This window comes from Haliotis cracherodii, unplaced genomic scaffold (genome assembly GCF_022045235.1).
Source record: "Haliotis cracherodii isolate W230 unplaced genomic scaffold, xgHalCrac1.p SCAF_7, whole genome shotgun sequence".
In the NCBI taxonomy this organism is placed as follows: Eukaryota; Metazoa; Mollusca; class Gastropoda; order Lepetellida; family Haliotidae; genus Haliotis; species Haliotis cracherodii.
In genome coordinates this window covers 32,091,148-32,235,326 of record NW_027266330.1, presented here as the reverse complement: position 1 = coordinate 32,235,326, position 144,179 = coordinate 32,091,148, and the positions used below count along the sequence as shown (strand labels likewise).

The 144,179-nt window shown below is 39.3% G+C and overlaps 1 protein-coding gene and 1 non-coding gene across 2 annotated transcripts; one reads left to right on the top strand and one right to left on the bottom strand.

The window, feature by feature from the left end:
• Positions 1–25,784: 25,784 nt before the first annotated feature.
• On the bottom strand, positions 25,785–25,857 carry Trnaf-gaa (transfer RNA phenylalanine (anticodon GAA)). Its single transcript has one exon. It is a non-coding gene; the product is annotated as a tRNA-Phe (tRNA).
• Positions 25,858–41,043: 15,186 nt separating this feature from the next.
• On the top strand, positions 41,044–143,601 carry LOC139449123 (glypican-6-like). Its single transcript, XM_071230607.1, has 8 exons — positions 41,044–41,559; positions 60,126–60,284; positions 94,393–94,784; positions 105,781–105,946; positions 120,492–120,622; positions 127,730–128,004; positions 134,227–134,402; positions 138,908–143,601. The coding sequence occupies exons 1-8, from the start codon at positions 41,388–41,390 to the stop codon at positions 139,234–139,236; spliced, it is 1,800 nt and encodes a 599-aa protein (XP_071086708.1). The 5' UTR covers positions 41,044–41,387; the 3' UTR covers positions 139,237–143,601.
• Positions 143,602–144,179: the final 578 nt, after the last annotated feature.

Here is a 144,179-nt window from a genome sequence, read left to right as displayed (position 1 = left end):
CCACTTGAAATTTAAAGGGTTTCTTCATTGACTTCTGTTTGATTTCAGCTTTCGATTTGACTGGCTTTATCAAAGTGTCAATGTATTGTTCCTTCCATACTAAAGCTTCGTTAGTCAGATTAATCTCTGAGGGTGATCTTTCATTCAATGATCTGTGAGGTGTGTGGTTATAATCCCGGACGAGATCTTGCAAAATGTTCAGGTAATGATACGTTTGTTTGTATGTGAATTATCTGTACATCGTTGTCTTGAGGGTCCGTATCACACTCTCGGCATAGGAAGCCTTGGTTTCATTCTGTGTGACATAGTAAGTGATGCCCTTGTTTCTTGAATAAGACCTCATTTTCCTGTTGGGGGCACGGGTGGCCCAGTCGTCTAAGGCGCCGCGATTCGCTGTGCAGAGTTGCGTCCCCTGGGCACGCCAGAAACCTATGATTGTGGGTTCGAATCCCGGTTCGCCCCGATTATGTTTCTAGGTTTGTCAGCACCATACCCGTGCTCGTGGGTTTCACCGAAGTGGTTAACGTCTGAGACCTGCATCACTTCGGACTTTCCTCCCACATTAAGCTGACACGCCGTGATATAACTGGAATAATGTTAAAAGCGGCGTTAAACCCAACTCACTCACTCACTCACTCATTTTCCTATTATCAAATTCTTGCCCTTTGTCAGATCTTATAATTTGTGGCAGAGTAACACGAGAAAATTTCTTCTTCAAGGCATTAATGACTGCATCTGGTGTTTTATTTTTCAATGGTTCCACCCACAGATAGCTGGTAAACATATTGATAGCTATGAATAAGTATTTCACACCGTCAATGTCCGAAGCTATATTAGATACATCAGTCAAGTCAATATCCAACCGAGCATTGAGGCCTGAAGCTACCACACAGTTTCCCTTGACCTTGTATCCTAAAGGTCGCTGAAGCCAATAGGCGTCTTGAGAAGCTAATCACTTCTTTATGTGATGCAAACTGATGTCAAATTTACCTTCCCTTTTCACAATGTCATATAACTTAGCAGGACCAGAAAAGGAGGCTTGGTGTTTAGGATTAAAATAAATACTAGACAAATATGCCTTCCATCCGTCAGCAGGCATGGTTACACGTGAAATGAGGCCCAAACGATGTAAATAGAGCTTTTATATTTATCAGCTACATAGCCATTCATATAGAGCTTTACAATTCATTCACAAATGTGTAGTTGTATATGTGTTTTAGCTGGTGAACAAATAGCGGAATGTTTCCCTTATACAAAAAGAAAAGACGTCATCGAGTGATAATCAAACCACTGTTTAATTGAGAACATTTGTTTCCACAGCTGACAAACGACTGGCTGCGTGACCCGATTTTACTCTCTCAACTATACTCGTAACGGTTGGTCTATATTTAGCGCGGGCTTTCCCCGGCAATTGTACAATACCTTGCTAGTTGTTTAAGTACTGTGACGTCACGCCGTACCTGCGTTAGAACCGGCGTGTATAATTCATCACCTTACGACCCCTTATAGGTGAGTGAGTGAGTTAAAGTTCTACGTCACATCGGTAATATTGCATATATTCATATCGTAACGAAACAAAATTTGACATTAACAATATATATTAAACTGTATAAAATTCTGCCGACGAAGGGCAGAATAATAACTAGAATATCACAGATTTTCGTAAAACTAGTTTGAGAACATGTAAAAATAGATAACTAACTAATCATTCAACAACACATTATAAAAACGGGTTTTAGATCACCACCGACTGGAGGTTGATCACCGTGCCTGGGACCATGGGGACTTACAGTACTGTTGCTACCTACATGGGCCCCAGTCGGATTTACATCATCCCTTCAGCTGTTGGCGATTTGTGACAAATGTAGCAAACATTAAAATAACACATATACTACGATTAAAAACGCGGAAGAAATATATATACTTTGTACACGTATATAGACGTGGTCTTACATACCTTCTCAGGGGGACAATAACTTTACACAACTTCAACCCCCTTCGAGCATATAGCCACTAACAATCTCAGTTACTGATTTATTCTACCAATTGTAAAAATGAAATAATTAATTTACAAATATTGTAATCAAAATTTATGAATCAATTGAATTTCCTTTTTAAAAAGCCAAGAATTAAACGAGAACTTACCAGATTAAAAAGATTCTTCATGCCTAAAACTTTAAGATATTGATCCCTTGTGATGGAAAAATCAATTCGGTCAAGCAGGACATGCTTGACCATGATTCTTTCATCACAAGTGATATTGGCCTATAATTTAAAGGATCAGTGTGATCCCGACCAGGTTTTGGAATTGGAATGATAACAACATTCCACCATGACAAAGGGAAATTACCAGTTGTTCAGATATTATCAAATATATTTGATAGTGTTTCTACACAGGAGTCAGGTAAATATTTAAGCAACTGATTGTGGATACTATCAGCACCTGTAGCAGTATCATGAGCTTGCCTTTAGGCAGTAATTAGCTCGTGAATGAAAATAAAACTTCATTATGATCTTCAAGATTGACGTTTATTATCCCCTGCCACGAAGTGGAAGGGGGATATAGGAATGGGTGCCGTCCGTCCTTCCGTCCTTCCATCATCCCGTCCTTCCGTCCGTCCGCCGCCCGTCCGTCACATTTCGTTGGTCGGGATAGCGTTTGAATACTACTAGCTCTGCGCCCCTTTCAGCAATTGCAAGGATGAGCTCGCAGGAGTGGGCTTTGAGCTACTCTTCAACTGCTTCTTCCCAAAGGCTGACAATGTAGTGATTCAGAAAAGATGTATGCTACTAAAAATGCTTTAGATTGTCATACCACTGTAATTATTTGATGAATGAACATACCCTTTTTATGCAAGGCAACAGTGATTCTTGTGGGTCATGCCTCGGCATTGTAGGCGGAATAGAAAAAAGAATGCTACTACCGAACGTGGTATTAAAAATCAACAGTTCTGTTAAACGGTACTTGCAATACCTGCAGATGTGCTGCAAATCAAACAACCCCTTTCCTGCTTCAGAAAATCGAGCATACAGCGAGTCATATCACCAAAACTTTCGTCAATATCGTCTAAATCTATGGATCATCATGATCAAACTTGTGAAACATTTATAAAATGATTGTTCAACTGTGAGTCGACGTTATGAACTGCGTGGAAGCCTTTTGAAAACAGAATAAGTGTTACAAGTACTAAAAATATGGTTATATAATGTCTCATACTTTGTGCAGCATTACTAACACTGTGACTGTTTTATCAATATCTGAAAGTATCAGTTCTAAAATTATGTCGAACATGTCCAAAATGCCATCAGAGAAAAAGGCTGCCGCTAAATAGTGAGTGAGTGAGTGAGTTGGGTTTAACGTCGCTTTTACCAGTATTCCAGTTATATCGCGGCGTGTCAGCTTAATGTGGGAGGAAAGCCCGAAGTGATGCAGGTCTAAGACGTTTACCACTTCGGTGAAACCCACGAGCACGGGTATGGTGCTGACAAACCTAGAAACATAATTTGGGCGAACCGGGATTCGAACCTGCCTCTAAATAAGTTCCGTATGGTTACATCCCACACATAACGGTAGTTACAAGGTCCACTGCATCATGAGATTCAGGGTCGGCAGGTGAGTTGTCAATGAAGATCCAAGCGGAAGGTGGGCGGACTGGGTTACTGTGTCAAAGCGTCGAGTATCATAAGGATGGATAGGGACACACGCGAAAACCCCATCTTTGTCCAATATTGACGTGTTGAAAACCGTGAATATAGCATTCTGGTTTTTTTTCTTTCTTGTGGCTAAAAAAAGGTTTTGTCGCTTTTACTAACTTGGCAAAGGTTTATCATCACAATTATCCATGCCATGAAAGTCTACCATGCAAGGGGCGGTCGGGTAGCCTGGTTGTTAAAGCGTTCGCTCGTCACGCCGAAGACCCGGGTTCGATTCCCGACATGGGTACAATGTGTGAAGCCCATTTCTGGTGTCCCCCGCCGTGAAATTGCTGGAATATTGCTAAAAGCGGCGTAAAACCATACTCACTCACTCACTCACTCACTCACTCACTCACTACCATGCAAAAGGCATGCATATATTGATAAAGAAAGGATTTTATCCATGTTTCACTTAATACCATGAAATAAAACTGATTTAGAAATGTAAGTAAGCTTTGGTCAGCAAGATGGTTCGCGGTGCCTGTAATATTCGAAAATAATATATATTATCATTCCATAACTCATTGGTGTATGTCAGTACCTGCTAGGGTTATTTATCCATTTAAATGTATGTTGTGTAAAGATGTTCGTCTCAAGTGGCATATGGTCGAAGGGGGCCAACTCCTGGTATGTTGCATGTAATATTGAAGATGTGTTTTGTGGCATTGTGACTGGAATGTTCAACCGCCTCTTGATTTTTCGTCGCCATCTTGGAAGCAGCAATTTTTTACCCCACCTTATTCCCTCTCTCTTTTAGTAACCCATACTTTATTCAAAACAGAATATGCCAACTTCACATGTTAACGCCTAATTATTGTGTATACTTTTCTTTAAAGTTTATTGTACAAGTCAGATATTTGATCATTGGAACCTAATGCCACTTTTGTCACTTTTGTGATGTCTACTTCCAACTATCAAGAAAGATTTGTTGGGTGATAGGTAGATCATTTTGCAGTCGGTTATTCGTGGTGGAATACTGGCAGGCTAGGTATTGAAAGTTGGATGTTGTTTACCCTCGCGGGACATGTAGCATATTAATACCAGGGAGTTTCCTTTTGGCTTACCCTGGGGGACTAGTCATTAATGCTTATGAAGTTTCTCTTGAGATGCGTTCATCGTCTTGAGTCTTCGGGACAATAGTTTGTTCATTGTGGTTCATGTCCATTCTGCTAATTCATGTTAAAAGCCATGGCCAGAGTCAAAACATGCTTTTACATAGTAATTATTGTTGTTTTTATTGTTGTGTTAGCAGTATCTTGAAATTATCAAGTTGGACGTAACCCCCACCCTTAACTGTAAGATGTATCCTATTCCCTCGCTGTCCTTGTTCTTGTTACATTAAGAAACTATTCGATTTTTTAGGGGACACGGGTGACCCAGTCGTCTAAGGCGCCCCTGTGCAGAGTTGCGTCCCTTGTGCCTGTGATTGTAGGTTCGAATCCGGTTCGCCCCTATTAGGTTTGTCAGCACTATGCGCGTGCTCATAGGTTTCACCGAAGTGGTAAACGTCTGAGACCTGCATCACTTCGGGCTTTCCTGCCACATTTAGCTGACACGCCGCGATATAATACTGTTAAAAGTGGCGTTAAACCCAACTCACACTTCTCGATTTTTTTTATCTATCAGTAGATACTGCCTGAAACAAACTGACCATGAGATCAGACTGTCGAAGAGAAAAAGATGATGTGATATAAAGCAAACATTAAGTAACTACAATATACTATATATGTTACACACAAGTATATTCCATTCACGCATTTATATGACATAACATTAGTCCAACATACACACCAAACTATATATAACATAGAAGTCAGGATTACCCAAACATATTACATTACATCCTACATTACAGTCTATACATTCGCCTACACAACTACTTCTATCTATTTCTACTTCCAGAATTCTACTTCCAGAGGACCCATGAAGGTCCGGGGTAGAATAAGTCTTCAGGAACCCAAGCTTGCCGTATTAAGCGACAATACTTGTCGTTAGACTGACGGGATCGGGTGGCCAGGCTCGCTGACGTGGCTGATGCATGTCATCGTATCCCAAATTGCGTGGATCGGTGCTCATTATGTCAATCACTGGATTGTCTGGTGCAGACTCGATTATTTTTAACAGCCTGCCGTCATATAACATCAACATTTCTGCATAAAAGAACTTTCAGAGCTATGATATTTGCTCAAGTTGCAGGTTGTTGTTCCACTCTCTTTCACCTTTAAATATAAAGTCTACTGCTGCATGTATTCTCACTCTCTGCATCGTCTACTGCTGCATGTATTCTCACTCTCTGCATCGTCTACTGCTACATGTATTCTCACTCTCTGCATCGTCTACTGCTGCATGTATTCTCACTCTCTGCATTGTCTGTTGCTGCATGTATTCACTCTCTGCATCGTCTACTGTGGCATGTATTCTCACTCTCTGCATCGTCTACTGTGGCATGTATTCTCACTCTCTGCATTGTCTATTGCTGCATGCATTCTCACTCTCTGCATCGTCTACTGTGGCATGTATACTCACTCTCTGCATTGTCTATTGCTGCATGCATTCTCACTGTCTGCATCGTCTACTGTGGCATGTATTCTCACTCTCTGCATTGTCTATTGCTGCATGCATTCTCACTCTCTGCATCGTCTACTGTGGCATGTATACTCACTCTCTGCATTGTCTATTGCTGCATGCATTCTCACTCTCTGCATCGTCTACTGTGGCATGTATTCTCACTCTGCATCGTCTACTGTTGCATGTATTCTCACTCTCTGCACTGTCTACTGCATGTATTCTCACCCTCTTCATCGTCTACTGCTGCATGTATTCTCACTCTCTGCATCGTCTACTGCTGCATGTATTCTCACTCTGCATCGTCTACTGCATGCATTCTCACTCTGCATCGTCTACTGCTGCATGTATTCTCATACTCTGAATCGTCTACTGCATGCATTCTAACTCTGCATCGTCTACTGCATGTATTCTCATTCTCTCTATCGTCTACTGCTGCATGTATTCTCATACTCTGAATCGTCTAATGCTGCGTGTATTCTCACACTCTGACTCGTCTATTGCTGCGTGTATTCTCACTCTCTGCATCGTCTACTACATGTATTCACTCTGCGTCCTCTACAGTTGCATGTATTCTCACTCTGCATCGTTTTCTGCTGCATGTATTCTCATTCTCTGCCTCGACCACTGCTGCGTGTATTCTCACTCTCTGCATCGTCTACTGCTGCGTGTATTCTCACACTCTGCATCGTTTTCTGCTGCATGTATTCTTACTCTCTGCATCGTCTACTGTGGCATGTATTCTCACTCTCTGCATTGTCTATTGCTGCATGTATTCTCACTCTCTGCATCGTCTACTGTGGCATGTATACTCACTCTCTGCATTGTCTATTGCTGCATGCATTCTCACTCTCTGCATCGTCTACTGTGGCATGTATTCTCACTCTGCATCGTCTACTGTTGCATGTATTCTCACTCTCTGCACTGTCTACTGCATGTATTCTCACTCTGCATCGTCTACTGCATGCATTCTCACTCGGCATCGTCTACTGCTGCGTGTATTCTCACTCTGCATCGTCTACTGCATGCATTCTCACTCTGCATCGTCTACTGTTGCATGTATTCTCACTCTCTGCATCGTCGACTGCTGCATGTATTCTAACTCTGCATCGTATACTGCATGTATTCTCATTCTCCCTATCGTCTACTGCTGCATGTATTCTCATACTCTGAATCGTCTAATGCTGCGTGTATTCTCACACTCTGACTCGTCTAGTGCTGCGTGTATTCTCACTCTCTGCATCGTCTACTGCATGTATTCACTCTACGTCGTCTACTGCAGCATGTATTCTCACTCTCTGAATCGTCTAATGCTGCGTGTATTCTCATTCTCTGCCTCGACCACTGCTGCGTGTATTCTCACTCTCTGCATCGTCTACTGCTGCGTGTATTCTCACACTCTGCATCGTTTTCTGCTGCATGTATTCTTACTCTCTGTAATGTCTACTGCTGCATGTATTCTCACTCTGCATCGTCTACTGCATGCATTCTCACTCTGCATCGTCTACTGTTGCATGTATTCTCACTCTCTGCATCGTCTACTGCTGCATGTATTCTCACTCTCTGCATCGTCTACTGCTGCGTGTATTCTCACACTCTGCATCGTTTTCTGCTGCATGTATTCTTACATTCTGTAATGTCTGCTGCGGCATGTATTCTCACACTCTGAATCGTCTAGTGCTGCGTGTATTCTCACTCTCTGCATCGTCTACTGCATGTATTCTCACTCTGCATCGTCTACTGCATGCATTCTCACTCTGCATCGTCTACTGCTGCATGCATTCCCACTCTGCATCGTCTAGTGCTGCGTGTATTCTCACTCTCTGCATCGCCTACTGCATGTATTCATTCTGCATCGTCTACAGCAGCATGTATTCTCACTCTCTGCATCGTTTTCTGCTGCATGTATTCTCATTCTCTGCCTCGACCACTGCTGCGTGTATTCTCACTCTCTGCATCGTCTACTGCAGCATGTATTCTCACTCTCTGCCTCGTTTTCTGCTGCATGTATTCTCATTCTCTGCCTCGACCACTGCTGCGTGTATTTTCACTCTCTGTATCGTCTACTGCTGCGTGTATTCTCACTCTCTGTATCGTCTACTGCTGCATGTATTCTCATTCTCTGCATCGTCTACTGCATGTATTCTCACTCTCTGAATCGTCTATTGATACACGTGTTACTTTTGTGGCATTGTCCTACTGTGTGACACGTAATCCTATCGTAATCGATGTAACTATCATCAACCGTTGTTTTTAAGCCAATTCATCATGCTGAGTATTTTTTAATTTTGGTTGGTATTGTACACAGTCACCAGAAGCTAAGATGATGAGGTAAAATCCTGCTGGGGTATCGTTCGCATGATCTCATGCAAGGTGGCCTTCCTTCTTTAAACTGTTTAGATAATATTGTTATGCCCAAATATGTTTGAAAAATTTGTTTTTGAATATAAATATGTATTCATGACACTTGTGTACAGATCAACTCGTTCTCATCGCTTTATGACTGAAATAATGCCGATGCCGAACAATAACATTCCCTATCTCTAGCATAAAAAGCTGAGTAGATCACGGTTGTCTTTTCTTATTCCGGTGGTGACCTTGCCCTTCGTTCGAAGCTGTCACTGACATGAAAGCAGACTTGAGCGTGTTGATTGTACGTCTTCAGTAAAGGGTGGTACAGTAAACATGAATGTCTTTGGCGAACACTCTGATTTCCCTCTTCCAAAATGGTACGGACATGATATAAATTCAGCTGATAGATAAAGGAAACCAAACCATTTTTAAATGCACAGACGGGACACCGGCAGTGCGAGTGACCAACTGTTGGTCCGATATTCAAAGCTCGGCGCTTATGTGACTTTTCAAATGGTCTTATAGGTGTCCTGCATACTAACAACATGGCGCTTGAATTCTCATAAGTTGAAGAAATTCGTCCAAAGGGATCTTGAACGTCGGTGCTGTTATGTTTGAAAACACAACTGCAGGCGCATGTTGTTAATACGTATGCATAGGTCTGTCAGCAATGCCCATATTTGGACATATATCAATATTCATGCGCAACCAGATTTTGCAACCGGTTTCAGTTTTGTCTGTCAACGAACAAAAGGTGTTTGTTATAGGTAATAAATAAAATACCACACTCATTCTCGTTAGATACCATTTTTAGGAAACTCGTGAACTTTCGATTCGCTCGGTAAAAGTCCACTCGTTTTGTAAAAATGGAATCTAACGAGAATGAGTGCAGTATTCTCTATATATCAAGACCAGCTTACTTGTGAAGATCACTCATCACCTCTGATTCCTAGCCAAGGCCCATCTTGGAAGCTTCACCACTGTCGCCGCTGGGTGAATATACTGTCATCACTGACTTTTGGTGTCACCACTATATCATTTTATCACTGCCATCGTATTATATACTGCCATTGAATGGTGTAATTGTTGTGCTGTGCAATTTGTTTGTTTGTTGTTTGACGCAGCACTCAGCAATATGACGGCGGTCTATAGATATTCGAGTCTGGACCAGACAATCCAGTGACTGCTACCATGAGCATCGGTCTACGCAACTGGGACACGATGACGTGCATCAACCAAGTCAGCGAGCCTGACCACCCGATCCCGTTAGTCGCCTTTTACGCCATGCATAGTCTCTCAAGCAAGCATGGGTTGCTGAAGACCTATTCTACCCGGGATATTAAGGGGTCCTGTCCAGTAATTTGTATTGATTTGTAAGCCTAGTTAATTTTGTAGTACAGTTGTTAACTGTATATCATTTCTTGGTTATTCTTTTACATTCAGAATTCAGGGTTAATATTATGTTTCAATCTGGGAATCGAAAGTTACATTATTGACATCAAGGGCCTTTACGATGGAGTGGTTGTTGTAATCAATGGTTCTCGACTCCCTTGTCTGGTGTTATGCCGACAATGTTTCAGTTGAATGAACAAGGCATAGCAGAGTAGCTTCTTTCTTCATATACATCCTCACAGACAACTAAGGACGTGTGCTCTTGGGCTTGTGTTGAATCCGTTAATCATCATCGTTGTTGCTAGAACATGATTAATCCCATGTAAGTACCAGATATATATATATATATATAACAAAATAATAAAGTCCACATTAGTCCATCATCTTCTTTATATCAGTTTCAAACATAGTACTCCCGCTATCTCAACTGTGACGTCATAATGTATTTACACACTCTAACGACGACACCAAGTAATTTAACAATTGTAGGGAGACATTTGAATTAAATATACAGTATTTGTAAAGTAACAGTGCAACATTCACGATTGAAATGACAAATCTATTAATACATTCTAGAGTTCAATTTGGGTTTCATCAATGGGATAAACATTTGTTCTTTTTCAAGTCTCAGCTGCTTGTTACTTGTATACAATTTATAAAAAGGATAAATAGTAAATTTCCCGTTTCCGCAATCATCAATGTGTTTGCTGACACCTAAGCATCGAACACCGGGGTCTCTAATAGCTGTTTGTGTACAGTGACTCTATCTTTTAATTCCATGCCGGTTTCACCGATGTAGTTTTCGCCGCATCCCGAACATCTCATAACATACACCAGATCTTTGCTGCGGCAGTTCATGTCGGCTTTCACATTGAAACCCTTGACAAAAGTGGACTTTATTATTTTATTATATATTATGTATTACATGTACATGAACATTTACCTCATTTTTGTGTGTGTGTGTGTATATATATATATATATATACGTGTGTGTGTGCGCGCGTGCGTGCGTGCGTGTGTGTCTGTGTTTTGAGGCAGAAGAGACTGGCGTAAATCAAATTTGTTATTTTCAGTTGCAGCAAACGATTGAAGATCTGGTACAAAAGGTCATGTGATGTTCGCGGTTCCGAGTACAATTTTGACTTTACAGAACCTGGTTGTTTACAAACATGACAGCCTTGATCGTTTCAGAAGTTGTGGAAGAGAATCTGGAAGGCTGAACGTATATCAGAGCGATTCGATGTCTCTTCCTAAATGACTCTTATCTACTTGCAAAGTGCGGATTGGATACCTGACGGCCAGCTTCCATTATGGATTCCAAAACAGTGACAAAGCTCTGGACATCCGTGAGTGCACTAGCAACACGTGGGGCTTGTCAATGCTTGTCATCAAAGCCAAAGTAAAAAAGACACTGGCTGGTAAGAATGCCTTGGATAACGTCTTATCTGCATTTTGTAGTTGTATCCTAGTAACTGGAATATTGCTAAGTTTGGCGTGATAACGTGTACTCACCTATACCATATAATATCCAAGCTGCAATACTTCCCTCAATTTATTTTCTACGTCTGTTATCCGACTGAAAAAAAATATAAAGAAGTCACGACATGTTACAATCTTACTTCTTTTCTATGAAATCACCTAGAAATGCATCATTAATATATAATGAACCGTAAAAGAAACGTCACCATGGATAGATATATGAGAAACCTTATTTGTCCAAACACTGTAAACATACTTGGTGACATATTAAAAAGATGAAACTTGGCACAACTCATCATCAAGATTGAAATTAAAGTGTCATATGTTCTTAAAGTGAAACACAACACTAGTCGCTGAGAAAATGGCATCACTATTCAGTATCTCGTGTCTCCGCCATGTGCATTGGTGACTGCCATGCATCGTCGATACATGGAATGGGTGAGGCGGTTGATGAAAGCCATAGGCACTTGAGCCCACACTCTGAGGGGCGTCTGATGCAGTTCAGCTGCGGTTGTCGGCCTCGGCCTTAGTCGGACGTCATTCAGTCGTCTTTGAATCTCGTCCCACAGGTGCTCAATGGGATATAAATCGGGATTGAGGGCAGGTCACTGCATGGTTCTGCAGCCATTCTGCTGGAGGAAGTCTCTTGTTTACTCGTTTGCTAGCTTGTTTAAATATACTCAACAACAAAAGTTCCTGTAACTCCAATATTTTAGTGTATTTTTCAAACAAGTAAGGTTTGGTTTTCAATATTGTAGAAAATGTATGGAATAAAGTAACATAAACGCAACTGCTACAGAAAAGCATGCATTCCATGCGAAAGTTGACTTTTATTCAAGCCCCATGCATTTCACTACCCAAGAATGGGTATTAAAACATATGCGTTAACGGGATTCCATATGCATTGTTTAGCATCGTGCTTCCAACAACCAAAGCAACGTGAATGTCATCCCCTGGGCGGCTCGCTCCAATGATCGGCGCCTTCGACGCCAACCACGTGTTCCACAGACACTCCAGGAACTTCGAAACATCCTAAAGCAGATATTGACAGATATCGCACAGGCCTTTGTGCGATGCCTGGTCAATTCCATGAGACGAAGACGTGTTGCTTGCATCACAACCAGAGGTTGACACACATTCTATTGACTTGTAAATTGACTTTTTGGCATGTTCATGGATTTTTTTTATGTAATCACGCATTTTCTAAAGTCAGTATGGCAAATTAAACCACTTGAACAGTCTTTTATCTGTTGCAAACCGAAATTATTTCAGATTAGGTAAAAAAACATAACTTTGCATTAATTTTTATTCAATGTAGCAAGAACTTGACGACATAAAAAGGATTCGCCTTTCAAAAATAGACATAGCCTACTTAAGAATATGCTCTACATACACTAAGCCTACTGAACCGTATAGTCTACATAAATATAGCCTACTTAACCATGTAATCTACATAAATATATCCCATTTTACCAAATACTCTACATAAACATAGTATACTTAACCATATACTCTACTAAAATATACTCTACATACCATACCCTACTTAACCATAAACTCAACATATTGCTATTCAAAAACATAATCTACTTAACCGTGAAGATCAGGGGTAGAATAGGTCTTCAGCAACCCATGCTTGTCGTAAGAGGCGACAAACGGGAAAAGGTGGTCAGGCTCGTTGACTTGGTTGATGCATGTCACCGGATTCCAGTATTGTTCATCGCTGCTCATGATGTCAATAATTGGATTATCTGGTCCAGACTCGATTGTTTACAAACCGCTGTCATATAGCTGGAATATTGCTGAGTGCGTCGTTAAACAAGAAACAAATAAACAAAAACTCACGTACCATAGTCGACTGCACATTAATTACTTACCTGTCAAGGTCGTTGTTGCTAAAGTTAAGGAATCTGAAACAGACAGTAGGATGTGTGCTATGATACTTCAGGGCTTCCATTTGAAAGATACACTGAGGGGCATATGTTTGATTTTCAATTAAAAATATCTTAATTTTGTGACAATATATAAAAAGTCAAATGTACTGGAGTTTCGTGAGCACTCAAATAATACTTCTTCATGGTTCTATTTTTCACAAGATAATTTGATTAAAAACTTATTAAAACTGAAAACAATTGCGCATAATAAGCAATGAAAACATGCGTTTTAGGCACAAATTTATAACATTTCAAACATGGTAGGCTTCATATGGATGCAAATTCATTTCTTACCCCAGTCTTTATCAAACCTATTTATTTTAACACAAAATTAGCCAGTCACGGATTACGTTTTAGAAGCTGTTGCAGGAACGGGTGACGGTTAAATATAAGATCCGGGTAACAAAAGGTCTTCAGCAATCCATGCTTTAGCAATAGAGTAGAGGCCAACCCTCAAAAAGAGGCTTATTTAAGGAGTAACCGCTCCCCACAGTAGAACAAAGCACAACCACTTTTATCTTCACAAGATGTCACTTATGCATTAAAAAATTATGGTTGTGGTGATTATTTTTGGTGGCAGACATGTCTTTTGGTGGTAAAATGCACAGTTGTATGACAAAGTTAAGTAAATCAATTAAATGGCTCTGAACAAGTCAGTTTGCATATCACAATGCCCATTTTATAAACAAAATCAGTGTGCTGACTTAGTAAACCTAAAATAAAACTATTAAACAAGTAGCAAAATAAGTCGAGTTATCGGCCAAATAATCACGTCTTTTCGTCTATGTTATGTACTATAATTGCTGATCATATTAACTTACTTTGAAGTGTCAATGTGAAGCACTGTTTGGCATCTGCTTCAATATTGTCAGTAACTCATTAACAAATCCATTATTTTTCTCCAATACAGTAAGAAACATTTAGGCACTGTCACCACTGCCACTGTGTTCTTTGAATATATAACCAGACATTACCATAAGATTATCACGTTTCACAATGTTCTAGATCCAGAGAATACCCAGTCTTGATTATCTCAGCTCAGTGCAATTACACTATTGCAGCTTGGGTCCCAAGCAGTGTATCGTTATGTGGCACAATAATGTGAGTTCACATAATTTTTATAAGATCTTATCCTTATCATTCTCTCAGCTAATTTGCTGTCATCCAACCGAGGCCTCTCTCTGACCCTCTAAACCGTTTAAACAGTTTTGGTACTTGGTGTATCTTGCTCTGGGATGCTTACAATATGACAACATATCAACACCAAGCAAGATATTAAACATGTCCATTCACTTTGTACATTTCTACACTCTTTGCTGGACTCTTGCTTGCTGCTGTATTTATCAAAGCAAAGTGATGAAATATTCAGGTAATCGAGTATTTAATGTCTAAATGTGTTTCGACTGACATCACACAATGGTTGACATATCTCTTCTGATTCTTCTAACCCATGCTTGCCTTAAAAGGCGACTATGCTTGTTGTAAGAGGCGACTAACGGGATCGGGTGGTCAGGCTCGCTGACTTGATTGATGCATGTCATCGTATCCAATTGCATGGATCGATGCTCATGATATTAATCACTGGATTGTCTGGTCCAGACTCGATTATTTTCAGAACGTCGTCATATAGCTGTAATATTGCTGAGTGCGGCGTTAAACAACAAACCAACCAACCAATCTGATTCTTCTTGACTCTTCTTGACTCCTGATTGACTGACGATTGTTACGACAGTAGATATATGTAAACGTACCTTGTGGTGACTCGCAAGTGGTAGGGGGTAACTAATGAATGACACCAATAGCTATATTCTACACTTTTGGTATATCGAGCCCCTGACATGTGCTACGTGTCATCAAGAGTTAAAACACACAAAGACATTGGAATTATAGGAACAAGGCATGTTTACAGCTAAGTATGTTTAAAACATTTTTTTATACCACAACACATTATTACGGTCTACAAATGTGGTAACATGTTATAGACACGACCCTTAAAATTCAGTATTGCAGCAGATAACAGCACACACTATCTTTTTAATAGTTATAAAACATCAACACTAGAGAACAACCAGTCTCAAATATCCGCCAATACAGATTTCACTGGACGTAACAGCCAAATAGCCGTGAAAATTTTATGAATAGATCACTGAAAATCAGTAAGAATGGTTAACATGTCCTGCCCCACCGGTAACACCTGTCACTCACAACATTTGCATAAACGTAAGCATTGTATGTTGCCTTCCATGCGACGGTTGTCTTTAAAGAGACCAGAGAATCAAGCATTGGACCAGACAGAAAATCCAGTGACACCATAATGCATTTACTGCCTTTTTGTGGAACCTATAAAAAAAATATATTCATTTTGAATTACGTCTGCTGGGTACAAGTGCAGAAGTGTGTTTGGAAAACAGCATGGCTACATATACACTATATTGTTTCTATTCCATGAGTAAAGATCTTTCTCGTTTATATCTCGGTCTTATTCATTTGTTGTTACTTTTGACTACATTTGACAGTCTAGTCATACCGACCTGTACGTGTTTTGTGGTTTAAGTGACGACCTCTTATGAAGAACCATTTATGTAATTACAGATATAATCATATAGTACACTCCTTGGGTATTGAGAGTAACAGTGTATTCATAAATATTCTGATAAAGAAGAGAATTTATGGATGTCGACTTCTTTATTATGAGGAACACAACATTTCGGAGTACATACTTACTCCTTCATCAGGTGAATTAATGCTATGAAGCAAAGAACATATATATGTACCCGTAAGAACAACAAAAATAATAAGATAACAAAGTTGGAAACTAAGCAGTGGAAGCCAACAATTAATTGGCCCTGATTTAATAGCGGATTTCAGGTCTAGTTTGTTGACAGAGGTCTGATGTTCATTGAGTCTGTTGTTGAGGGATCTGATGGTTTGTATTGGTGGCCACAGTTACAGGGGATCTTGACCTTCAAATGAACCCGCTAGGTGGTTTAAATAATCATTGATTTTAGGCAAACCTTCAAAAATATCCTACATAGAAAAGGTATCTGCAAACGGTGATATGTATGTGTTGTATAAATCTTTTATTTATGAATTTAGCAAAGGGGATATAAAAATTGCACATTTTAACAAAATAGGGTGTGGGGTAACATATTACCATTTTTTTAATAACATCATAAGAGCTATGTGGAATAGGAACACTGCCGTCTCCTCATAAGACGTGTCGGGTCATTTTGAGATATCAAATGGCTTGGTTGATAATATACTGAACCGCAAAAGAAACCTTATTTTTCCAAACACAGTAAACATATTTTGATACATATTTAAAACATGAAACTAGACAAAACTGATCATCAAGGTTGAAATTAAAGTGTCAAATGTTCTGAAAGTCAAACACAATACTTGTCTCTGAGAAAATGACATCACAAGTCAGTATATCGTGTGTTCGCCATGTGCCTTGATGACTGCCGTGCAACGTCGATACATGGAAGGGATGAGGCGGTTGATGAAGGCCATAGGCACTTGAGCCCACACTCGGGACTCATGGCAGGCCACTACATAGATTTGATGCCATTCTCCTGGAGGAAGTCTCTTGTTGCTCTCTCAGTGTGGGCATGGGCGTTATCATGCTGAAACTCGTGGTTGCAGCGATATGCCAATGAGGCATGGCGTGTGGTCTCAAGACTTGATCAGTGTACCGAGCTTCTGTACAATTGCCTCTCCCTGGACAGATGTTCTGGAAGACCACACAGCCGACTCCCTGTGCAAGACCAATTCTACCACACACCATGATTATCGGACCACCCCACGAGTCTCTCTCAACACCACCAGCATCCGAATAACGTTCCCCACGGCGTCGCCAGGTTCTCTTCTGCCATCTGCTTTTGAGATACAGTAACAGCTCTCGTCTGAGAAGAGGACTTTTCTCCACTCCTGGTGGTGCCAATGCTGGTGCTGTGCTGCCCATTGAAGACGGTCCCAGCGATGACGTGGTGTCAGAATGGGTCTCGGTGTGGCCTGTGACAGTGGAAGTATCTGCTCGTCAATCGTAAGGGTGTCTGCACTAATGTGTGGCTGGTGTGTCCCCATGGTCTGTCGCGCAGTTTCCGCAGCAGTAATAAACATATCTTGAAGATGCTGTCGTACAATCTAACTATTTTGACGTCCGGTGGAGACCCTTGGTTGGCCATCTGTAGTGTTGGTGGTCTGGTACCGTTGCTGAAGCCTGTATATGGTCCTTACGTGGACTTGAAATGCATTGGCTACATGCCGGGCGGTTTGTCCAGCTTGCATTCGTCCAAGGGCTTGGAGTCGCTGATTTCTTGCCAATCTTGGTATGTGGTAGCAATTCAATAACGAATGAATGTTATCCGATCTGGGTGGATTTTTATAGAGCAAGAAATGGGGGAACGCATGTGCATTTCAATTTGCACGGAACTCACGTGCATCGGGTTAGCATGGCCGTTGCCGTGATGTGTTTGGGCGATCAGTTTTATTGTCATCTGCTTTGTTTGTTTATCATCAAATTTCATTTTTCCGAACAAGGTAATGTTACATTTTAGAAACTTTGACAAAAATGACCCATATAGTTACTTGTCATGCAATGTTACGTGTGACGTTTCGTTTGCGGTTCAGTATACTAATAATTCATTACGGTTCATATTCCAATAATTGGAAAATGAAAATAGAGCAGAATTTACCGTATTTTGGCTTAGTTTTACTAATATCTCAATTAGTGAGAAGTTATAATTAAAAACATAATAATACTATGTGTTAACTATCACATAATTTTAAAAAATAAGGATTCAATGCATACACTTTCTTTTAAGGGGACTTAATTTTATTTTCTCTATTTTCACAAAATAAAGTGCATTTTGACCCAAAAACAGTATCTGCCACCAAAACATTTGACCACAACCATCATTTTCTAGTCCGTTGGATTCAAAAACATAAGGGGAAATCTAAGTTTGCTATAGCTGAATGACATAATGGACTTCACCTCTACGATTTTTCATTGAACATTTTTCTTCCTTCATTATTATGAGATCTAACAACCCAAGCCTCAAATGAATAATTGACGTCTAAGGGTTCTTGGCGTTACCATATACTCACCGCCAAAACAAACGCGAAATATAGAGAGCAGTATGTACGTCAAAAAGAGATGTTTCCAACGTGTACCACTCAATGACAAAACTCACAATCAGTTACGAGTTACTACAGCCTGGCTTTATTCTTATAACGACATGCTGCGCGTGATTTCCAAATCCTGCATGAGACAAATGGTGCATCTCTAATCATAGATCTGTGACATTACATGTAATGTATTCATGAGCGTCGGTTCACACAACAAAACAGTAAAAACATAATTAGTCGAAAAAGGCGACTAATCTAGTCGTAAAAGGCATCTAACGGGATCGGGTGGTCAGGCTTGCTGACTTGGATTGTGCATGTCATCGTATCCCAAATGTGTGGATCGATTCTCATGATGTCAATCACTGGATTGTCTGGTCCAGACTCTATTATTTACAGACCGCCGTCAAAAAGCTGGAATATTGCTTAGTGCGGTGCAAAACAAGATACAAACAAACAAATCATGATGAAACGTCACAAGAGGTCAGATTACTTACCGACACAGCACACCTCACAAGGTGGACACATGCGAGCTGCCAAAACTCCAATGGGGTTACAGTTACTCATCCCAACACATGAGATCCCGGGCAAATTACAAGCTGAAATATAAACTTTCTCAAAGGAACAATATCTGTTTCATGCCTATTTCACTGTAACCATCTTATCCATATGTTGTCACTCTCGGTTTAAGTAGGTTTACTCAAAGGCAAAATGTATTGTCACGTGACCTTGTAACTTACAAATCTTTATATGCATTTTTGGATTTGAACTGGAGAATATCTGTTTAGAATAACCCAATGAAAGACTGCCCCACACGTGATGTGACGCCCCTTGCAGGTTCCAGACAGCAACTTTCACAGCCCATATCGTCTTACTCTTGAGCGTGATCGTACCTTCAGAGGTTTTCTTTCTTTGGACATAATTACAACCACAGCAAACATAATCCGGCAGTAAACATAATCTTTGAATGATTCGACCGCCTCCGTTGTCTAGTGGTAGGGCGTCCGCCCGGAGAGTGGAAGGTCTAGGGTTCGATGCCCGGCCGCGTCATACCAAAAGACGTTAAAACATAGTACAGGTTTCATAACAGGTTATTTGCTAATACATAATGCGGCGTTGATCGAGAGAAGGTACATCAGCTTCCACATACAAAGTGTCCACAGGAGAGGTCCTAATAGCTCAAAGACAGAGTCTTAGTGACATATTGTGTCTTAATTTTTCTAGATTGCTCCACCATAGACAACGGAACCATAGTCTAGTGTATAATCTGGTGTATTAACGAACTCTACAAGTGACGGAGGCTTATCTGATACCCCCCTCGGAATTTGAAACGACTTTCAACAAAACGAGAGCCTGCAGGCACTTTGCCTTTGGATATCTGATGAGTGGTAAGAATGCGAGATGACAGTCAAATATGAGGGCCAAGGATTTGGCCTCCTGTACTACCTTGATAGGAGTGCTGTCTAAAAATAACTCCGGATCCTTATGCGGTTTGTATTTACGACAACAATGAATGCAGTTTTGGATGTAGAAAATAATTTGAAGCCATTTTCGTTGGCCCATTTTTTTATTTTGTTAAGACAGACACTGCAAACCTGAAAACGTCGTTTTTCAGTGTATGGTCATTGGACGGAAAGGCGACGTTTTTTGGACGCTTTAAAACCATCGTTTTCCCGTCCAAATGACGTCGTTATTTGACATCAGAATGAACTGGGAGAAACGATGTCATCAAACTCCTCCCTTTCTTGATTGACATTGTCAATCAAGCAACAGCATCTACCGGTATTTCTACTTCTCAGATTTCATTGGTCAGTTCTTGGGTGTTAGGTTACAGGCCAGAGTTTGTACGCGTAGCGCTTGGCGGAAGTACTGAATTCAATCGTTCTGCGCATGCGGATTGTTTAATACCTTGTCCATATTTTCCGTTCTGTGCATGCACGATTTCGCGGATTGTTTCCTTTAATGTCACCACTATTTGAGGGTGATTCATTCTCATGGTCGGAATCGTACAATTCGCTATCATTTACGGCATGTACTTGATTACACGCATTTCATATTAACTAATACAATGATAACGGTAATAATTTCAGGAAAATAATTAGGAAAGTTCAAGGCAAAGGAACGGCTAAATATTGGAAAAGGATTAATACTTTCGCAAGTTATATACTCATTAATTCCGCAAACTAATATCAAACGGAACAAGAATAATTTGCTAGCTTTCATAACATATTTTTGTGGAAGGTGATATTGGTGTATATTGCCAGATATTAAATGCATCTTTTTTCTGATATTGCTTTGAATTGAGGAATCTATGTCCATTGTAGCTGTCTTCCTATTGTGCTCATATTCTTACCACGACAAGAAATGTTGAAATCATCAACAAAAAGTGAACCATCAACGCTATTGTTTGATACTTTGGTGAGGCTATTAACTTTGATAATACAAGTGTGACAGATAGGATGCTGCCTTGAGGGGCGCCATGATCTTGATCGAAATGATCGGGCAGGGTAGAGCCCACTCGTACTTGAAATTGTCTCTTGTTTAATTGCGACATGATCTGAGGTAATCTGCCCCTCAATCCAAATTCATGCAAATCTTTCAAAATACCATATTGCCACATTGTATCATATGCCTTCTCTAGTCGGAAAAGGTTTATACAGCATGTTGTTTGTTGAAATTCTTAAAAACGCACCAAATGGTAAATTTTACTTCATTTTTTCGGAAACACGCGGAATTATGACCGTGTAAATCGCCCATGGTGATTCAGGGCTTCGGGAGCTGATCGTACAAAGTCTGAAGATCTGATTGGCGGATAGTTGAGGAAAGAGAAAGATACAGCGAACTTAATGTAAACACTATGTTCAAAGTAACATGGACAGGGCTCTGGATTATGCCCTGCTTCACCAGGATAGAAGAACCTCCTGTAGCTTTATCACCAGGAGGGGAAAACGAGGGGTAAGAACTGTTCTGACGGATGGCAAATTGATCAGTGTTTTTTAAGTATTTCTAGAGGACAAAAAGCTAACTGTTTAAAATCTTGAATCAAAAGTTGAATTTCATTATAATTCTTATGATTCTGCAATTCAATTGTTTCATGTTTTGTGGTTTTAAAGTGGTGCTTCCATAGAAGAAATGTCACGTGAACGTGAGGAAACTTTTGTTGTAGTATTTGTCTCATGTGGAGACGGAGTTACCTTCATGTCCAGAGGAGCAGAGGAGTTATGGACTTCTACTGGGACCTCTAAAGGAGAGGTGGCCCTTGCTGTTGGCGTTTGTAGCTGATCCTTATGCTGCTTTTGTTTTAATAATTTGATTCATTGATCATTAAATAGTTTTCGGGCAACTATGCCAATTTACACCTTGCCCATAATAAAGGTTTGCAAGGTAGCTAGATATATCATAAAGTATCAAAACTGCCACATGTTTTAATATAAGCGAGAATGGCATTCGGGACGTCATGGCGAACAATATTCCTAGAACATAAAATACCAGACAATGAGAAGTCAATATTGAGAACTGTTATAGACTCCACCATTGCCTTACGCTGATTACCATCAACTGCTTCGCAGCTGTGACTGACCGTTGGACAATTGTGGCAGCGTGCTCTGTCATGAACAATTCCCTTACATGAGTTCAGGGGCTTTTGCTCAGAAATAGCGACCCGTGAAGGTTCCGGGGGAGAATAGGTCTTCAGCAACCCATGCTTGCCGTAAAAGGTATGGTCAGGCTCGCTGACTTAGTTGATGCATGTCATCGATCCCAATTGTGTGGATCGATGCTCATGATGTTAATCACTGGATTGTCTGGTCCAGACTCGATTATTTACAGACCGCCGTCATATAGCTGGAATATTGCTGAGTGCGGCGTTAAACAACAAACCAACCAACCAACCAAATCAGAAAGAGCAACCGTAATGTTATCAAATTCTTACAATTTGAGTAGATTTACGGATTTCTGTTTCTTTTGACATTATACAAGTAGAGAACCGGATCGAAGTTTGTTAACATTTGTAACCTCTCCGCAAATACCAGTGATACCTTTGGAGATTGCAAACGGATTCAATTAGACTGGTTGTTTGTCACATGCTTCAATTACCAAATACGGTGGCCAGTAGTCAGATCGAATGAATGTATTCACGTTAGACGACGCGTTGTCAGTATCTATGTGTCTTTGTTTTGAAACAGGATGTTGGGAAGCCATGGCGAATGGAAAATGATTCAGCACCCCTTTCCCACCCACCATGGGCTGTCAACAAGGATAGTCTTATGCTGCAACGGATCTCAAAGCTGCAAAGACCGAGGATAAAGTGGTGGTATACTCCAGATCATTTATACACAAAAGGTTAGTTATCTACCAAAGCTGGCCCATGACAATCAATTGGAGACATCGGAAATCGGAGGTCAGCATCACCAGATTGGCTCATGAGCCACCTCGTTCTGGGCATAGGGCTCCAAGAAAGTTTATAGAGTGATACATATTTAATAGACATTTGAATACTTTTATCCCTAAATACCGAACGGTTGTGCAAAATAGTGTATGCACAGGGACGCCTCTTTCGACCAGCAGTGGTGTGCTGGGGACAATTTCTAACCCGGGTCCCCACGCGGACTTTTTTCCTGGAGTCAGTGTGCTGTGTGAGTGAGAATGGTTTTACGCCGCTTTCTAGCAATATTCCAGCAATATCACGGCGGGGGACACCAGAAATGGGCTTCACACATTGTACCCATGTCGGGAATCGAACCCGGGTCTTCGGCGTGACGAGCGAACGCTTTAACCACTAGGCGGCACAGCCTGAAAAGTGGTGGGGTATTCCTTCTTTAACTGCGGCATGGTTTCTTAGTGGGCTAGCATCAGTCCGGACTAGTTAAAGCAGAAGAAAGAGACTGTTGCCTCGACGACCGACGCCAGCTTAACGTCGACAGTTTGGGGGAACTTGCTTCGCATGTTTCATATGTCACTATATATCTGATGGTGAAACTTTGCATGAAACTGAAATTCTCTCCTAATTTCTTTTCGAAGCAACGTCTGGTTTCCATGGCAGCTATATGTGGTCTGATTTTTGCCTTTACTCTCCAATGCATCTGACAATTTCATGAATCATGTCGGCATACTCGTGTGCGATAGGATCTTAAAATATGTTCTCAGATGTTGCAGACCGTCTCCATGGTCTAGTGGAGTGAGTGAGTGAGTTGGGTTTAACGCCCCTTTTAACAATATTCCAGTTACATCGCGGCGTGTCAGCTTAATGTGGGAGGAAAGCCCGAAGTGATGCATGTCTCAGACGTTTACCACTTCGGTGAAACCCACGAGCACGTGTATGGTGCTGACAAACCTAGAAACATAATCGGGGCGAACCGGGATTCGAACCCACAATCATAGGTTTCTGGCGTGCCCAAGGGACGCAATTCTGCACAGCGAATCGCGGCGCCTTAGACGACTGGGCCACCCGTGCCCCCTGGTCTAGTGGATAGAGCGTTTGCACGGCTAGTGGAAGGTCGGTGGTTGGATCCCTGGGTTGCGTCACACCATAAGACGCTAAAAGATGATACTTGTGCTCAAGCTGCCATGGCGCTCAAAATGTACGGGATAAAAGGAGGACTGGTCGATTCAGAGTCGATGCACTGTGTCTGAGTGGGGTATCCACGATAATCTGAGACATGGTATTTCAGAGGAATACCGCGCTAGCACAAACGCGCGCGTGCGCGTGTTTTGTTTGTTGTTTAACGCCGCGCTCAGCAATATTCCAGCTATGTGACGGCAGTCTGTAAATAATCGAGTCTGGACCAGACAATCCAGTGATTGATATCATGAGCATCGGTCCACGCAATATGGATACAATGACATGCATCAACCAAGTCAGCGAGCCTGACCACCCGATCCCGTTAGTCGCCTCTTACGATATGCATCGTCGCCTTTTACGGCAAGCCTATGTTGCTGAAGACCTTTTCTACCCCGGATCTTCGCGGGTCTCGTTTGTTCGAGTGTTATGTGTAATATTTGCGACTGTGGTGACTGATATCGAACTTAAGTCCTGAGTTAAAAACAGCTGAGTTTTGGCTGAGTTTGATTCGAGAAATGATTGAACTACTACTAAAATATATCAGTCGCTGTCGTGGCCATATTTGAACAGATGTAGGCGGCAGCGAGTGGGGGTTAGAGTTAGAATGAGTTACAATTTTACATTTTTGCAACCTTATAGCTGATACAATAATAATGAATACATAGAGAATGTGTAAAACCTGTCGACAACGGACGCTGGGGCCTTGAATGTTGTAACCTTGATCGAACAACTTTCAGCAAGAGTCTTATGACGTCCTTTGAAATCTTCGTAGAAAGAGCATGTGCATCAACCAAGTCAACGAGCCTGACCACCCGATCCCGTTAGTCGCCTTTTACGACAAGCATGGGTTTCTGAAGACCTATTCTATCAAGGTGAGTGAGTGAGTTTGGTTTTACGCCGCTTTTAGCAATATTCCAGCAATATCACGGCGGGGGACACCAGAAATGGTATTTTATCAAGGATCTTCACGGGTATGAGAATGGTATTGATGTCGCACCTTCCCATGGCACCAGAAACTGTCAGAGGAGACAAAACATGTAACATGGTGTATTGGTACAAACTGCTGCGGCGTTGCTTCTGGGGGGACCTAGCGACCGAGCTGTTCAGCTAAGTAGAAAGGAAACAATTCTCAATTGAGAGGGGTTTTCTTTATTATTATCGCGGAGTCTGAAACTCATTAGCAATAAAATAAATTGTTTTCAATGCAGGCCTGACACGACCCCAAGACAGCGAGCCTGTCCACCCGATCCCGATCCTGTTAGTATTTTTTGTTTTTAAATATATATAAATAACGAACTGTATTTCTTCGGCTACTTTGATATAGTCGCTCTTTTGTACTGGGTGTTCAGGTCAGTTTTATAACCATGCCTATGTGAATAAAAATTCCTTGATATTTCAGTACACAACGTTTGCAAGAAAAGGACACATCATCTTTGTAAAACAAATTCGTAAAATAGATCATTATTTATTTTTTTTAAAACATCGCGGATGAGGGAACGTCAACTGCAGCCAGCACACTGCGATCGAAGTATGATGTACATAATTATTTTATAAATCTATAAGTAACAATATATGATCGTAGATCTATATGTATTATTGTCACTTTGTTGGTGCAAATATTATTTTTTTTTTTTAAAAAAACGTAAAAAGATGGTCAGCCGCCAGAGTCCTGCACTCTGTGCCGGAACCCGGGATTGAACCGGGGGCCTTTAGATCTTCAGTCTAACGCTCTCCCAACTGAGCTATTCCGGCCGACAAGCATTGAAGGGAGTATTTAGCAAGTCATGAAAGCAACACATACTAACATATACTCGCATTTGATATGTTATGTATCTATTTACACCTAGTTACATTTGCATCGATAAATATGCCAATAATTGTGTTAACACAGGAAATTTAAATACAAAAAGGTTCACAGAGCGACTCGCACAGCGAGAGTCCGGATCTTAATCTGCCTGACCTACGTGAACAAATATCGACGGATGAAGACTTTTTTCCGAATTGATACACATTGGAATTGGATAACGATGCCTTGCTTTGAATAACGAAATAATGAAATACCCACACGAGTCGACGGATACAAATATACGCGGTAACGTCAAGACGCTATTTCTGTCCTCTCTTGTCACCTCGCTGCGTGCGCAACAAAAATGGCGGCTTCTTTGGCGCTAAATTTAAAGTCCACACAGGACGAATTTCGCCCTCGTGGTGTAGAGGAGCTTCTGTGATGCAAACCCGCGTGCATCAAAGCCACGTGTGGCAATCGAATGTTCACCCGGTGAACATGTTATATATACAGATATAGTGGATATCTCTGATATAAAGATGTTGGACTAACGTGGATATTTATATTACTTACTTTAAATAAGCAATGCATTCTGTTTAAAACGTGAAAGAAAGTTTTCTTCGAGCCAAAATATTTGTTTAAAAATAGAATTCATGATGGTTTTTTTTTTTTAATGAATAGGTGACCCAGAAGGTAAAATATCAAAATATTACAAAAATAACAAATAAGATTCGAAAAATAATTTTAATGATGAAGATAAATATGGTTCATATTGACATTACATAAATATATTATTGATAAATAATCACAATAACTAAACGATACACTGTATATAAAACATGAAAGTACAAACACATACAGGAAGCAACCACACAAGGGCTTGAATCCAAATAAAACAATAAAATATAATATATTATCATTTTTAAAGGGGAAGTGTACACACAAAAATTTTGAAGATATATACACTCACTTTTCTCACAGTGAAAGTAGGAAGCGCACAATTAGTGTGAAAATGTTATGCCGTTATGAGGCCTTCATTTTCCTATGAACTTGCCCTTAAAATAAACTGCCTGGCAAAATATAGCAAACTCCCATGTTTGGTGGTGGCTGAAAAATAATAAAAAGAACAAGAAATTGTTATTCGATGGTGATGTATTTCATAGGGGTATCATAGTTGTGTTTTATGAGATAATCAGGAACCCCATGCACAACTGTGAGATCACTGTGTGAGTCGGCCCTGCGTGAAGCACGTGAAATGTGTTTCAGGGCCTTTCCGCACGTGCACATCGCACTTTGCTGATTTAAGTTATGAAATGCATGTCCCGGGGCAAGTATACCATTCGTTTTGGACCAACTCGAGCACATCTATCAATCACCTAAATACTAAAATTACTTGCCCGTGTTGATGGGCCTATTATGAGCAAATATAGCCCTGATCAAGATAATAGTATATTTTTTTTCTATCTGTTCGTTTCGTTGAACGAAGAGCTACAAAATCACAAGTACTGAACAAATACTAGAATGCATAGAGTAACAAACTGTAAAAAAATTGCATAAAACACATTTCGCAGATCATAAACGGATAAGCAATAAGTAGTGATGTAAGTAAATATTTAGTTGTTAATTTCATACCATTCCTGTCATGTCGCCGTGGCAGAAGACAGCATTCGTTGGCCTTCAGTGCGTACTTCGCGGGTTTGAATCCCTCTGACCACAAGCGTTTTTCATGAAATTGTTTTATCATCAAGATGAATTATAGGGGAGAAAAGAAGTTCCTTCTTTGCCAAGTGGTGTTTATCTCACAATTCAGTTAGTTAACCACGGTCAAAGACAAAGAAGCCATGATTTAATTATATGTAGACACATATGTACATATACATCGACTGATCTGACCTTTGAGTTACATGATTAAACAAGTCGGGTAGTTATCAAAGATACCGCCTTCAGTTAAACCCCTCTGTCGCTTAACCCGTCATGGTTCAAGGCAGTGCTACAAAGCCTCTTTAAGATAAATCCAACTGCATCGATTTAAAATAAATATCTCGAGGCTAAACCCTTCAAGGTTCAGATTATCCAAAAGAATTAACTGTTATGAATACTTTTGAACTGTATTGGGTCCCCGAGGCAACGCGTTTGTTTCTTAAGTGACTCGGTTTTTAAAGAGATTTATTCTGGGTACAAAATAGATAAACACAACTGTGTTATTCTCAAGGGTGGATGCAGCTTTATGACAAAAGAGGGGTGTGTTTTTATTTGAAATTGTCGTAAAGAAATCCATGTAAATTGTGTTTGAAGAATTACCAAAAGAGTTCGTTATTAAGTAAAACTTCCGAATATAGAAATGTTTTGTATGTTTCAAAAGCGATCTGGATCACTGGATTGGTCAAGAATTGATTTTAGCGTACACACACACACACACACACACACTTATTGCACCTGATGAAATCCCTTGTGTGTGTATATATATATATATATTGGTTCAATAGTGTGTTACGGAATTCATTATTGTCAAACGTATTTTTGATCGGATGCCAAAATATCTCCCCAAACAAGATGTCTTTGGGTAAAAACAAATGAAATATGGAAATTATCTTTCTTTAACGTCAATCGAAACACGTATTAATGTCGACTATGTTGTTTGAACTTAACAACTACAATGCTTTATATTTCTATCAAATAGCCAGACCGAAACACTGACAACCATGGCATGTGCAAGTATATACCTAGTATTTATGAATAAAATACCACTTGTATTAATAAACTGTCAGACAAAGTGGCTTTGATTGAATCAAATCTGTCATGATTCGCCATTGTACTCTTGTCTGTGGATCCATGTTGAGCTTTAGTTCAGATCAACTCCTTAACATATCTGTGACAGTTTCAATGAACAATTAGACAGAAACAAATACACCAATGTCAGCTCTGAGTCTGTCTCGGTCTCAGTCACTAAACCTTACCTTGTCTCTCCCGCCCACCACTCACTGCATGTAATGATATAGCCCTAAATGAAACGTTCCACAAGTTCAGGAATATCCCCCCTCACTGGGGCTCCTTTTCAGGTTTAAATGAGGTTGCTATCAAAGTTATATATATATTTTCAGAGACTAAGCGTTAGTCTAGTTCTGAGGGTGCCAATCCCCGGTTAGAACTCCGGATGCCGGGCCGCCGGATGCTGCAATGAGTGAGTGAGTGAGTGAGTATGGTTTTACGCCGCTTTTAGCAATATTCCAGCAATATCACGGCGGGGGACACCAGAAATGGGCTTCACACATTGTACCCATGTCGGGAATCGAACCCGGGTCTTCGGCATCACGAGCGAACGCTTTAACCACTAGGCTACCCGACCGCCCCTGCTGCAATGAAGAACACTGTATGCCATGAGACGCCCATCTGATACGTGGATGCCAATATTTCAATACTGAGTTCTATAGTTTTCTAGTTTTTTCTTGCACAGAGTGATAATTATAGAACACATTTAGCTCTAAGCTTATGTCCATGCAGTCTATGTGAAAACCCCCATCTACCTCTACCAGCCGTGTACACTGCTTGACTCACGAGGTCTTTAATAAGATGCGACCCGCGAAGATCCGGTGTAGAATAGCTCTTCAGCAACCCATGCTTGCCATAAAAGGCGACTATGCTTGTCGAAAAAGGCGACGAACGGGATCGGGTGGTCAGGCTCGCAGACTTGGTTGAAGCATGTCATCGTATCCCAATAGCGCGGATCGATGCTCTTGATGTCAATCACTGGTCCAGACTCGATTATTTAGACCGCTGTCATATAGCTGGAATATTGCTGAGTGCGGCGTTAAACAACAGACCAACAAACAAAGAAGATACGAAGACAATAAGTGGGCTGCCGGATGTCTATAGAGAGGAGGGGCCATCTTTTAACGTCTTTTGGTATGACGCGACCGGGGATCGAACCCCGGACCTTCCGCTCTCCGGGCGGGCGCTCTACCACTAGACCATGGAGGCGGTCCCCACATAATGTCCCGCTGCAGTCAAACAAGGCTGGTTCTGTTGGTAGCCAAGCGGTTACAGCGCCGGAACCTTAGCCAAAAGTCTGGGTTCTATATTTCAAAATGTACAATGTGATTGCCGATCCCTGGTACCCTTGCCCAACTCAAGTACTCAAATCGATGAATGAAAACACTGGACTCATACCAATGTATAGAAGTGAAACCCTCATAAAATCTACACATCAAAACGGGAAACTGCTTTGGTCGTCGTGTTTGAGTGAACCAGTTGTGGTATACATATTTTCAAGAACAGCCATCGCTGTATCATTACCTTGCCCATCCACTCGTGTGAGATATAGTAGAAGAAGACAACCTATTTGTGTAACTGCCATTTCGAGGTCGGGCACTCGTCCGCTCCTTAACAAATACAGGTATTGTCTGCTATGATTCTTGTCGTCTTTAAATTATATATAGTTTTACCTGAGGCACCGTATGATCATAATCATGATTGATGACAAATAAATGCAGTATCTTTCATCTCACTCCGGATTTTATACACGTATCTTTCTGCCGAAAGGGGTTTGATGACTGTAGTTTACTGTATATGAAATAGGCATTCGAAATCATTTAATTGTTTAAAAAAAAGTGTGCGTTGTATACACTGTCGTGAACAATTCTATCAATTATTGCCCAAATACCAAGTGTGCCACCCAGTGTGTCATCGACATAGCTGGTCATCTGAAATAAAACCTTGGAAGTTATAGCCTTTGTAGTAAAAGATGTTTTGGTCTCTCTTTTTTTCTTCTCTTTTCTTTTGCCTCTCAATAGTTTTATGATTTTTAAAAAAAGCATATACAACCGATCGGGTTTTTTTATGGAACAAAACGGTACCATCTGAACACAACCAAAATATATAAAACACGATGCAGACTTCCAGTTGTCTGACTCTTGTGGAAGCCTCGGTGGCTGAGTGGGTTAGATCGCTGACTTAAAGTGCTGGCGATAAGGAGCCTCACTTTGGCAACGTGGGTTTGAATCCCGGATGGGACTTAACCCCCCAAAAAACTACGAAAATATGTACTTAACTAGGAAAGTGTAATCCCAAACATATCATTTGTTACAAAATACATTAATCTGATGATTGCAGAACATGTAGACAAACGATCATTCTGAGTTATTTCATTTTGAAATGCCCCGGAAGTAGTTCTGTAGTCGATGACAATGTGTTTACATAGGATAATAACAAGTTTATTACGATCATTATATTTGTGTATTGTACAAAATTTATTGACGTAGCGTCTATACCGGAATTAATCGCAGACACAACTCAAATTTATCACAACAAAATCGGTGAGGTAAATTAAGTTTGCTTTAGCAATTAACATCAAATGTGTTGTCACAACATGGCAGTCACGTGTCAATCACAATTATCTTTGTCACCGTCGTTAGTGGATACCGTGCCAAAACACGCGCGAAGTGACGTGCTGCTGAATAAACACTGTCTAGACATTGGGTTTATTCACCTACAGATATCGCGCGTGTCACGTGATTAGCGGGTTTTAATAATCTGATAACTGACCTGTAAGACATCTACATCTGCCTAGAAAAATATGATAACATGATTTGTGAAAAAAAATACTAGAGCTAAATTGTTGATTTAATAGGAAAACGCTATCACTGATGACACAGTGGTCTAAGGCTATATACGTCATTCGCTGTGTAGTTTTATGTCCCTTTGCCATCCCAGGATCCGCCGGTCATGGGTTCAAAACACTATTTCGCCTTATTATCATTTGGCATGGTCTGTCATTATACAAGCCGCGTCATTTCGGGCGTTAAAGCTGGCAATGCTGCAGGCGAATCCATTCGCCAGGCGCATAGGGCACCACCAAATGAAACTCACAATAACTGTTTAACGAGTAGGCTTTGCCTATCATTTAAGTTGAGTGTGATATGCATTAATGCTCAGCTTGCAAAATATCAAATTTTTCAAAAGTTTATTTACCTCAAAAAGAAAACATCGCGAGGTAAGAAAGTAACGGCCAAATTTCTCGTCACACAACTACTAGAAACAGTCATAGTTGACTTTGGGAACTTCACGTTGAGCAGCATGCAGTCCGATTTTTTCTTTTTAATTCTATGATATTTCACATAAGATGATAACACTAAAACGTGATGATAACACGAAGGGGTACGGACAGACGGCCTGGTGACTATTACATTATGCACAAGGAAGTTCGCCATTAACGGGAGACAACTCTTGCGGCTCTAATAGTCAAACATGTACACTTACAATTGTCATTTCGATGTCACTGCAATTGTTTTTAAATAAACATGAATTTCCAACGTTAACAAACAGAAACAGAAAGTTCAAAATGAAAATTAACATGATACGTTGGTTTTAATAAAATAAACGCACTTAAACATTATATTTTCTAAATCATGAAATATTTATTTGAAGTATTTACTGTTTGATCATTTGAATTCAGGGAATTATTTTGTATTCTTTATGCCACTAACTTAAATTGGTAAATTAATACACTAACATGGACCTGATAGATATCACAACTGCCAAATTGTAATCGATTCTAATATTAAATATGAACAGTTATTTACGACTCATGTCTGTTATACATAGACCAATGGTAATATTATTTATGAGAATTGTTTTTGTGATACACATACAGTATACAGTAAACTACGGTTATAACGAACACAAAGTGACCACTAATTATAGTTCGCATTAACCATTGTTTGTTACAAGCATATACACAGCATATATACACATGGCCGGGGCTAAAATTAAGTTCGTTATATCGGTCAGTTCGTAATAAGCGTGTTCGTTATTAACGTAGTTTACTGTATTTAGAATAGAATAAACAACCTTTCTAGGAGTTAAATCCAATCTGTTTCTCTATCGAAATATAATCTTATTATCTTAATAATTACTTATGAAATAACACTGCGTCATTTTGACATCAAACTGATGTATCGAACTATATGTAAAGTAACGGGCCAAGTAAAGTATACGCCCATGTTTGATGGTGGCTAAAATGAAACAAAAAAGAAATGGTTATTCCATAGTAATGTATTTGATACGGGTATCATAGTTTATGTTTTGGACCTTAAGTCTAAAGTGAGTGAGTATGATTTTACGCCACTTTTAGCAATATTCCAGCAATATCACGGCGGGGGACACCAGAAATGGGCTTCACACATTACCCATGTCGGGAATCGAACCCGGTTTTTCGGCGTGACGAGCGAACGCTTTAACCACAAGGTTACCCGACCGCCCCTTAAGTCTAGAGTGTTTCGGCGACTGTTTCAGCCTAGTAATGTGTTTTATCCCTGTGTGTTTGCACGTATGTATTTATGTATGAATGAATCAAAACGTTTTGTCATTTAAATATGGCATCTGTTCCCCAATGGAATGTTTCCTGCAATAAGTGTTATCTTATTTAATCTTATATATTGTTTGTAGTGTGTGGGTCATATCCAGTTTCCAATTGTATATTTCTTTGGCCGGCAGTTTCATGTACTTTCATGTACCGTGAAAGGCGACTTGGCTTGTCGTAAGTGGCGACTAACGGGATCGGGTGGTCAGGCTCGATGACTTGGTCTATGCATGTCATCGATCCCAGTTGAGTGAGTGAGTGAGTTTGGTTTTACGCCGCTTTTAGCAATATTCCAGCAATATCACGGCGGGGGACACCAGAAATGGGCTTCACACATTGTACCCATGTCGGGATTCGAACTCGGGTCTTCGGCGTGACGAGCGAACGCTTTAACCACTAGGCTACCCGACCGCCCCCGATCCCAATTGCGTGATCGATGCTCAATATATCAATCACTGGATTGCCTGGTCCAGATTCGATTATTTACAGAGCACCGTCATATAGCTGGAATATTGCTGAGTGCGGCGTTAAACAACAAACCAACCAACTTGCTGTGGCGGTTAAGCTGAAAAAGCGGACACTCAAGGTATATGTTTAAGCATACCTTTGGAACATAATTACCCAAGTCCCATGCATAGTTTGCCCTAAACGCGCGATCAGGGTCCGTCTTTATTTGATGCGGTATGGTTTACATAGTACAGGTTTGCTTTCTTAACCATCTCACCCCGAGAGCCGATAGCCATACGCATAGCGTATACGTGATATCTGAATCACACTCTGCGGGGTCTGTTTGTGGACACTATGATCGATCCCATAGCAGGACATTTTAATTAAACTGCGGAATGCTGTGAAAGAGTATGTTTTATTCACCACACGTTTTTCGGGTCTATATAACTCAATCTCCATGCAGGGCACATTCCATAACATACGTAGTGACTAGGGTTGGAACGGAGACATCGCGATGTGCCGAGCTTCACGATAACGATATCAACGTTGCCGTTACAGCATAAAGTCGATGAAGGTACATCCAATATCTAGATATACACATTTCTGAAATGTTTTCAGCATTTAGTACAATATCAGTTGTACGTTCATTCTCTTTCACGTAAAATATCGTTGAAACCCTTTCGTAAATTAATTAAAGAAAAAATATTTTTCATGGCTGCAATGAATAATATACTAAAATCGAAATATTAATGAATGATCGAGGTTAATATCTGGCTGTTGAAGAAAAGATAACATTGTTTCAGAAACAAAATCCTTTTTGGACAATGCTTTGTGAATAGTTTGATAAAACATAAATTTAAACTTTTAATAATTCAGGTGGAGTGCACTTGTTAGACATACTTGTAACTATAGAGCCAATCTAATTTCACACAATCTGTGAAATGAATATGTTTAAAACATATAGGGGCAATGTGGATTACCTGATTACGTTAATAATTGTGTACAGTATTTAAAACATTCAGGCACCTCGTTCTTCAAACATCTTACCTGTAGAAGCAAGCAACCGATATGGTGCATCCTTTACAGAAGAAGAAGAAAAGAAAAAATATATTTCATTAACGTATCATGTGTTTCACCACTTAAAATACACAATTAAAACAAGAAAATATAACACCCGGTCTGTATAGCTGTGAGACACGATCAACCAATAACAACTTACAACAACAATAGCCTCCAACAACAATAGCCTACAAAAAAATAGCCTCCAACAACAATAGCCTACAACAACAATAGCCTCCAACAAATATATATATAAATATATATATTAAGTAGCTACACTTAATTTTTAATTCGGCTCATAAACAATTTGAAGGTGAATGCACTACAATTTTGTATACCATTACTGACTGTACTGCCGAGGTACAAGATTAGAATTACCTTGTTATATATTTCCAAGAAAATTGTGATTTGTGTTGGCTGTTTAACGCCGCACACGGCAATATTAAATAATATATAATCGAGATCATGAGCTTCGATCTATGCAAATGGAATACGATGAGCCTGACCCGATCCCGTTACATCGCATTCGTCGCCTCTTACGACAAGCATAGGTTGCTGAAGACCAATTATAACCCGGATCTTCACGGGGTGTCATATGCGAAGAACATCCCATACATTGCAATACGATCTTAAGAATATATGACTGACGTGCACCATTCAACGTGTGGGTTAATATATTCAATCTGAACATGTACAACCCATGCATGTATACTCCAATAACATCTTAAGAATATATCCCTGGGGGGCCTCCTCCACTATGTCGCTTATAACTACTTACTTACTATGTCGCTTATGTATAAAATTATAAGCGCACATAAATGAGTAATTTTATTGAGAAGACTTTCATCAAGAATTGTAAACAGATCGGCTTCGTCCGATCCTTGCTATTACCCTGCATGTTATCATTTTATAAACATGTATTATTTCCAGGTAACTGTAGTCTGTGGCCCTGTCACGGGAGGATGTATGGGCGTGGCGGCAGAGGTGGCGTGTGAGGGTATGAAGTATTGCCTACTCCGTCGTTGGCCTCAGTGACATTATTCTTTAATGAAAAACGTCAAACAATAAAACGTCGTATCCCATCGTAAGTGAACTGCGTCGGTAATGAAGTAAGGATAGGAAATATGGATGAACAACTTCTTTATTACAAATTTGCATCAGGAATGTTTCAGCCATGTAGTGCTGAGCTGGTATAGGGCGTACACACTAGGACACACATGATTTAGTTTTCTTTTTACGGGCCCGCCGCCCCTACTGAAAAGCTTTGTTTTTGTTTCGGTTGTTGTTGAACGCCGCACTCGGCAATATTCCAGCTATATGATGGCGGTCTGTAAATAATCGAGTCTGGACCAGACAATCCAGTGATTAACAACATGAGCATTGATCATGCATCAACCAAGTCAGCGAACGTGACCCGATAGTCGCCTTTTACGGCAAGGTTGTGTTGCTGAAGACCTATTCTACCCCGGATCTTCACGGGCCTACTGAAAAGCAGCTGGAAAAGATATAAATGAAACAAAAAAGTATGTATTTTTTTATGTCTTCCCGCTAGTAATATTTTGTGCAATAAAAATGTTATATATAATTTCCCTGTCTACATCACTATCGGTGATTCAAGCAGTTTTAACTCCACGGTAGAATGATTTTGATATAAAATAAATAATTAAATAAATAAATGATTGGCATAGGTATTTATATATATTTTTATTTCGACCCACCTTGTGTGGAAAAGCTGGAATAAATCCGTGAAACATAAGATAAAAAAAAGTGTGGCCTTAATGACAATGACAATACCCGGATGGAAGTCCCTGTACAAAACCCGGATGGAAGTCCCTGTACCATACCTGGATGAAGTTCTCTGTACATTAGAAAGTGCTGACATAGTCAACATATGGGGTTTGACGTACACAGCATAAATACAAGCCACAAAACCATTTCCAACGTTATAAGAAATGTTTACTAAAATCAGAATCCATTCTTATATCATAAACATGATGAAAAAGCCTTGAAGGTTAAAAAGAAAGAGAGGGTTTAACAATTAATTTTTGGACGAATAAATGATAGCAAAAAGTTATCGCGTGTGTGTGTGTGTGTGTTTGTGTGTGTGTGTGTGAGAGAGAGAGAATGAGTGTGTGTGTCGTATTTCCCCTAATGCATCCATCAAATATAAATGAATCTGAAGGATATTATTCAAATATTGTTACTCTCCTAGATATAGCAAAACAGTGGTAAACATATGTCGATGGGTCACCGAAAATCAGATCACTTAAGACATAATCATCTTATCTACCGGTTCCTATAAATTGAAAATCGTATTACATGTAGATTAAAAATATTTTCAAAATCATTACTGATGCAAACACCAAGAGGACTCGATGATTAGAACAGCGTGGAGGCCTCTTGTTGTCGTGTTGGTCGTTTCTACAAAATGATCGATGGATGGGAAGTTTTATAATTCGTAGAAAAGCTTTCTATAGAATCCCACGCGGCTAGGGGACGACACAAAAGACTCAAAATATTTTTTGGAAAATATAGTTTCACTTTGTCCCGGGTTTGAAAATACCAAGTGCCACCATTTGTCAAGCAGGGCATAGGAAGATTTACGAGAAGGCGAGTGTTATTGTCATTAGCCCGACTAAGACTAGGAGCTGGGTATGCTAGATTTCGTATACCATGTCAGAGGTCAAATTTTACGCAGTATTACCAGTGTTATACGTCATAGATCACGTGATATTACTGCGCGAGCGAGAGATAAGGTTGGGAAAGAGACTGAAATCTTGGAGGGTGTGCTACAGGGAGATATTTTCGGTGTGTATCTGAGCTTGAGAGTTAAAATAATCATTTACCAAATGCACTAAGCTCCCAGTGTGAGGAGTGTCGACAAGAAAGTTTAATTTGTTGCAAATAATTTCAATATGTTGATACTTGACATATGCAATCAAATAACATGTGCAATAATATTTCATTTGCGTGATCTGCTTTACAATTTAGGAACATATGGTGAAAGAATATTACAAAATGAATCAAATGTATACATACCTAACTTCCTTTCAATATTCAATTTATCATACACGTGCTTGTTATTCAATACACATGTAATATAAAGTTAGTAGGCCGTTCACATGAAACAATGTGTGTCCGCGCCATGCGATGAACAAGTATATATCCTTGATATAAACACCATCTATTAGTTGCTGTATTTGTTATGACTTTGACTTTTATGTAAAACAATAGCATCCAAGGTACTTATCACAGCTTAGTAATATTCTATAGTACCCGCCCTATACTTAAATTGAAAATGTTTATCATTTTATTAACAACTGTCGTGTTATTAAATACATGAAATATCTTTAAGGAATGTACCATTGTATAATAATAAATATAAATGTATCTCGTATATATATATATGTGTGTGTGTGTGTGTGTGTGTGTGTGTGTGTGTGTGTGTGTGTGTCTGTATGTGCATGTAGGTATATGTGTTTGAGTGAAATACTGTATATATGGTGTGTACGTATGTATGTGTGTGTAGTGCCTAATCCATTTGACTTTTCGCAATAAAATATGTTTAGATCAACAAAACACGACAACGACCACGTGGACATTCAGTGGTCGAACAGATCTCTTGGTCCTGCGCCATGACTGTGGAATATTTGTATTTTTATTAAACCAGAAAACATATTTTGAAATTCAAGCTCACGTCAGGATGAGAAAAAAATTAAAGGAGAGAAATTTATTGTGTAATCAAATATTCCTTAGACTAGATGTTAGTACACTGATACTCAACAATGTCCGTATTCTCGTTAGAGAGTGACTGAAGATCGCACATAGATGGTCGCTTAGTCTATCAACCATTGGTTTTCGTGTCCTAGACTCGATTATTTATATAATATAGTTGGTATATTGCTGACTGGGGCATAAAATATAAACTTACACTACAGCACTACGTTTGTATGTATTGGAGTGTTTGTTCCAAACTAACTAATCCAAATAAAATATTTCAATCATCTGACCACCTATGCTATGCTATGCTATGCTATGCTATGCTATGCTATGCTATGCTATGCTATGCTATGCTATGCTATGCTGAATTCTAACATGTTAAATATATACATTACAACTTGTAATTATTTAAATACTACATTCTCATATACTCATCTTGATTAAACATGACATACACAAATTTACGTTACAGTTTGAAGAATAATTAATACATGTTCGTTCGATTAACAATGTATAGATTAAAAGCAATCTGCGCCGTTTGTTTTTAGATATATTTCGTGATATAAACACGACACGTTGCTGCTGTTTACTAATGAAGCCTTATTCACTGGTGCTATAAACATCCTGACAATAGCACGGCTAATTTCTTACCCGAATATTGACAAATCCACAACGACGGACAAGTATGCGCGAGCTGTCACCTGGCGACACAGCCTCGTTGTTGGCACTGATAGCCATTAACAATGGTCGCTAATTGCTAATGTTGCCGCTATACATTATGTTGACGTCTGTTTTATTACAGTACCACAGCAATAAAATGTCTGGAGATATTAACTGATTGTATTTGGTTTGAATATAATTTAATTGGAGCAAAACATTCGCCTGTATGTATTTTGTTATTTCATTTTTTTATCTTTCTTTCTTTCTTTCTTTCTTTCTTTCTTATTTATTTATTTATTTATTTATTTATTTATTTATTTATTTATTTATTTATTTATTTATTTATTCATTTATTTATTTGAGAAAAATCCATTCTTATGATTAATGCGATCATTGTCGATTTCATCGTTACGTGGGCGTGGTATTATGTAGGTGCAACTGAACCTTGATTTTCGTCACAGCGGAAAGAAACCTACTTTGTAAGAAATATACACATCTCGTGTTTTATAATAAACAACTCAGAAAATGTGGCGCTAACGTTCGTGGACTTGTTTTGGTTCCAGATCTAACGAACAGCTTATGTGACACACTTTTATACAAGTTCTCACACACGTTCAAAGTTGAAGCGGTTTTAGAGTGTTTCCAAGATCAATGCGAATATTTCTTGTATTTTTGTTTCAAATTAATTTTACAGACCAATATTATTCCATAGTGAAAAAATAAATAATAAATCTATTATGGTTGTGTATGTTGCTAGGACACAAATATTCAGAAACGATAAACTCTTTGTAAGAAAGGTATGAAAATACTGCTTTCAAATTAAATCTCAATGATTTAAGACGTTTCTACTCAGTTGGATATCACAGTACACTTATATAATCAACGTTACAAAATATCCGTAATTGAAATTTCACAACCAAGCTATCAGCACTCGGCACAAGTCGGGTAGCCATGGTTGCGGCTCGCGACTCGTGTTCGAGGGAGGGGGCGTGGCAGTGCTGAGTTATTTCCGCCCTGTGAGAAATGCTTCTCACACATGTGAGAAAACATTATCCGTCCGAAATAGAAACTGACGTTCGTAATCTCAGGCAGCAGGGGCAACAGTGACGATACACCAAGAAAGGTGGCTGTATTCAATTTGTATCGATAGATAGAGACAGATGGGTGGATTTTGGAATATATTTCGCTGACCGTTTTCCCAAACCGTCATTATGACTGAATATAAACTATACTTTTAAACGTGTAGTTTCAAACACGCTCGGAAAATATCCACAGGCAATGATCGTTTATGTATGTCTTTGTGTAAATCCAGGGATTTCAAAATAATTATCAAGGTTGTCAAATAACACAAAAACACGCACGGTACTCCCATGCCATCGGTTTTGATTCTTATATTGTATCTAAACTGATACCCAAAGTAAGTGATAACCGAAAGTAATTAAATTATTTGCCCATCCACCTGATATGATGGCCTCCGGTTGTAGTTATCGGTCTGAGTTAGATACCCCGTACAATAGCTCTCCCTCGTTCTTAGAGATCTTAGACAGTCGAGCGATAAACTATCACCGAGCAAACAATAGATAAGATTATAAAATTATCGACCGTACCAGTCTGATAGTGATTGTGAATGGGATGTAGAAACGGTATGTGTTTTGTCGCGGGCCTCGGCTTGAACAATAAACCTATTGGTCTGATTGTGTGAATGGCCGCATACCTCTATAAAAGTAATCCAATGGCTGAGAGATTTGCTTAACTACCGACCAATGAAAAGAGGTTTTGCATGACCGCTTGGCAAGGGTGGTTCAGCCGATCCGTTTACCTCCCTGACAGTTCTTACAGTGGCATTTTCTTACGTTGTCACATAAGTGTAAGCGCTGTCGAAGCTAATGTTGTTACATGAAACATGTTCAAGTATACATGATGCACATACTTCCTTTTTCTATTGTAAAATAGAATAGTCATCATTTACTGCATCTCTTTAATGCTGTAGGTTATTGCCGCAGGAGGAAAAAGGAACAGCTGAACACAAACATTGTTACAAAGCTCGAGCTTTGTACGACGGGGAGATTGTGTACGAGTTTCTTGGATTTCGGAGAACCTGTGACAAGATCTTCTTGAATATGTCGTGTGTTTCAACGGATTCTAGTGGGATGTGGTCATGATCAATACGATTTTGTTGATTAGGAGGTAGCAAAGTCGAAACCGAAGATTCCACGACCCTTCAATTCCCCGGCACACATTTGGAAGTAAAAAATGGCCGCCGAAGGACATCAGGCCTTCAGTATTTCGTGGTGTATTCGTGCCATTGCACTATGGCTTCTACTCAGTTATGGACACTGCTTCGAAATGGCTTGTATAGAAGTGAAAAGAGCGTTCACGGAAAAGGGTTTGGATGGAGATCAAGTTCCCTTGCGTCCCGTTACAGGTAAGACAGTGGAGGTGGTGACGAGTCGATATTATCTGACCGAGGCAGCAACCAGTTTCGTCTGCTAGGCTGGTCTCGGATCACGATAGCAGGGGGATTTCTTGCCGTGTCAACTTAAAATTGAGAAAATCGACAAGTGTTTCCCCTCAGTACGTTCTGTTAAATTCTCATATCCGATCAGTATTATAATTCATCACATGTAAATCTAGTTAAGTAAAAGTCTGAAGATTTTGAAGGCGAGTTTCCTCGGTTATTAGCACCAACAGTAGGCCTAGTATGAAAACAAACGGACGTGATTCTACTTTCAAAGAGAGGTCATTTATCATTTAAGTTAATTGTGCCTAATATTACACACATAAGAGCAACTTAAATGATTCAGTGGTCGCAAAGGAACAGAACAATTGGCATCCACTTTTTGCGAGAAGTGTACTCTTTTGACTGAGTTTTATAAATATTATTTCTGTCACACTTTTATCATTTAATCTGATAGTTCAATTCACATAGAGGTGCTTGTAAAAAGCTTTAAACTAGACCATATTTAAAATACAATTTTTTAATCCATCATCTTTTTTTTATAAGGGATGAATCACCTTTGACAAACTCAATAACCCAGTATTTTGTAAACAGAACACCTACAATATGCTGTGTAGGTTGAGACAGCCGCACTAGTTAAATGTTTCTTAAACCATAATGATATCTGTTGTAGTTGTCTGGAGGGGTAATTGAGCTTAGATTTTATGAGAGTCTAAAGAATTTGGTTATAGCTTATGATCCATCTGCCTCACATACGCAGTCTTGCCCACCTTATCAGGTTCTCTCTCACTGAACCATCCTGCAAACATTTCACATTCAGGAGCGAAGTGACTCATTAACTTTAGGAAGTTAAAAAAACCTCAGCTGATAAATAGACTGTATTTGGTTAAGTTTGTTTGGAATTTTATCTGTTCTCTATCCTTTTTAAATCTTTTGATGTGCCACATCTCCAGTTTGTTCATCTCACCAAAACAACTTCCTCCAGTTCAGACTTTTGTCTGCAGGTGTCCAGCCTGATTTGCTATTTTGTTTTGAAAAGGTTCGAAGCTATTTTTTTAAATTAATGCCACACAATTTCTTGATTTCTCCAGTTACTCCACCCCACCCTTTTTGGCATCTTAACTGGCAGTACCAGTTATCATCAAATTCTAGTTCAACTATGCAAAACCTATGAATAAATAGATAAAACAGTTTTCTTGTCATTGGATGTTAAAAATTTAGGGGACCCTAGGTTTAATTTTTAGCCCAAACCTTGATGGTCACAGGACCCTCCTTAATTCGGAACAGCTTTGTCAGGAGTGATTCTGTTTTGTTATTTTGATAATTCTGAAGCAAAACTGTTTAATTTTGTAAGCTGAATTATCTTTCTGAAATTGAAAACATATATAAGCGTTGTTAAGACATTTGGTACAAAATCTTTTCGCCAGCGCAGAGTATCATCAAAACTTGATATACGTCAAAAAAAATATTTACGTGTCTCTCTAAGATCCTTAGGGTTCAGTAGGGTATGTTAACCCTAACTCTATCCTGAGCCCTTTGATCTTTGTATAAAAATTGTGGGGAACATATTCTATAGCGACTCCAACAGCTTGAATGGTATGTTTAACTTCCATCTGTGCCATTAGGTGTTTGATTTTTGCACTGAAAACCTGGCTTTGGATATGATGGCTGCATGGTAGGTTGCTTATTGTTCAAAATTTACAATTTATATAATTTCTGATAAACTAATGTGCAGACAGTTTAACCCCAAAGTATGTTTGATTTAAATATCTGTTTGCCTATTAGCGCTTGCAGATTGCCATTTTTGTCTCAATTCTGTTACGTTGGATTAGTCCATGTTCGATGGTGTTCTATTACCATATCTATTGAAAAGTGAAGTGTTCGGCTACTAGAAAACACCATAGATAGATTGTTGACCAGTGGACAGACTCATCATCAATCTTCATATTAGGTAACAGTTGTTAACCCGACATTGTACTCCTTCTAGTTGATTGTTTTCTCCTTGTGGAATCCTAAGCCTCTGTGTGCACTGTTGTGCATGTTTAGTACTGTAATTTATTGCTTGGCGATTACAAAGACCGAGCTTTGATTCCTTCTGTCACATGCTAATGTTGCAGAATTTATGAGAGTAGACGATATGTAAAGGGTTAATCGGGTGTGTGTTTTCTGCCCTAGAGAAGAATTATCTACACTCAGTGTTGTCAGTTGTTACATCTCAGCTGTTGTTGTGTTGTGTGATTGAAAAATGGGAGTTTGATGAGGGGTTCTGTTGTTATTATGTATCAGTTGGGACAAATGAGACGTTGCCTTCTTTCAATGCAGTGCAAGTGTTCTCAAAGATGTCAGACTTACTTTCCAAACTATTCTCTGTGCAGATAACAGCCTTCCATCTATACTGTTGTATGTCTTGATAGAGAATTCTCCAGATATCCAGGGTACAAAACTAAGTGCCCTTGGCAGGCAAATTGGGGAAAAAATGTTTTTTAGTTCAGAACTGTTATTTTTAAAGGTTTGTATTTTCTTAATTTCAGAGGTATTATGAAATTTGTTTCAAAGCAATAATGAAAAACAACATCCACTTATTTTTCCTGTTTTAAGTAACACCCTGTCAACTCATCACATGAGCTATAAATATTAACATTGATTGGAACTATATCATTCCCATTTTGGAATTTTTACTCACATTTGATTCAGGTTTGTGGCTGAATATTAGCCTGTGAGCAGGGCTCTATAATACCATGTGCTTGCATGACACCATGTGTGGCACTCCTTTCTATTTGTTCTATTCATCTGTGACTTCTTCTTATATAGTAAAATTTGACTGTTCAAAATAAGCAATAAGTGAACATGCTGTGGGAATGGCTATTGTCCTTGAGCACGGTTGTGTGTTCCCCCTAAAGATTTAATCATTTTTGACACTCAGTACACATTGTGTCAATAACGAGATGACTGTGGATGCTTTGTCTCTGCAATTATCGTTTCCTCGAAATTCAAATTAAGAGTTGTGGGGGTGTTATTTCTTTGCTAAGGATGAAGATATGAAGAACAATCCTTTGGTAGAGTAATATTTACAAAGTATATGCAAGGGTGTTCTCTACGTGAACATGTCTATTTGAGCCTTATCAGGGAGAGCTATCAAGGTAAATGGATCCATTGATTCTAATTGACGAGCAACAATGAACTCGTTCTATGCTAATTGTTTTTATACTGTACCTCTGATGTCTATCATGAATATTGCCCTAGTTTGGGGTAGCCACAGCACGAAGAAGCTACCCTGTATCATCCTAGAATCTTTGATGCTATATTCAAAGGTTGGACCGAGTAAGCAGGTGCTTGTTTGGGATGGGCAAAGTGGGTTTGTGTTGTTGGTTGGGGATGGGGCTATTGATGGAAAGTGGAAATTTTGGAATTAGATTGGTGGTAAGAACATATTTGTCCACATTGCAAGCTGTTGTACATTAAGGTTCATTATGAATTATATCACATCCCTGGAAGTTGCATAACAGTGAAATCCCATTAGTATCACACCCTGCCTTCCAGACAACAACAGCTGGGACTGTCTCGGCACCCGATTTGATAAGAGACTGGTGAGATTAAGGAGTGTGAGTGTCACACAGTTCTATTTTTTCAAACAAAATATCATAAATTTGAATATTTCTCAGGGACTGGTCATTTGTTGGGGTGGTTGGGTGTTATTAAGTGTTACCTTTTTTAGGGTGTCGTGAAAAAATGGGGTAGGGAGGTTAGTAGAAATATGATACATACAAAATACATGGCTAAATAAATGGTGTAATGTTGTAACTTTTCAGTACAAGGACTTTTCTTTATGTTCATTTATGTAGTTTCATGGCTTTTAGGGAAGATTGAAACTTGCATAAGCGTGAATATCTTTTTATATGTTAAGCCGCAGTGGTTATGACTGTACACTATCTGACAGTTATGGACAGTTACTTAGGGCAAGGTGGCATTCATTCTTTACCAGTAGGCTGCATAATATGAATTAATTTGATCGTAAATTTCCTCAAATATCGCCATCACAAGTCGCTTAGTTGCGGCACATTGGAAGCATTCAAGAATTTCTTTTATATAAACATAAACTGTTTGAAGTTCTTTCTCAATGAAGTCATAAGTATTCGAAAGATGTGTTTTCCATTTTAATTGCGTATAAACATGGTAGGGGGCAGCACTTTCGTGAGTCAGGGATGTTCAGTGCAGTGATACTTCAAAGCTTGGGTATGGCTTGGCTCTTCCGATTCACTGACTTCGTCCCCCAGAAATATACTCACTCCTGTGTATGTGTGATTGCAAGGCCCAATGCTCACATTTACTCTTGAATTATTTCTTCTTGAACATGATAGAATATTTATTACTCCAACTGTATATTTATGCAATCAGTGACCCAACTAGCTACTAATTTTTTACAAAATCTCCCCCGATACAAAGCCAATCGTTTTCAAGTTTATGTAATGCTAATGGGATGATCAGGACATAAAATTGCAATGAAAATGTTGCGAACATGTTTTGATTATGCCCTTTTAATGGTTGACCAAGTCCGAATAAACATATCCGTTCATGTGGCAGAGTCTTACAAAGAGATTTGATGTAAGACATCGAGAACTTATCAACTTGCTACATCTTCGATCAAGGGCATGATATGACACTACTTGTCATGTTTTGTTTTAACACATTCTTTTCACATTTTGTTGACATTAGTTGACATTTTTGTCATTGTGAAAATAATAGGAAATCTGAAAATTACTCTCAGCAATATCTCATTATATGTAGGGGGGCTGTTAATATTTGAGTCAGGACCAGACAAATCAGTGGTCAATATTATAAGCAACATCCTAAGACATCGGTTCCATGACACAATGAACCAAGTTTTGCCACCTGATCAAGTTACCTCTTACAACAACACAGGTTGGGAACCTACCCAGAAACCCCAGGTAGTGAATTTACATTCATTCAGAAACAGATATATTTATGTGTATTTCCAAGCCTGACCGCCCGATTCCATTAGTTGCCTCTTACGACAAGCATAGTCTCCTCTTTAAAACAGACATGGGTTGCTTAAGACCAATTCTAACCCAGGTTTTCACAGGTTGCAAAACACTTATACTAATGGTGATAAAAGCCATTCTGCAACTCCTGCCAAATGAGTGGAAAGGTTGAGAGAGTTCCAGATAAACATGATAAAGGTAACCAGAAGCCCACATTTGATTGAAGTTGAATGAACAGGTATAGTGATGTGTCTGAAAGCTGGCAAGTCAGTAATCATTGTTTGGCATTTGGGCAACTGTTACTTTATCATCGTCCGGAATACTAGGTTCCCACTGAAAAACATTTTTCAGAGTCACTGATGGGTGTCTCAAAGCTTCATCCCTTTGACCGCTGTCCCCACCTGCAATTATTTCAATAAGATAATCTACGACACTACCATGTATCCCGGCTTGACCAGCAGGTGTCATGGGGGACAGACAGGTCACACGTGACCGGTCCTGGGGTGTGGGAGGGAGCCAGGAAGACCTCTGACCCTCCAAACAAAGACAGATCACCCTCCAACAATGTCTCATGGAGATGACCCTTCGCTGGTGAAGGCAGCTCGGGTCAAGACTGTGCATGTCACTGGCCCACAGAGGTACTGTCTTTGGTTACAGACCCCAGAGCACACATTCAATAAAACAGTCAGCCCTATTCCACCCCTCATCACCACCTCGGCACTGTCAGACTATACTCATCCCCACTTCAGCTCACCTGACATCAGGAGACTTGAAGGTTTCTTAACACCCATGGGTTCTGTTACAACACAGAAATATTATTTAACCTTTTATGTAACTTAATTTCATGGGGAGTGTATGATAGTCTAACTGAGGTAGAATAGACTAATCTAGTCATGAAATCTTACAGGATTTTCTTTATATTGAAACAGTCTCCAACTTAGCAGTGTTAAGCCACTAAGCTACTAGTCTTGAACTTGCGGCTAGTCATGTTAGAACAGGCGGCTAGTCATGTTAGAACAGTTATTCATAGTCCATACATTAGAACTTATATCTACAGATAATAATACTTAACACTCATTTTGGCAAGTAGGCAAAATCGCTACAACCATGATGAAAATATTCACCCAAATGCTGATACGAGGATATACACATGGCATCCACTTCAAAATATTTTTTTGTTTTTAAAGGTTTGGGAGAGTGAGTGGATGTTGTTTTACATTGCAACAATATTCCACATATAAGTCCTGTCATGAATACAAATTAACCTGAAATATATTTCCGGTATAACCCCAAATAGTGATAATATTTAAGAGCGCTCCCTAAAATTCCCTTGAAATTCTATTGGCCCTTGGTATACCTTAACATTGGACTGAACAATTGCTTACAAACCAGTGGTAAATATCTTGAGCGATGATGTATCTGTCAAGATGACACACATACAGTTAGGTTACACTATGCAAGCACAACTTTAGTCAGCACTGACAGTGACACCAGGCTCCAAGTGACCCAAGGCTGGTACCGCTAAGCAAGGTACTGGTGACCCCTTCTGCCTCAGAATCCCCCCTGGGGGCATCGCAGAGATTGGAGGAGGTACCCACAAGTCAAACCTGGACTAGTTGAGGTGAAAGAATGTCACCCAAACACAAGGGTGCCCCCCCCCCCCCCAAGTGCATTATGGAAACTATGGCCCTGTGAAGATCCGGGGTAGAGGCGACTAACAGGATCAGGTGGTCAGGCTCACTGACGTCACTGACAAACAAACATACATATGAAGGGTTCATGCCAGTTCAGGATAATTTCGTCTCTAAAATGTGTTAGGGATCATGAATATTTTTGGGGTTGTTTCTGTAAAATTGTCTGCACTGTCTTCATTGCAAAGAAATGGCGGCCGGAAAGGTTCATGATCCCTAACCTTTGTGTTCGGTATATACAAATCATGAAGTATCCTTGACCAGGGCCACAGTTAGGATCTAGGATCGTCATGTGTGTTGTTTTTTGTGGCTTATCTCTCTCTTCTTCTTGTCCTTTCCACACACTGATCAAAGGGACAGCTGTTCTGTGACTGTCATGGCTCCCAAAGTTTTAACAGATTTGTGACTGTTTGAGGTTATGATCAGCGGCAAATCCAGGACAGAGGTGGTTCGTTGGGTTTTAGCCCACACATTTTTTAAAAATAACACGGACCCCAAAATACCTCTGTAGTATTGAAATCAATGAAATTCACTTGTACACACTTGTCTATCTGCACACACAAAAATTCAAATTCAATATGCTCTCCTGTTTAAAAAACTTCAAATTGCCCTGTCTGAGAACTGAAATTTGATTGGTCAGTTGTGTTATTCCCTGTGATTCCTTGACGCACTGGGGCAGTCAATGATGTGTTGATGAATCCATTTATATACAACCATGCTGGGCGTATGAGGCGACTTAGTGGACAGGGAGGTCAGACTCAGTGACTTGGTTGATGATGTGTCATCGTACCCTGATGGTGTGGATCATTGCCAACAATATCAATCACTGGATTGTCTGGTCCAAACTTGAATAGTTACAGCACATTGTCATATAGCTGGAATATTGCTGAGTGGGGCGTTAGACAAAACACACTAATAAAAGAAATGCCACATATGCATTTCATTAACCTGTTCTTGCTTATTGCTTGTTGCAGTATGTAATTATTTATTTATTTGTTTTATTTTTATAACTTTGTTTAACATTTTTTGGGTTATTCAACAGACGTTAATTAACTGGAAACCGTCAGATTTTTAAAGGCAGAACAGATTGGTGCCTTTTCTAGAGATATTGAGAAGATAGTTTGTTGAGCTTGCCCAGTAAATCATTCTTGGCAGCATGGCTGAGCTTGCCATTGCTTTAACCTTGCACAGTGACAACATAAAAACAAACTTCCAGCTGTCTACATAAATCCCACATACATAACCTACCTATCGAATTTTCCTGGATAGAATTAGCACTTAATGTAAATGTTTGTAAATGATAACAGTATTAGTGTTGCCAATTTATATACATGATATTCACCATTGCAGATCTTTTCAAGTTTCGTGACTTATCTAGCAGAATGATTTCAAGTGATTCATTGCCATTGGGTGGAAACAGTACACGTACTGTATATGTTTCAGTGCGAAAATGAATAGATTAAACTATTATCATTTGCTGCTACGAACATGACAAAATTATCAGTTTATTTTTTCTTGTTTTGTTTTGTGGATTTTTTGTAGTTTGTGATACAGAAATCATATTTTTTTCCAATGCTGTCAGTGATCAGTTCAGATAGAAATAAGTGAAAACTAAATGAAGCTATGCCAGTGAAATAAACCTGCATTTTTGCCTGCATTGTCTTTGGAATGTGAAACAATTACTTACTTAATGGGACTTGAAGACCCGGGGTAGAATGGGTCTTCAGCAACCCATGCTTGCTGTAAAAGGCGACTATGCTTGTCGTGTAAGAGGCGACTAACAGGATCGGGTGGTCAGACTTGCTGACTTCGTTGATGCATGTCATCATATCCCAATTGTGTGGATCGATGCTCATGATGTCAATCACTGGATTGTCTGGTCCAGACTCAATTTATTTACTGACTCCTGTCATATGGCTGGAATAATTCTGAGTTTGGCGTTAAACAACACACAAACAAACAAACTTACTTGATTGAAATATTAAGTTCACTTCCGTCACAGAACGTTCTTTCTCAGCGGATGTTCCATAATTATCTATAACAACATGAACAAGCAAATGTCAATTTGAAATATGAACAACAAATATAATATCACATTGACAAATGTCAGAGGTAGCTGATGTGCTGGTCACATCATGAAGTGACCACAGCGCCACCTTGTGGTGGAGGTCACAGTCAGGTGTGACTTTGCGAGGCTCGGCATGTCCAGTCTGTGGAGTGGTTAAACATTCAAATCCTGTCCTTGATTAATGGCATGGTTGGTGTGTAGTCTGAATGAGTTCAGGCACTTGAAACATGAATTATACATCAGAGGTTTGGACTCGGAATATGTCAAGTCAGCAAAATTCTATCTGCTCTGAAAATGTGTTGTATGTACTTTCTTTGTACTTGCTGATGTAAACATATTTCTGATGACATTTCTCTAGCTTAAAAATAAATTATTTGGCCACGGTAGAACGTTTTGGAAATTTTAGATTCCTGGTTTCAAATTGTTTCATTTTCTAGGACACTAACTGATTGTCATCCTAAGTGTCATGAATGTTATGTACAAATTTGGTAATGAGAAATATGTCCAATCAAAACTTGATCAAATAATGAAAATGTCCTAATGCCATTGTCGCTTGCAAACTCACTGCAATGAACAGTCCCTCAAAAGATTGTGTTAGAATAGGTCTTCAGCAACTGGTAAAAGGCACATATTTGTTTTCAGATCTTTCATATCCCTGACATAAGTTGTTCAGAATTCACACTTTACAGTACTGTTATTGGTCAAAATGTAATTTTGGACTGCAAAACACGTAAAGTTACACAGGAGTAGACACCATGGGTCAGCTCCATTCAGACTAGTGGTTTATGAATCAATGGCTAGATTTGGATAGGAAATAAGTAGGCTCTTGGAAAGTCATGGACTTACATGCTAGTGGCCATGTCTATCCCTGTGTAGCACATGACAATAAACAGAATATAATTCTCTCAAGTGGGGGCGGCATGGTGGCCTAGTGGTTAAAGCGTTCACTTGAAGACCCGGTTTCATTCCCGACATGGGTACAATGAATGAAGCCCATTTTTGGTGTCCCCAACCCTGATATTACTGGAATATTGCTAAAAGCGGCAGAAAACCATTCTCACTCATCCTCTTTGAGTGATCTTTAAAGGAGATTTTGAATAAATCCTCAAGAAACTACATTTATAAGAATTTTGTAGTTCACATTTAGGCTAAATATCAGAAAGGTTTTTGCTGTCTTTTTTAAGTTGAAAATATGCTTGTACAGAACGAGACTGGGAAATTGTTATCTGGACACATACTCTCTAATTAGGAAGGGACAAAGGCTGTCAGTGCTAGATCTAATCATTGCATATCTTGCCATTGTCACCAGCTGTTTCCCAAGGCCTCAGTAATCCTAATCTTTAGAAGACTAATGATCCCTGATTAAAATTTTCCACCTAGACCTACCTGAGACACTGATCCAACTCTGGGAGTTGGGACTGGGGCTCAGGTAATGTTAACACGCCATCAATGCTTAAATTTGCAATTAACACACCTCTGCAGGCCCTTCTTCTCGTTTTGGTGGATTTGGCAGGAAACCCAAGGAGGGTCTTTGTTGCCATTTCACACCTGATTGGTCTGGGTGAACAAACACAATGACATGTATGTATCAATTAGCCCGGGAAGAATGAACGTGTGCGTGAGCGTCACCCACTCAGGGTTGTAATGTGCAAATTATGACTTGTTTAGTGTGGTCTTAAAATAACCCCTTAGTTTTATGCTCTCAGCGACCTTATGTCAGTACATGCACCCCTCCTTGGCCCCGCAGGGTGTCTTGGAATCTGTTTTCTTGGCAGTGATGTGTTCAAGACATGGTGGAATAATAAAGATTGGGATTTTTGGTGGATAGTTAAGCTTTCTCTTTACAGCCTGCTTGCTTGTTGTACACAATGATGCATATAGCACATTTTGCTTTTGAATGAGTTGTGAGGAAAACATCACCTTTTTGTTAAGCAATAATGAATACAACCACAGGACATTAACAAAGAAATTATCATTTTGGAAGGAGTTGTGAGGAAAATATCACCCAGACATTGACTATCGCAGAATAAAAAAAATGCCACTTAAAATTGTTAAATGAGTTATTAGAAAAATATTGTTTAAAGCAACAATAAATGTGATGACTTGACTTAGTCATACTAAATTGTAAGGGAAATATCATCTTTTTGTACACAACAATGACTATAATGACAAGTCATTGAATAATAACTGTTAATTAGCCTCCATTGTCTGGAATATGAAGGAGTATTTGTGCGTCATTATTGTGCCAGACTCCAGATCTGAGCAGTGAAACTGCTCCTGTGCATGAGACCGTTAATGCATTTAAATAGTAAGATATATGATCTGTTAGCTATAAATTATTTCAAGATGTGTTGCTGTCAAACATGAATATGAATAATGGATCATGAACTATGTCAAAGAACTGCAACTTTTCCATTGTCTTAAATTGTAGGTTCATTTCAAACCAAGAAATCCACTAGGCAATATCTATTCAATTATAGGTGAAATAAAATCCAAATTCCTTTGAAAAACCTGATGTAGTCAGCTTGAATTACATGGGCCTGTGGGGGGTTTAGAATATGTAGTTTCAGTCCTGGCCACCAGATGGCAGCTAACCTATCGCTACGGAAACCTCCAGGTCAGCCGCCATCTTGTAAGAAACAAATGAATTGGTCTGGGGCAAGCCTGTGTCTTATCAAGATTTCCCCATTCCTATCTGGCTGGTGGCTTCCAAATTGGGCAGCAGACCTCATTCAACATGTTCTAGAGTTGCTTGTTTTATTAACAGACCTGGCTTGGAAGAACTTTGCTTTCAGCTGAAATAGAAATCCCCTAAGGCAAAGTGGGATGGCCTAGCAGACATTGCATGTCGTGGTGTTCCTGGTTTGAGTCTGCCGACTGTAACAGCATGTCAGTTGCTTCTGTAATCCCTACAGCTGGGTCTCCAGCTGCTTTGTATGTTCTTGCTAAAAGGGCGTCAACCCTACTCTGGACGTCTTACATTCAAACTTGATCCTCCATTGGCGGATAGAGAGTAATAAATACTTAAATTCTCTATGAAGCATTTATCAATGGAAAGCAGCTCTGTGTGTATGTTTAAATATTTTTTCGAAATATGAGCGGATACTTTTTCAAATTTCCTCTCTGGTAACTTTCAAATTATTTATTTTAGGTTATGTAAATGTTAAATTTAAACTCAAAAACAGACCTGTTTACAAGAAATGTGAGATTCAAAATCAAAGCAGTTGCTCAACATGCACTCTGTGGTTGTTGTCCATGATGGAGCTATGCGATCGTTCCTCCATCACACTAGCAGGAACAGGAACATGTTAGCCTAGTTCCCATGCCGTCCCACTGAAAAAGCCAATGTGGTTGTGTTGGAACTCACAATGCCTTGTTTCGATGACTTCCAGCCAGGCTGTGGGCTGTGGTCCCAAATAGCAGGGTGCAGGGTGAATGGTTGTTTCCACCTTGTGATACAGGTCCCATGGTGGCTGGGTTTATCATTGAATTCACATAAGGTTTTGTGTCCCGAGTTCTTTCAGTGGGGCTGTTGGTATTCTTGTAGCAGTTTTAACATTGAATCATGTTCTTTTGTTTTTTGGCAAAAAATGTTTGTGTTATGAGATGAAATGGCTTTGGACATTTTGTGTCAGTGATGGTGTCGTAATCAATGACATTGTAAGGTCAGAAATATTTTTATTTTTTCAGAGCTCTACATAGCTTTTGGTTATACCCATGGGTTTGATTTTAAGTAGATACTTAATGTTTTTCTACCCACATTTGGTATTTTAACTTGAAAACCAGTTTTGTAACAATCCCTGTAAATCATTTAAGACCAAATGAATAGTGGTATACTCATGTTTTACCGAATGCAATTGTCGGTTAATGATCGGCTGATACGTAATCGTTTAATCAAACAGTTGTAATATATGCATTAGTTTTATTTCAATAGCATCTTCATATGCTTGGGATTTGATTTGTCTGGGTATTTCAGTTTATTTACTGCAAGCTTTATGCAAGTATACAGCGTAAATAATACAGCCCTGTTTTACATTAGTGTAGATTTTCCTTGCTTACTCTTACTTTTTCTTGTAAATTGCATATGTGGCAGGAGCCAGACATACCTACCCTTTTCTCAGCACCTTGGCCCACTTGCACAAAGCCATCTTAGTGCTAAGATGATCGTAACTACCATACTTTAACATTGGCTTACAATAGTCGTAGCTAAGATTACTTCAATATTGTGGGTAAGGAGAGAGAAATTTAACATTTTCAAATCCAAAATGGTTAACATTCATGAACCATTAGACAAGATTCAAATTTACCATAAATGACACACCACCTAAAGTCAATCGAGAATCCTGACTGGTCACTGAAAACCTCAAAATTCGTCCACAGAGATTAGTATTTGACAGGCGGGGAAGTGGCCGAATATTGGAATCATGAAATTGTCGGACTCCGAACTAGTTCACATAATTACTGCACATGACTCATCTCCATTCATCAATAGAGGGCGCTAAATCAACGCTGGTCGTACAGTAGAGACTGTGTGTTAAACGGTTCGCATTGGAACTCTTTGTTGGCTGAAGGAAGATATTCTCGTCTTTGTTGGATAGAGTGACAGAGGCATAGGATTAATTTGGACTCCAACTGAAAAAGTTTGAAACGCGATTTATGGTTGACGTTTTAGGAGCAAATAAATACGTTCAGCAAGGAAGAGATGTGGCTGTTTCAAAATGACACATAAAAATGTTGCAGTCCCATCAAATTGTAATTTTAGTGGAATCGTGGATCATATTTTGGGAACAGTATTTTCCCTGTCAAGAATCATGCCATTATGCAGACTGATTTAAGTGTTGTGTTTTTACTACAAACTTATTAGCATCATTTTATAAAAAAAACATGAGACTTTCATCACTATGAATATTGCAGATTTGAAATGAATCACATTTTAAAGGAATCATCCTCTTTTTACAATATTGCCAGACAGTATCTGTCTGTCTTTTTCCACAAGCTCCAGACCTTGTGACCAGTCAGTGACAATAGTGACACTTTCTTCATTTGTTGAGAGGAGAAAACACACACTGATATTTGTAATCTCCATCTGTGAAAGCTGCCATGGATTAAGGGCAGTGGATCGTATGAATCTAGCACCCATTACTGGGAAGCAACATTGGAAATTTAATCTAGCATCTGGGTACCTTGGAGAAGTTATTTGACAGCCTGAATGGGGCTGCTACAAATAGCTGTGTACATGGTATATGTGGGGCAGACAAGGTGCCTTGCTTGTCTCCTGCTTTAATTCAACAACATTCTCAAATTCCTGTCTGGGAAAGTGCCACTGATGTTTAACTAAAAGTGAGGTTTCAAATGAGAATTGAACTGCACAGTGAATACCATGAGTCGGAAGTTCATTTCGGATATGTTTGTGCATTAAACAATAATGATAATAATGATAATAATAGGCCTATTTATATTGCACTGTATACACACCACAGAGGCATGATCTTTTTGTGAAACAGGCACTATTGTTGTTGATTCTGAGCCAGAAATTCACTGGTCATTCTGAATGATTGTGTTTCTAAGTTTGTCAGCACCATGCCCGTGCTGGTGGCTTTCACAAAAGTGGACATGCATCACTTCAGGCTTTGCTCCCACATCAAGCTGACACACTATTAAATGTCTGGAATACTGTTTAAAGCAGCAGTCCTACTCACTCACTCAAAATTATGATTTTGGAAATGGCATTTCTTATGAAGATGGACATTACCAGTTGTATTTAAACCTGTGAATACCTTGAAGGACTGCCTGTTCCCTCACCAATATATATGGTGATTTTATCATTATCATTATTATCCTTTGGTGTACAAAGACCCATGGAAGATTTGTTATTGCCTTTTGTCTGCCATGACTGAAACGTGTGAAACGTTAATAGATTCATGTTAGATTTAAGGCATATTTTGTTTATCAAATATTAAATATAAGAAAGTAGTTATGGTAATGTTAAAGTTTAATTTGACAAAGCAAACATTTAACAGGCTCCCAGAAGCTACTAACATTTTTTAATATTTAGAAATTTTATTCATAACTATATTCGTGCAAAAACAGTTCTTTTTGTGAATCAAAATGTCATAGGATAAGTGTATGAGGTTGTAAATCAACATGGTGTACATTTCAGGATAACTTGACATCTTATTACATTTATTACTTTTATTATTTCATCTATGTTAACAAGGTCATAAAATGAAAATTAAATTGCTTTCAACGACTATAACATGCATAGCTTTCTCCCCACCTTGTTATGTCATTATCAAGGTGGCAGCTATAAGAGAGCTGAAAGATGATTGGCTGAAGGAAATAAGGATAGTACTGATTGGTCAAGATTGTTATGTAACACATCAAACATAAATAAACATCAAAGAAAATTTTGCATATACATTGCAGTAATTTATAAATGATGCAAGTGAAACCATATTTGGGGTATATAAAAAATTGCAGTGTGAAAATATATTGACATGATAAAGATGCATTAGATACAGAATACAAGATATTTTATTGTATTTATTTTTATTGCACAATATACCGTCAACGGGGCAGTGTACACAATCTATGCTGTAAATATTATATAACATACTCAACAATAGTAGGACTTAAATAATTCCACACAGTAGTTAATATGGGATAAATAACAGCATTTATATGAATTATGTAGCAACAACTGATGTAGGGCAGATCTTCGGAGGAACATCCAAAATATTTTCAGAAACACTTTTTGCAGTGACATGGCTTGGATTTGGTATCATTGCCAGAGAATTGACTCAAATAAAACCTTTCGGGATATGAAATAGCAATAGTTGAAAAATACTGCTGTAATTATTTAAGAATTTATGTGAAGTTTTATGTATTGAAAACAAGAAATATGTGTAAAAAAATATTGCTGTAATGTTAATATGACTTACGTGAAACCTGATATGGGATATGGTGGTAATAGCAGTGTGTTGGGACTTGTTTTCACACACTGGTACCCTATTTATTGTGAGATTACTGAAGGCCCTGCTAAGTGGTGATAAATTGGGAACATATTCAGCCAGGCCATGCTTCCTGTGACCTGGTCAAGCCAGCTCTAAAGGTAGATATTATACCGTATAGCATGGCCATATATGCTAATACTTTTAACAATGAATCACAGCAGGATATAAATGAGATACAGTCCTGATGTATGGGAGGACCTGGGAGGGGGCATTATTCATCATATTCACCTGCCCCTTTGTTAATCTCATGATGACCAACATGTGACAGGCTGCCCCAAGGCCTGATGGGATACACGGACAGCGACAGATGACCAGTAGGAATTTGTTCAAGTTTTGATCTGCATGGTAGAGATATTGCCCATTGGCCATGCACCAAGGCTATGATAGGGGACAAGTCCCTAACACATGAGTAGTGATTTGATATGATCTGCTGAATTGTTGGACATTCCATGCTGTCAATCACTTCGACAGATAGTATCACTCTTAATTAAAGCCTTTGTCTGCATAGGCAAAATTTGAGATGAGAAATTTGTTACGCCTGCTTTATGAGTCTGAGAATGCGATACCAAATGGGCATTGTTTAGTGATGGACATTTAGATGGACTTGATATTTTAGTGGTCAGTTAATTGTCCTAGACCGTCTTGCAATGAGAGTGGGTGTTTGTGAAGATCGTTTGTGTTTGTATCTACACTGCTATGGCTCTCATGTTAATGTCTATATCACAGTCCATCTTTTTCCAATCTGTCATATGTGTTGGGTACTGTTATGTATTCCAAGGGGAATTCAGATCTGTGTTCAAATGATCTTGAAACAGTTGTGCGTTACAACAGACCAAAAAATGCCGATTAGTTAGTCGTGAGTTACTCTGCTCTCCATTCAGTTCAGCTGTTTGGCCCGATTTGATAATCTGGTGTTTAGAGAATGCTCCTGAAACCATTTCTCCTACCACACAAATCATGAGGGACGTTTCATTGCTCGGAATGGATTACATGTTGGGAAGATCAGCTGTCAGCATTGCTGATGTGTCTGGCTGAAGTATTGATCTGAATTTACAGCTGTGTAACAAAATCAGATTATCAAATATTTCAACACACTCTGATTTCCTTTTCCGTATCATGTTTTCTTATGGACCGTCGTTAGTTTCATATTAATTTTCATAGTCAACATTTTAATCGGACTCTCAACATGTACTTCTCTCCTTAGTGATGCAATCCCTGCCCAGACTCCCGTGGCTTATGATTGCCTTTTGCGTCTCTAGATGATAGACGATTCCATAAAATGTGCCGTGTGGTTAAAGAAAATCTCACCTATACTGACTCTATTAATATTTTAATTGCTTAGTTATTGAGTGAGGCTCTGAACGACCGAGAATGTTTTTTGTCACCAGGGGGAGCCTTTGTGCCGCCAGGCAGGCAGTCATGGTCGGTTTGCTTGAAGAATACACTCTAATCTCTCCCCCAGTGCATTTTCAGAAAATAAATTTTGGCTTGGGTATGGTAGGGTGGGACAGATGCAGTGAATGTTAAGGGGGTCATTCATTCCTAGTTGGGCTTTATGGCTGTTTTATTGATGTTCATAGAGAATTTGTCTGCATGGCTGAAGACAGATAAGGGGAGATAGTCCCTTTGAGTTGGGCCGTGACGTATTGAGTTTCGGAGGTGATACGAGAAGACGACACTTTACATAGTTGATTACAGGTGGAGCGATATAAGTCGGAATAAAATGTTTCACTGTAAGAGACATTTTCAGCGTTGTAGTTGGTGGTCTCAGTGATTTATCTAGCTTTCTAAAGAAAGTGCCCATGGCAGACAAAATGTAAAAAAAATTATTTTGTTCAAAACTGGGACTTTCTTTAAAGTTTTTATTTTCTTAAATTGTGATGTGTTTTGATATTCCATTCAGTACAAAACTGCTAAACTGAAAATTAAAGTCTGGTCTTGTCTATTGTTATAATTTAAATACAAGTCACTTGCATAAGCCATAGCATTATTATTTTGTAAAATTTTTGTGTTATTTATTTCTGAAATAACATAACTGGGCAATATTTTATTCCAATTTGGGAATTTTTAGTGACAATGGCTTCAAACTTGGGGCCAAGTATCAGCCTCTGAGCAGGTATTGATAAATACCCGGGTCCCGTGTACAGAGTGAAGGAGCGAGTAAATATTGCTCTCCACTGCATCAGCAATTATTAAAGCTTCTAGTTTGCTAGTGTAAAAAACCCGTAAATGTGTGATTGGTATTTGTACTACTTTTAGCCACAGTGATTTAACTTGGATTTCAAACTATGTGTCCCCAGGATAATTAGGAAGAAAACTGATGTCAAAAATTGGAATGTGGGGGGGGGGGGGTCAGATAACAACTTCTTTAATACTGTAAGGGTATAGATCCTTGCTTGACAACGGTATATGGATCTATACCGAAACATCACCCTTACAGTACTAAAGATGTTGTTATCCATAAATTGTGTCTACTCTGTCAGACTGAGATTATTTCAAAGTATTGCTGACTATATTCACTCACTCACTTAGAGCACAAGCGAGAACACAATTCTGAAGCAATATTTCAAGATCTAGAATATGATTTCGATTTAAGCAAATAGTGCATGCCATTTCACAAGGTAACAATGCATGCTAAAAAAAGAGAAATGGTATGGTTTTTCATTACCGTTGTAGTGAACAGTTGTCCATGTGATGTATATTTGATTCTGTGGAAGGCGATGAATGGTTTTGTGATACTGATGGTGCTGTGGTGTTGCAGGAGCCTCCCTGGAGATCTGCCCGAAGCAGCAGACATGTTGTACGAAGGAGATGGAGGAGAAGCTCCAGAGTCTCAGCAAGAAGGACCACACCAGGCAGCTGGAGGAGGCCTACAAGATTATCAGGCTCACCTTCTCGTCACGCACACGCAAGTTTGATGGTAAGTCACTGGGTGTCACAGGGTGTCACAGGGTGTGTAGTGCACAGGGTCTATAGGGAGGTCACTGGGGTGTCACAGGGTCTGTAGTGCACAGGGTCTATAGGGAGGTCACTGGGGTGTCACAGGTTCTGTAGTGCACAGGGTCTATAGGGAGGTCACTGGGGTGTCACAGGTTCTGTAGTGCACAGGGTGTGTAGTGCACAGGGTCTATAGGGAGGTCACTGGGGTGTCACAGAGTCTGTAGTGCACAGGGTATATAGGGAGGTCACTGGGGTGTCACAGGGTGTGTAGTGCACAGGGTCTATAGGGAGGTCACTGGGGTGTCACAGGTTCTGTAGTGCACAGGGTCTGTAGTGCACAGGGTCTATAGGGAGGTCACTGGGGTGTCACAGGGTCTGTAGTGCACAGGGTCTATAGGGAGGTCACTTGGGTGTCACAGGTTCTGTAGTGCACAGGTTCTGTAGTGCACAGGGTCTGTAGTGCACAGGGTCTATAGGGAGTTCACTGGGGTGTCACAGGTTCTGTAGTGCACAGGGTCTGTAGTGCACAGGGTCTATAGGGAGGTCACTGGGGTGTCACAGGGTCTGTAGTGCACAGGGTCTATAGGGAGGTCACTGGGGTGTCACAGGGAGTCACAGTGTCTGTAGTGCACAGGGTATATGGGGAGGTCACTGGGGTGTCACAGGGTATAGAGAGGTGGCATGGGGTATAGAGAGGTTTGTATTGACTGGTGCAAGACCTGCATCACATTGGGATTCTCCTACCAGATGAAGTTAACATGTTGTTCTATGACTGATATAATGTTCACAGCAGTGTTACGCACAACTCACTCACAATATCCAGATGAACTAACTCTGCTAAAATGTGCATGGCTTTCACTCACTGTGTCTCTGGTACAGGAGTGGCAGTGTCATGTATATATGGGCTGCTTGGTCCATAAGACACCCTGTGTCTGTGGTACGTGAGTGGCTGGGTCATGTATATATGGGCTGCTTGGTCCATAAGACACCCTGTGTCTCTGGTACAGGAGTGGCAGTGTCATGTATATATGGGCTGCTTGGTCCATAAGACACCCTGTGTCTCTGGTACAGGAGTGGCTGTATATGTGGGCTGCTGCTCTAGGGTCATATCATCACTGATGAGTTGCAACTGTGGAACCTGAAGAAGCCTCAGTTTCATGCAGTGCTGTAAACGTCCAGATTGAACGTGGGAGATGCCCTTAAGAGATCCCCAGTCCATCATAGTTTTGAAAACATCTAACAAGAATCCGTGAAGCCAATTCAGGTGGTATTTATGAAACTGTCAAATAAATTCTGTTCAATATTTCACAGTGGGACCATCTGTGTGAAAGCATTATCTGGTGACAAAACTTTGAATTAAGTCTTCCCAAATTTCCCATCATCTGAACAGGCGCTACAGGAAAATGGTGGATTTTGATAAATGTTTCTAAAAAACAGCTAATATTATTTTGAGCAAGCAAATGCATCAACCTTTATGTAACCTTGACAGCAAGTCCAACAAAAGAATTCAATTCCTGTCCTCCAACTTTCGCAGGGTGTTGAGTGGTATGACAGATGCAAACACAGAAAGTGATTTTCTTGGCCCTTATCAGCAAACATTGTTGGAAGTTTGATTGAACCCTCATTTTCTCATCCCCAGTGAGCTACACCAGTCAAAGACAGGGCTTGGAGCCTCTTTCAAAGGCATTCTTATCCTTCGTTTGAGATGTACCAAAGCATGTCCCATCTGAATATATTGTTGGGCATGATCTGGTACATATGGTATTCATGACAGATTGGGCCGCAATGATACAGAATGTCACTGCGTGATACATATCTCAACATCTATTCTCCGCTACAACTGAGAAATCATGCATAAAACTACATTCACAAACTTACTGAACACATCATGATCAGCGAAACAATTTCTAAGTTATGACACAGGGATACAGATAACTGCTGAGCTAGTTTTTGTTTGTCTGGGGGCATATCTCAGTATCTCAGCTGTCTGGATTGGGTCGCCTAGTGGTTTAAGTGTTCGCTTGTCACGCCAAAGTCCCGGGTTTGATTCCGGCATTGGTACAATCTTTGAAGCCCATTTCTGGGGTCCCCCTGCTGTGATATTGCTGAAATATTGTTAAAAGTGATGCAGTACCATACTCATTCAGTAACTGATTGGTTTGTAGCCAATGAATATTAGACCATTCTTGACCAGGCATGTTTAGTTTATAAGCAGCCTCCAACTCTATTGGGATTTGATTCAATTGCCATCAACTGAGTCTGACCACCTAATCCATTCAATCTTTGGACAAGCATAGGTCCAATTTTAACCCACAATCCCTACGAGAGATCAAAATGAGCTGGGGTGGGATTGATGTTATCACCTTGGTCTTATTGTGCATCTTTTCTCTCTCCCTTCTCACTTCCCTCTTCTGCCTTTTTTCCTTAAGCTTTATCATGCACCCTCACTCATTCACATGTATATCAAACTTCTCATGAATTACTATTTGTTGATATTACTGCATATGTTTGTCTATCTGGATTTTTGTTTGTTTATTGTTTAACTTTTTGTTTTATTATTGATTGAGCGGTATACCTGCTGTTTGACGATGAAATAATCGAGTCTGGTCATGAATTTACTGTCACAATGCATCTGTGAATCGGTGAAAATTACTTCCCTTGTTCTTGATCAAAACATTTGGGAAAAGTCCCAAGATTTTCATATGTCAGTTTTGGTAATCAGAAATGTATGTGCGTATCTGATATCTGGTGGTCACAAATCATTTATGAAATCGTTCATGAATTGTGGACTTCTGTCAGAATGTCAGATTAATGTTGCCAGAAATGGACAGAGTCCATCTTATCTTGATATGAAGGCTGGTAGATGTGATAAGCCCTATACAGGCCAGATATCTCCCATCTGGCCAGTGACAGGTGGTGATGGTCCATCCCCGAGGTAACCAGCCTGCTATGGTATAACAGGAATAACAGTACCCCCCTGCCATGGTATAACAGGCTTAGTCAGTGCCTGGTTGTGTATAACACAAGGTATGTCAACACTCAGTGATGCAACATCTCCCAATAGACTCTCTGATTGATATGATGTCGTATCACATCCTCTGGCCATGTTCCTGACACACCTGACATCAATTTATGTAAACCGACTAGTGCCATACTGCCTAACAAACACTTACCACTCCCTGTGTAAAATATGCAAAACATTCGAAAATGAAAATGTCAGCAATAATTGGGTGTTTGCATACTTCATGATAGGTATTTCCAAATGACTATAATGGTAACAATAATTATGTAATGTTAATTACATAATAATACATGGTGCTAATTGATCATTATGTGTTCAAATATCGAACAACATGCTATTACACAGTCAAAAATGATGTGAGAAACTGATGAAATAAAGTATTTATGGAGCAGTAATTGCAAATAGTTGATCATGATATTAGATAGGAATTCATATGACTTGCCCCACTTGTTGGCAGCCTGAAATCTTGACACTTATGAAGGTCACTCAGATGCCCTTCTAACTGCCAAACAGCACTTTCTAGACCCATCTGACAGCCCCACCACTTGTTGCCCCACCCAACAGACAGAAATCCACCTAGACCTGCAAATGAAGTCCATCTAGCTCTACTGATTTAGTCATCTAGCCCAACCCATGAAGTCATCTATCCCAACCCATGAAGTCATCTAGCCCAACCCATGAAGTCATCTAGCCCGACCCATGAAGTCATCTAGCCCGACCCATGAAGTCATCTAGCCCGACCCATGAAGTCATCTAGCCCGACCCATGAAGTCATCTAGCCCAACCCATGAAGTCATCTAGCCCAACCCATGAAGTCAGTCTCGCCCAGCCAATGAAGTCCACCTATAAAGTCATCTTGCTCCGCCAATGAAGTCCATCTCACTCCACCCATGGAGTCCATCTCACTCCACCAATGAAGTCCATCTCACTCTGACTATGCTTGTCGTAAAAGGTGACTAACGGGATCGGACAGTCAGGCTCGCTGACTTGGTTGATGCATGTCATCGATCCCACATTGCGAGGATCAATGCTCATGATATCAATCACTGGATTGTCTGGTCGAGACTCGATTATTTACAGACCGCTGTCATATAGCTGGAAATTGCTGAGTGCGGCGTTGAACAACAAACAAACCAACCAACCAACCACCCATCTCACTCCACCCATTAAGTCCATCTCACCCCAACAATGAAGTCCAACTTGGTTAACCTATAAAGTCATCTTGCACCGCCAATGAAGCCCATCTCACTCCACGCATGAAGTCCATCACACCCTACCAATGAAGTCCATCTGGGTCTACCAATGAAGTCCATCTCACTCCACCAATGAAGTCCTTCTACTAGCCTAACCAATGAAGTCCATCTCACTCCACCAATGAAGTCCATCTCACTCCACCCATGAAGTCCTTCTAGCCTAACCAATGAAGTCCATCTCACTCCACCAATGAAGTCCATCTCACTCCATCAATGAAGTTCATCTCACTTCACCAATGAAGTCCATCTCACTCCATCAATGAAGTTCATCTCACTTCACCAATGAAGTCCATCTAGCCCCAGTGATGAAGTTCGCAGCCCCCCCAATGAAGTATGTCTAGCCTCACTTATGAAGAAGTACGCTGAAGAAGTCCATCTAGCTCCCTCTCTAGAAACGATGCTCTGGATGTAGAGATCAATTGAGTTCAGTTGCTGGAGGGTCGTGCTGACAAGTGTCAGATAGTTAGACCCCGTAATTACCTATATTTGGTAGACGTGATTGGCAGAACCTTGTTAGTGAGCCCGAGGATTGACTGGACATGGCTGGTTTTCGATAATACCCATAATGCACTGTAATAATGGCTGTGTGATGTGCCTTCATTTAGTTGAGATCCTTCGTTTGCCTCTTGTAAGCAGCATTGTCAGAATGATGGGCTGTCCCTTGTTCTATTGTGTTGAGACTGGCGTGCTCATTACATCTGAACTATGTTTGCTGGAATAAGGGGAATTTAGTGGAAGCATTGAAACTCATGGAAACAAAGATCTCATTAAAAACTTGTGATTGATAAACATTTCTGTGATAAGATATTGTTTTGTAAACCTGTATCATCTGAGAATGTTTTGATGCATCAATTTTCTGTGTTTGTAATGTCACAGTTTCTTGATTCAGTGATGATTCATTACTGAATAGTTCTTGAATATAGGGATTTACCAGGAATGGCAGGAAAATTGGGAAAAACATTATTTTGTTCAAAATTGGGATTCTTTAATGTTCTTAAGTTTGAGTTCTTTTACACTGTTTTTTTATATATATTTGGACATGAATATGGGAATATTTGATGACATTTGCTGCAGACATAGAGCAGAGGACCCGCGTCTGAGAAGGTCCAGATAAATACCTGGATTACATACAGACTGCCATGATATAATAGATGGAATTTTTCTGAGTGCAGTGGAAAACCCCAAAACGAACAATCAGCCCAAACCTATTTATTTTCCCATCAATGTATTCCTTCGAAGATTTAAAGCAAGTCTGGCTCTCCTTCCCTCATGTTTCCTAATGGCCGTTAGGGGCTGCTGGGTCGTGACCTTTGCCATTGTTGTGGTTATTGTTCCCTGAGATGTATTCAGCAAGCAGACACTAACAACCTACCAAAATGAAATTCCTAAGATTTCAGCCCTTGATGTGCTGATTAACCTGTTGACACTGCAGTCATATTAGTTATCATGGCAGTCAGAAAGTACTGCTTCACTTCATTGTTGTTTGAGGGATGGGACACTGATGACAGAAACATCCCAAATCTGGAAGAATATTTATGGATAAAGGAAACATTTTAAAAAATTCCTTTTCTGTCATGAATCGTGAGGAATTTTTATTTCCCTGGTCCTAGACAAGTGTGACAAAGAGCACCTGTTTTATTCCGAGTTGTTTTAAATGAGCAGATGAGCCTGGATGTCATAGCACTTCTTATTTATAAAAGCAGAGAAATTAATTTTATTAGTGTAAGATAATTTGTATGAGTGCATTTTGTTTTTTTGGCTAAATTTGGCTAGATTCATTTGAAGTTATTAACAATTTTAAAATATGAATGTTTTAATTTTTATGAATTGATATACCAATCCGCTGACTGTAAAAATTAAGAAAGAATATTTTTGTTATTCTCAGTTACTAATTTTATTACCACCAATCCTTAAAAACCTACTTCGCAAAAAAATATATCATGGATTTTTTCTCTCTCCAAAAAATGAGATAATTTTTCAGTACCTTCTGATCATGTTTATAATTTCTATTTACACACACATTAAATCAAATTGAAAGTGTTTTTCATTTATATTTTAATACTTTAGCTACCAGTCTCTTGTATGTGTGTTGGGTAGGGGGGAGGGTGTGAGTGAAGAAATTCCACACCATATATAGAGAATGCCTGCAAATAATCAAGATTGGACCAGACAAACCAGTGACTAGGACCAAAATCTGATCTAAAATGATGTGTATGACTTGACTGAAATAGCCAATTATTCATTTTGCCTTGGACAAATGTGGAGTCCGGTTGGTTCAGACTCCAGGCTTATGTATTAAGTCTGACCTCAGTATAGATTGTGCCCAGGGCGCTGTGTGCTTTCTTACTTATGCGATCAACTATGCGGGACGATAATTTGTGTAAACTTACAAATGAGCTGGTAAACAAGGCCAGACCTGTCATCAAAGGAAATTATTGTCAATTTCATGTCTGCAATTGGTCAAGACGGTCAGGAAAGCGATTAGCCCAGTTGTTTCACTGGACGTAATTAACACGGACCCTTCAGAGAGATCACATATAAGCTATCACAGTATTTAGACAAGATCACAGTCCAAGATGTTATAGAGGGAATAAGATTGTGGGCTTCATGTACATTAAATGACACTTGATCCTGTGGTCATTTGCAGTTAAGCTTGTATTAAGTTCGAGTATTTGAATATTCTGTTATTTTAATTATTGTGGATAAATATGATACAGCAGCATAGATGCCAGACATTCCTGCTATCCTACATGCGTATTTGTTAAACAGGTTTTTGCTGCTGAAATAATAACAAATTTTAAGAAATGTGACACCATGGGCCAATTCAAATGAGCATCAAGCTTCTCTCTTATGGGAACTGTATTTGAGATCTCACATCAATATTGCTATTAAGAACCATGGAAATTTATAAAATGAATCATACTGTTTTGCTAGGCCATAAAATTTCCATTATATGTTATTGTAAGGTCTAAATTGCTCATCTCTCAGATATTAATTGGTAGTATTTAGGGAAACACAATAAATGAGTCCCAGGACTATGATCCGTAGTGGCCATTGTCCCTTTAATGGCTGTGACGACAAGACCGTGTCCACCCGGTACTCAGCTCAACCTCAAGTTCCAGGTCACAGAAATAATTATCAATACCAGATACCTCTCCTTGTTGAAATAATTGTAGCCCCTCATAGCAGGTCTTTCTCTTCCCAAACTTTCCGAGATTGGTCATCGGGAATTATCCTCAACCAGATCACATGACCTCCCGATCTCACAGAATGTAATTAGGATTGGTCAGAGATTTGGCGATTCGGCTCCAGCTGCCAGGCTAACCCATGTGGGGTTAATTTCTAGTCCAAAGTGGCTAAATTAGTATCAACTATGGACACAGTCAAAGCACAACAAAAGGAAGTGGATATCGGCTAGACATTTTGCTGATTGTTGTATTACTTCTTTTCTGAAAATACAAGTGTAAATTGAGATGTGAATTGGTTGCCATGGGTGATTATTGTTTTGCCATGAAAGCGAAGACTACAGCTTTGTACAGATTTCTATTCTTTGGTTGTTGTCTTGAAAATTTTGAGCTGAGTGTTTTTTTGTGCTAATGGCATTAGTCTTTCAGATTGGTGTTTTCAGGAATATTTAATTTTCACTTGAAACCAAGTGACACTTTTTCTGTTATTTTGTCCCGGTCGGATTTCTGTTTCCAGGAACAGTGTTGAAGCAGTCGTGGACCAGTGTCAATCTGTATTTCGTTCTTACGAGTTCTTCTACATGATACAGAGTAGGGAGATTTGTAATATTTGAAGTATTTATTTCAAACAAAAGCACATCATTTTTCGGTCCTGTTTGACAAGGCCGGACTTGTTCCTATTTATGCATGGCTGATTATTAATAATCACCCTAACAACAATTTCCTTGACTTGCCCCAAATTCCAGTCGTACAGTAGCGTCTCTCTTCAGTTTACATCGTAAGGAAAAACTATTGAAATTTCTTTGATGGAATAAGAAGTTCACCAGTCAAACCCTGTTTTGTACTTCGCACATGAAGCAGAAACGATCTTGGTGTGTCCTTTTAGATTCATTTGCATAGAAACACATTCTATTTATTTTTGTAACTTTTCTGTGTTTATTTATCAAGCGTGAAATTCAGATTAGAAAGCTTCCTGAGAAAAAATCAGAAGTTTGTTCAGTCTAGTAATATGTAGGACTTTGATAAGACAGGCAATTTCAGAAACAGACTTGGGCTTGGGGTTGTAGACGGCTGTCTTTGTCATTGCAAGGAAATATGCTGGCAATGTCACCGCATAGGTTTAGTTGGAAAACATCCTCTTTGTTATACTCTGTGATATTGATGATATCATTACTTACGAATGCTTCTTTGACAAACTGATAATTTATATCGCTAAAAGCGCCATAAAACCATACTCACTCACTCACCCACATTTGTAGATATACTTATTCACAACTATCATATTTATACTCGGCTGATAAAATTGACGGGCTTTTAAAGTATGTATAAATTTCTGAAATGTGTTATTTGACTTCAGGAAAACATTACAATTTCGCGCCACAGCTTTGTGAGTATTAGTTGAAAGGAAAATAGTTTTCTTAACTTTAGGCAAACAGCGTTTGTTTTATCTCAAAATCTGGATGCAATTTCTACATGCGACTTACCATGTTTAAACCCCTCTCCCCAGTAAATACACATTCTTGTTGGGCTATAAACCAAGCCACCTACTCCCACGAGTGAGTTCTCACACTGTGCTTTTCTTGCCTTGACAAATGGACCAGCAAAGATTTGCCCATAAAATAGGGCTACTGTGTAATGCTTAAGTCTAGGCTCAAGTCCAGGTGATAAGTTCATTTATAATGGAGAAAAAATGGTAGTATTTGACACGGAGGCCTTCCACTTCACGTGTTTATATCGCGTGGTTTATTGGGCTTTGATACTTAATGCTGTAGACTGTTTGGGTCTGCTTGGATCTGTGCTGTGGTGGATGAATTCAGCAATATTGTCAGAAAACAGAACTGAAGCTTTCAGTAAAGAGATGTAATCTATTGCATTACCCAGTGAAGAGATCCCATAGACGATAACAATGTCAGGACATTTCTTGTTTGAATTGTGATGGAACTGAAAACATTTCCAGTTTGAATCGAAAAATAAAAGGGATATTTTATGTATTTGTTATTGATATTTTTGACTATTTTATCTTTTTCATATTTCCCTATTCACATATTTTTTAAAGGATTGTAAAGGATCAATAATTATGTGATATTTCTAAAGATGTGTTGAAAGAATACGAGTTAAATCAGAGCTATATGTGCTGTTGAAAATTTTAAAACCTTCAGGGCCTCCAGAAGTTGCAATAAATGTCATTCCACGGGAAAGGGGAGGGGGGGGGGCGGGGGTTGTCAAACATAAAATTATTTTTATTTTTCCAGTATATTCTAAACCCTATCGTATTTGTCGTTTGGATCCTGAAATTTATGTCATCTAAAATCGATGCACATGTCTTTGGGAGAAGTTGCTAATTCAAAACAGTTGTATTGGTATAATGTTCCATTTCTATGTGGCTTACATCTTTCTCCATGACATGCTTGATGCTAACCATGTGGCTGTTATGAAACGGACATGACCAGCCCTCAGATGTTACAATAACCGCGCTACTCAAAGACTTGACAGGCGATCAAGGAACCATTTGTGTCCGCAGTAGGTGCATATGTGCGTAGTTATGCTGTTTTAAAGATCATATAAAGAAGAACAATTTTTTATTTTTTTTAATGAAATTTATACCATGTGGGCCAACATTCTGAACAAATGACACTTTAATACAATTTCTTAAATGTATATTTGAATATGAATAATGTACTTTTTAATGTATTTTATTGAACAAATAGTTTGGAAATTATAAATTTTATAAAAAAGTCAGCAAAATTAACCTTTATATTCCATCTGTTTCATTGGCATTCTAGAAGTTGGTAAATAAGAAAGAAAACGTACAACGTTATTGGATAACAACTTCTGGTTTAATGCTTGATAACGGTGTAAGAATCTACATCAAACGTCACAATATGCAATAAACCAGCAGTTGTTAAGCATAAAGTTGTATGTTTTCATATGTATAGTCTTGGTTATTAGTTTTAATTTCTTTCCTTCTTTTTTTTTTTTTTTTTTTTGGGGTGGGGGTGGGTGGGAGAGAGGAATAATTATTATATTAGATTTTTTTACCTTTCAATCTTGTTTAAGCACAATCCACACTCAAGGTGCTCAACTTTCACAATAATATTCTTAAAATTATTTTAAGAATTTTGTTGAAAGACGTCCATTTGGATGCCTAGGTCATCTATGCCTGTGGACAAACAAGGTTCTAAACCTGCTTAGACATCTCCATGTAAATATAACTTTCATGACCCTCCCCTTCTTTCTGTTATATTTTTTGGGGGTATATATTTTTTAGTTTTTAGCATTTTATGTTCAATTTTTCTTTCTCATATTTCCCTGCTCCCTCGATCTTCCCCTGCAGTATCAGTCTTACACTAACATGGTAGTGTCCATGGTTCAAATTAAATATTTGTTCGAAATCACTCAATCATCGGTTATTATGCATGATAAGCTGCAAGCAGACCGCTGAACTCCATCCGCTACAGGTTCCCATCTCTGGAGATGCTATTTTATTCTGTAATCTGCATTAAAGATGAATGATCGTGAAATGATGATATAAATATAGAAATACATATGCGCCTTTGGCGTTCTCATTTACGTGATATCTGCAGTAAATATGCCAGCAGCCAGCACAGGAAGTGGTTCCTAATGTCATGGGTTAATACAACAGTGGTGCTTGTCTGCCCTTTGTAGTGTGCACTCTCGCAGACATGGCCTATCCCTAACCACATGGCACTGAACCGAACAGCACCACAACATGGAGGCCCGTGCTGGTGGCTGATGCAGATTCACAATTACATGCAAACAGGAACGATCGTTTCCACAAAATCTACCACCTATCACTTTGCAAGAAACTGTTTGGTGATGCTTGTTGTTACAAAAATGAAATCATGGAAATCGAGCCAAGAAATCTTTTCTGGATGAATATGGATTAAGGTCAGATCGGTCATCAGATTGACCGTTATTTACATACAGAGATTATCATGTCATTTAATGAAATAATGGATTTTTGTTTAGGATGAACATATGCACTATGGTTACAGTTGTAGTATTTTGTGTATTACATGAAATCAATTGCAAAGCAGCCAGCAACATGCATGACTTCCAACTTCTTATCCCACATAGACTGATATACCGTAATCGAAATACTGTTAAAAGTAGTGATAGACTCACTCACTCACTCACTCACTCACTCACTCACTCACTCACTCACATGTCAAAGCAGTCACTTTCAGTTTAAACATAGAAATAAAGTTATGAAAATTAATTGAAATATCTGATAATAATGTTTTATGTCCCTAAGTGATGGTGTATAATAGTTTTACATCCCTAAGTGATGGTGTATAATATGAAGCATCATGAAGAAATCCTCTTGAAGATACCTCCCACATCACAATCATCATGCCCATCAACATCAGTCTCTGTTGATGAGGTAAGGGGCCTGTCCCTCAAAGCACACACACAAATAATGTAAAAGAACCGAACATTGTTCGAAAAGTAATTCACAATGTCGAAGTTTTTCCCTGCAATCTGTGTCTTCATATCTAGACATTGCTTCCCCGCCGACTTGATACCCAGGCAACAGCTGTGAGTGGCTGGATATGTGGTGGTAAACCTTCCACCACGAAGAATTAGCATGTCGGTCACAGATTGGCCGCTATTGATGAGAGCTTTATGCAATCACTGAGTCGTGAATAATCCACACTTTACATTGCACACAAGTCGCCAGCAAATATATTGATCACTACATTATCATGCCATAAATTGGAGATTGACATTATTAATTTTTCAAAAAACTATCCAATACGGTTATGGTTATTCAAGAGCTACATGTATTTTGGACAGGTGTGGCCCAATGAGATGCTGAATAGCTGGAGTGATGATTCACCGCATCTTGTGCAGCATATTGATTTGATTATAATCTACAGAATGTGATAGCAGCAGATATCGGGATTGTGAAAAGTTTAACAAAAACTAATGGTGCACAAATATGATTCTCAAGGTGTCAATTAGGAGGATGTTAAATTGAAAAATATAAGTGACGAGGTTATTTTAACCCAGGGCTCGAACTTTGGATACAAGGAATTCATCAAATAACATGTTCATTTCAATATCATGCCACAACGTTTTTATGTACTGAAATGCATGCTAATATACAAACACTGAGTAGGTATTTATACAAGTCCCTGGAGGAGTTGCGCTATACCAAAGCAGTATTTGTGGGATATTAATATGAACAGTGACATGTCATGTATATGAAGAAATAACCCCCATATATATATTCTATTTCACATGCAATGTAGTATTTTATACAATATTTCCCACTTGGAAGAACTTCTGATAAGTAGGGCTTGGAAGGGTAACTCAGTTACTCGGGTTTGGTGGGTACTGAGTAGGACCCGGGTACCCACAGGACTACCCGGACCCCTGGTTAGTCAAGTGTAATAAGTTTAATGACAAAAAGTATCTAAAACTCTATGTTCAAACTACAAGTCACAAATGTTTGCAGTTCTTCCTGACTACTAAGCCCATTCCTTCTGACTTTAATATGTTTGAATAAAAATAAAACTTCAGTCAACTTCAGTGTATACACCAGATCGTTTCATACATGTATCTAACCACATTTTACCAGAGCTACGTTTCCCAATCGACAGTTTGTACCTACCTCTTGAGACCTACAGCGGGTACCCGGGTAGGGTCAGGTAATAGGGGGGTGGGTACCCGGGTAGTAAATTTGTACTCGTCCCAGCTGGTGAATAATGGGTGGCGGTGAGCTATGACAAGCTGTGATAATCAGCAAGGATGCAATGGTGTACAGGAGGTTATACAACGAGGAATAAGAAATACAGGCATGCGGGGAATGAGTGCAGGGATGTTTGAGTTCATCCCCAGGTGGAATGCTGGGAGTGACATGCACGGGATGGTCTGAGATATATGTCTTATTAACACCCAATTTTACACACGATAGATGTGAATGATAAACATTTCTAAAATTGAAAAAAGGGGTTTTTCAATCTGTTTTTACATGTCTCATATACCCTTCATTTTGTGTGATTTAGGAAAGCAAAACTTTTGTAATAAGTGTTAAAACAGATAAGGTGTTACTATAAAGTAGAAATAAAAAGACATTTGAAAGGCTTTCCTCTGTATTTTACATATTGTGGCATACATGAGTTTCCTATGCAGGTTAAAGAGCTTTATCCGTGGCAGTTAAGATATTAATATTTACAAATCTACCATTTTGCTGCTTGTGTTGAATCCCCGGGAGGATTCTAGGTGAGAATGTAGGTCCACAGCAAGCTGTGCTTGTGTAAGGGGCAAACAATTGGATTTCTTGGTTGATGTCTTTGTATCCCAGTAGCTTGGATCAATGCTCATGATATCAATCACTGGATTGTCTGGTCAAGACTCAATTATTTACAGACCGCCGTCATACAGCTGAAATATTGCTGAGTGCAGTTTTAGACAACAACAAACAAATCCTATGTACATCTCTCTCCAGGGAAGACAAAACTATATGTACCCTTGGCAACAACAGCAATAATATACCACAATGTTCATAACAAATTTATCACCAGATCTTTATTACATAATTTTGACAATGATTATGACTGGTTAAATCCTTTGTAAATATGGATGCAGAAACACTGTTATACACTGAACTCCCTCTATAGTTGAACGTTGTTGACATAGTATGGTATATCACAGGGCTGGGGAAAGTTGGGGTTGGGAAAACTTGTGATAAAATGTGGCAAGTTAAATACTACCCTTGTTGGACATTGTAGGGCGGCTGGGTAGAACTACCAACTGAACAATGTTATCAGGCAGAGGTGCAAACATCTCACAAGCCTGCCACCCTCAACTAACACCACACTGACCTGGATTAGTGGAAACCTCACTATAACAATTACAGGGGAATAATCTTCAAATATTCATTATTACAACACAAAGCTACAAACCCCTCCCCATTACAATTCGAGGGATATGAATCTTCAATATTCCTTAAAGGCCCAACAACCTCTTAAACTTGACACTTAATATTACACTTACGAAATAATCTTAGAATTTTCATTGTTATATTCATTAGAGCTTTGACACCCTCACTGTATAGATTGTGATAATTTTCAAGAAATATTGCTCCACCCTGCAGTTTCAAACCCCTAAGTATAACAATTTGGACAAGATAATTTTCAAACATTCATTGCTACACAGCCTTTTGGAAAACTGTTTTGAGTATTATCAAATAGCTGTTTGATAACAAATAGATACTGACACCCATAAAATAGCATTTGTTTTGAGCCTCAACCAAAAAGTATAGTTTCTGTGTTCAGATTGTGTTAAACTCTATTTACCCAATGCAACTGTTCAAAATGAGCCACTCCCCTCATTTGGATTGGCTAACTGTTGCCATAAACAGCCCAACAATATTTAATGAGATTTCAATAAGCTCCCTGAAATTGGATTGGCTGGGCTTACAGTTGTATTAAACAATCCAGCCAATAGAGCGCCACCAGTGCACACCCTTGCTTTTGATTGGCTAAAAGCTGTTGTTAGTGTTATATTCATTTACAGATCTTCAAATGATCTTATTTATTTTCTCCTGATGTGTTCATACATGAAGGATGTATCTCACCATATTTATAGCAGAGCTATTATGAAAAGTAACATGTAGGATGACCATAAACATCAATAATGGACATGACACAGGCACAAAGTGCATGATAGTTAATGCTGTTCTTGTGTAAATTGTATTGATGACACAGAAATGAACTGTTTATATTTGTAGATATACATTATCATTTGTAGATATACAATATCATTAACAACTTGATTAATGCATTATTTCTAAAGGAGAGTAACTGGTTTTTATTTCAATATTGAATTGATTAAACCAGACAGAGATATTGTGAAAGTAAAATAAGAATTATTATGATGTATAATATTGATCAGTCTTTAGGTAAATAATATTTCTCGACAAATATATATCAAAATAAGGACACTGTTTGAAAAATACATATGCAATATTTCTGGAGAGGAGATTAATCAGTTTTATTTTCAATATTAAATTAATTAATTCGGACTGAGATGGTATCAAAGTAAGATGAATTATGATGCTGTACAACATTGATCAGTACTTAGGTAAGTAATATTTCTCAACAATTGTTCATCGGCATCTTTAGAAAGAAATATGATTATGACTGGATGTGTTTTTTGTGTGAAAGTACCAAGGCTTTGTATGGAGTTTGCATGTAACGCATGGGAAGAGATCCAATCAATACTGCAGCATAGATCTGCTCAGTGTTGAGCTCCGTTCAATTCCATCAAAATGAGTTGGCCGAGAAACTGAAACATGGCAGTTTAATTTGACGGAATTGATTATTCTACCACATGCATCTTCACAATATTCTGAACAATTTTGACACTTTGAAAAAAAGAAGGCTTTAAAAATCTTTGAGTGATGTGAAATAATCTTTTTTTGTATCTGAATATTTTTGGTGGGTTTTTTTGTTAAATAAAGAAACATGAAATAATAATTTGGTTGTGAATTATTTAATTCTTTATCAAAATAGCTAAATTGTGTAGGTTTTTTTTGGTTGAATTCTGTGTAAAAAATGCACATTCTTCAAAAGTAATAAATGTTTTGTATGAAATGTAAAATATGCACAAAGCATCTGTCTTCCCCTATGGGGGAGGACAAAGGGTTTCAAGACCATTTTGGGATTATTCTGACTGAATCACTTGAGAAAATTACCCAAGCAGGGCAATGGCACCGCATAACACACAGATGTGAAGGAGGGGACAGTCTCTAAAGCCATCACATAATTTCCAATCAACATTTTTTTGATTGATGTAAACAACCCATAACATTTTCTGTTTTATTGAACCTGTCGAGATAGTCTTTAATATATTTCATTCTTACCAGATTAATTAAAGATACCTGTAAAATTAGAGTATTTTTGATAACTACACATCTTCACTTTTGAGATGTTCCCTAAGGCTCGAGAAGGAATCTCTGATAAAGCTTTAATGTAAGATTTTGTTTTGTTTTTGACCTAGAATTGGCCTTACATCTGTAGGTCTAAATATAGATGTCTTGGAGAAGCACAGACTGCCTGGTGAGGAGGGATTCCTTCCATCTTGCTATCAGTCTTTTCAAAATATTCAGCCATGCTATCAGTGCAAATGAAGAAAAGTGTAAAATATGCAAGGAGCTTCTTCTACATGTCGGTATTTGATGTCTGAGATAGTGGGTGAAGTCAGTTGAGCTGGTGGTTCTGTACATCGGTGTGCTTCATGGCTGCCTCCCTCTTGTTGTCACTTCTCCATCCTGACTGATGAAGGGGCAGGACAGGAAGGGCAAGTTTGGTTATTGGCACTGACATTCATGGCATTGCCAGACATCCATTGGTCTATATGAGTTGTTATACAATGTTAGGAGTGGAGGCATTTGTCCATGTGTACTGACTGTGGTATAAATGTGTTATACATTGTTTCACACATGTTCAGTGTTATGTACCTTGAGAAGGGGACGCATTTCTTCATATGTACTGACTGTGGTATAAATATGTTCGTTCAACCTGTGATGGTATGAAAATGCATTATGACGTTTTTGTTCACCCATGACATTCACTACTGAAGGAGGACCACAAATATTTGGCAATGCTACTCATAACTCACAAGAACTGGATAAGACAATCAGGAGAAAACATTAAAACACCCAATTCCTTTTATTAAATTAACCCAAATTTAAGTTTTAAAACCTAATTAAATCCTGTTATTCCAGATCTTCAGACTCAAGATTGTACTTGATGCTCCTGTGCATCATGTCAGGGTTTATGATGATCACCAGGGTTTATCTAAAATAGACTATAATTTCTTCCCTCAGGCTGTAAGACATCCTGGAAAGTTTTCTAGCCTGTGACCTCAGTTTTACCCACACCGACTTGATCCATCTTCTTCTGAACATTAGACAGGTGAAGAGGAATGGCTGTGTGATAGAGTAGCCTGGTGGTGTGTCCCGGGAGGGGGTGGTGGTGTGTCTATGTGGGGGAGGGGTGGCGGTGTGTCTGTGGGGAGAGGGGGTGGTGGTGTGTCTGTGGGAGAGGGGGTGGCAGTGTGTCTGTGGGGAGAGGGGGTGGTGGTGTGTATGTGGGGGGATGGGGTAGGGTGGCAGTGTGTCTATGTGATAGAGGGGGTGGCGATGTTTTTGTGGGGGAGGGGGTGGCGGTGTGTCCCGGGAGGGGGTGGAAGTGTGTCTGTGTGAGGGAGGGGGTGGAAGTGTGTCTGTGTGAGGGAGGGGTTGGCAGTGTGTCTATGGAGGGAGGGGGTGGCGGTATGTCTTAGTGGGTGAAGGTGTGGTGTAGAGTCGGTAGTAGTGTGTCTTTGGGATCATGGCTGGGGTGTGGGGGTAGGGCATCTCTGAGGGTGGAGGAGTGGGAATGTCTGTCTATCTGTTCATATATGTAGGGATGATATAAACACGTATGAAGGGGTAGTATAAACGTATGTGGGGGTGAAGGCAGCATTGGTGTTAACAGGATGGGATTGTGGTGGATGAATATCTTTGAGCCACTGTTCACATCCAGTTCACCTGCACAATAACCCTGATATCAACCTGCAGCACATTGTAGCAACTTATTACCATGTCCAGGAAGGGCAGAGGCCGTTTGTGGGTCAGACTGTGGAATATCTCCTGGATCGGCACACATGGTAAAGCCTGTTTCTGAGTTTGGGCAAACTTATGGCTGAAACGGAAACTGACTGCTGACCATTTATTCACTTCTAGACGAGATAGAACCCTTTTTGGTTAAAGTTATAAACAACTTGGAACTTCTGTTAAACAAGTGTGAACCCATTCTCCATGAAACTGAGTATATTGTAGCAGTATGACAACACTTTAAGTTAAATATATAATACTGTATTGGAGCATGAATCACTTCTTAAGAAATATATGCAATAGTTTAAGAATACTGTGAGAATGTTAAAACAATTGAGTAAAGTGACATCTGCATTGCCTGATGAATCATTTGCAAGTAATTGTTATCCTTTGGACAATCTGTTGTATATTTTTAATCATACAATTGACACTTAAAGCAGGTGCAAAATAATTTCTAATCCTTTTGGAAGCCATCTATCATTAGAGATCTCTTCCTACAGCAATAGTAATGATACTTATGTTTCAGGATTTAGGAAAATAATATTTCAATATTGAATTGGGATATGTCTGTGTTTTGAAACAATACAGCACAAGGGCATTAAAAATGTTTTAATATAAGTATCATGAATAAGAATTATACTCATCAAAATTATGTTGTTAATTTCGTTTGTTGAAGTACTCTTAAACATATGTGTCTACATTACACATTTCAATTTTATACAGATCTCTTTGCAGTAATTTTATATACTCTAGTAACCTTGGATGAATATGCCATTATTTGTTTCCTTTATTTATTCCACCTCTTGTTATTCAACCTGTATATAGTACCCCAGGCTTGTGTCAGTAAAACCGTCGTCTCGTTTCGGTTGTTGTGTTTATGAATGTAGGATTTTACACTGGTGGAGTTTTATTTGGCCATCAGAGACACCGGGCTTTGTGGTGGCGAGGTTAGACAGAATGTTATTGTAAGACGCGTCCATAACAGTCCGACCCATGCATTCACACAACATAAAGAATCTTATACAATATCACTCCGTATTCACCATGTTGAAAAACTTAAAGATTAGCTGCAATGAAATAGCATCTAGATCAGAGATCACTATTTTTATCTCTTCTCAATGTACTGGGCTAGTCTTCCAACCCAGCTTTCAATTGCATAGCATTGAAGGCATCTTCTGTAAGGCTTCCCGATACGAGATGGAAAGATGGCTCGAGAATAGAAAGAAGCTTGCGATACCCAGAATGCATCAGGGTTATGAGAAGGAGGACCACCCACAAGTCTCTGAATACTAATGATATGACAGTTTGCTGCAAATATGTATGACTGGTGCTTTATCAGCCTGTAATCACCCTGTAGAGTGTACTGTGGCAAAGAGGCCCGTTTAGAATAAGCGATTGTCACATAGTCGGAAAACAGACAATGTTAAGCATTTGAGCTGCAAACCAGAAAGTTAATTTTCTAACTGCTTAGATTTTTTATCCAGAATAAAAAAATCCCAAATAGATTTGGAATAAATGCTACTTGTACAGGGCATCTAATATAGTATTTTCCTGAAACAGTTATTTGGATGTTTAGGTGAACTTTTTGATAACTCCTGTCAGTAATAGATTGTAAGTACGGGGACCTCAAGCATATTTGTGAAAAGACATTTCTTTATCAAACGTAAAGGGTTTTTTAAGTCAAGGAAACATTGAATTGAACAGGATCGAAGTTTTTAGAAGAAATATCCATTTAGGAAGAATGCATAATTTAAATATATTTTATGATATTAATTTTTGAGGAGGGAAGATAGTGGCATTGTATTACAGTATAGTATCACATGCCAGAATGCTATGGCATATTTGCAGTGTTTTAACTGGCAACAATAAGAATTTTTATCCAATAAGAATTAATATTTCTTTGGTGAACCCATGATATAAATATGATCTTCTTAGAGTATGTTAGAAATGATTATTCTTCCTATCAAAATACATATGGAAGTTTCAAGTTTGTGGATAGTGAAATATGTGTATTATCACACCTAGTTCAGTCCCCCTCTGATATTGTGATATATAGAGAATCTCACCAAAGTGTCTTTTGTTATCAAATATATCAACACTCATTGATAAAAGTGGGAAAAATTCCGAGGCTTGAAAGACATGAGCGTTAGATTTTATTTATCATCCAACATCATTCTTCCAACTTTTTCAATTTGTAGACAGTAATTAGCAGTGTTTTCAGTTTTAAAAACACTGCTAACAACTTCAGTAGCAGAGCCATTAGTGATGTCATTTGATTGTGACATCATGGTAACCAGTGACATCACAATGGTCTGCAAAGCATTGTGATGTCATTTCATTGCAGCGATATCTACAGTGTAGACATCGCTTGATCTAATCCAAGCGAAATCTCCTGTGGGAGCCAGTTTTGGATGATAAATGTCATATCGCACCCCTTGTCTTAGTGACATGTAGAGATTATTCCCCTGACCCCCTGTAGTATTGTGACAAGTATTGCACCCCTTGTCTTAGTGACATATAGAGATTATTCCCGTGACCCCCAGTAGTATTGTGATAAGTATTGCACCCCTTGTCTTAGTGATATATAGAGATTATTCCCCTGACCCCTGGTAGTATTGCACCCCTTGTCTTAGTGACATATAGAGATTATTCCTGTGACCCCCAGTAGTATTGTGATAAGTATTGCACCCCTTGTCTTAGTGATATATAGAGATTATTCCCCTGACCCCTGGTAGTATTGCACCCCTTGTCTTAGTGACATATAGAGATTATTCCCCTGACCCCCTGTAGTATTGTGATAAGTATTGCACCCCTTGTCTTAGTGACATATAGAGATTATTCCCATGACCCCCTGTAGTATTGTGGTAAATATCGCACCCCTCATTGCCAGTGGTTGAGGACACACATGGACACTTGACCCCGGGTCTCTCTTCAGGTTGTGATGTGTACACAACGCTGGAGTGTTTGCTAACACTGCTCAGATAGCAGCAGGGTAGGTAGCTCTGACCACGCAAACATACACCAACTGTCCGTTACAATTTGTTTCATGCAAAAACCGTTATCAAAATAGGATCAATCACAGAGACCATACATGTGTCCTGTCCTTTCACAAGAAAATGGCTGCAGCTGGAAAATCAGGCCAATTTTCAATTCAAAATTATTTGTAGAAGGTGTCATTTTGTATATCAATTAATCATCCTTGTCAGTAATCATTGTGGAGCACTCACTGTCCCTCACTCACTCGCTAACTCTTTGTGGAATGCAGAAGTCTTGTCATATTTTGTAAACGTGCTTGTTTTTGTAGTTTTATCATATTTTGACTTTTGCTTCAAATTGCTGGTTTTAATTTTTACAATATAATGAATAAGTTTTGTATTACTCAAATTGAAACACGGGCCTGTGGCTGTTTGCCAGAAGTTTAACGCTATAACAACCCTCCTGAAAAAAATGACATTTCTTTGAAGTCAAGTTTCTTAAAAGGTATTTTTTCACACTCATGAAACCTTTTCTGTTGGTCATAAAAGTGCCTTTGATATGACGGTTATCATTGGTAAAAAGTATATGCTATCCTAAATATATTCACATCTGAGATTTGTTTTCTTTCACTAGTGATTGATAAGAAGCAATAAACTATGCAGGTGTTTGGGAGCTTCCTCAGCTTATCTGGGTGTACCTAACACATCACGCTGAGAAGAACTCTTCTTTCTTAGAGGAACGGAAATCCGATAACGGGGGAATGTGATTAGGACCCTTTCGCCCTTTATCAAATCATTAATCATTTTAATCATCCAGGAATTAATATCGGGATATTTTACACAAAATCTGTGCCTTTCTCATGCTTCTTGTCCACAAATTATCGTTTAGTTTCCGTGTTAAAGTTGTAAATAATGTTGATGCATGAGCCTGCTCCCTACTCTTGCTGTGATCATCTGTACCTGACCGTGTCATATTCTGACGGAGTAGGAGATTACCATGGGAGTGTTGGTGGTAGTCTAGATGGATGTAATGTGTGATGAAATGCAAGATATGGATGGCGGCCATGCCACACAACAGCTAACATGGATCAACTTAAAAATTTCCGGAATATTTCCTAAAAAGGGAGAACACTGATGTTCAGCGATCTGTTTAGGAAACACGTCAACTTGGACATGATATGTCTCTAAACTATTTCATGTGAAAAATGACTTCATTTCCTCAGTTTCCTGAAGCATTAATACCACTGTAATGTAGTTAGTCAGGACACAGAAACACTTTGGTGCATTGTTAGAAACATTCCATGTGAGGTTTTAATTTATCAATTTCAAGAAGCAGAAATGGGTACTACTTTGAAAAATGATAATTGTGAAATTGTTTGACTTGGAGATAAATTTCTGTAATGAGAATGCAGATGTTATTTTCATTTGAAAGAATCATAATGAAAGATGCTCACTAGCTCGCTCAACCCACTCACTCACTCACTTCCTCACTCACTCACTCACTCGCTCGACTTATTGGATCGGGTGGTCAGGCTCACTGACAAGGTTAATGCATGTCATCGTATCCCAGTTACATAACATGATGCTCTTGTTGTCACCCGATGGGTTGTCTGGTCGAGACTAGATTATTTACAGACCACCGTCATGTAGCTGGAATACTGCTAAGTTACTGCAATGTTAAACAACAAAGAAATAATCACACCCTCAAACAGCACTCCTCCCCTGTCCGCCTCTCTTTCTTCATGGTCTAGTGGTAGAGCATCCGCCCAGAGAACGGATGTTCCAGGGTTCAATCCCTGGCTGCATCATACCAAAAGATGTTAAAAGATGGTACTTGTTGTTACCCTGACTTGCACTTGGCATTAAGGGGATAACACAAGGACTGGTCGGTTCGGAGTCAGTATTCTGTGTCTGAGTGGGGTATTCATGTTAAAATGCAGAATGGTATCTCTGTAGGCTAGCGCTATAAATCGGCATCAATCCAGACTAGTACAAGCAGACATGCACGTCATTATATAAGTGCAATAATCTTGGAGGCGACATTAGACCCCATTTCACCTCACCTCACCTCACCTCACCTCACCTCACCCCATTTCACCTCACCTCACCCCATTTCACCTCACCTCACCCCATTTCACCTCACCTCACCTCACCTCACCGCACCTCACCTCTCTTGTACAATGCAGACTTCTGTTGCATGCTTCAAGTTTTGCTGAAAGATGGCAGGATACTGCCCTAGCTCCACCTCCAATCTGATACCCAGACATGACAAATGTAATGTTTCACTGATACAGCGTGGAGGCTGCAGTTTTACAAATAATACTTGGATAACCACAGCCTGGAACCCGTTTGGCCCTGTCTCCTCCATCTCCTCCTCTATCTTCTCCCATTTACCAGGTAATGAGATTGTACGGATGCCAGGAATTTCTCCCTGCATCACACAATGGCTTCCTTCCATCGCCATCTGTTCCATCTCTACTCAATTTCCGGCACGGGTGGCACAGCAGTCTGAGTTACCTCCCTTAGCAACCAGGATCCGCTAGTTGTCATCTTGAAGGTGCAGGATCGCTGACTTAGCTGAAACTTGTCATCGTATCTCAATTTAGTAGATAGTTCTCACAATATCTATCACTGGATTGTCTGGTCCAGACTTAATTATTTATAAACCGTTATGATTATCATGTAGCTGGAATGTTGCAGCTTGCAATCTTAAACAACAACAAATTTAAGTTGGAAATAACGTTTCACCCTTGTACCCTCCCTATTTCACATATCCTACCTTGGACCCTGCCTTGTCTGCACCTAGAGGGCCTAGCCGTCTTTATCTACTAATTAGCGGCCATTCCCTCATGCTATCTCCATCTAACGAGGGGACGTTACAGAAAAGTTTATAATGATATTCATTATCTGTGATGCCATGATCGTCAGATTGTTAACCTTGGAATGCTTGGCAAAGAAAACGATTATCCATATTATCAAGATTACATAATATCTCTTCTGGCATTTTGGGCCACCTGTCAGGTATCCGTGGGTTATTATGTCCATCCTGCACCAGAACCAGGAATCACGACCTGTGAAGATCCAGGGTAGAATAGGTCTTCAGCAACCCATGCTTGCTGTAAAAGACAACTAACATGATCGGGTGCTTATCGTAAGAGGCAACTAACAGGATCGGGTGGTCAGGCTCGCTGACTTGGTTGATGCAAGATTGCGTGGATCGGTGCTCATGATATAAATCACTGGATTGTCTGGCCCAGACTCGATTATTTACAGACTGCCGTCATAAAGTGGAATATTGCTGAGTGCGGCGTTAAACAACAACCAAACCAACCAACCAGGAATCACAATATGGCAAAAGCACAACAGCTATTTAAGTATGAGTGTTACGAGTGTAGTAGCACTTCTACTCCAAGTCTCTCTTACAGACAGTCCCCAGAGCATAGATTTGATAAAACATTCACCCCATCCCGTATGTCCACCCCAACCCCCTTTACATCTCTACTCCCCTAGGAAAGTGAAAACATGACACTCTGAAGATTTCATAGTGTGAAGTGTTATAATGAAATCCATTATGATACTCATCTCATTCTCAGGGGTGGTAGGGTGGGTAGCCTAGTGGTTAAAGGGTTGGTGTCTTGTTCATGCCCAATGTCTCTAAGATCTAATATCCAACTGATTCACTTGACTCATCATGTCTGCCACATCTTGTATATATGCATTCATTTGAGAGTATGTTTGCCACAGCCAAGATTAGTCTCCAGATCCAGACAGAAGGCTATGGGAAGAGCAGTGGTGCAGCCTCGTGGTTAAAGTGTTAGCTTGTCACACTTAAGTGAGTGAGTGAGTTGGGTTTAACACCACTTTCAACAGTATTCCAGTTATATCGCGGCGTGTCAGCTTTATGTGGGAGGAAAGCCTGAAGAGATGCAGGTCTAAGATGTTTACCACTTCAGTGAAACCCACGAGCACGGGTATGGTGCTGACAAACCTAGAAACATTATCGGGGCGAACCGGGATTCGAACCCACAATCATAGGTTTCTTGCGTGCCTAAGGGACACAACTCTGCCCAGCAAATCGCGGCACCTTAGATGACTTGGCCACCCGTGCCCCCCTGTCACACTTAAGACCAAGGTTCGATTCACCGCATGGGTACAATGTGTGAAGCCTGTTTCTGGTGGCCCCCACCCTGATATTGCCGGAATATTGCTAAAATTGGTATAAAACTCCATGCACAGGCACACAAAACACACACACTCTAAACATGTAAACACGCACGCACGCACGCACGCACGCACGCACGCACACACACACTCAGGCACATCGCTATATAAGTGCAGTAGTCTTGAACATGACATTGAAAGCAATTCCACCTCACCTTATCCTTCAAAACTCTTGCAACATCTTGCTCACTCACTGACCATAAGGGCGGTCGGGTAGCCTAGTGGTTAAAGCGTTCGCTCGTCACGCCGAAGACCCGGGTTCGATTCCCGACATGGGTACAATGTGTGAAGCCCATTTCTGGTGTCCCCCGCCGTGATATTGCTGGAATATTGCTAAAAGCGGCGTAAAACCATACTCATTCACTCACTCACTCACTCACTGACCATAAATCGAAGTTGCTCGAAGGAGGGGGCTTATTCGAGGGGGAGTATGGTAAGTTGGTATTTTATGTAGTTGACTGGAAGACAGGCAGCAGTCTTGGATTAGCCACAAAACCTGCTCATCCCTCACTATGACTGTTGACCCAGGTTGAAATATGCCTGTATTAGACCAAAGCCTCCCCCACCTGTGAATATCACTCGCTTCCTCCGTTAATGACGCTCTAACTATGTCTCTTTGATGTGCCCACATCTCAGAATGCTCGGCAGCGATTGGTGGCTTGACTGATAGTCACTGATGATGGTCACTGATAAAGGAAATGCCACCTTTTAATCTCCCAACCTGGGAATTATTGCCTTGGTATTGTTACGCAGTTTTGCAGACGCCATGGCTAATGGCCGACAGATCTGAAGAAAGTTGCATGCTTGGGATTGTGGTAATGTGATGTTTGATGATAGGTTCTAAGAGCTTTCTAAAATTATTATGTACTATTATAACATGATGCTGGATATTGGGAAAATATTTCAAATTAACCAAAATTAATTTCAAATATTATTAAGTTTTGAATGGATGAAACGACTCCTGTATTGCTCTCAAGCCGATTTGGTGGCAGTAATAGTTGTCATTTCTGTTGAAGTTATTTTTTGGTTATTATGTTGTGATCAAAATAGTTAATGAAATTCCTTTTAGAGCTTAATGGAATTGGTTTGAAAAACATTCAGAGAACATAGTGTGTCTTGCTATTAGTGCTGAACCAAATGCAAAGTGTCTGGTGTGACCGTTCCAGATATCATTTACCTGTCTTAGTAGGTGTCCAGTAGTCTCTAATGTAACCAACCTATCTTAGTAGGTGTTCAATAGTCTCTAATATAACCAACCTGTCTTAGTAGGTGTCCAATAGTCCCTGATATAACCAACCTGACTTAGTAGGTGTCCAATAGTCCATGATATAACCAGTCTGTCTTAGTAGGTGTCCTATAGTCCCTGATATAACCAACCTGTCTTAGTAGGTGTCCAATAGTCTCTGATATAACCAGCATGTCTTAGTAGGTGTCCTATAGTCCCTGATATAACCAACCTGACATAGAAGGTATCCAATAGTCCCTGATATCACAAGCCTGACTTAGAAGGTGTCCTATAGTCCCTGATATAACCAGCCTGTCTTAGTAGGTGTCCAATAGTCCCTGATATCACTGACCTAAGATATACTATGTTCTTGTCAGTGATGCTGGTGGCCTTGTGTCTGTGAGTGAAGGGATGGATGTGGGGCTTCTCATCCACCATTGTCAGTCAGTCAGGGTAATTATAGCAGACCTGTCTGCTGTTCCCACCTCTGGGAGACTGACAGGGCCAGCTGACTCAAGCCATCTCCCTGGAAGCATCCTCGTTGTCTGCTGTACTGGGTACTGCCGTGGCGGCTGCTGTACCGTATTGCCTACAAATCATAAATCAGGAATGGTGAGACTCTGGAATGAACTTTCTATGAGTTCAGGAAGGCCTTGGAGGTCATACTGTATTGTACCTACCCATGCTGACAACAGGGGCCATGGCTAGCCTAGTTGTTGAAGCGATTAGTTGGGCTGAAAATATTTGTTAGACTCAACATATACGACTGTGAGGAGGAAAAGTGCAAGGTGTATGTGGCGGAGGGGCCGGCCAGGGGATCCGGACCCCTGCTTTGAAAATCAAATCTAGTAGTATGTTGTAGGCAGTAAAATTGACAGAGAGAGGATGTTGATATTTTGGACCCCTCCCCCTTAAAAATGCTACTTCCGTCCATGATCTCTCCCTACCTCTACATCTCTCCCTCTCCTTACCTCTACCTCTCTCTACCTCAACATCTCTCCCTCTCCCTCTACCTACCCCTACCTCTCTCTCTACTTGTTATGACCCCTCTCCCCCAAGAGACCCCCTCCCTCCCGTCTGAGCCTGCTTCTGCCCCCTCCCTCTCCCACTGCTTCCAGGAAGCAGGTTCATCATCTGCCTGCGTACAGATATGCCAGATAAGACAGTGTGGTAAAAGCCCTGTCAGCACCAGTGTTTTAACACTGATAGATTTGACCATGCTGTTTTTATACAAATCAAGTACTGGATATTTTTCTTGTCAGGAGTCCATATTTGAGTGATGTTAGAAGCTGTGTACATTAAGGAGACTTGTTTGGCCCAATGGAATTAAGGGCTCTATCATATCCACTAAACATGCATTCCAATCTCAAGTTGGTCCTGATTATGATCATTTGGGCCCTTCCCCCTCCCACATTAAACTGACACATCACTCACTCACTCACTCATCCACTCTCACTCACTCACTCACTCACTCACACTAAGAACCGGCAGTTTCATTTGTCCTTCAAGTTATGCTCGATCACCCACTAAACTAATAACCAACAGCTTCATTTGTCTTGTGGAATGCATCCTTCAACTAATGCTCACTCACTCACTCACTCACTCACTCACTCACTCACTCACTCACTCACTCACTGTCAGAAGAAATCAGGAATCTAAGTAACCATGGTAATTACCAGTGTCAGCTTGGGGAACTCCGCTGCAAGTTCTCACCGCTGCAGTTATCTACTTCACAGCACACTTACAGTTCAAATACAGCTACTTCTATGTTGCAATACATCTACTTGTACATACTCTCACCTTAGAACTGCCCCAACATCCGGATACTCGACCTAACCAATGAAACTTGACCTGAGTCAAGGGAATCTGTTGAGGATCAAACTTTGTTTCACCTGAAATGTTATAATTCCTGGTTCGAATATGTATTACATAAATCTATACTTAACGTTTAGAAGCGGAATCTGAAAAATTATTTAAACCCAGTTAACATGAAATTGGAAATTGGAAACGACCAGCGTCAACTTCCCCAAGCCGACATGTGTGCCGATCATGATCATCGGCACAGGAGACAAGCTTTGTTGGCGTGACATCTTGTGTACATTGTCATCTTTCCTGTAACCCACACAGTCCTATTGAACAACACTGAATACAAACATCTCTCATTCACGGCCACGTCTGTCCCGGCATGACCCGAAGCTACTGCTCCAACAACTAATCTTCAGTGTGTGATGCTGACAGTCTGAAGAAAGTCTTCTTTGTCAACAGGGAAATTCTTAATCTTTGTTTTATCATGCATAGTTTGTGGAAATTTGATACAAAATTGTCAAGATCCTATTAAAATACCAGACTCACCCTAGCACTGTCCTCCCTAGTGTCTAATCCATCGAAGCAGAGCGCGAGGTTCTCCTTGGGCAATTACTGTCCTCATTGTGGTAGATAATACTAGGCCAGTGTCTACATCTAAGGCATTATGAAGATGCTGTAAATGTTTTATCCTTGTGCTATGATGCAAAATTTCATCCTAAGGGTCTTGAAAGCAATTTGAAGCATTTTCCTGGCCTGCCATTGTGGACAGGCCTGTGATTCTGTACTTGGTGTATAGAGACCACACAGAGCTTTAATATCACCTCTGGACCAGACAGCCCATCAGGTGGGATATACGATGTATATACCACACCAGTTTGTTTGACCATGCCTGGTCGTATGTGAAATAGCTTCAAAATCTTTGACCAGCACCTGGAAGATCAGCCCTACTCAAATGCAATACAAGTGCTATTCCATACTGAAAAACTAGACGAATTCTGGGTTGCAGCGTCTTCCTGCCGATGTTTTCACTCCAGCTTTGAAACTGACATGAAATGTCACACACACACACACACACACACCCCCCCCCCCCTGATTCATATTTTTCAACAGGATAATTACACCCCTGTATAACTGCTGTGTCGCTCAGCAGAGACTCAAAACAGTTCACCAGTCATTGTGACAGTTCGAGACACCCTTTGTTTGAGTGGGCTTCTGCTTTTGAATGTGAGTTCTGATTGCACGGTTTAGGGGTCAACATTTGACTTTCTGTTTTGTCCTCAAGGAGATTTTTCTTGCAAATGTAGGGTGTCTAAAGGAAATAAATGAGAGAAAGTTGTTTGCAATTTGTAAATGAAGTGTTCCCCCAAGCGGAAATTTTATATGATAAGTATACCTTTGTGAGTTGGCTTTGTAGATTTAGAAAGTAAGTTAATTACAGAGATTATGTAACAATGGAGCTATAGAGAGTTAGCTGAAATCACAGTGTCAGGTTATTAGACAGCAGCATGGAGACAAAATGCTTTATGAAAGTCACTTTTGATTTCAACAATGTTCGTAAATGAAAGGAGGGATTCAGTGGTAAGCATTGAACAACTTTTAAAGATCAAAGAATGCCACAGTATAAAAGAGCACGCCCACTCATGGACATGGGGAACAGGACAACTTCAAGATCTTCGGCATTTTGTACCTAAACATGTAGTATGTGTATATATATAAACTGCTAAGTACTTTATCTCTGGGCGATAATAACCAGATATCTTCACTCTGGCTAAACTTCAGTCTGTGATGATGTCATCAAACAGTCAACAGCATCATTGTTGCCATGAACAACAAGCAGTTAGGTCTGTTAGAGACTAATCTCTGTAATCACCAATTTTATCATCAAATATTACATAAATTATTAAATGCATATTATATCTGTAGTGGATATGATGAAAAGAATTATTTGAATTTATTTATTATATGTATGTAGTGGATATGACAAAAAGAATATTATGTGATTTTATTTATTATATGTATGTAGTGGATATGACAAAAAGAATATTATGTGAATTTATTTATTATATGTACTGAACAGAGAAAGTTTGTTGGTTTGGTGTGGGTTGTTTTTTTTTGGGGGGGGGGGATGTTTTTATGAAATTATGTGCTCAGTCTTCACTGCAAAAAAATATCCCAAAAATATTCTAATAGTTTTAAATTGTATGTAGTGAATATTGTCAACAGAATATTACATAGATGTGTTTTTCACACATGTAGTCGATATGATCAACAGAATATTACATAAATGTGTAATATCATTTAAGTAGTTGATTTACAGAATATTCAAACTGTCTTGCCAACTGCCATGGCTGTCTCATCACATGAATGAGAAAACTTTAACATATTCACATTCTCTCACGAGGTAAATATGACAAGAGGCAAGTTGATGACTAAGCGCTATATTGTAGGCTTTAAATGAGTAATAACTTCCACCTGTGAATGCCACATGGAGGATTGTGGATTTGAAGGAATGGAGTGACGGTTTGCAGTGGTGATATCCCTGGTAGGAAGAAGTATCCTGCCATTGAGAACAGTGGGACTTCCCGTGCCCCGTAGCACTAGGACAATGGGATGGCATGTATTTTATGACACTGATAGGACATCATAAATTGCCCCAATCACGATAGGCCTTTGAAGTAACAGTTTAACTGTAGCCCAGTAATGCCCCTCTCGCTCCCGCTGGCTACAATATAGAGGGTCAAACGATGACCAGATTATCATGTTATTACAAAGGTCAGCTGCCACAATTACATAGTTAAGCTGTACATTATCTGCTATGGTGTATATGCAAGCTGTTTCTAGTGAAGCAGTATTCCACTGCTACAGAGGTATATATGCCATCGGTTTCTTGGAAATCAGTACCTAGCTGCAACAATTATGTCCTTGTGAGCAGTTTCTAGGAAAGCAGTATATTGCTGCCACATTTATGTATAGCAAGCAGTTTTAGGGAATCTATACCTAGATGCTAATGATGTATATGCAAACAGTTTCTAGGAAAGCAGTATATTGCTGCCACAGTTATGTTTAGCAAGCAGTTTTAAGGGAATCGATACCCAGATGCTGCAATTATGTATATGCAAACAGTTTCTAGGAAAGCAGTATATTGCTGCCACAATGATGTATATGCAAACAGTTTCAAGGGAAGCAGTATTCCACTGCCACAAGGATGTATATGCAGGCAGTTTCTTGGGCAGTACCGAGCTGCCACAATATTCTCCCATGCTAAGACACATGGGGATAGGTAATACTCTGTAACCTGACAGATCATTTAAACCTTAAAACAACATTCTTACTCCTCTGAACCTGATGGTTCGTCAAGTTTCACCTTTTCTTTGCATTCTGAAATCACTTTTTGGACCATTGGACTTCTGGCATTTTTTACCCTTTATCAATTAACGTAAAATTCTGAAAGTTAAGAAGAATTTAAAAGACTGATTAACTGCCACATTTTTGTCATATCTGTGCTCACTTTTCATCTGGTGAGACACCCACAACCAGTGGCCATGTGATCCATTGTCCAGTCATTTGACCTGCATGTCCAGATGCGATAGATAAACAGGTGACACCACCCACAGTCGGAGTGGTTAATCAGGGGCCCACGGTAAACTAAAGTCAATAAACACTAACAGACCAGAAATGTCAACACTTCCCAAGTATTTCTCTTATTTAGGCTAGAACAAATTTACTACTTGGTTCACAACTTTTCTGTGCAAATATAGGGTTGCAAGGGTTGACTGGATGATAATAAAATTATTATTATAGAACAATGCGTAATAATTAACTGATTATAATTACAAATAATTATGCATCTGATAAATTTTCTGCAAAAAATTTAAATAATTGCTAAAACAAAACAGTTCAATTGCAAATGATGAACCATAAACACAAATTATGTTTGTTGATGTGTAATTGTTGTTTTCCCCCAAAGAGCTTTTCAAATTAATATTTTAACAAACACCCTAATATGCAATGTGTTTGTTTTTTCACATGGGCCTACTTTCAGTACAAGGGGCATTTGGGTAGCCTAGTGGTTAAAGCATTTGCTCTTTCACGCCGAAGACCCGGATTCGATTCCCGACATGGCTACAATGTGTGAAGCCCATTTGTGGTGTCCCCCACTGTGATATTGCTGGAATATTGCTAAAAGCCGCATAAAACCATACTCACTAACTCACTTTCCGTAGAATATAGCTCATAATGATGTAGCAAGCTTATTAAGCTGTGGGAATAGCTGAGGATTACTGGTGCAGCATTAGGCAATAATCACTCACTCACTCACTCTCTGGTAGCATTGGGGTGGAAGGGTGGTTGGGTGGCAGGGTGGCTAACAAGTTTTCTTGTCACGCCAAAGACTGAGGTTCAATTCCCAACATTGGTACAATGTGTGAAGCCAATTTTGTGGTGTTCCTGAACGGGATACGGCTCTAAACCTCATCTCAGTCCCTCACTCATTGGTAGGATTATAAATACCGTATTCCACGTAATAAGCGCCCACGGCTATATTTGCTAATATATTGGCTAGTGAACAATCCCAATTAGGACCCCTTCCGCTTGATCAATGTACACAAGACTTATTTATTCGCATAAAATACGCACTCGTGTGTTATATGCATCCTTAATTATGGGCAATTAGTTCTAGAAAAATATATCTGCCGTACATAAACATTTCAGGCTGTCAGCATAAACCACTTAATTTATCTTTCAACTCTGTTTTTTCCCTCACTAAAATAATATTCTAATAAGAGCCCCCTATTTCTAATTTTGAGAGCGCCTGGGCGCTTATTACGTCGAATACGGTAGGTGTGAAACAAACAAAGAAATTCTGTGCAGCCTTCGATAAAATATCCCATGAGGAGATGGTCCGATGTTAAATACGGTAAATAGATCCGAGGCTTAGTCTACAATAAAGTTAATTACAGGTCTACAATATGGCAGGGTATAAAATGAAGAAAAATTCTGTTGGTCCATGTGCTGGATTTGAACAAGTTTTATTGACAACTCTGTTGGCTGAACTTGTACATATTTGTTGAATTAAGAAGGTAGTGTTATCTTTTACGACTCTACACCAGATAAGGGAGCTGGTTTAGTGGGCATCCTGTGCTCTGAGATTTATTGACAACAATAAAATGCCTCGAAACTTTCCCGCAATGGGGTGGAGAGTTTGATCAAGTGTTGTAAAAAGTTCTGCAGAGATGCTTTGCAGCCTCTTCTATTAACCATCTGACTTAAAACGGTGCTAAACGTGCAAAAAGGTCCTATATGGATTATAGCATAGGGCATAAATATATATATTTACTCTACTTTTACGCCATGATCTGGTAATTCAAGGGATTTTCTTCTCATTACGTGCAGTTTATTGCGCTGAACACGGTTGATGTTAGGTCAGGATCAGAGGGATGGTATTATATACAAATTGGCTGATGATTTATGAATGCAATAATACACATGTTGGCAATATGCCTCAGACATACTATTTTTATTATGATGCTATCACAAATTGATTCCACCTTCCGAATCTGATGTGAGAATGGCATTTCGCCATTTAACATGTGGTTAATAATTTAATGTCAGCTATTTTCTTATGATTATTATATGAATAGATTATTTGAATTTTCTCTCACGAACGTTTCCGTTAAATGTCACCTGTCTCAAGTAACTGGCCCAAGCGACAGAAAGTTCACTTGCTATTGAGATATCATTCCTAACAGTATTTTTCTTCTTTATCATTTCAGAATTTTTCACGGAATTGTTGGATAACGCCAGAAGAGATCTACACGAAATGTTTGTTAAAACATACGGACTGCTATACCAACAAAATGCACACATATTCACAGATCTGTTTGATGATCTGAGGGGATACTACAAGGGCAAGGACAAAAACTTAAAGGACGTTATGGATAACTTTTTCAGCAGACTTTTACAGAAAATGTTTGAACTTATAAATACTCAATACGCCTTTGACGAAGAATATATGGCGTGTGTCACAGATCGCATGGATGAATTAAAACCATTCGGGGATGTACCTGCGAAGTTGTCCATTCAAGTAAGGAGAGCATTCATCGCAGCTCGAACATTTGTGCAGGGACTTGCGATTGGACGGGATGTCATCATGAACGTCATGGAGGTGAGTTATCCTTGAGGTACCGTTCCCATATGTATGTTGTATTTGTGTTATCCTGTGTAGGCCTTAGACTGTGTTCAAGTTATCCCATATGTAGGTCTGACTATGTGTTAAGATGCTGTCCCATACGTAGGTCTCAGTGTGTAGTATACACTTTATCCCATACATTGAGATAGGTATGTGTTGATATTGTCCCATGCATAGGCCAATATACACATGCTGTATCTCATAGGTAAGCCAGTGTATAAGTTTGTAGTACATGCATTGTCCACTATTTTGGCCTGATCATATACTTGTATTATCCCATACAAGGCCTGAGTATGTAGTATATTCATTATCCCATACAAGGTCTGAGTAAGTAGTATATGCATTATCCCATGGACCCGTGAAGATCGGGGGTAGAATAGTCTTTAGCAACCCATGGTTGCCGTAAAAGGCAATTATGCTTGTCGTAAAAGGCGACTAATGGGATCGGGTGGTCAGGCTCTCTGACTTGGTGGATACATGTCATCTATCCCAATTGCACGGATCGATGCTCATAATGTGAATCACTGGATTGTCTGGTCCAGACTTGATTATTTACAGACTGCTGTCATATAGCTGGAATATTGCAGAGTGTGGCGTCAAACAACAAACAAACATTATTCCATACAAGGCCTGAGTATGTAATATGTGCATTATCCCATACAAAGCCTACTTATGTTATATATGCATTTTCCCATACAATCCCTACATATGTAGCATATGAGTTATTATCATAGGGCTGGGCATGTTATACCTTATTGATTTCACTGATTGGGCACAAGGGCAGTAATTGGAGGGAACTGTTGTAGGAGACTGGTACATGAAATAATGGTCCTCATAAAGCCAGTATCAAAATAAAACCTGATTAGGTTATAGCATGGATGAGGTGAAGGAGAAGAGGCGTAATGATTTTATTTTCCTGCTCCAAGATTAGGCAGATAACGGATAATAATGATTGATGAGAGAGTAGTAGAGAATTGGGAGTGTTTCAGTACTGTTTGACTGTAATATTACGTCTACATCTCAGCACCCTGAAACTAATCAGCCATATGAACTGATGGTTGATAGCATGAGTAACTGTCTCTGAAGAATCCACAGCAATGGATAGGTTCAGGGTGAGGGTTAATAAAGGAATTGAAAGACATACTGTATTCAACGTAATAAGCGCCCAGGGCACTCTCAAAATTAGAAATAGGGGGCTCTTATTAGAATATTATTTTGGTGGAAAAAAACAGAATTGAAAGATAAATTTCGTGGTTTATGCTGACGGTCTGAACTGTTTATATACGACAGATATATTTTTCCAGAATTTAATTGCCCATAATTAAGGGTGCATATAACACAAGAGCGTATTATACACGAATAAATATGTCTTGTGTACATTGATCAATCGGAAGGGATGCTAATTGGGATTGTTCACTTGACAATATATTAGCAAATATTGCCGTGGGTGCTTATTTGAGCGGGGCGCTTATTACGTATACGGTATATGGAATGTTCTTAACTAACTACCTTATCCTATCTAGGACCAACTGGTTAAACTTCACTCACTGACTTACTTTCGGGATGATCTTATTGGGACACTTGTGGATTACTCACAGTGTTTTGTGTTGTCCTGAAAATGTCTTATTCCATGTTGATGTGGGAAGTATATGTCATCTACTTATGACTCTTGTATAAATTTTCAGATGTTCTTTTCAAATAAAGGACTTCCCTTGCTGCCTTGCTCTTTGCATATATATAATATATAGAGAGTGCACTAAGGCTACACCACAGGGAGTAGTAGAGCAACTCAACCCCATAATCATCAATAATTTGAATACTTATGTCCTGACTGACAAGTGAAATTTGTATGAGAATTTTTTTCTAAAACATAATCTGTGTTGTTATGGATATTGAGCAACCTTTTGACATTCAAATTTGAAGATAGCCAAAGCCACCATGATGTGGGTATAAAAGTCAAAGCTTACAAAGTGCAGTTACATTTATCATTGTAATACCATCAGATGTAGCTTTCCAGTATACTGTCATGGGATTAACCAATCACAATGCTGTGTTACAGGTGACCTACCAATCAGGATTGTTTGCCTTGGGGATTAACCAATCAGACTACTGCCTTTATGATATTAATATGTCAGACCTCAAGGAGTACTTGAAATTGAATGAACTTGTTAATAATTCATATCCCTGGTATCGGTTATTGTCTCAAAAACTCTATAGATGTAAATGTCTCTAATGTATTTTGTTCTACAGTTGAATATACATATTATTAATCACCATGGTAACGGTACGGTCATGAGATCAAATCATGTTGATTACAGCATATAAATGAGTCGTAGCCCAAGTATGATATTTGTTTTGTTTGCTGTGGTCAGCACTTGCAGCTGCAATTAGTTCCAGGAAAGTAGTTTGTTTGTTATGAAGGCAGCAGTAGAGGCCAGGCAGATAAGGACATACCAGGAGCTGTGTATATTTTCTCCTCCAAAGATAATATGGCCGTTATATCAGATCTTCCTGATAACTACATCTCATGTTACACTTGGACCTGAAATGAATCTGCATAATTAGCTTCACTGTACAGTAGAGGTTCAGAGCCATGTAATTTGTTGTGTGGATACACTGACACTTTCCGCATTAAACATTTACGTTCACGTCACTTCAGAATATGCTCATGTAAACTTTTGTGGGAGGTGCCATGATGTTATTAGTTGTGAGGGTAATGGTATCAAAACTGCAATTAAGAAAAGATTGGATCAAACTGATAGTGTTGAATAAATATCGTTACAGAATTTGATATCAGCAAAGTTGGCCCTAGATTCATTAATCTTTTTTTTTCCGAGGCACTATCTCCTGCAAGTCTGAAGGGGAAGTGTGGGTGTGAGGTGTGTGCGGATCTAGGGGCGTGTGCAACTGTAGGGGTTGTATTGGCGTAAGGGGTGTAAAGGGTGTGGCTAGATGTTTGTTTGTTGTTTACTGCCATACTCAGCACGCTCAGCAATATTCCTTCTATATAATGGCAGTCTGTAAATAATCAAAACAATCCAGTGATTGACATCATGAGGATCAATCTATGCAATTGGGATACGATGACATGCTCCAACCATTCAGTGAGCCTGACCACTTCATCCCATTAGTCGCCTCTTAGACAAGCATGGGTTTTGTAACGAGCATGTGGACATAGGTGACGTGTAGATATAGAGGGCGTGTAGATATAGGTGGCGTGTGGATATAGGAGGCGTGTAGATATATGTGGCATGTGGATATAGGAGGCGTGTGGATATAGGTGGAGTGTGGATGTAGGTAGCGTGTAGATATAGGTGGTGTGTGGATATAGGTGGCGTATAGATATAGGTGGCGTGTGGATATAGGTGGCGTGTGGATATAGGTAGCGTGTGGATATAGGTGGCGTGTAGATATAGGTGGCGTGTGGATATAGGTGGCGTGTGGATATAGGTGGCGTGTAGATATAGGTGGCGTCTGGATATAGGTGGCGTGTGGATATAGGTGGCGTATAGATATACGTAGCGTGTGGATATAGGTGTAGTGTCTATATAGGAGGCTTGTGGATATAGGTGGCGGGTGGATATAGGTGGCGTATAGATATAGGTGGCGTGTGGATGTAGGTGGCGTGTAGATATAGGTGGCGTGTGGATATAGGTGGAGTGTCTATATAGGTGGCGTGTGGATATAGGTGGCGTGTAGATATAGGTGGCGTCTGGATATAGGTGGAGTGTGGATATAGGAGGTGGGAGGTGGGTGTAGGTAGACTGCGTATATGTGTATGTATAGAAAGTTCCGTGACTGAAAGTTCACCTCTATCTTACTGTCAGACAAGGTGAGAGAAAACAAGACATATGTTGTGATCCACACACATGTGCACAGCAGAACTTGAGGCTGATCCTTTCAGTTGGAACTTGAGGGTTCACATGTAATGTTAGCATCAGCTGTAAGGCAAACCGTATTTGTTAAAGTGACTGGTTGCTTTTGTGACCCACAATTGCTGATACTTGAGGCCAGCTTGTAAAGACATGACACACACCGTCTTCATGTTTAGTCAAGAAAACACCCAAACTGTTCGGATAATCTTTCAGGATTTTAAGACTCATATCGTCATGGAATAAGGAGCATTAGCTACACTGCATCATGTATCATGTATCATGTATCGATGTGTAAAATGCAGCACAGTCCAAGGTCAGGGACTGGCTCTCAAGGGAATCTGCTAAAGTCATAATGGGCCGGCAGTGAGTCAGGAATGCTGCTTGATTGTACATTGGTCTTGTTGATGTTATGTGAACAGTTGGATAACAGATTTATGGCTTCTTAATGTCAGGAGTGCCGGAGTTCATGCGACAGTAAGGTTACATTTGGATCCAATTTCCATTCAGGCACAGCTTTCTTTCCATAATCTTTCTTATAACATCAACAAACGTTTTTAATAAATGTCCCTGTCTAATTGGGGTTGTCTATCAGTTTTTGAAAGGGGTCAGTTGCCTGTTTTTGTAATGTCAATGTGACTTTTTCTACAAAGTTTGTGTACTTGATTAAAGTAAGTGAGTGAGTAAAAATTAACATCGCATAGACTCTATTTCAACCATGAAGAAACACTTGATCAAACACAAAGATCACATGGTACTAGTAGTGTATCCCCTAAAGGGTGGCCTAGAGGCCCGGTGCCTTATCATTATCGCTGCAGACCCCACTCACTCTGGCTAAGAACCAGCTGTTTTATTTGTCCTGTGGAATGCATCCTTCAAGTTTGCTTGCTTGCTTGCTTGCTCGCTCACTCACTCACTCACTCACTCACTCACTCACTCACTCACTCACTCACTCACTCACTCACTCACTCACTCACTCACTCACTCACTCAGCATATTTGTGTAGCTCCTGAAATACTGTCTTTGGTGAGTAGAAGGTCCAGATAAATCAGATACTTTTGGAACATGGTTCCAAGCGATGCAGACTTGGAATATACAGGGACTTTGCCAACACAAGGCAAGCCACACAGAAATGTTCTCCACATGTTGCTGGAATCCAGCGCTCTTACACATGGCATCTCCTGTTTACAAGACCTTTCTCAACAAATCCCACAGCTATGGTTTGTCTGATCCCGGCCTGATCTTGGGAGTGTAGCTACCTAGTGCTTGTTTCAGACCCTGCGATATTGTTTCTGGTACAGATACGATACATCTGCTGTTAAATGTTAACCTTCTTTGATCTCTGGTCGTCTCACCACTTTTGTGAGTCTTTGAAGAGTTGCACCCCTTGGTTTTGCCAGGATCAGCCGATTGTTGGTTTGAATCCCAGATTCTCTCTGATTATGATCCTTGGGTTGTCAGCATCATTGTGGGTTTCACTGAACTCATAATGTAAATGACTTGCATCAGTGCACAAGTACCTGCTTGTGAGGAGGAGGTCGTCTCCCTTCCAGTCATGCCAGGATCCAATGATCCCGAGTTAAAATCACACATTTTTGGGACTATTTGTTCATTTTCCAAAGGTCACAGACTTGCTGTGAAAGGTGACTGCTTGTCGCAAGAGCCGACTGATGGGATCGGGTGGTCAGGCTTGCTGAGTTTGTTGATGCATGTCATCGTATCCCATTTTCGTAGACCGATGCTCATGATGTTAATCACTGTATTGTCTGGTCCAGATTTAATTATTTACAGACTGCTGTCATATAGCTTGAATATTGCTGAGTGTGGCATAAAACAACAAATGAACACAGCAATACAGTTTGCTCGGTTGAGATGATATATTTATTGCAAGAAACATTCCATTACAGACATCATGTAATGTCGACAACAAAAGATTTCACTATGATGCAATTCTTTCTATGTAACATGCTGTGATATGATTCTGTTACTGTTCAGTGAGGCATTGAATACGCATCTTGTGATATACGACTGATATGCACTATTCACTCTCTCAGCTAACCCCTATTAGTAAGATGTGACATATACTAGATAGCATTTATTGAGACTTGTCTTAATGCTTTCATCTCAGACCACCTTTTCACTGCTTGTTATATAGGCGACTACAAAAATAATTCAAGACCCACGTGTTCAAACAACTGTTTTCACTTAAAAATAAGTTGACACATATTTTACAAAAACTGACATTATAGCAGTGATCCAGGTGTTGAATTATTGAAAATAAACTACCTCAGAGTCATCAAAGGCAAATTGATTGTTTTGCTGCAAGTGAGAAAGTGGTATTCAGGAAGTGGCAGCCATGTTTGTTATCTCTGTAAGGAGTTTGGCTTTGATGTGTGTGACTTGGAGCTTGTAAGAGATACATCTATGATTCGTCCCTCCCAGGGGGAACGTCTTCAAACATTAAGGTGAACATCCTTATCGTCACTGAAATATTCATGAGAGGAAATATTAGTTTATATCCACCTGCTCCCCCAGAGTGGTAGCCAATTAGAGATTGACATTGCAGGACACTAAACATAACAAAATGGAAGCACTGAGGATTTGAAATATGATGTCAAGATCTTTTCATCATCTTGATAAGTTTGTAATACATCGATAAGAAAAAACGAAAAGACATGTTTCAAGAAGAAAGTACATACATTTTCAACAGTGCTGTTAAATCAGTGTTTTCATTTGTGTGTGTTTTTAATATCAGATTTACATCTGGGACTGTCAGCAGGACTGGTAGTATTGTAGCCGAGTGGTTAAAGCGTTAGCTCATCACAGTGAAGGCCTGGTTTCTATTCCTCATGGGTACATTGTGTGTCAGATCCATTCTTGCTGTGCCCACATTCCTGATGCAGCAGGAATACTGTTAAGATGGGCACTCACTCATTCACTCACTCACTCACTCACTCACTCACTCATGGGTTGGTCGGGTAGCCTAGTGGTTAAAGCGTTCACTCGTCACGCCAAAGACCCAGGTTCGATTCCCGACATGGGTACAATGTGTGAAGCCCATTTCTGGTGTCCCCCGCCGTGAGATTGCTGGAATATTGCTAAAAGCAGCCATACTCCACTCACTCACTCACTCACTGATTTTTACCTGTGATTGATAATTTTAAAATTAATGATTTTGAGTGATAATATAGTTTGTTGGGGATAACAATTGAGTGTATCATGTATTAAATTAGCAAGTTTTGGCCTGCTTTCTTAGTAAATGTGTATGCGTTGCAAACCACAGTTAAATAAAAGAGTTTTGTTATTTATTTGTATTTACATGAAAGATCCTCTTAAATGATGATGATTTTTTTTCAAACCGTTGATCAATGACAAAGATAACACTGATTTCCAGCAGTAGATATCAGTTTTTCAGTAACAAGGAGTCAAGTTTGAAATTTTCAGTGCATGATAGTTTCAAGGCCAAGTCAAAGAGGTGACACTTTCTTTTCCAAGTGGGAAAAGAGAACTGGAAATTTGTTCTTGGTGAACTATTAGCCTACAGATTGATGTATTTGTGCTCAGTCGTTTGTTTTCCCCCCATTTAAGGTCATGTTTGCTCAATGAATTGAATTTCTCGTCTGCAGACAGGGTAGTCCCAGCCTAACACACAACAAGCTGGCTAAAATGGGGAACTCGTTCAAGAGGAAAAAATGCTAGTTAAGACGCAAGAAAACATTTCTAATTAGGGATTACTTAACTGAAAAAAGTGTGGGAAATTTTACAGATTTCAAGGTTAAAAAGAGCTTGAAGGGAATGAGAACGTAAGCAGTTTATGACGTGTAATTCTGTTAAACAGTTATTTTGTTGTTGAAATTGACGATTAATTTAAATCAGGATTTCTAATTTGATTTTGTTTCTGATGCAAATGAATGATGATAGGAAAAGTAACAAAAAAAATGTATTGCAGCAAATGTGTCTGTCATTTTGTAAAATTAACATGATGGTGCAGTTCATTTCGTATTTTATTTTCTGTTTTTAAGTGTGAAATATTGAATGGAAGTTGAAAGTTCACACTACACCAACATATATATGTGTAGTGATGTTACAATAGATGATGACATCACAGTAGATGATGATGTCACAGGCAGTCATTGCTGCGGTCATGTTGACACTTAGTTCCTCACAATTCTAAACTTCACTAATATTTCAGCCTGGTAAATACATATATTACTACGTTTGTGTGGAATATTATGTGTGTGGTATTTGTATATTTGTATATTTTGACGGAAAAATTCTGACGCTTTTGTCGTAGAAAATAAGAACATCAGTAATCGGAATGAAGCAATTATTTTCCTCTTCATGACAAGACCTGTATTGTAGAACTCCATTATTGAACATATCCACAGCCAACGTTGGCCATGTTTGGTCAGGCCATAAGCATCACATTTCATTCTGAAAAAGCAAAAGGCAAAAGCAGTGGCAAGTAAACATGTCTCTCTTCGGAAGTTATTCTTATTTATATCCCGGTTTCTTTCTGACACCTCCAACATTGTTGCCGTTGTTCCCAACAACAAGGGAAATATGAAGTAGAATGTAGGACATGACACAGTTGCCTTTGCTGACATGCCAGATGGTTGGCTGCATGGAGACTGCTAGGGCTTGAGGACAAACAAGGCCATTACTCTTTCATACGTTAGAGCTGAAATTCGATTTTCCTCATTTTCTCTCGATGAACTCTTGTAATTTATTTGAATTTTATATGGATAGAAGTGATGCAATTATTTTCATGGTTAGCGGCTTCACTGCATTTGAAACCCTAGTGTACAACTTTAATTTGTGAAATGATAATATTTTTTTCAGTTTTGAAATATTTTAAAATGGATTTGATATTAAGATACATGTAAGAAGCCTCACTTTCAACATTGTTGGAAGAGTTTTGTTGATTCAAGTATAAAACAGGTAATCCCAAGTTGAAATATTGTACTTTTCAGAGTTTTAAGTTATTGATTTGATCACCTGGGGCATGCAACTCTTCAAGTTATAGTTGAGTATGGTCATAGGTACTGTTCACGTAGCTGACTGTCTGTATACATTACACCATTATAAACCCGTGTAGCCACAAATAACATAGACTGTGTATAGAGAAAATGATTCCGTCAGTAAGTTCCCTGGATGTTACAAGGGTGTTCTTTAATATACCAAACATGGCAGCATGAATATGATGGGTGCTGAATAAGTTAGATTAGTGTTATGGCCATTTTAGAATATCTATGGTTTACTTTTTGAAAACAACTTACACCATACCCTAATGAAACGTAACCTGCTGTGATATATATCGAAGTAGCTTACAGGCTTAAGTAATTAAAGCACAACATTTCAAGCATTAATCTCTCTTGCAGATCCCACAGCATACATATGTTATGAAACAATGACCCCAATACCATTCTCGGACGATTTTCAAAACATTTTCAGACCATCCTTGGTGGTTCCTTAATACTCAAGGGTTTCCTTATGGAATATTGTGTATTTTACTTCATACATAACTGTTTGGGGGCTTTGTCAGCAGGGACCTACTTTATTTGTGATAGGGGCAAATTTTAGTCAAATACGGTTATAAAAAGCAGGATATTTCTGTCAGCATGATTCTAGAGATGAAATGATTAATTTCATCTGAGTTCTTAGAGTCCTTAGCCACAACTGGCTTCACAAGTGTTGCAGCATGGTTACTCCTAGTTCGATGGCAAGGGCAACCCTGAATACCACACGCAGGAAGGCCTGGATTAAGCCTGATAATAGCACCAACCTTTGCTCTGCCATTTTCAGAAGGGCTCCATACATAGCCAAAATATTTATGGATGATATTTGATTGTGGATGTTTGGGGTTTTGTTGGCTTGGATGTCTGCTCCTATCTGGGGACCTCTGTGACCGATGTTGAAAGGTGGCTGGCCATGGGTCAGGATCTTAGTGTATTGATAAACAGTACCATAGCGCAGACAGTTTGCGTTTTCCACAGCATTAACTTTGATATGTTCACAAGACATTGCCGTAAATTGCTTGCATTCTGTTACAGATAGCTAAATGCTTAGACGTGCAGAATGTTTCAGATTTTTCTGTTTGTTGACTCAGTGGCTCATATCAGCTAGGAATAGTTGCAATTAAAATGGTGTTTGTGCAGGAAGTTGCGTGGTTGATAAATTGATTCATCTTGGTTATCATATCTCAGGTTGACGATGAACAGATACCAGTCTTGGTGTGCGGAGGCTAGACTTGCATAAGTGGATTTGGCAAAATATATTTAAATGAAAACATGAAGTTAATTTTGAAAACAAATCATCAGCATACTTTGTTCCTGTAAAAAAAAATGTCTGATTTGTTTAATATTAATATAACCAAAATTGCGTTATTCCTTTCTTCAGTATGGCCTTGGAGCAAGCGAGGATGAGCATATATTGTAGTATGGCCTTGGAGCAAGGCTAGGATGAGCATATATTGTACTATGGCCTTGGGGCAAGGCTAGGATGAGCATTTATTGTAGTATGGCTTTGGAACAAGGCTAGTACGAGCATATCTTGGTTTGGAGCTTTGGAGCAAGGCTAGGATGAGCATATATTGTACAATGGCCTTGGAACAAGGCTAGGTTGAGCATATATTGTAGTATGGCCTTGGAACAAGGCTAGAATGAGCATATATTGTAGTATGGCCTTGGAACAAGGCAGGGATGAGCATATATTGTAGTATGGCCTTGGAACAAGGCAGGGATGAGCATATATTGTAGTATGGCCTTGGAACAAGGCAGGGATGAGCATATGTTGTAGTATGGCTTTGGAACAAGACTAGGTTGAGCATATATTGTAGTGTGGCTTTGGAACAAGGCTAGGTTGAGCATATATTGTAGTGTGGCTTTGGAACAAGGCTAGGTTGAGCATATCTTGTAGTGTGGCTTTGGAACAAGGCTAGGTTGAGCATATATTGTAGTATGTCCTTGGAGCAAGGCTAGGATGAGCATATATTGTAGTATGGCCTTGGAGCAAGGCTAGTATGTACTTTCCCCCACAAAAACCATCAACAATATGTTCGCGCATAGACATCTTCCACCAATGCTGAATTGATGTTGCAGATACCCGCTACGGATCAGTGTACCCGAGGGCTGATGAAGATGATGTACTGCCCGCACTGTCAGGGGTTGGTCAGCACCAAACCCTGCAACAACTTCTGCCTCAACACCATGAAGGGCTGCCTCGCCTACCAGGCCGACATCAACAATGTGTGGAACGAGTATATTGGTAAGTAGCAACACTTTGTTTGCTTTATTCATGTGCTGCAAGGGTGGCCCCATGCTATGTGTGTTTGCTTATCCATCATGAACCAGGAGTTTGATTCCACACAATTACCATCGGGGCACCTGTTTGATTATCCATCATAAGCCAGGAGTTTGAATCCTCACAATTACCCTAGGTTCACCTGTTTGTATATTGGTCATAAGCCAGGAGTTTGATTCCACACGCTTACCCTGGGGGCACCTGTTTGCTTATTGGTCATAAGCCAGGAGTTTGATTCCACACACTTACCCTGGGGGCACCTTTTTGCTTATCCGTCATAAGCCTGGAGTTTGATTCCACACACTTACCCGGGGCACCTGTTTGCTTATCGGTCATAGGCCAGGAGTTTGATTCCACACACTTTTTTTTACCTGCCCACAGTATATATGTTAAGTAATACTGGTGCTAGGCAATTCCACAAGCAGCATCTGAGTTAGATGAAGTCACATGCAGTATCTTGATTTTCCATGCATTAGAATCTATCGGTATTGGATTGGATGATACGCAATCATTTTATCTAATAGTTGTAATATACGCAATCGATTTATCTAATAGTTGTAATATACACTTTAGTTTTGTTTCAACATGTATTTAAAGGTTTTATTGGATATTTGATATGCTAGGATTTGATTTATCTGCGTGTTTCAGTTTATTTAAAGTGTATTTGCATTGCTTATCTCGAGCTCTGTATGCCTTCATGCACGTACTCTTTTATTTAAGAAAACATTCTCTTGCTAACCCCAAATATTTTGTCACTGCATATGCACATTCTCCAAGAGGCGGGAGATAGAAAGCTGAAGGTGATGAATGCTAATGTGGACTGTCTGGAGTGTCCGATGTAGGTTAATGGAATACTAACTGTCCATTGTCTATGCCACCGATTCATTAGGCAAGCAGCTATGTAAGGTTGGGGAAATGTAGGACTGCTCAAACTTCATGAAACAAGCTTACATCATAGTCACAGTCAAGTCTGTGGAGATTTGGGTGCTAGTTAACAGAAGTTAGTTTGTCTTTGATCGCAAGTTTGTTAAATATCACCGGTTGAGTATCCAAACTTCTCTGCTCAGATTGGCTACAAGAAACATTTTGGCAAGTCCATACCAAATTCAGCTGACATTTAACTGGTTTATGAAAGTTTTCTGTCAAATTCAAATTTAAAAGGGTCAGAACATGGTCTTGAAATTTATATATTTTGTTTGGAATAAATAGTGTTCAGGGAAGTATGACTGCATCTAGCAGAATCTAATTTCAAGTATGTAATATATTTATGTATTGTTTATTCGGTATGAGTAACAATGTACTACTGACAATTTTTCAAGTTTTTTTGTTTGTTTAATATTTTCGAACTGAACAAAATTCCTACTATCTTAAGTTTGCAGAACTTGATTTAAGGAAAATATGACTTCATTGCTTATGAAACCCTTTTTATCGCACATTCTCATGTAAGCTCCTAACACCTCCTGACCTTCGAAGGAGTATCAGTATCTGCACACCTCTCCGATAGTGGACTGCATTTAGAAATAGACTGGGTTCAGATAAACACTGTTTATCATTCCCAGACTCTCACATATAACATTTCCATGTTCGTTATATTCTATCAGCAAAGTGGAATTTGTTTGATAATGATTGCTGCTACCGATGTTGGCTGTTACCGAATGAATCACCAGGTGTCACAGCTACACATTAGTTAATGTTTTGTAAAGGTCTGCCACCTATTAGCATCTGGTTCCAACATGTACTACTCCCCTGTCAGCAAGTCCCATGGTATTCTAGACGAAACCACCCTCAGATGGCAACATGGGGCTGTTTTTATTGGATTTCTCTGCCTGTATTGCTTACAGTGACATAAGAACTGATCCATGATCATGTGTTAAAAGTGAGTGTTCTACACTTGTATATTGTTACTGAATTACATGCAGGTGAGATGTTTCACTACTTGCAGTTGAGATATATCACTGCACACAGGTGAGATATTTCACAACACACAAGTGAGATATTTCACTGCACACAGGTGAGATATTTCACTGCACACAGGTGAGATATATACACTGCACACAGGTGAGATATTTGATTACTTGCAGTTGAGATATATCACTGCACACAGGTGAGATATTTCACTACTTGCAGTTGAGATATATCACTGCACACAGGTGAGATATTTCACTACTTGCAGTTGAGATATATCACTGCACACAGGTGAGATATTTCACTACTTGCAGTTGAGATATATCACTGCACACAGGTGAGATATTTCACTGCACATAGGTGAGATATTTCACTACATGCAGTTGAGATATATCACTGCACACAGGTGAGATATTTCACTTCACACAGGTGAGATATTTCACTGCACACAGATGAGATATTTCACTGCACGCAGGTGAGATTTCTCTTCATACGAGTTAGACATTCCACTTCATGGATGTCTCTGTATTCCAAAGATATTTTAAGTAAATGTGTGACATTTTCAATCCAGAACCACAACTATATTTTTAATATTTACGTGGGATACATTCATAAAAAATGAGTGCATCAAACTATCTTCTTACACAATAGGGTACAAGACTCTTCTGTATTCATGACGAATAGTTTATTCTTAAATATACTCTTCACGCTGAAAACTCCAATTCGATTTGCGACATGGGTACAATGTGTGAAGCCCATTTCTGGAGTCCCCTGCTTTAATATTGCTTAAATATTGCTGAAAGCGGCATAAAACCACACTCACTCGAGCGGCCACCCACCCACCCACTCACTCACCCACTCACTCACTGACCCACTCTCACTCTCTAACACACTCACTCACTCACTCACTCACTCACTCACTCACTCACTCACTCACTCACTCACTCACACACACACACACACACTCACTCACTCACTCACTCACTCACTCACTCACTCACTCACCCTCTCACTCACTCACTCACTCACTCAATTCTGGAACAAGGACAGGTTGTACAAAACACCCTGCAACAGATAACCACAAGTAATTAATATTAACAGTGTACCTTGTTTTCCCCAAAGCCCAGCTGAAGGTTAGGCAGCAAATGACACCAGCAAGTACTGTTTCAGTAACCCCAACCCATTTGCTGCATATCTTCTTGCGGTCTACCAACATTGTTTATGGGGAAAGTAATCTTTCACCTATGTACATTAAGGAATTTGCCTGCTCAGCTGATGTACGAATCGGAGTGGGTATTCTACCCCCCTCCATGTGGGCCCCAGCTGTACAAGTGTTCCTCCCAACCCAGGCAGGCCCTTGTCTATATGGGAATTAAACTGCAGAAAAAAAGCCAGGAGGCCAGGTGAACCCAATTATCCAGGAACTATAGCTCTTCTTTGAAGAGCAACAAAACCTGGCCGTAGTCAGGAAACATCGTAGTTTCTCGCACTGTAGTTATTAACCTCCAACGAAACATCTGAAAATTGAGGCAAGGAAAAACGTTTTTGTTTTGATCGATCGAGGTGTACGTAGAAGAAACAGGTGTTAATTGTAGGCCAGCAAGGTGTTACTCCCGGGCTTTGAACACTCTCAGGTCTGCTCTGTTGTTCCGGCTTCCCGAAACAATTCTGTTAAATATACCAAGCCTTCTTATCAGGTTGTTATACGGATTTGAATGTGTTTGTTTTCTGTGATATCTTGATAGTATGGTTCGAAACATTAAGCTTCATATTTCTTCTTTCTTAGAGTGAGAAGGGTATAAATGCATTTTGCAGTAGATTCATGTTTTTGATGTATAATGATGCAAATAGAAATTTGAATTACGGTAAGCGATTTTGATTTGTTTTCACGTCTTGTTATGTGTAGTAACCATGGTAACAATCAGATTTACTCATTTTGAAATACAAAGTTCTTATTTTTTTATTTTTTTTATTTTTTCAAATATTCTTTTATAGAAAATTAACCTGAAATCAGTCCTGCCATTAACGTTATTATGTTACCTTGCCTCCAGGATTTCCGCCACAAAAATCTATAAAACAAGGTCTCACATGAATATCAATTATCTGACATCAAAATTTACATTTGACGCAAACAAACAAGAAAATAGCATCAAGATTCTTATTGTCTTTGTTTCTCTTTTATTATTTTTCAATTGGCAGTACGATTAACATGTGTAGGAAGATTTAATTTTCCATTTTCTAAAGTTTTGTAAACTAAAACCATGATGATCTCTGTCCAGGAAGGCCATCTGTGAGTTGACAGTTTCAAACTACAGGCCAAGAGGGGCACACTGTGCCATGGAAAGCCGACATTTTGAAACGAGGAACAACTGTGACCACTGTAGGTGAACTTTGTATGCGTACACATGATTCAAGAACAAACCCTGTGTACTGCGCTTCTCAAGAATGTGCGCTACATAAACTTCCACATCCGAAAATGGCACAGAAATCTTAATCGGCACCAGTCGTGGTATTCTATCCCACAAGACATTGCAAAGTTTTGATTCTAGTTCCTGTCAGTATTACAAGAAATACTACCAGATGTCGACTGGAGAAGTCGAAACCAGATGATCCCAATTCTGCAAAAAGGCTCCGCCCAGACCCCGAGAAAACAAATAAACGCATGTAAAAACAATTATTCAGTCCGCCATGAAACAAGTGATTGCCATAGCAGTTTGCCCTTGAAATCCCTATCGTTTGATTGGTGGAGACTCAGTTTGAGACACTGGTTCCTACTCATGCAGTGAAACAACAGTTGATATTTGAACTTAAGCACCAAAATGTTTTGTCATATGATTTTCCTTTTACATGGACACAGTGCAACTCCTGTTTTGTGAAGTTTATGGTCTTTTTGTAAAATATATTAATTCAAATTAGAATATTAGAGAACCATCTATCCTGTTGGTAATTGTTACTTGTTAATATTTGGGAGGAAACAGGATTACAATTTTTTTTGTCTGTCCGTCCGTATTTGGTTTCCTGGAGCACAACAAACCATGAAAGATTTTTCATCCAAACTTGACCCGTGAAGATTCCGGGGGTAGAATAGCTCTTCAGCAACACATGCTTACCGTAAAAGGCAACTATGCTTGTCGTAAAAGGCGACTAACGGGATCGGGTGGTCAGGCTCGCTGACTTGGTTGATGCATGTCATCGATCCCAATTGCGTGGATCGATGCTCATGATGTCAATCACTGGATTCTCTGGCCCAGAATCGATTATTTACAGACTGCCGTCATATAGCTGGAATATTGCTGAGTGCGGCGTTAAAAAACAAATCAACCAAACCAACCAAACCAACCAACCAATCATCCAAACTTGGTACATGTATTAACCAGGGGCTGAAGTGGTGCCTCTTGCCAATGTGAGGGGATTGGTCATCTTCTGATGACTCTTGTTCTAATGCCATTACTATTCTTCTGAATAACATTCACACAAACATAGAAGGTTGAGTTGGTAGCTGGCATGGTTGTGGGTGGGGAAGGGTTTCCTTGAGGGAATAAAGAACATTACTTATTTCTTGGATAAATTAAGAGGTATTTTCTCTTTAGAATCCACTATAAAGTGAAATCCTTTTGAGAATCATCTCAGTATATACTTTAAGTGTGGAAATTTTCTGGGAGGCATGAAGATTGATATACCCTTGGGATAACAGAAACTTAGATTCAGGATGTATGAGGGTTGACATCCCGGGGTGTATATGCTGAGATGTTCTTAGGTGATGCATTGAGGGTGAACTTCAGGTGATGCATTAGAGGGGGGTAATTTAAGAGTGTATGCATTCAAGCGGGTTATATTAGGGTGGATACATTCAAGGCTATCTTGTTTCAGCATTTCAAATTCAATTTAATTTCAGTTGATCATCATTCAAAATGAAATAACCACTAGAAAGGATGATGACAGGAGAGAGGGAATAAGCTGCAATATCCCCTAGCAGTTAATACATCATAGGAGATAATATATATCCCATGGATGGGATTATAGGATTATTGGAAGCACCTTCAAGAGGTGAAATGTCAGACAAGATATCCACCTCTGAAAACACAGAATTAAACTTCCAAAGTAATGGCAAGATTTATGGCAGGGGCTCATGACGTCTTGCAGCGGGTCACGCAACTCCCCCAGCTCGTAATCCTGGAGGGGCGGATGTTAACACTCAGGGGTCATTCGAGGATATATGACCTCATATATTCTATCCAACTCGAGCTAATGAGCTAATTAATATACCAGGGGAAGCTAGTATATCAATATATCATTACAGATTGGGCAATATTAAGAGTTATATTGTCAATTAATATACATTACAGTTTCTTTGATTTCCATCAACGTTTTATCCTTGAGATTGTTTTTGACTGAATTATTTGCTCAACTGGGTGACAAAGTGACAAGTGATATTTTGTGACAGTTTTCATATGTCCGTTTAGTATGTCTTTGCTTTTGTCAAATCCCTCTGTGGAAGTCAACAAATTAAAACACAAAACACATCGTGAGTCATTCCTGTCTGATCAGTTTTTACTTGGTGGTAAGGCCAGACTTTCATTTGGAGGGCTTTCAGGTCGTTAGGTCGAAGAAATCAAAATCATAATATTAGAATTTCTAACTGTTTTTTTATTTCCTCAAAATGTTAAGTAGGTAGGGAAAACAACCTATGGGGAGATGAGAGTTTAAGAGATAAAGTTTGAACAGGTTTTAATTGTAATAATTCAAATGTTTTATTCAGATTGATAGCAACAGAAAATAAATTTTGTTTTGTTTTTAATTTTTCTCGTTTCTGGTTCGTGGAATGATAAATCCAATGGTTTTCATTTCTATTTATTTTTTACATTTCTATTTTTGGGAGCCGTCGATTCATATACCAAAAAACTCTGGCGTAACACAGTGGGCTGACAGTATATATTCGGGCATGTAAGGAAGGGGTTCTATAGTCTCAGGCTATTGATGCCAGCGGTTATGTTGTGCCGGAGCAATGCTGTGTGTTTATGTCATAGTCAGTAGACTATTAAACATACAAGGGTCAGCAAGATTATGATGTGTTCCTTTCGGTTCCTTTTTAACAAATTATGAGTTTGATTTGTAATTGTCTTTTTACGATTCCCTCAAGATCAATTCCAGCCATAAAATTATGGCCTCTTTTCGTCATGGCCAACGAAGCGAGTCAATCTCGACTATGAATACTCTTCAAAGAGCGAATCCTTTGAATCCTACCTCTTTTGAATAGACCTATCAAATACTCGGCTATAGGCAGTGTAACAAAACGACAGCAAGAGGCTTCTGGTTCACTAAGAATTTGAATTTTGCTCCTACGAAATGGTTCCAACATTGAGTAGATGAAAGGAGTGTGATTATCCAAGGTATGGAAACTCTCCCCCTACCCACAATGCCCTATTGCCTTGTGTTGGCGCTAAACCCTTTTATCTTGACCCGTTGGCCATCCATCAAACGGGCCTGACAGCTAGACATTGAGGGGAATTCAGGGTAGATGGTGTACCCGAGGGTATTGGGTTTAATCCTGGACCCAGGAACGCGTCCAGTTACTCCCCACCATACACTTTTCTGAATTACTGAACGACATTTGTCTAAATTGAAACGTTTGAAACATTTGAGACCCATTTGATACTGAAATATGTCTTGATGTGGAATAGATAGGACCTGTATATTATGTTTTAAATTGCATAAGCTTTTGTGTTTGAAATTGAACTGTTAGGGAAAAGCTGAATAAACAGTTCATTGACCAGTGTGGCTTTTTACAGGCAACGCTGAGTTTTAAAGTAGAGAAAGTAATTATAGAAAATCGTGATTAATGTTGATTTGTCGGGTTGGCCATTGCATGGGAGGAGCACTGCTGTGCAGTGTCAGGCAACAAACGTTAACTTTTCTATGTAAATTGTGTGAGTAGAGGGTGCTACCGGTATGTCCTCTTTTCACGAACACTTGGTGTCATCACTGATGTTGAGTGATCCATTCATACAATTTTCACCTCTATTTTGCCTTTTACGCCTAATGGAATCAATGGATAATGGAGATATGCCCTGGCGTTGAGGTTTCATATTTACCTAGGTTAAGATGTATAATTATGTTCACTTAGAAACAACCAAGAGTCCCCAGGACTTGGAGATGTAAACACCAAGGTCAGTCAACGAGCCATATTCTCAGTAAGAAGGACACTTTGTTTTCTGACTTGGAATTTCTTTCTCACGGGATCCTGTATAATATTGAATCCTTCTTCTCATGTTGCGAATAAACATGAAAAAGTGGATAAAAGTATTTTATTTCAAATGAAAAAAGTTGATATTGTCATGAAAACTCTCTGCTGTCATGGGAGTATTTTTGAGAGCAGTAACGTGTAATACTATACATTTTGTTAGGAAGACGAGATCAGATTAGAAATGCCGCCATATTTAAGGGGGATGTTATTTGTCTTCTATTAGATGAATCATCATGGTTTTCTTCAAGCCCTCTGCGTCTGCTCTATGAACCATTCTTGATAAATTGAGGGGCGCGTTAAATGCAAATTTTGGACAGCGATTTCATGCCGAGAATCTCAAATGGAAATGAAATATTTGTTTTTGAACAATTTTAGTGGATTTGTTTTTTGTCAGCCTGCGTGTCAACTAATCATATGACAGCGGGTGTTCACAGAGGGCGCTGCATGAATTATGATGATTGGTTGATGTGAAATGGTCGATAATGAAGTGATACTGTTGTAAAAGATATATCATATTCCCGCATTTGGAGAAAACTCAATTTGAGTTAACGACAGAGTATTTGGGCAGAGACCTGACTAGATATGAAATATTTTCATTGTTTCCTGCTGGTATACTAATGAAGCCGAAAGGGAGGAGCAGACAACCAAAAAGGCCTTCCCCTGTTTTCGGTGTATAATTACGAAACAAATGGATGATGTTCCACATTAAGATGACATAATACATTTATCACACGCATAGAATGAGCATTTACCAGAGCATGACAGATGATCAATATCGGTGAAGTTTAAGCGCATCTGAATTTAGATGGGTAACTTTGGATCTATGTATTGAATGGCCGAGTGAGGGCTTAATGTGATCACTGAAGTTTTACTGCGAATTCTGCGAAAGTTCCACTTTGGCAATACAGCAGATTAGGCAGCATGTTTCTTTCCATTATGCGTAAACAAGTAGCAAGATCCTGCTTTTCGTGTGTTTGTTTCAAATAAATCATTCTAAATTCCTGTCATTACGAGTCCAATTCGACATGTTTATTTATTGAGAATTAATAGAACTAATCAGAATACACATATGGGATTAATCCGTTTTACCCAAACCAATTCTGTCTGTAATAATAGTTCATTGTCAGGGCAGTATCGGGGAAAGTTTTACGTTATTTGCACATGATCTTATGAGGTTTTATGTAGAAGTACCATATCCAGGAATTGGTAGAACAGCGGTTAAACTTCATATAGTGATGTAATATCAGTGACATCCACAGACACGTCTCCTTGACGTGTTACTTCCTGTTTATATAGCACAGCCCCAGTGATTATCAGCATGATGTTTGTTTGTTTGTTGTTTAATGCTGCGCTCAGAGCTATTACAGCTATATGATGGCGGTCTGAATAATCGAGTCTGGACCTGACAATCCAGTGAAAGACATCAAGACATTATTGTGATACGATGACATGCATCAACCAAGTCGGCAAGGCTGACCACCAAGTCCTATCAGTTGCCTCTTACAACAAGCATAGTCGGCTTTTACGGCAAGCATGGGTTGCTTAAGACAAATTCTAAACCAGATCTTCACAGGTCTGTTATCAGCATGAGGCGTTATTGTTCGTAAAGCCCTTCTGACAATGTATGCAAGACTGTTGTGCATCTAGCAGTATGTCAACAGGCAGTTGTTTCACTGTTGTGCAGGATTGGTTGATGTAGCCAGCATGTGTGAGAGGTTGATTGAAAAAAATGAAAGAATTCTTGTTGGCCAGTTTTGTTCCCTTCTCCTGCACACCCTTAACCTATTGTTGGGCAAATTACTGCAACTGAACACACCTTCGGATAAATAGCTTCCACCCAGTGTATTGATAACAGCCCATAACACAAGGCTTGTAAACAAGTGTTGTACATTGTGACTGTACACTAGTGCAAATACTGCTGTTTAGACCCCTCCAACCCCTTGTTTCCCTCAAGGGGCGGTCCGGTAGCCTAGTGGATAAAGCTTTCGCCCGTCACGCCGAAGATCCGGGTTTCGATTCCCGACATGGGTACAATGTGTGAAGCCCATTTCTGGTGTCCCCTGCCATGATATTGCTGGAATATTGCTAAAAGCGGCGTAAAACCATACTCACTCATTGTTTCCCTGACAATGTAACAAGGAACCATTGGAGTAGGTAGGTTTTTTGAGTATGCTGGGGTACGTATGTCATTAGTGTATTTTGGAGTAGGTATGTTATTAAGGTATTTTTGGGTAGGTATGTTACAAGGCTATATTGGGGTAGGTAGGTTTTTAGTGTATTTTGAATTAGGTATGTTATTAGTGCATATCAGAACAGGTGTGTTATTAGTGTATAATCAAGTATGTATGTTATTTGCGTACATTGAAGTAAGTATGTTGTTTTGGGATGAGGTTAACAGGATATTGGTTTATGTTAATTTTAAATATTTACCTCTACTTTTGGACAAGAAATACTTACAGGAACTGTATATGAACATCATATAATGATATTTTAAGAATCTATGCATTATAGAAATGATATGATATACGATATGAATGTAGGATACGACATGATGACAACAGAATTTATCAAGATATATCATATCAGTATTTATCAGTGCCCTGAGTAATTTTAAATTTGAAGTGAAAACTGCTTTGATTTTCCAAATAATTTCAAAATATTGAGCATCACAATAAACTGTTGTTCAGAGTTTGAAGAATGGTCCACTCTCTCCTCTCCATGCTTTGTTAGTCCAGTGACAGGCAGGGAGACTGAAGCCCCCAGTTAACATGGCAGCAAATCTAGTTAGACCGTGAGTCATCCAGAGACTTATTAACTTGCACCTCAGCCCAAAATCATTTCCTGAACTTGAAACCCTGATTGGAACACAGTTTTTTCTTGGTGGAAGAAGGTTAATTTAACCCTCTCCACACTGTGTCCTTTGTTTTAACCCCCAAGCTGTTTTAGATTAGCAAGTCTTAATTTGGATTATTTGCTGAAATATTTTGATGATTATAAAATAATGGACCTTGATTCTTTGTTCTTCAACATATTCGTTTTTTAGTTCTGTGGCCTTAAACTGTTGTGTTGTCAAGATAGATTGCAGCAATTAATATGGTCGATATAAGTCCAATTTTTCCCAAGTATATATTTCACAAAACAAATAAACAAAAATATTTTTAAATTTGGCTTTTGTGATTTATATGAAGTGTGTATTATTAATAGTGAACACATCACATGGTTACATCATTTGAGAGTAGTAAATGTGTAAAATAAAAATAAATAAATTTTGATCCAGTGATGTATACACCCGGTACTCAAAACTTTTGATATCCGAACTTGGCTCTTAGCATCGTTGTTTAATATGTTAGTATCATCTTTTCAACTGTTTTTAGCTGAGCTTCTTGGACTATACACAGTTTTACTAGACATGGTCTTTGGACCAGGCGTTTGAGTCACACCCTGTGTATATATGATAAAACGAGAAGAAATTGAATGCTTCACATTAGTGTTAATGCATGTACAGAACCCACTCAACATGACTAGCCGCTCTCAGGAGCGGCTTCATTGAATCAGGACTTGGTCCCACAAATGACATATGATAAATGCCAAGCACCCCTTCTATCTCCTACACAACCTATTGTTATTCAGCTCAACGACAACCTTTATGAGGTCCAGCAACCGAGCCTCTTGAACGAGGCTTCGCGACAGTGGGTATTGTTTTAGTCTGTGGCAGGTGCCCTCAGCAGAACTGATGCACACGATGACCCACATGCAAGGGCTGACAAGTAGGAGATTGTGTTAGTACTCCACTAGTCATTATTGGATTCCTGGCCTTGACTCATCCACAGAAATGAACTGTGTAAATTCATTTGGGAATTTTGACCATTAGGAAAGATAGCCAGTCGTAATCTTCTTAGAGAAGCCAGTCGGTGCTGCTGAGTTTACTGCCGAGTAGTGCCTTTCAGCGTGTGGAACTCGTATGGACATATCTCTAAAATTGATAGACATTTTCGACAGAAGAGAAAAAATTATTAGATTAAAGAAGTATTAATCAGGTTGCCTTACTGCGGGGATGAAGTGTTTAGGAGATGTTGAGGTTTAGCTTTTTTCTTGGTGTTGTGCTTTGGGGAAGAATAGGGTGATTTAGTGATCCACTTCAAAATGTGTTACTCAGAATTTCAAGTATTTTGAAAAAGACGTGGCAGCCTTGGAAATGCTGAACACAATACAGTTTCATTAGTGGAAGGCACTGGGGTGGGGTTGTGACGTACATGTCTATTAGTGGGAACTTTAAGGAACCTGCTAGAGGGAAGATCTATTGACTTGTTAGTGGGGTGTATTTGTGACGTATGTGTCTATTAGTAGAAACTATAAGGGACTTGCTAGAGGGAAGATCTATGGACTTGTTAGTGGGGTGTATTTGTGACGTATGTGTCTATTAGTAGGATCTTTAAGGGACTTGCTAGAGGGAAGATCTATGGACTTGTTAGTGGGGTGTATTTGTGACGTATGTGTCTTTTAGTAGGGACTTTCCTGACTTGTCCGTGGAAACTTTCAAGGACTTGTCATTGAGGTGGGGTTGTGGTGTATGTGTCTATTTGTACAGACAGTTAAGGATTTGTCAGTGGAAACTTTCAAGGACTTGTCCGTGGAAACTTTCAAACACTTGTCCATGGAAACTTTTAAGGACTTGTCTGTGAACTTTTAATAAATGAAATGACTGTATGTTATTATTGATGACATTTGCATGACAGCTGGAGCGGTATTGACATAAGTTTACCAATCCAGTTTCACACATTCTGTGAAATAAATATGTTGTAAAACAAATGCAATGACACAACCTGGGAGCAACACGCGGAGTAAGGCTGCAAGCTGATGGATGTACTAGTTCATTACAGCACCATCCACATGGAGGTGTAGTTTCTCCCTAGCATGGTGCCAAGGTACATGTTCTCGAGGTTCGCTAATTTGCAGTCCATCTTCACGCAAGCTTATCCTCATTATGTGTGAAGAAGCCTGGGCCAGCCCAGACATCAGAAGCGTCTCCCACATCTTCATGCTTACATTATGTCATTCACAACAAAGATAGCTCAAACGCCACACTGCAAGTTACTCAACAACAAAAAGGATTTGCTTGTAGTCTTGTCCAGCTTGATCGACCATGGCTGGAGTTGATTCACAGTTATGTAAGGCATTGTTTGGGCCAGAAGGTGTGAGGTGCTTAGACCCAGGTTTCATTGTGATGCTTGTGGAGGTTAACCAGAGGTTACCCTGTGTCAATGGAGTAATTGTGGTCCCTGTGGACAAAACTGTTATGTCAACGTAACAGGAGCAGCTTACTTATGATGGGGATTAGTCCTCAGATGGTTATGGTAGAATGTTTGATGTTGTGATTGTTTACAAGATGTTAATGTGATTGATGTTGTGTTTGAAACTACAGAATATGTGATAGAATAATGTGTATATTTGTTAATTAGAGGGAATAGAAAATTTATCATTTGGATTTTTTTATGCTGTATTCATATTAAATATGATATGGATAAGCACCACTCACTCAGCAGGCTAAAAAAACATCCACCCAATGACCAACCCACTCACCCAACTACACCTCCTCCCACCTAGACATCCTACACACCTTCGCAACCCACTCACATAGCAATGCATCGCCTCCGTGGTCTAGTGGTAGAGCGTCTGCCCGGTGAGCGGAAGGTCCAGGGTTCAATCCCTGGCCGTGTCATACCAAAAGACATTAAAAGATGGTAATTGTTGTTACCCAAGTCTGGCGCTCGGCATTAAGTGACTAAAACAAGGACTGGTCAGCTTGGAGTCAGTATACTGTCTGAGTGGGGTATTCATGTTAAACTGTGGCATGGTATCTCAGAGAGCTAGCACTCTAAATCGGCATCAATGCGGATAAACACAAACATGTACATGCACGTCGCTATATAAGTGCAATAATCTTGGACGCGATGTCAAACCCCATTGCACCTCACCTCACATAGTAACATACCCACCTAAAAAACAATGCACCCAACAACCTACTCGCCAAACGGACCACCCATCCAACTATATAACCACCTAACAACCAAATCACCTAACTCACCCATCTAACAACCAACCAACCCACCCAACAACACACCCAACTAAAAACCAACACACCCAACAGCATAACCAGCAACCCATTTGCCCACCCATCTACCCACCCATCCACCCACCGATCCACCCACCGATCCACCAACCAATCCACCCACCGATCCACCCACCAATCCACCCACCTAGAAAGCAACCTAGCAACAGATTCTGTCTGTCATGTTCCTGAAATAGAGCTCTGTGTGAGTCCTGGAGTTGTGTAACATATTTCCTTGGTTGGTGTTACAGATGCCATGAAGATGCTGGCAGGTCGTCTGGAAGGGCCGTTCAACATTGAATCTGTTGTGGATCCGATCGATGTCAAAATATCCGACGCCATCATGAACTTGCAAGAGAATGGTCAACAAGTCTCTGCCAAGGTATGTAGAAATAGTCTTTGCTTCGGGCTGTTTGGAGAAATGGAGATTCGCTGATCACAATGGCTCTGAAAAGGAATAGTTTGAACAGCCTTTGAAATTCACGCTTGTCCCCTTGCCCCAGACTACTAAAATTTGCTTAGGACCAGTAATAACCAAATGATTGTAGCCTTCATCAACCAGTAGCATTTGAGGGTTCTCATTTCACTAGCTTAAGGCACAGTTGATTGTGTGTCATTTTACCTCAACAGTACAGGATGTTGCTCAATCACTGGCTTGTCTGGTCCAGACTCCATTATGTTCAGGCTGCCATCATGTAGCTAGAATATTGCTGAGTGTGGTGTTAAATAATGAATATAGAAGCAAACAAGGTAGAATAAACAACCAAATTCACTTTTTAATCAAACAAATTTTTACCATACTCTTGCAGACATTGGCCATACTTGGTCAAAAACATACTCCCCGAAACTTTTCTGATGTTAGTATGCACAGGGATCTTCCTATGTGTAAGAAATGCAGAATAGTAAGTGACTCCAAAGTCCAGTTCACAAAATATTTGACTGATAATACAATATTCATTATTTAGAAGTGCTCTCAGTCATGCTCAGTGAGTAATGTGATGAAAACCGTTGACCTTTTCCATGTCACAGCTTCCTGTGCTTTGGTTGTGGAATTGTAACTGTAGAGTTCTGCAGTTCGAGTTTTCACTAAAAACAAAGTTACCACGAATCAATAGTGACCATTGTACAGTCACTACGACGGCGGCCCTTGGGGATTTTTTACAACAGAAGAAATAACAAATTCCCAGAATGCTGTTTCCAGCAATCCTTGGACCGTATTCCAGCCAAATTCTTCAATTGTTTTCACCCTCATGGGGCTGTGTAGAAGAGTTGGTCCCAGGTTGATGAGAGTGGTCAGGAAAGGGGATTATGATGTGGTCTGATGAAAGCTGTGGGAGTGGTTATAGCTGCTGGTACCATCTAGCTTGTCCTGTTCAAAAACAGACTTGATGATAAGAATACTGACTATAATAATAGCTTTGTTTCATGTTATCATTACAAAAACAAAACTTTATGAGGGAAGTGTAATGTGTAATGTTATATTTCATAGGCTGTGTTCGTCTATCATATATACTCATACTGTTAATATATCCCTCATTCTGTTGTCGTATCCCTACATTTAGGTACCGTTTCCCCCTATTCGGTAATCCTATCACCTCATTCTGTTACCAGATCCGTTCGAAAGGTTATCATATTCCCCCAGTCTGTACCTTTTTCCCCTCATTCTGCTATTGTATTCCCCACATTCTGTTATTGTATCCCCCACATTCTGTTATTGTATCTCCCCAAAAGGTTATCCCCTGAATCAGTTGCCGAATCCCCCTTTCGATGACTTATCAACCCCATTTGGTAATCATATTCCCTCATTTGGTAATCATATTCCCTCATTTAGTAATCATTCTCTCTTGTTTGATTATCGTATTCCCTTTTTAGATTATCACATCCTCTCATTCTGTTGCCATATCCCCTTTTCGATAACATATAGCCCCATTTGGTAATCATATTCCCTCATTTGGTAATCATATTCCCTCATTTGGTAATCACTCTCTCTCGTTTGATTATCGTATTCCATCTTGGCATTATCACATCCCCTCATATCCCGCTTTTGATAACATATAGCCCGCCCCATTTGGTGATTATATTCCCTAATTTGGTAATCATATTCCCTCTTTTGATGATTGTATTCCCTCATTTGGTTATCATATCCCCTCATTCTGTTACCGTATCCCTACAATCTTTCCTCAGCTTTACTGTCCTTGTCATGTAATTGGTGACAAGCGTTTGGCACCAAGAATGGTGGTTTGATGATAGGAACCATGTCACTCACAGACATCTGTACTGATGGCTTGTTTCACTTCTATAGGACACAAATATTATCTAAAAATGTTTCTTCATGATTCTTGATTATTAATAAAGTAAAAGAAGTAAATTGTTGAGGTTAACCGATGTTGGTTACTGTGTGTATTCTGCTCCAATTAACTGTGATCAGGATGCAGGTGATCGTCAACCCAGCTGTCGCTTCGAAAAATTATTTCCTTAAATTCATGTTTATTAAAGTAGTGCCTTAAATATCGCCAAAAGTGAGTTTCATGGATGTGTAAATATTGAGCTGTTGATCGAACCAAGTGTTTAATTTTGAAGAAAGACTTGGATCTATTATACCATGAATTTGGAAATTACTTGATTCTGATTGGTCAATCAGAGGTTGTCAAATTACTATATACCGCCTCTGATTAAGACAGCTGATTTTAAATTGGAATCGGAAGCTAATATTTTTAAAGAAGAGTATTTCTTTTTCAGTCATTGTCGGTAGGCATTTTTAAATAATGGTATGTTCAACTATAGGTCTTGAAATACAAAGTTGCAGTTACTACAATATTCAAAGTGTTTGTGGTAATACATTTTATGCAGAAAACATGATAGAAATCTATAATGTCAGTTCAGGATGACTGCTTGTTAAGACAAAGAGGAAATCCATTGAACGATATTGAAGCCTTGAAGTATGGTTGAACAGTAAGCCTGTCTTCACCTCATTGTTTGAGGATGATGGCGACAGTCACAACATGATCATCTTCTAAATCCCTCCGAGAAAGAAGGAGCTAAACAGAACAACAAAAAAAGGAGGATCCAGCAATGGCAAACACAGGGTGGGCGCTGGTGTCAGGCCGAGGGAGCCCTATTGTGCCAGGGGGCTTTGTCGGGGTTGCAAGGGGCTCAGAATTACTGGCCACTCGTAACATGGCAAACATGGGATTTGACTTGGCTTGTATTGTATAAAGATGTAATCAGAAATCACTGACTCAACTTGGTCTGGCATGGCCTGGTTTGTGTCGGAGCTTACTTCACAAAAACATGGCCAGATTTAAAATGAATGTATGCTTGTTCAGGGCTGGTCATCATGGCAGAGCGTCCCTGGAATATGTTATCAGTAGAGTTGAGGCTCAGTTTCACAACTACCTATAACATATTTTAGATTTTCAGGTTTAATTCTACAGCTTTTATGTGGTTTAGTCTAAAATCAGATATGAGAAGATAATATCTGCTTGAAATATTTCTCAGTAAGTGTCGAGTTGAGTGTATGTGAGTGCACACTCATATATACATGTCATACTCATTCATAGTTTGTTTTATGATTTATTACATTTGTAAAACATGTTTTCCCCTGCATAAGTTGAATCTGGTAAGTACATCGCTTTGATGCAATTTAGAAGAAGAATAAATCCTAAAACCAAAAATTGCCATACAATTTTATTGTCACGTGCAGACTGCTTTCCTGACTGCTAATCTAGATCAGTCAGAGAAGAGTTCAAACCGGAATTAATTCATTTCGTTTACCCAAATTAATGTATTCCGGTGAAAAAGTTGCATAAAAACTGTCTGGTGGTATTTAACACATACTTGCTCATGCAGGTGATAGAATGCTGTACTTCCTGCAGGCTGATAAAACTGACAGTCTACATTCCAACTGAAGGGTGTTACTTCTCCACAAATGTCAGAAACAGTTGTCTGGAACTAGTACACTATGATATATGGGAAGTGATAATTGTCGTAATTGCTTCCAGCAGAGATAATTAGAGTTTTTGTCACAAATTTCATGTTGTTATGTGAAGATTAATGTAAAAACAACCCCAAAATGGTTGTTTTTAAAGGGTAAACAAATGAAATATTTGTGGAATATTTAGCATTAGAGGAGTTCCTATGACCCAGTGACCTTCTAGAGATTGTGCGAAGTCACACATTCATTGCAGCGTGTATAATCAGCCGTTTGTCTGCATAAACAAGTCTCTATTTCCATTTTCAAACACCATCTTTGTATGCAAGTGGTCCTGTATTCTTGACGAAAAAAATAAAAAGTAAAGATCTTAAACATTTCAAGAAAGTTACTTCAATTGTATGTGTAAATGTATATATTTGAATAAAAAAAATTTACGTTTGTGGGTTAAGGTACACCTTGTCGAGTGTCATACAACAACAATATAAGCATTTCATTTGTGTGTTTGTCTTTAATGCCGCACTGAGCAATATTCCAGCTATATGACGATGGTCTGTAAATAACTGAATCTGGGCCAGATAGTCCAGTGATTGACATCATGAGCATCGATCGACATAAAATGGGATACAATGACATGAATGAACCAAGTCAGCGAGTTTTTAAGGGTCTATTACCCCGGGTCTGCTCCCATTTTGCACTTTAGGCTTAGACATTGTAAGTGGACACGCACAGTACTTGTTACAGCAATCATTAAGTGCTGGATTGCTATTTAAACGAAGTGATGTTAAACTACTTCCAAATCAACCTTGCTGGAGTGCCAATTTCGCTTGAGCCAAATCACTCTATAAGGGAGACAATAATTCTTATTTGTGCAGGGCCCAATTTAGTTGTTTTTTTAAAAACATGCACCAGTGCAACCTTAAAAATGCAACGTAATATTTACGTCAAGATGTACCAAGTGCATATAAAAATTCTTGGTGTCTGACTAACCCTTACTTGTCCACACAACATCAATCTTTGAACACATTCAGTTCTTCTTAGTTGATACATGTCATTCATTCCAATTGCATGGGTCGATGCTCATGATATCAATCACTGGATTGTCTGGTCCAGACTCGATTATATACAGACTGCCGTCATATAGCTGGAATATTGCTAAGTGCAGCGTTTAACCACAAACCAAAACCAAAACTTCTGTTAAGGTTGATTCACATACTACATCACAAATCCCTGTGTTACGTGCAATTTGTCATGCTTTCTTCGGCTTGACATCATCAAACTGTGGGTACAACAAGGCATCATTATTAAGGTGACACTGACAGCAGACTGGCCCATGTTTCAACTTTGATAAAAGTATGGGACCAGGGTGCAACCAGGTTTTTGTCTGCTGCAACTGGGTGGGTTTCCATGTCAACATGCACCTGGTACAAGCTAAGTCAAGTTCCTTAAATCTAGCCCTGTCATGTTAAAAAATTAGAATGGAAGTTGTACAAGATTGGATGGCTTTTAAAGAGATTGGATGACTATTATGATGTTTAAGTTTCCTAGAAACTGTACATGAATGTTTCACTCACATGGAAATTTCAGATGTAATAAAAATGATATTTATCACCACAAGGCTTCTTGAATGACCGGGTCTGTGAGATACCAACTGCCATGGAAATGTTCACTCTTTACAAGTATTGATAATCAGTAAAAATGTCAGACTTTCAAAAGTTGTTTTGCTTTGTGTAGAGCAGGTTTCACAGTTGTCTGGCATGCACTGCAGCACTGTACGATCCTCGGTTCAATTCCCCAATGCTTGTTCTCTGTGTGCCTCGTATTAACTTGTGAAAAAATTCAGACCTCTCTTTAAAGAATAAGGTCAAGTAAACAACAAATGTACATACATTCTCTAGCGCGGGGAGCACCCCCAAAAAATCAAATATTTCTCTTCTGAGTACATAGTTTTGTAAACGGACGAATCATTCATGAAGTACAAGGTGTATGTAAGAGTGCAGAATTAGAAACACAACATTTTAGGTTTGACTTTTGTCTGTGTTAACTGGGAGGAAGTGGAGATGGGTCCTTTTTGTTGCACCTTTCCTACCTCCACAGTGAAGAGTTCGACAAACGTGCTGGGTTTGTTTGTTCGGTAAACCGCCTGTCCCCAAGTGTTTCTGTTGCTATACTTGACAGTCAGTCAACATGGTGTAATAGTGAGGGGATGTTCTGAATCAACCTCAGTATAAGGCAGGTAGAAAATGTTTAATCAGCCTAACATATGACACATCTTTACTTAAGGATGACTCAGTAGTGTTTCAAAGAAATGACACCTTTTTCCCTCCTGTTAACTAGTCGGTCCATATTAACACATACCTGTTATCCAGAATCAGTCTGTATGTGTGTGAATCAAAACAAGGTATTTAGCGTGTTATCTTATTTGATCAGGAAATTAAAATACTCTGAAAAGTGAACTTGAAAAAGATATTTGTGATTTCCTCTATTTTGTATATACCAAGTTTAGTAAAGAAATTATCTATGTTTTGACATTAGGAACGATCTGTCAGGTGAGATTGTGGTTGGACCAGTCACAAGTCACACGGTAGTTTCCACAAGTTGTGTCCACGAGAATGTGTCTCCCGTAGTCACAGCAAAGCAGTCAGGAATCTTAAACATCTTTCCCGTTTCAAGGATACCGTGTTTGACAAAGTCAACGTTGGCCCTTCTGAGGGAGTTTCTATTGCCTCGTCATTTAATCAGGTTTAGCTACAGAATAGATTCTTTATAGAAATAATATAACGAGACAGGAAATCTCTGTGCCACTCGATGAAGGGCATATGTGTTCGTTCATGTTGTAGAGGTGCTTATTGAAGCTGGGTGTTTAACATGCAGAATATACAATAATTATCTTACTTGATATTTCAACATTGAAGGAGAACTTAAAAGTATAAATTGATGAAGTGAAAAAAAAAATATTTTATTGAATTGAAGTTATTTCTACTGTTGATTCGATGCTGTAAAGCTGTTGTGGTGAAATTGGCTGTGTGTCTAGTGATCTGTTGTATATACAGTAGATTATGTTTAAAACGAATGCTTATAACGAACTGACGGATATAACAAACTTTTTGTTTTCATCCAGTCCATTGGCTGTATGTACACTGTATCTATGATTATAACAAACTATGGTTATCCTTTTGAGTTTGTTATTACAGGGTTTTTAACTGTATGTATTGATGTGTACAGGCTAGAGGGACCCCTGTTGGGATATATATGTGTTTCATCATAGTGGCTAATGTTAATATCAGCCTAGCCTGGTATGAAGCTTGTATCACCCATTAAGCTGCTGTGTAGGTTTCTTATCCCAGTTCTCTGGTCATTACCATCATTATCATACTGTGTGGTAGACTTGTGACACATAGTGTAGCTCTCTGTCTCATCCAGGGCCCCGACCGAAAGTCTGTGTTAAAGTATAGGAGCTACCATAGCTACACACTTGCTTAAAATGCATTGAAGGCTACACTTTGGCAGTAGCTTCACATTAAACCATTTTCTTATTTCATTGTTTTCCTGTTCCAGATATTTGCTGGTTGTGGTACCCCCAGACTCGGTCGCAGGAAACGTGAAGCCGAGAACTACGAATATACCTTTGAATTCAAACCCAATCGAGCAGCTGCACGCCCAACGACAGCAGCTGGCACCAGCCTGGATCGACTTGTACGAGATATTAAAGAACGTGTCAAAATGGCAAAGGACTTCTGGGTACAACTTCCCTACACCGTGTGTAACGATGAAAACATCGCAGCTTCACCGATGAATGACAACGACTGCTGGAATGGACAAGACCGAGCAAAGTAAAAACCAGATTTGAATTCTGAAAGTATACATAGGTTTATCTAGCAAGGAAAATAAATAATTATTTTTTTTACAGAAAATTTAAACCCATGTTTATGAACAATTATTATGATTAGACTTTTTAAAATATTCAACAGTTAACTACAATATGTGTGAGAAACAAAAAACTTTCTGCCCCAAAGTTTCCTGTCAAAATATTTCATGAAGAACCTTAGCATTATGGGTCATTCCACTGTCCTGGCCGTAGCGTGTATGTTAAATAAACATATTACTTCAGAAATGATGTAGGCAAAAAGAGGAAATGGTATGTACATTAATACGTCAGCAGCATCAAGTCTGTTATGACAAAAAGCATCCCAGCAGGCATGTGTTATACTGAAGATATACCCCACATTGATGTGATATACAACGTGTATATCTCATTTGTCGCTGTCACTCAAGCTGTCATAAGTGGGAAGTGCAAGGTCTGAACGGTTGTCCAGGAGGCAGATGCAAGTTTGATTCCATCACGCATTGGAGGGTGGGGGGGTGGGGACCATGAGTGCAGCGCATTGTTAGTCAAGGTCATGTCCTACCTGGTTGAACTGGGCATATTTTCATGTGATTACTTTGTACCTTTGACTTGTGTATCAAGGAGTGTGTGTGAATCAAGGAGATTAATATACTGTATATTACAGTATGTCACAGTAAGTCAGTCACGAATTATATTTGTGACTGCAGTGTGTGACACTGACCAAAATTTGTCATTGGTCGAAAGGACCTGCACATAGAAAAATCTACTGGTCCTGTTGGTTACACACAACCAAATGTTTTCCCATAGACTTCTATAGTAACGTTATGATTTTTTTTTAAATAACTAAGCATTCAACAGCTATTACCTGTACGTGTGTGCACAGTTTGGCCTTAGAGCAGCAATAAAAAAAATAAAAATGACTAGCTTAGTCAGCTCCTTTTCCGAGTACCGGAAGCTAAACACACCACCCCCAGTTTCGCACCAAATGTCACCTACTTGAAAATAGCTGTGGTCACATTCAGCATAAGTCATCATGTTGAAAAAGACAGTACTAAATATAGAAAAACATGGTCAGTTTTAATAACTGGATGGATGTACATTTGAAAGACATAAAAATCTTACAGAATATCCTCCAATCACAGCCTGCAGATATCTCTCGATCTGCACTGAAGGCTCCCTACGAAAACCGCACTCTCCAAACTGGTACTGATTTGGTGTAGTAGAACCTGTAGACAAATCAGAATATATTTGCACTTGTCAAATCTGTGATTTATATATTGTATATATATGTAGCTTCTCAGAAAAAAAATGGAAATTGGATTAAACTTCACTACTTGTTCCTATCCAGCATGTCTATATGGCACCAGAATACATAGTTTTGATGCACAGAAAGAGTTGTGAGAGTTTAATGATGTACACTTCATCAATGTTTTACAAAAGGTATTTCTGTATTAATAAAGAAGTGTTTACCTTCATGCACTGACCATGGAAGTTCATTTATATTTCATAAAAGATGGTGGTCAGGGGTCAATTCTATAAATGATTGAGGCTGCATAGATCATATCACCCAAAAATATTTTTTCGACTAAAAAAATTGAAAAAATCTTTAAACCTCAAAACCAGTTACAATACATATTTAAAAATGAGTAGTGGTCTGTTGTTTGCCTTCCTTTGCTGACATCATCAGAACATAGCAGAGTCTGCTACATTCATGGAATATGGTTTTGACACTCATGACATGATGCGATTGATATTGTTTGAGATTGCTCGAACTTACACCATCCATTGTTTATATAATTAAACACTCAAATGGCTGTCAGCATTTGGTAAATCATCTATGGAGGGGCTATCACAAATGTTTGTGCTTTCATATACTCCAAAAATCAAAAGTATAATCCTCTATGATATAGGCTGATGACATAAGTACACATGGAAAGGAATCAGAAAAAAATCTCAAAATTGCACAGAGAGCATGGAATTCAGGCCAACAATAAGCAAGGGACACATTAAGCAGCTTTAAAGTCATCATATATGTAAGGCTGGATAATGAACTTTACCAGAAAATAGTAAGTAAAGGGGTGCATTGTTAACAGCAATCTCAAACACTGACCAGTGAACCATACCGCCTATTAAAGCCGAGAAATTGAAATGGACCCTCAAGTAGAAAAAAGCTTGTTGAAACCACAACATGGAAGGAAATTACACTTAACTCTATTGATTTATTTAGTTAAGACTTTAAAATACTCACAGGACATCAAACATTCTTACTGTTTAATGTTTCAAGGTGGCTAAACTTGCTTATTTCAGTTATTTGCCAGTTTCAATGAAACAAAGTTAAAATTCCATATAATTTTGAAAATGTACAGCTTATCCTGACATAAATGTAATTCTTTTTATTCACAATTAACAGTGTCATGCAATACCAGCTTAAAATAGTGTTTCTCTCCAATAATTTATGGGTTTATAGGGGAATGAAAGATACAATGCATTTTACTAAACAGGGGAGATAATTTAGCTTTGTCGAACACTATCACATTCTTTACAGATGATTTCAGAACCATAATGTTACATTCCAAAAGAGCCAGTGGATATTTTTTTCATCTAAGCAGGTTCTGGGACTGGTGTATAGCCCTTACTTCATGTTTGCAAACTAAAAAACTGCACAGTAAGGCATTAAGGGAGCACTGTCAGAAATGTCTAGTGCATGAGGGTGATCTTATTATGGCACTTGATAGTGAGCAACAGAGGGGCCTCAAGTGGACTGGGGTTCTTAAATGTACTTACTATACCTACATGTCCAAGTTCCACAACTTCTACAAGGTAATAAAGCGCAGCGAGGCAAAACAAGGGTTGTCGATCACACACTGCCAACACCGGACTTCGGATCAGCTTCTCCAAATGCCAAATATGATGTCGAAACTCCTACTTCTTCTGCGTGAGTGCACATATACCTCCCCAGTCAACATCAGGCATGTGAAAAGCTGAAAAAAGTGTTCAGACAATATCAAATGGCAAACCAGTTTGGATATAACAGCCAGGAGTCAGTTCTTGAGGGGACAAAATAATTATTTGAAAGTTATATGAGTGAAAAATAAGTCTGTTTTAAGAAACTCAATAGAAAAATAGCATCATTCATTCACACAAGAGCACCTAACAGAAAGACATATTGGTATGCTACATTGTTTACTATAAATAAGGGGATGTTTGACATATTCTGCTGTCAGCAGTGTACATGCTTCATATTCAAGATAACGGCATCGCGTAACTTGACTGGCAAGCGATTGACACAAGGCAGAAATTGTTGTGGCAGTGGTGACTTTATCCTAATTTGTTGTCAAATTCATCAGTTTCAACAAATTCAGAAGGCAGGAGGAGGGTTTGTTGGACAGAGGTACCCTGGGGGGTTCGTGCTGAGTTCGACCACGATACGAAGCAACATTCATTTCCAGCCCATCCAAATGCTCCATTCAACCCAAAATGTCCCCAACTTCACTGTCATTATTTTTAAATTTGCCTCCATGGTGTATCCATGGTGAATTATAAACAGAAAAGCATGTAAAGTATGAATTACTGAAATGTGCACTCACCCTACAGGTTACACACAACCAAATGTTTTCCCATAGACTTCTATAGTAACGTTATGATTTTTTTTTAAATAACTAAGCATTCAACAGCTATTACCTGTACGTGTGTGCACAGTTTGGCCTTAGAGCAGCAATAAAAAAAATAAAAATGACTAGCTTAGTCAGCTCCTTTTCCGAGTACCGGAAGCTAAACACACCACCCCCAGTTTCGCACCAAATGTCACCTACTTGAAAATAGCTGTGGTCACATTCAGCATAAGTCATCATGTTGAAAAAGACAGTACTAAATATAGAAAAACATGGTCAGTTTTAATAACTGGATGGATGTACATTTGAAAGACATAAAAATCTTACAGAATATCCTCCAATCACAGCCTGCAGATATCTCTCGATCTGCACTGAAGGCTCCCTACGAAAACCGCACTCTCCAAACTGGTACTGATTTGGTGTAGTAGAACCTGTAGGGCCTCTGTTAGACACAATGGTTCTGATCCAAAAGGTCTCTGGACCGCGCAGAGGCGTATATATGCTGCTGGCTTTGCTTAAAGTCAAGCTATCAGTAATTTCAAAAGTCTTACACACCTAGTTTATCCCCAAAATAAGACTAGACCACTGAACCAGCATTTTTTACATTTTACTGGTCTGTCAGAAAATATGCTACACTTCGACCAGCGGACCAGAGTTAGTGTCGAGAGTTAGTTCACCAGAATTAGTATTGTTGTTTACATTTTTGTCCTTCAAAAACCACAGTGTAAACAGACCGCGATAGAGATTGAAAAGCTTTTGACCAAGATTAAGACATAAGCCAATTTAAAAAGTTAATTCCAAGGTTTCCTTTTACGGAGAGTTTACGCAAGTGACGTCACCGTCTTATGTCTCAATAACGACAATTACAATCGTGGGCAGCTTCCGGAGGTTAGTCAAGCAAGAACACCAATGGTAAATAGCTGTGTGGCTCTCCAGCCCTGCTTGAGTTAGCTGATTGGCATTTGTGCTGTAATCGACAGCCTGTCAACCGCTAGCCTGCCTGTGTATCAACACAGAGCAGGGCCAGTCTCGCCTCTTTCTCCACGTAATGATTTTCTTTCTTTCATTTTTGCCATGACTGTCAAATGTGTAATGTCTGGTAGGGTTAGTACAGTACAATTCTTTCAGCCACTAACAGAAACCTACGATCATGTTCAGTGCCAGCAAGGTGAAATCAGTTCTTATGGATTATAAACAATATTCAATTTGAGAAAAAGTGCTTTGTGAGAAACGGTTTTGAACGTTTCCTTTTCTTATGAGCAGCAGTATCTCTCTACATGTACACAGGACGGGTAATTCAAAATGAACAAAAACAATTTATTGATTTCCACAAAATCAGTAAATGCACTGTTTTGTCACTGGACTTTCTGCTTTATCGATCACTGGATTGTCTGGTTTATGTTCAGTCTATCATTGCATGCCAGGAGTTCTGCTATGCGGCATCAGGCAATACCGAATTCGACATAATAAGCGCTCAGGGCGCTCTCAAAATTAGACATAGGGGGCTCTTATTAGAAAATTATTTTGGTGAAAAACAACAGAGTTGAAAGGTCGTAAATTTTGTGGTTTATGCTGACAGCCTGAAATGTTTATATATGACAGATATATTTTTCCAGACTTAAATTTCCCATGATAAAGGATGCATATAACACACGTATTATACGAGAATATAAGTCTTGTGTACATTGATCAATTGGAAGGGGTGCTAATTGGGATTGTTCACTAGCCAATATATTAGCAAATATCGCCGTGGGCGCTTATTAGAGCGGGGCGCTTATTACGTCGAATACGGTAAATAATTTATGCAAATTGTGTACATGGTGGGTGCAAGCAGCAGGGGACGGCATGCCTTCCCTCGATGCGAACATCTCGTGTCATCACTGATTGTCAGTGGTCCATTAATATAATTTTCACAGCTATTTTGCCCTTTACGCCAAATGGAACCTCTATTGGCGGATAAACAAAGACTAGTTTTTCTCTTTCGTTGCCGGATAATAAAGACTAGTTTTTCTCTTTCGTTGCCAATTTATATATATTTGATGATTCAAATGCGAAGTGTTTGACAAATTTTCTATTTAGTCACCTGGGTTAGACACCTACCAGTAAGATAGATCTGAGACTAGTTAAAATCTAAATTTACATGACGTCTAATACTGTCAATGAGATGTTGATGGACTGGATTTGTGTCTAGCCCGGTAGCTTCCAGTGAACATGAAAAGTAAAAATTATTCTGGTGATCTGAATTCATGAAGCATTAGTTAAGTAGGCTGTTAAACCTGTCACATTCTGATGCAAGTAAACAGGAGTGTTTTACAATGTTACATATTTGTAGACATTATGTTACAGGGTGTTATTGACTAGTGGATAGAGCCTCTACCGGTCAGGGGTTCCTTCAATCCCCGACCACGTCGTACCAAAAGATGATGGCGCTTGGGACCCAGTTTTGTGCTCATTAAGGGGATAAAACAATGAGGGCTTGCACCATAAAACCATAAATCCATACTAGTACGAGCAGCCACATACAATATTGTACTACTGTTGAGTTCATAAAGATACAATGTTTTACTACAATTCAGTATTTAACTATGCTTCTTCAGATACATACCTAATGTCCAGAAGGATGGAGTGACCAATCAAATCAACAATCCAGAAGTGGAAGTGGACGTTACCAAGGCCAACACAGTTGTAACCAATCAAATCATTCAGCTTCAGCTTATAACCAATCGTCTCAGGAGTGCATTCAATGGACTTGATGTTGATTGGATTGATACAGGTAACTATATTGCAGATATTGATGATGTTCTTAGCATAATGATATAGCCTTTACGACAAAAGTGATATTGTATTTGTAATCACTCATGATCAACACTGCATGGGGATTCTGGGTTAGAATTGGTTTCCAGCAACCTATACTGGTCGCAAGAGGTGACTTAATGGATCAGGTGGTCAGGTGCTGTGATTAGGCTGATAGTGTGTCATTGTACCTCAACCATACGTTTATAATATCAATCCGGGGTAGAATAGGTCTTCAGCAACCCATGCTTGTCGTAAGAGGCGATCAACGGGATTGTGTGGTCAGGCTCGCTGACTTGGTTGATGCATGTCATCATATCCCAATTGCGTGGATGGATGCCCATGATATTAATCACTGTCTGGTCTGGTCCAGACTTTATTATTTAGAGACCGCCGTCATATAGCTGGAATATTACTGAGTGCGACGTTAAACAACAAACAATCAGTGAAACACAATATCAATCACTGGATTGTCTGGACCAGTCTCGAGTATTTACAGGACACCATCGTCAGCTGGAATATTGCTGATTGCAGCAGTGAACAACAAACAAACTCAACAGAGACTAATTAGCTTTGGATAAATTTGTAGTTTAAAAAATAAACAAGATTAATTGAAACAGTTTTGTGTAGAAGAAATAAGAATAATTGTGTGCAGGATAGTTTGGCCCTGTGGGACCGCAGTGTGTCAGGTATTTTGGGTCATGATGAAACATGTCCAGAAGCACAGCAAGTGAAATTTTTCAAGTGAAATTCAAAAACTTGATCTGCAGTGATACCAAATGCAAAGTAGGACTAAAAACTGACATGGTGGAAACATCACAAAAGACAGGATTATCCTCAGGCAGACTAAGCACATTTTAAAAAATATTGACAAGAATGGGGCGAAATTTGGTTCCCATGGTAACACACATGATGCAAGCTTGAAAGACCGGTGGCTCTTTCTGTACTGAATGGGAAAAAAATTGCTCTCCATCGATGCTGATTGATAGGGCTGTGGAAAGGGAGCGAATTCTTTTGACATTTCCGTCCACGGCCGTCATGTTAGATGATGAGGCAAATTACCTCTTTATGTCCGAGCTTTCCTCAATATGAGCCGGTACATTATGACATTCCTGTGCCATCCATACATCATTTATGACAAAAAGTGTTTATCACATACAATATGCCATTTGTTTTATGGAAATATGAAGCCTAAATGGAGATATATAACGCTGTATTACTTTTGTTTACTGGTAAATGGAATCAGGATTCCACATCCTATTCAGCCACAGAGTGCGCCAAGGGGCTGTACATCATTGTCTCATGAAAAAAGGACCAATATTTCAGACACCTAGCCAATTTGTTTCAGACACCTGCATGTGCAGTGAGTCACTTGACACAGGATAATTTGCACCAATGTCATAAGCTTTGTTATTAAGCATAACAGGATAAATTAGTCACAATATTTTTAAGGGGATGGAAGAAGCTTAGTCGTGTCATTAAAGAGAAAGAAAGTTTTCTAAATAGTCTTCAAATTGCAAATAATAAATGTGTTTCCAGTTAATGCTTCTAATATTAATATTGTATTTTCCCATGAATTCCATGTATATGAGTTGTGCACTGCTTGAGTTGCTATGGTCGCTGGATGGAGTCAGCTTGACCGAGATGCTCGCTGCTACGACAGAAAATCAGTGACATCACCTTCCTTGCATCCAATCTTTGTTATTGATTATTGAGGATGTGTTATAGAGGGAGGTTAAATCCAATATCGCACATGATGCTATGAAATATATCACATGCCTTATTACATAGGAAGTAGAGGGGATGAAAGTTTTTGTGGTGTGAGTGATTATCGATCAATTCCTAGGCGATATTGAGTGTGTGACAGGCATGTGATAAATCCAATATCGCCTGGTGACTGCGTGTGTTATAGAGGAAGATGGTTCTAGCAGCTGTATTGATTGGTGAGATGGGACAGGAAGGCGAGGTGTCATGGATGTGCTGCCACCTAATGGAAAAAATTAGGCCACAAGAATTTTAATAAATTCATAGAATGAAACCTTTCCTTCAAGACATGTTGCAATACATACTCCCTACATATATTTCAAAGAAAAAAGTACCTTTATGAAATATCGAAGCACAAATTAGTGATATTTGAAAATTCAATGTCAAGGGTGACATATTTGAAAATAAGATACATCCAGGAAGTGTGAAACGTTTGACCCTGATGTCCAATAACAAATTTGCTTGTAAAGATAAACAGACTTAACTGGGATTCCATCATTGTTTGTCAATCACTCAGTGTCCCCACCTAACACCAGCAAGCCCTTTATTAAATCTGAATTTCATTACCTCAAGGTTGGTCTTAATAATGTGCTTTATACAAACTGGGATTTGGTCTCCCAGAGCGTGTGCCTCTCGTGCACAGTTCCCATGTAAGCCTTGTAGCTTCTCGTCTCACTGTTTCTCATGGAGGGACTGGCTGAAATGTTCTCTGCACTAGGCACCAGTCAGTTGAGATATCAAATAATTTCCTCAGCTCAACAAACTCCATGATTAATTGCATCCCCTGAACTACTGATATCTTCAATTACAAATCAATGGTTTATCATGTGCTATGTGGAGCTGCCACTTTGAGTGCGACAAGCACCTGCCATGCCTTCACAACCTGTTACCCCTCCAGCACCTACCATTACGGGGAGATGCAATGAACAAAGATGAGTCCATTTGAGATATGAGGGCAGCTACTCTGCTTGTGACATTGAACATTATCTCCATTGACAGCATTGATGAATTTAATTAAGGGAGAGGTCCTACCTCTTCCCTCGGTGAGGGTATTGATTCGGAAACCTGACAGTGGTGTATGATGGGTGTACACGGATACTCGGGAGAAGATGGGGCCTCTTATGATTAATAATTCCTCTGATATCTTGAAATTAGGTTATTTGTGGAAATGTCAAAGTTTGACAGCATCGCTTGAAGGGGGAAATAGTAAGAGGAAGGCGTGACCGTCCCACTTATGTATTTCTGGTAGGTATTAGAAGATTGGAGTGACAAGTCTTGTGAGTGACGTCCTCCATTACATTCTGTGTTCAACAGTTCTGGTACAATACACAAAAATTGACACCCAAAGTGACTACACACTGAACATTCAATTCAAGAGCATTTCAAAACCCAAGGAGCATTGTGTGTGGGAGGGGGAGGGAAATCAGAACAGGGCCTTAGATGCTGCAGTAGCACTGAACCATGCTGGATGTTACCATTTAAAGTAGCCCTTCAATTACTCAACTTTATCAGCTGCAATGTTGGTTGGTTTGTCATTTAACGCCGCACTCAGCAATATTCCAGCTATATGACCGTAAATGTCTGTAAATAATCGCATCTGGACCAGACAATCCAGTGATTAATATCATGAGCATCGATCTACGCATTTGGGACCGATGACATGTATAAACCAAGTCAGCTAGCCTGACCACCCGATCCCGTTAGTCGCCTTTTACGACGAGCATAGTCGCCTTTTACGGCAAGCATGGGTTGCTGAAGACCTTTTCTACCCCGGATCTTCACGGGTCAGCTGCAATGTAGTATTGTTAGGCCAACATTTTCATTTTACTCAGGTCACAGACATTTTGCTAGACTTGGCAAGTCAAAAATTGTTAATTTAAATCTTAGTTATGTAAATAATAAAAACAAGTTGTCACCATACGAGACTGGAGTCCTTAGCTGTACAGTCCACACATCTAGACTTGCTTATTATAAGGATAGAATTACTACACATCCATGGACTTATCATGCATGGGCTAGCATATTGCAGGAAGGGTAAACTAGGCACCAAAACGTCAGGTTAAAAATTGAGTTGTGTCCCTTAAATCCTAGGATCTCATTGTAGTGGGGTTATGAATACCAGAGTTGCCTCAATATTGTTGCGTGGGTAACCAGCATAATATGCTTGTGTATTTGTGACATAATGTCTCAAGAGATATTGGGGGGCGCCAAAGACACGGGTTCGATTCCCTATGTGGGTACAATGTGTGAAGCCCATTTCTGGCGTCCCCCGCCGTGATATTGCTGAGGTATTGCTAAAAGCGGCGTAAAACCATACTCACTCACTCACTCTCAGAGATATTGGCTTGTCATTAAGGATCCCACAGAATTGACTTCAATATTTTATTTTACATTTATCCCTTCATAAATGCAAAAACATATTGAAGTCAGTTCTTATAGACTGCTTATTTCCCACATCGAAAACTTATAGACACCAGTACGAATTAAGCGCAATAATGTGACACAAGCACCGCCCATTCTATTATCAGCCAATCAGGAAACAGTAGACCATTTGTGGCATGGCCTAGTTATTTTTTTCTTTTTGTGGAAACATGATGAAAAGAAAGTTGCTTGTTTAGCCAATGAGATGCCACAAAATCACTTGCGATATATTAATTAGCATATGACTCGAGGTTGTGTTGTAAAGCTTGCTCCCATTCATTCCTGACTTTATTTCCGTAGATATCGATGGCATGAGTGGCAGCGGCAGCGGCGGCGGTGATGATGATGAGGACACCCACGGCAGTGGTTCAGGAGGCGGTTACGACCCACCTTCCATCGGCGATAACATCGACATTGATAATATTCCCAAATCGAATGGTGGCAGGAGGAAAACAACAAAGAAACCGCCACCCAGTGTCAACGGAGGGAAACCGAGGAAGCCAACGAGGCCCAGCGACCCCACGACGCCGGATGACTCAGGCTCCGTGGTGCATACCGTTTCAGTGTTTACGTTAGTGATGGTGATGGTGATGGGAGGACAGGTAGTGCTTCAAAACTTGTGGTGCTGAGGAGGACTCTTCTGCAAATCCTGACAGAATTTTCGATAATTTTGGTTGTCAAAAAATCCACAACAAACGAAAGCAATACTGTCAACATTGTGCCTAAACTATTGTGTCTGGTGCTCTGTACGGGCGGGTGTGACGTACGGACATTTGTACGGATATCGGGCGTCAATCTGGACATTCTATGCTGGGTTGGTTGTAGGACGTGATAGCGAGGACCCCTTCTCATTCAAGTGCTAAGTGATTGAGTTGACTATAAGGGCTGAATTGCGAAGATCAAAAGGTGCGCCAAAAATGTACAAAATCTGGATAAATTTAAACAACATTGTGCTGTGAATATTTTTCCAATTTTTTTCGAGTCCTAGATTGTCCATGTGTTATTATTCTAGATGACCGTGTATATGTGACGTTATAGGACTAGCCGTTTATTATGCAAGTGAGGCACAAACCAATAATGTGAGTGATGTTTGGGATTGCAACGAAGATGTTGTCGATTACGAGGAGTATGGTTGACCCAAGTCCACCACTGCAGATGACGATGATGGCGTAGCCCTAATGTGGAGGATGACAGAGAACTGTGGTCACACAATTCTGCCGTTTTCCTAACGACTTACTAAGACAATCATCTTCCTGGTTGTACAGTGTGTTAGATACCAACTGGTGTATTAAAAGGCAAGCTCTTCCAACCAATCTACTGACAAACAGCTACATGTGGAAATACTTCTACAGGGGAGAACAACGGAACAGCCAACTACCTCTGACTATTCTCAACTCATTAGTCCTATTGAACTACTCAGTCAATTAAGATCAAAACGAAACCCATCGGAGCTTGCCTGGCGCACAGAACCAGTTAAGACTTGGCCACAAGACCTCATGTTTCGAAAAGGGCATCTATGTTTCCATGGCAACCTGTGTCCATGGTAACAGGGGATTAAGTTGCTATATACCCCACCACATTTCTACAACAATGATAACTTACCTCAAAGGGGGTGGGGAGCATTTATGTAATGCCGAGACCATACATTTATTTCATATATGTTTATTAGTTTCTTAAATGGCTTTACATGTATGTTTTGTATGTCAATGAAGACCACACACAAAAAAATCGGGTAATTTGCATTTTTTATCCCTTTTAATTTTACAACCTGTTATGATAATTCAAATCCTGAGGAGTTAAACAGCATTAAATTGTTAAAAGAATGAGTTTTTAAATCCTAAGGTATATTTACCTATGTATTGTTCTTGTATGTATAACGTGTATAGTACCTATAGTATTCATGGTAATGTGAGGGTGTCCGTGTGTATGGAGGTAGGTTTATGATATTATACCCATGTGGGGTGTCACGATACACATAACTCTCCAAACAAACCATGTCACAAATAGTCGTGGCATGATTGCACCTCGACCTAGTTTCAGAGTCATCAAGATTTATCTAAGGTCACTTTCACAAGTGTCATGACACTCTGAATTAAATTTTACCTGATCGAAATATGCCCATTACAAAAATTAAAAAAGATTTGTAAAATTGAAATTTTTGCTTTCATATTTTTTTGATTGATGAAAGAAAAGAAATTGCATGGTTATGGAAGTCGACAATATTTTGAATCGTGGCGCCCCTACGGCCATCATACAAGTGAAATGGAACCTTTGCTACCGGGTATTATGGTAACAAATCATATAGGGTCATTCTTTAAATAATTGGTTCACAGATCTACTTAAAAACAATTATGATTTATAAAAATGCAATTGGAAAGGCCTTGACATCCACCTTATGCATACTTATGTGTTCACAACATGGAATGCATTAAAGAGTTATGGAACACTAAACACATTGTCATTATATAATTCTAAGAGAAAAACTGAAATGTCATTACCTACCTGACGTGGATTTTGCACACAAAAAATCTGTAAACCAATTATTTAAATAATGTAAGGCCTAAGTAAGTAATATGTAAGAAAAGTAAAATCCTTTAGAAATGCCAATTAAACAGGTCAATTAAAATCTTGTGTTTCAGGTAATGTGTCATTGACGGTTCAGCAGATGGGTTAAAGACAATTAGTAATATTACATGTTACAGGTGTAATAAAATGCTTCAGGTTGCAGGTGTTATGACAGGAGATTTACGTTACCTGAACCACAAATGACTAAATCGTAACCAGGCATTCATTGTGACTAGTTTCAAAGTATAAGTTGATTGTTTGTAACCTGTCATCATTAGCTACTTGATTGTGTATACAGATTGTGGAGCATGGTTTTGTAATGTGTAATACACTATGCTAGAATGAAGTCCATAGATAGGCAAAACTTGCTACATGTTGATTAAAATTTAGCAAGGGAACATGTCAAAAGTTCTTTTGTCCTAAAATTGAACAAGGAACTGTGTCAAAGCTGTTTTTTTGTCATGAAATTAAAAAGGGAATGTGTCAAAAGTTCTTTTGTCATTTGCACACTTAAAAAGCATTTTATGAGCAAAAAAAAGAAGACATAATATGTGTACAGGACGATAAGTGCCTTCATCATTAAAAAATGGTTCAAGTTTAACCAAGTGTTGGTAAATAGTAACAAGATATATGGAGCAATAGAATTGTATGCTTTGATAGCCAGTCTTGTTTTCGTTTGAGAAAAATATTATGTGAACTTTTGATAAAGTCCCTGTGCAGTTTTACTCAACAGAATGATATGTTCGACTTTGAAGAAGCAGCTCCCGAGAGGTGGCCATAGCTTGGAGCCATTTTAATATTGTATACTTACTATGAGACTATTTTGTACAAAGTCGATGTGTTGAGGAGATACAGATCTAATCACTAGATAGTGTTTCCAATGTTCATGTATTCTGTGTCATGTTTATTTAAGTATTCTGATAGACAATGTTTCCACTGCTCCGAATGAAAGCACTATATGTTCATTAAATAATATCCTCTTTTTTTCAGAATGACAATTTCCCGAAATAGACTTTAGTGGGAATTTTCCACTTTATATGGTGATTGTCGGACATGTTTAAATACTTTCTTTGAATGTTATACACTGGAAGTGTTTTGGAAAATGGTTTACAAAGTCAAAGGTTTTTTTGATAATTTTTATTTTTAATCAAAAGTTTCTTAGGAGAAATTTTTATGCTGATTGATTATAGATGCCAAAAATTATAACAATAATTTAATTCTATTATTTATATAGTGTTTACAATATATGGGATTTATAAGGGGAGGTAAAAAGAATGTCCCCCCTCTAGGGAGGTGAAAGGAATGGCTTGTTAGTCTGAATGTCATTGACTGGTTTTGAGGAAGAAAACCAGTCATTTGTTGTTTATGAGTGACGCTTGTTTGTACAGTGGCTTTGTATATGGATATATCTCTCAATAATGACAGTGTGCTACCAAACATAGACTATAGACCTTGTAGACAATCTAGATATTGTCTCAAGTCAATGTAAACTTACAAAGGATTATTTAAACATTGAAAGGGGTGTCTTTTAGTTTTGAAATTGTCACTTTAATTTCCAATGTTTAGCATATGTCATTGTAAGGCACAGGTGAAGAGCTTGAAATAGATTTTTAATGTTATATTCCACCCCTTTTTGTTGTTCTGAATGTAAGTGACTCACATGGAACATGTACGTCTTGTTTAGAACATGTGTATATTTCACACTACCATGTAAGGTTGCTCTTTGTACACCAGAATTGCCAGATCATAAATCAAATAAAATTGTTCAGGGTAAATTTGCTGTACGTGATGGCAACAAGTGTACGGAGGTGATATGCTGGCTTGGATTGTCATGATGTTAATTAGATCCTACACAATGGTCGTAACCCTCTCAGATCTTGTCTCAATCTTGAATGTACTACCAGATTATTTGTCTCTCTCTTAAACTGCCTTCTTGTATTCAACCCTTTTGGAAATTTAATTATGTCTACCGTCGGTGGATGACAAATTCTTTGTTTATATATTCTTTAATGTTTTAAGAGGAGTGTTTTTGCCCCTCATTTAACAAAGGATATATGTCACGATAGGACCAGAAACTCATCAGTTGTCTTCCCTTTCTTCAGACCAAATTTGAAGTTTACTGCTATCAAAGGCCTGCATACGAGTGCCACCTTATAATTAAAAGTTGGCAGATTAACACCTTACGGATTCTGTTTTATTGAGGTTCTGACTATCATCCTGACAACTTGCTATAGCATTAACCCTTTGTGTATTAAGACTATTGCTGTCAAAAGAGACAGGTCTCCACATTGTCTTTTTTATGCCATGTTGTTAGGAGACATGCTTTAGTCGGTCTAATTTTCTATCATAACAACAGGACACCAATAGCCCACCATTCAAGTGCAGTCATGTATATGAACCATTTGGAATAAACAAATTATTTATGATTATACTTGGTGTTTTGTACTTTTTGCTTGATTGATGATTGTCATGTCAACATTTGTTTTCTCTCGTCTCGGTCCAATAGGATCTCATCCAGTACTGGCAGGACTCCATATTTCAGCTATGTACACAAACTATGACAACACAGGCTAGTGAACCTTATACTGGTATTACTGTTTTTTTAATTTCTACCACAAATTGAAGTGTATACCTGTACATAGTTTCTCCAAATGGATTTACTGGTCAGGCTTAGTGTCGTATTGGATTGCAGTGTGGATTGCTGTTCACAATCCATCACTGAATTGTCTGGTCCAGTCTGGATTTTTTACGTGCTGCTGTCATCTAGCTGGAGTATTACGGAGTGCAGTGTTATACAACAAACAAACAAACAAACCCCACTTCTGTTATGCATGACCTCCACCATTTAGTTGTCGGTGTGTTAGTTTGGAGAAGGGCCAGGAACTTTAAGAAGGAGCAAGAGCAGCTGGTTACATACAAATTTGTTGTTAAATCTACCCCTGTATGCCTCATGGTGTAGCTGGCTCAGTAAGCGGAATGCAGCCTGTCTCTGTTACTTGGTTTCTTC

What these genes read in the sequence shown, in the direction of transcription:
- LOC139449123 (XM_071230607.1), top strand. Translation starts at nt 41,388, where the DNA reads ATGGCCGCCGAAGGACATCAGGCCTTCAGTATTTCGTGGTGTATTCGT. An exon ending in TCCCTTGCGTCCCGTTACAG is followed by an intron (nt 41,560 to 60,125) that starts GTAAGACAGTGG and finishes GTGGTGTTGCAG; the next exon opens with GAGCCTCCCTGGAGATCTGC. An exon ending in GTCAACAAGTCTCTGCCAAG is followed by an intron (nt 120,623 to 127,729) that starts GTATGTAGAAAT and finishes TTCCTGTTCCAG; the next exon opens with ATATTTGCTGGTTGTGGTAC.